The sequence below is a fragment of the Cannabis sativa genome, chromosome 6 (genome assembly GCF_029168945.1).
Source record: "Cannabis sativa cultivar Pink pepper isolate KNU-18-1 chromosome 6, ASM2916894v1, whole genome shotgun sequence".
In the NCBI taxonomy this organism is placed as follows: Eukaryota; Viridiplantae; Streptophyta; class Magnoliopsida; order Rosales; family Cannabaceae; genus Cannabis; species Cannabis sativa.
The window spans coordinates 73,101,429-73,220,028 of NC_083606.1; the positions used below are offsets into that span (position 1 = coordinate 73,101,429).

General features: G+C 32.1%; 9 protein-coding genes and 1 pseudogene across 10 annotated transcripts; 2 read left to right on the forward strand and 8 right to left on the reverse strand.

Annotated features, from left to right (window-relative positions):
* Positions 1-7,416: 7,416 nt before the first annotated feature.
* On the forward strand, positions 7,417-10,501 carry LOC115725703 (mitochondrial dicarboxylate/tricarboxylate transporter DTC). The gene is made up of 6 exons (XM_030655295.2): positions 7,417-7,750; positions 7,965-8,048; positions 8,495-8,556; positions 8,672-9,033; positions 9,650-9,864; positions 10,048-10,501. Exons 1-6 carry the CDS (start codon positions 7,631-7,633, stop codon positions 10,102-10,104), a joined length of 900 nt encoding a protein of 299 aa, XP_030511155.1. The 5' UTR covers positions 7,417-7,630; the 3' UTR covers positions 10,105-10,501.
* Positions 10,502-10,633: 132 nt separating this feature from the next.
* Positions 10,634-14,926, reverse strand: LOC115725701 (protochlorophyllide-dependent translocon component 52, chloroplastic). The gene is made up of 7 exons (XM_030655293.2): positions 14,176-14,926; positions 13,485-13,672; positions 13,321-13,406; positions 13,027-13,217; positions 12,756-12,944; positions 12,200-12,387; positions 10,634-11,029 (listed from the first exon to the last, which is right to left on the reverse strand). The coding sequence occupies exons 1-7, from the start codon at positions 14,683-14,685 to the stop codon at positions 10,774-10,776; spliced, it is 1,608 nt and encodes a 535-aa protein (XP_030511153.2). The 5' UTR covers positions 14,686-14,926; the 3' UTR covers positions 10,634-10,773.
* Positions 14,927-20,020: 5,094 nt separating this feature from the next.
* Positions 20,021-24,173, forward strand: LOC115695962 (cell division control protein 48 homolog B). Its single transcript, XM_030623071.2, has 12 exons — positions 20,021-20,287; positions 20,372-20,416; positions 20,522-20,577; positions 20,666-20,815; positions 20,887-20,985; positions 21,424-21,523; positions 21,623-21,907; positions 21,982-22,151; positions 22,620-22,748; positions 23,224-23,311; positions 23,405-23,482; positions 23,601-24,173. The coding sequence occupies exons 1-12, from the start codon at positions 20,111-20,113 to the stop codon at positions 24,069-24,071; spliced, it is 1,848 nt and encodes a 615-aa protein (XP_030478931.2). The 5' UTR covers positions 20,021-20,110; the 3' UTR covers positions 24,072-24,173.
* Positions 24,174-24,892: 719 nt separating this feature from the next.
* Positions 24,893-30,031, reverse strand: LOC115725569 (protochlorophyllide-dependent translocon component 52, chloroplastic). Its single transcript, XM_061117633.1, has 6 exons — positions 29,438-30,031; positions 28,404-28,591; positions 28,235-28,317; positions 26,608-26,945; positions 25,780-25,967; positions 24,893-25,393 (listed from the first exon to the last, which is right to left on the reverse strand). The coding sequence occupies exons 1-6, from the start codon at positions 29,984-29,986 to the stop codon at positions 25,144-25,146; spliced, it is 1,596 nt and encodes a 531-aa protein (XP_060973616.1). The 5' UTR covers positions 29,987-30,031; the 3' UTR covers positions 24,893-25,143.
* Positions 30,032-36,521: 6,490 nt separating this feature from the next.
* LOC133039431 (protochlorophyllide-dependent translocon component 52, chloroplastic-like) lies at positions 36,522-41,083 on the reverse strand. Its single transcript, XM_061118334.1, has 7 exons — positions 40,832-41,083; positions 40,378-40,565; positions 40,223-40,305; positions 38,264-38,439; positions 37,962-38,168; positions 36,872-37,059; positions 36,522-36,771 (listed from the first exon to the last, which is right to left on the reverse strand). The coding sequence occupies exons 1-7, from the start codon at positions 41,081-41,083 to the stop codon at positions 36,522-36,524; spliced, it is 1,344 nt and encodes a 447-aa protein (XP_060974317.1).
* Positions 41,084-41,094: 11 nt separating this feature from the next.
* LOC115725568 (protochlorophyllide-dependent translocon component 52, chloroplastic-like) lies at positions 41,095-71,738 on the reverse strand. Of its 2 annotated transcripts, XM_061117635.1 has the most exons (8): positions 70,388-71,738; positions 66,575-66,762; positions 66,374-66,456; positions 64,728-64,906; positions 64,414-64,614; positions 63,301-63,488; positions 45,574-45,719; positions 41,095-41,230 (listed from the first exon to the last, which is right to left on the reverse strand). In XM_061117635.1, the coding sequence occupies exons 1-8, from the start codon at positions 70,904-70,906 to the stop codon at positions 41,220-41,222; spliced, it is 1,515 nt and encodes a 504-aa protein (XP_060973618.1). In that variant the 5' UTR covers positions 70,907-71,738; the 3' UTR covers positions 41,095-41,219. The 2 variants fall into 2 exon arrangements, with proteins under 2 accessions (XP_060973618.1, XP_060973617.1); XM_061117634.1 differs by lacking the exons at positions 41,095-41,230; positions 45,574-45,719 and adding an exon at positions 62,949-63,200.
* LOC133038940 (protochlorophyllide-dependent translocon component 52, chloroplastic-like) lies at positions 56,106-56,683 on the reverse strand (annotated as a pseudogene).
* A 987-nt stretch (positions 71,739-72,725) lies between the features above and the next one.
* LOC115725392 (protochlorophyllide-dependent translocon component 52, chloroplastic) lies at positions 72,726-77,195 on the reverse strand. The gene is made up of 7 exons (XM_030654904.2): positions 76,475-77,195; positions 75,159-75,349; positions 74,971-75,056; positions 74,666-74,814; positions 74,390-74,563; positions 74,097-74,287; positions 72,726-73,147 (listed from the first exon to the last, which is right to left on the reverse strand). The coding sequence occupies exons 1-7, from the start codon at positions 77,012-77,014 to the stop codon at positions 72,898-72,900; spliced, it is 1,581 nt and encodes a 526-aa protein (XP_030510764.2). The 5' UTR covers positions 77,015-77,195; the 3' UTR covers positions 72,726-72,897.
* Positions 77,196-83,045: 5,850 nt separating this feature from the next.
* On the reverse strand, positions 83,046-85,761 carry LOC115725293 (protochlorophyllide-dependent translocon component 52, chloroplastic). Its single transcript, XM_030654757.2, has 7 exons — positions 85,111-85,761; positions 84,545-84,732; positions 84,376-84,461; positions 84,127-84,302; positions 83,878-84,054; positions 83,613-83,800; positions 83,046-83,473 (listed from the first exon to the last, which is right to left on the reverse strand). Exons 1-7 carry the CDS (start codon positions 85,609-85,611, stop codon positions 83,215-83,217), a joined length of 1,575 nt encoding a protein of 524 aa, XP_030510617.2. The 5' UTR covers positions 85,612-85,761; the 3' UTR covers positions 83,046-83,214.
* Positions 85,762-89,069: 3,308 nt separating this feature from the next.
* Positions 89,070-92,659, reverse strand: LOC115724632 (IQ domain-containing protein IQM2). Its single transcript, XM_030653964.2, has 8 exons — positions 92,298-92,659; positions 91,254-91,713; positions 91,046-91,160; positions 90,892-90,957; positions 90,711-90,799; positions 90,523-90,610; positions 90,200-90,439; positions 89,070-90,096 (listed from the first exon to the last, which is right to left on the reverse strand). Exons 2-8 carry the CDS (start codon positions 91,709-91,711, stop codon positions 89,326-89,328), a joined length of 1,827 nt encoding a protein of 608 aa, XP_030509824.2. The 5' UTR covers positions 91,712-91,713; positions 92,298-92,659; the 3' UTR covers positions 89,070-89,325.
* Between the last annotated feature and the right edge of the window lie 25,941 nt (positions 92,660-118,600).

The following is a 118,600-nucleotide window of genomic DNA, read 5'->3' on the forward strand; positions in this document are numbered from 1 at the left end:
CTCACTTGTTGAATTATCAAGTGTTAAAATGCCATGTATGTGTGTGATAAGAAAAACTTCAAGTGTATCCAGTTTAGGTCATCCTAATCTTATCAGCAATTAAGGTGATGTTTAATGTAATGTAATAGAAATGGTAATGGTAATATAAATTGTAATGTAATGGAATAATAATTGTAATGAGAATAGTATTATAATGTTCAATTTAACACTGTAATTAGAATTGTAATTGAATAAAGTAAAAAGTATATTGATAAAAATATTCTTAATTTTATTATTTTTATTATTTAAAGTTAAATAAAAGTAAAAAAAAAAAAAAAAGGTAAACATGTATATTCCAACTATGTAATCACTATTATATTGATTTTATAATGTAATGGGGATTGTAATATATAATGTAATGACTCGTACATTGTAAAGTCATTACAAAGTTTTAAAAGTTAAAACAAACAATGTAATGGTAATAATGATTTCATTACAATCCTCATTTCATCAAACTAAACATATTTTAAGTAAAAGACAATATGGTTAGCTATGGCTGTTTGTTATTTATATATTTTGATAGTATATTAAACTAGTCTGCAAATTAAAATTAGAATTGACATAATTCATAGAAATAGTAAATATTATAAGATATTGATATGCTTAAGTTTCTACTTCTCAAAATTTTATAATATTGTATTGGTTCTCATCCATAATAAGATTGGTGTTGCCCAAAACTAGCTTGTCAAACATGAAGAGTTGGGTGAGTTTTTTTTTCATTTGTTTATTGAAAGTGAATGTGTGAGAGTGCTAATTTTTTTAATCTTTAAATAATTATGATTAGTTTAAAGGTAATAGACTTTGCTTCTCAAAGAAAATGTCTCAAATAAAGAAAAATGAAGTTTACTTTGCTTCTCAAAGGAAATGTCTCAAATAAAAAAAAGTAAAAAAAAAATTGTGATATTCCTTAAACATCCTTATAAAATCATTAAAAAAAAAAAAAAAGTGCATAAGCCACTAAGCTAGTTTAGTGGCGAGGGATGGATGGGAAAAAAAGGAGGCATAGGCAGAGCCGGCCCTAGGTTAAGGCGGGCTTGGCCCGCGCCTAGGGCCACTCATTTTAGGGATCCAAGTGAAAAAATATTTTTTAAAAAATATACATATTTTTTTTAATAATTTTTAAAAATATCATTTATCCTTATAGTAAAGGTGAAAAAAAAAATTTTGGCCTTTGGCTCATTTCAACTCAAGACTGGCCCTAAGCATAGGTTTGAACCCATTATCCCTAATAACTTTAAGTACCAAACAAATGGATATTTAAAGCTCACACGTGATCTACGAGATTATTAGAATAATCGAAAGATGGAGAATAAATCTGCACCACGTGATCCCCTTTTAATTAGAAAAAAAAAAAAAGTTAAGTTTTAAGTACCAAACTTATATGGGATTGTATATTATTTGAAATTTAAAGTTGATAATTGACATGTCAAAGATACTAATCCACTAAACCAATATTTAAGGTAAGTTAATTAAGACAAATCTATGGTATGTTTTGACTTCTAGCAAAAAAAAAATAATAATAATATTAGCAATGAAAATGTGCTCCTTTAATCAATAGACAACAAACAACCACAAAAGTGAACTACCTCCTACATGGCACGTGACTACTAAAGAGGTGGCTTTTGACTAATTGGTTAGTTTTTAGCATTAAAATTTATTTTTTATTTTATATATATACATTAATATTTACTAAGATCATAGTTTTTTTTTTAAGAGGATATATTTATTAAACAAATCAGAGACAATTACAAAAGATTAAGTAAATATGCTAGAATAGCATTTTTTTCTTTTTGCAACAAAAGGAAGGAACTTCCTCATTCTAAATATAAAAAAATTTAAAATCTAAAATTAATTTGGCTACAAGATGAACAACATAATTATTCTTACGAACAGTATAAGTAACAGATGAACAACTCGATTTATAAAATAATGGTGAATATCATTAAGGGTAGATTTATGTCAAGCCATTATTCATTCTTAACTAACTTAGAACCAACAAACAATTGGTCTCCAATGAGAAAATCAGAAATTAGTTAGATTAAAACTTGTTGCAAAATTAAAGCCAATACAGATTGCTTGCAACTCAACAAATTTTTTTTTTTAAACAGAAAAAATGTAATAGGATTGTAATTATCAATAATATCAAATAATAGATTTTGGCATATTTACTTTGACTTAATTAATTGTTTCATTTTAGTAAACCATAAATGATTTTTGAATTAAACTTGAAATGTATTTGGGCAATTTCATCATTTATGGCCTATTTTATATAGCTACTATTTTTGAATATTATAAGGAATGATAATAATTAAAACAAATAGTTATGTAAGTGTATAATATGAAGAAATTGTTGACTAAATTTTAATTTGAACGACTATTGCTATTGCCATATTAAAAATTCATTTCTATATCTTTTTTCTGAGAAAAAAGTGAATTTATTATGAACAATTGTAGCAACCAAGTTAGAAATTTCCAATACTATAATGGTAAAATTTTAACACTACATTAATTTTCTATTTAAACAATAAACAATATGCTTTTTTTTTTTTAATAAAATAAAATAATAAGCTATATTATTGAGTCAAATTTTTAGCTGTAAATATTGTGTGTCATCATTGCTCATCTGTCCTTTTTCTAACTATTATGAATTAATTAGTGTACACACTCAAAATAAGAATAATAAAAAAAACTAATTATTTTTTTAATCCTAAACTCATAGATCTACCTTCATTTACTCATTTGGTCTAACCAACCTAAAATGAAAATTCTTTGACACTTTGTCTATTTTTTTTTCTAAAAAAATACTTAAATCCAAATAAGGCAAACAACACTATAAAAAAATATTATTTTAGTCGCAATAAAACTTATGACTAAGAATAAAAAAAATAATTAATTATAAATTATTATTTTTGTGTTGAGACTAAAATATTTATAGCTAAAAATATTAGTTACAAAAATTATAATTTTTTGTGATTAAATATGTTTTTAATTATAATGAAAAAATTAATATTTATGACAATTCGTATTTAATTACTATATTTTAGTTATTTTTAGTTAAAAAAAAGGGTAAATACTATTTTGGACCCTCTGTTTTACAAAAGTTACCAATTGGACCCTGTGTTTTGTTAAATGACAAAATGGATCTTGTATTTTCTAAAATAGTACAAATAGGACCCTGAATTGATTTTTTGTCAAAATAAAGTTTAATTATAATCCGATCTAAAAGTGCTATGACAAAACTGTTTACATTTTTTGTATCTGTTCGTATTAAGCATTGTCTTCAAGTTGGTTGTCTTAAAAAAAAAAGTTGTCAAAAATTAAGCCCAGGGTCCTATTTTTACTATTTTAGAAAATACAGGGTCCATTTTGTCATTTAACAAAACACAGGGTCCAATCTGTAACTTTTGCAAAACACAGGGTCCAAAATGGTATTTACCCTAAAAAAATATATTATAAGGTTGTTGCTAAAAGAAAAGTAACTTTTTAAGTGCAATTAGATAGACTTTTTTTTTTTTCCTTTTTAAAGATAACCTTTCTTAATTCCTACATACAACATACTTATTTAATATGACCATATCTAAACAATTAGATATTCATATATTTGTATTTTGAATTATAATTGAGATTGTATTTTCTTAAAAAAATATATTTTGTAAGCTATGCCATTTTTTTTATTTATTTATTTATTTTTTTTTTTTTGGAAAAGGCAGGGTAAATACCATTTTGGACCCTGTGTTTTGCAAAAGTTACAGATTGGACCCTGTATTTTGTTAAATGACAAAATGGACCCTGCATTTTCTAAAATAATAAAAATAGGACCCTGAGCTTAATTTTTGACAACGTTTTTTTTAATACAATCAACTTGAAGACAATGCTTAATACAAACAGATACAAAAAATGTAAACAGTTTTGTCATAGCACTTTTAGATCGGATTATAATTAAAATTTATTTTGACAAAAAATCAATTCGGGGTCTTATTTGTACTATTTTAGAAAATACAGGGTCTATTTTGTCATTTAACAAAACATAAGGTCCAATTGATAACTTTTGTAAAACAGAAGGTCCAAAATAGTATTTACCCGAAAAGGCATGCTACCATACTTCACAAGCATTTTATTTATGGGGAAAGGTCATAGCATTCTTATTATTATTTTTTAATTAAAATATTTGTCAAATTCCAAGTCAACTATGTGATTAGTAATTCAACTAATCATATATCTTATTTTACTTATTTACTATTTTATTATTTTCAGCTTTAGATGCTGACTACTCACAAAGACTGCATTTTTGGTGTCGTTGCTGTATTTTGTTGTTTATTATTTCAATTTATTTCACAATTGGTGAGATTTTAGAGGTGACATTATATGACAACGACAACAACAATGAAGGTTATTATTGTAATTTTAAGTGATTTTGAGGACAATTTTGTAATTTAATTACACCAAAATGTAAGGTTTCGTAAGTTGCACTTGTTAGATAGAAATGAGGCCCTCTCATTAGGAGGACATTGGGTAGCAATTAATTCTTGGTATGAAATTACAAAAATAGCCTCGGAAATTAATTTTATTTACATTTAAAGCCTCCTTTCATCAGAAATATCGTTTTTTATATTCTTTTTTCTTGAAATGTACACTTCGGTTAGGAAAATTACTCATTTGACCTTGTGAATTTACAAAATTGCAAGTTGGCCGTCAAATGCAGGCAAAGTATGGAGATTGTTCCAACAGAAAGTTAGTGTTGTTACAACTCACTATGAGGTTGCTTTTAAGGATCATAAAGGCAAAACAACCTAAAATATGTGAAATGACCATTTTGGGCACATTCATTGTATATGTTTTCAATGATTTTGTTGTTAAATGTTATGTTGAATTGTGACATCTCTATTTTAGTTTGAGCAGTGTTATAAGACCCCAATAGTACTTAGCACCACGATAAAGTATCGTTTTATAATTAGTTAGTGACTTTTTATAATATTTATTATAATAAAACAAGTGGAGTTCGATATTAAGTTTTACCGATAGTAATTTTACACCTTACAAGAGTGTTAGGAGTAAGCACCATAAGTATCATTTAACATTTCTCTTTTAGTATTAAAAAATTGAAGGAGTACACAAAACAACAGAAGAGATTCATGACTCACTAAAAAATTAAGTGGAAAACATATTTTGATCACTTACAAAATAAAACTAAAATGTTTTAAATAAGTTTAAATTCACAAAAAATATTATGATCTTGATTGGTTGTGCTTTTAAAAGTTGTTTTTGGCTTCTAAAGACAAATTACACACAATTTATATTGAAATCAGCCCTCACTTAACTCCCATTGGATTGATGACATGACACACTTTTATTTGACAAGTTGAATAAGGAATAAGGAATACTCAAGACAGTTTTTTCAGTTAGTTCATTAGTTAAGTTAGTTTATCTAACTCTCTCTATATATAAATATATAGGTTTGTAAGGAGTGTAAAATGTTAACCAATATTAATGTAAACTTGTAACTAAGAGAGAGTGTGTGTCTAAGATATTCTAGTGAGAAAGGGAGAAGAGAAATCAAAAGGAAGATGATGATCTTGACCAAGATGATTTCCTAAGGGTCTCTATTGGTTTTGAAGTTTGAAGGTTTCATATCATATTGTATCAAACTTTTGCCATTGATTAGTGAAGAAGAATTCATTGGAAGGAATTGAAAGAGGAATAGGCTCTCCACATTGGAGGAAGTATGAACCTCTCTAAAATTTTGTGTGTTCATTTCTTTTGTGTATTTTTAAGTTTCTATTTTTGGTTTCTTGCTTTTGATTTTGTTCTAACATTTCTAGTTGAGGTTTGTTGATTGAACTCAACTAGGGGTGTGTATAAATCGATCTAATCCAATGAGAATTGACTGATCCAATTACAACTGACTGCCAATATTGGATATCCAATTGTGATCGGATCGGATTGGATGTTATTTTTAAATATCTAATTAGACCGAATCGGATGGTGGATGGGGTGTGTCTAAAAATTAAATACATCCAACATCTAATCAAACTAATTAGTATTTTTGTAATTAGATTTTATATTGTAATACGTCAAATTTGTATATATGAAAATTAATATTAAAATTTTACTCTTTTTTTCTTGGATTGGATGGATCCAGTCCAATCCAATACACACTAGACTTAAAATATTGAATGGATCCGATCCAATCCAAAAAATACTAAGTCTAAAATACTGGATAAACTCAAATTACACCAATAAATATATATATGAAATACATTAAATGGATAGAATCAATCTAATCCAATATCTAATGGATGTTGGATCGATTGGATGATCGAAACTAATTGGATCGGATCGAATGGTAAAATCTAACATCCAATATATGATTGGATCATATTTGGATAGACCTAAAAACATTGAATGTGATTTAATGAACACCCCTAAACTCAACAATGTAAATCTTCTTGATGAGTTCAGAACTTAGCATAATTTAGCTATAGTAGCTTCTTCAAAAAATGCTTCTTAGAGAATCTAAAATGAGAAGAAAAAACCTGTAGGAATTTACTTGGTGAAATTCCAAGTTTAACCTACACCAACTCAAGCTCACAGTTAAAAACAACAAGGACAGAATTGTCCTTTAAATCAATTAATATAATCAATTCACACGACAACCAAGATTTGGTCGTTTTCACTTGCACGACAAAGGAACTTGTCGTTCTTACCAACACGACAGATCGTTTGATTCCAAAACGATCTGTCGTTCTTCTTTGAATAAAACTCGAGGAATCAGAGCTAACCCTAGCTCATTTCCTCTCTTCGAACCTTCGAGAGTCTCAGAACTCTCTCTCTTTCTCTCTGCCTTCTCTCTGGTTCTCAAACCTTAGAACCAGAGATCTCCCTCGATCTCTTGATCGATCTAACCCAGAAACTCACCCAGAAACAACACACAACACATACACAAAGATAGAACAACAAATAGTAGGGTTAGAGAGAAAAACAAACACCAGAAATATAGAGGTTCGCCCTAGAAATTAGTTACAACTTCGGTTGTAACTAACAGCTAGTTCTTGATCCACTAGAGGCAAAGCCACATAGGATCTATATTTTCTGTTGTATTCTGTTTGTGCTTTTATCTGTATTTTTCACTTCATCTTGTAACACAGTAATAATAAATATTACAGTGAGATCTAATTTAACAAAACCTAACTAAACAAGACCATAGTATACCACCCTTTGATTGAGTTGAATTTTTTCTTTTAAGAAGCAGAAGGTTAAAATAGTAAATATACATTGTAGATACGTAGTAGGGGCAATATTGTAAATTGACAGGAATCTGAGGCCATACTTGTAACCGAAACCAACCAGCGTACATTTTATTTATTTTTTGTTTTTTTTAATTAAAAAAATATATTTTTTATTAATTATTAAATAATTAATTTTTTAATACGCTGAGAGGGTTTTGTGTGTGTAGTTCTTCTTTCGTTTATATTGCTTCACACTTGGGTTCCTCCGTTTTCACTCTCTCTCATCTTCCTTTTCTAGGGCTGATCTCTTCCTTTCTCTCTCCCTTTTGAGCTTTGAATCTCTGATTTTTGAGTTTCAGACAACAATGGGAGAAGAGAAGAAGCCCAAATCTGGAGGTGTCTGGCCTTCCATTAAGCCCTTTGTTAATGGTGGTGCTTCTGGTATGCTCGCTACTTGTGTCATCCAGCCAGTTGATATGGTCAAGGTAAGCTCTTGTATATGTATTGCTTTTACAGGGTTTCTGTAAGTTGATTTTAAAAGTTCAAAAAGAAGTGAAAAAAAAGAACTCATTTTGATTTACTTTTGATTTTTTTTTTTCGTTTTGTTAAATTTGTTTTTTTGGTGGGTTTTTGGATCTGGGATTTGTTTGTGTGATGTTTTTAGTTGATGGGTTTCTCTTGTTTTTGGTTGGTTTGCAGGTGAGAATTCAATTAGGTCAGGGATCAGCTCTCAGTGTCACCAAAAACATGCTTAAGCAAGATGGTATTGGTACCTTCTACAAGGTTTGTAGCTTTGAATTTTGTTAATTGTTTTGTATATGTTGTTGATCTTAATGAGTATTCAAAGTTACAGATTTGGGGGGTTGTAAATTGTTGATCTTTTTATTTGGTGAATTGTTGTTAAAGTATGGATCTTTGTTTAGATTTGGAATCTGGAACATTGAAATGAAAAATAAGTTGAATTATTTCACAATTGGGCCTCAATGGTATAAATATTTTTACAATTGGGTTTTAAAATTTATCTTCAGTGTGAGAACAGTATAATGCTAATACTATTCTGGATATTTAGGCTCAATTTCGACTCTTTGTGTAAATTGTGTCTTGAAAATTTACAAGCTGAAGGATTAATTTTGGCTCTTTTAGTTGTTTGGGTTTAGATTCAATATTAAAATGTTTATCTTTTTCAATTGAATTTGTGCTTTACTTAAAAAGATCTTGCTTTTGAGCAGGGACTCTCTGCTGGTCTGCTGAGACAAGCTACCTACACCACAGCTCGTCTTGGATCTTTCAAGTAAGTGATTTAAAGTGTCCATATTCAAGTGAAATATAAGTAGTGGTAGTGAATTTCATCAAAGTAAGTGATGATCATTTGAATTGATTTGTTACCCTGTTTGGTGAAATTTCAGGATTTTGACAAGTAAAGCAGTTGAGGCCAACGATGGAAAGCCCCTTCCTTTATATCAGAAAGCTTTGTGTGGGCTAACTGCTGGTGCTATTGGAGCAACTATTGGTAATCCAGCAGATTTGGCACTCATTCGTATGCAGGCTGATGCCACTTTGCCTGCTGCTCAACGGCGACATTACAAAAATGTGTTCCACGCCCTTGTTCGAATTGTTGCAGATGAAGGGGTTTTTGCACTCTGGAAGGGTGCTGGCCCCACTGTTGTAAGAGCTATGGGATTGAACATGGGAATGCTTGCCTCATACGATCAAAGTGTGGAGTTTTGCAAGGATAACTTGGGTCTTGGCGAAACAGCAACAGTGTTAGGTATGACTCTCTGAAAACAAATCAGATATTTTCTGATATCTTTCTATGTGATATTGGCTTTTGCTATTTGAAGGCTCAGATTCTATACTTTCTCATTATTTTAAAAAATTTGGCTAATTTTTTGAAACAACACTAAAAGTTCATGCTGTATGTAGTTTTGGGGGATATATCTGAACTGAACACTTTTATTCTCTGTCTGTCTTCTATTAACTTAGCTTATGTTTTCAAAATACGTTGTTGTTTCGTCCTTTTGCATCACCGTTTTTGAGCTTTTTTTTTAAAATTGCTTTATGGTTGATGTAGTAGATTCTCCTTAAAGCATGTTCATGTATATATATATATTCTATTCCACTATGTTCACTCCTTTCTACTGTTACCTTTAATAAAGCTGTATTTTTGAGGTTATGAACTTAGTAACATTAACGGATAAAGGATTCCGCAAATGTGGCAGATACATCACTGTTTGCTGAACTTTCCCTTTCACTTTTGTGCTTAAATATTGCTTTATGCTTGTTTGTGTTCATACTGTTTTAAATATCTTTTGACTTTTGGAAAATATTCTATTCTTCTTTTTATTCCCCCCTCAATTAACACCTGATTTGTTTTTTGTCTACAGCTGCAAGTACTGTCTCTGGATTTTTCGCTTCAGTTTGTAGTTTGCCTTTTGATTATATCAAAACCCAGATCCAGAAAATGCAACCTGATGCTCAAGGAAAGTACCCATACACCGGTTCTTTGGATTGTGCTTTGAAGACCCTTAAGGCTGGAGGACCTCTTAAATTTTACACCGGGTTTCCAGTGTACTTTGTCAGAATTGCTCCACATGTCATGGTATATTCACTCTCTCTCTTAAAATTTATCATCTTATATATACTGGCTGATGCGTGGTGAAGGTTTCTTTCGAATTGAACCTTATCAGCTTATTCTTATTCTGAGCTCCTCAATAATCCACTGTCTCTATCCTAATGGTTAGGCATTTGTCTGATATTCCAATCCTTTTTTTATGATGCACAGATGGTATGGATTTTCCTCAACCAAATTCAGAAGGCACAAAAATCTATTGGCTTATAGAGAAGTTATGAAAGGGATGGAGATTTTTGTCAGGGTCGAGTCCAAAAGTCGAATAATAATGTGTCCTAGTTCGTGTTTTGAGCCAAGTAGAAAAGTTCATAAAAAAGAATTTGATTCACAGCATTCATTTCTCAAGTTTTTTTGTGGTTAAGGCCACACTATACCTTTGGAATTTTCTTTTACTATTGACAAGAATAGACCCTTTTTAACATGAAATGGTTTGTTGCATTTTGGGCATGTCTCATCATCCCATCCTCATGGAAAAAGCTCTATGCTGTTGTTGTTGGCCTTATCTTAGGAAATGAGAACAATATTATTTAACTTTGTCATTATTTTAGGTCCCTTGTGTAACATTTGATTATGTGCAAGGAGACAATAAAATTTTCCTGTGGTCTCATATTGTTTGTCTTCTCATTTTGGTTTCCTATCACAAGGCTTGTTTGGCTGATATATTGACATGTTTTGTCACATGTCAATATTTGATTGGTTTATAAGCAAATGATGATAGCCACCAAATTCAGTAATGATATTTGTTGTCATCATAGAATGATTTTGAACCTGTTCATTGAACAACCATGAACAATTTACAGTGTCATGGAGGATGCTATAAAAGCCAACTTCTCATTCATTATATAGTATTTACAGTAAAACTATGGCAAAATATGCATACTAACGAAAAGCGTGGTCGTAGTCATGGTAGTGAAAGACTTTGTGGATGAAGTGAGACAACCATTTTGAAGCTGCAAAGCAAAGAAGTGATATTGAAACCATAGCAGACTTTGCAACCATGGATTTTAGGCTTTGCTTGGTTGCTGCAACAACTCCAAGTAGAGCTATGGAGACTACTTGCAACACAACTTCTAGGACATTGAGACCCTTGTATGCTGCATTGCAACTGCTGCAGTTAACCACATGAGTCCAATACCTGAAAAGAAAATACAAATAAAAGAATTAAGACTTATTTTAACTAGTTGAAAGAAAACACTAGTGTGTTAAGAGTTCTCCCATAAATGAACTTATAGAAGCTAATTAATGTTGAATAGACCTTAAGTGGTGGGGTGAGTATGTGAGTAAGCTTTACACAAAAGAATTTCTTAAGGCTGGGGCATCGTGGTAATATGCCCCGTCTCACCACACCACACCACCCTATTTCGCCATCCCTAGCAATGATCTGTTGGGATCCCACATTGACCAAGTATGAGAATAGTTAGGTTAGTTTTTGGAAGTAAGTTCTACCCAAGTAGTATCGAAGTCATGTACTCTCAAGTGGGACTGATATAGCTGAAGGGGCGACTTGTGGACTAGGCCCATAGTGGGCACCGCAAGCCCCTGTGGATGTAGCATCCAAAAGGGGTGTATTATTAGAATCCCATATAAACTATTGAGCAATTTGCGGCGAAACTCCCTTATGTTTTGATTTTTATACACTTAACCCCCTTATCTTTATTTTTGGTGGCAAAACCCCCTTATGTTTTAATTTTTATACACTTAACCCCCTTATCTTTTTTTTGGTGGCAAAACCCCCTTATGTTTTAATTTTTATACACTTAACCCCTCTATCTTTTGTTTTGGTGGCAAAACCCTTCAGTTTACTTTTCTTTGCAAATTTAAAGTTTTAGTTAAATATTACCGTTAAAAACTAACCGGATTACTACTGTATCGACTTCGAGGTTTTACCGTTACATATACAAAGGTGTATACAATGGTCATCCAGTTGATATTTAACGGTAATATTTAACTGGCGTGTCAAATTTGCAAAGAAAAATAAACATAAGGGGGTTTTGCCACCAAAAAAAAGATAAAGGGGTTAAGTGTATAAAAATTAAAACATAAGGGGGTTTTGCCACACAAAAAAAAGATAAGGGGGTTAAGTGTATAAAAATTAAAACATAAGGGGGTTTTGCCACCAAAAATAAAGATAAGGGGGTTAAGTGTATAAAAATCAAAACATAAAGGGGTTTCGCCGCAAATTGCTCTAAACTATTTAGGCACCCTCATTTCTTAGCCTAACTTTTGGGAGTGAGTTCTAGCCAAGTAGTGTATCATAATGTTAACCATTTTCATACATCATATAGGAAGAACTGAATAAGAATACCTGTCCATAAGCTGTTCTCTTGGAGGAGTTGGTGGAAGAGCTCCACTGAATTTGCCTTTCCAGTCAACTTGGCCACCGGCATGCTTGTTCAGCCACTTTCTGAAAGCAATCACAAGAGCATCCGACTTTGTTGGCACAAAACATGCCTTCTGCCACTGGGCAGAGCCAACGTCCATTATCTTACGCTCCTAAACAGAGAAATCGAGAATCAAACAGTTATAACTAACACCGTTAGCCATCTCATCTAATAATAAAAACAAAGACGTTGTTTTCCACCTAAAACATGTTCTAGTTTAAGCAATAGAGCTTGTCAATTTAACTTGTAGTTTTTCTTCTTTGGACATTACAGAGGGAAAAGATGATTATAATTCTAAGCAATGCCATTTCTCATTTACTTAACTTTCATCTTAATCTTCACAATTGGACAATTGGGTTTACTTCATTTATGATAAGAGTGTTTCATAAGATTTTGAAGGATGAAAAGTATTGCACAATAGAGGATTAAGATATTGGTTAGAAGGAAAATTGTATCTAAACATAAAAGATTTAAAAGTACCTCAACATGTAGCAGATGCAAATCTGAATCCAGAATCAAATTCTGACCAACATGAAACATCCATCGCGGCACAATTTTGTCGATCCATACCCCAAAGTTTCTTGGGAAAGTCCATATTAATCTGCTCTTACCTGGACTAACTGGTATGCAAATAAAAACTAACACCATTCTCTTCTGTACTGATGATTCCTTCACAAATCAAAGACAATCAATAGAATTAAATTACCAATCACCAAAGACTTGTCATGATTGATCAGTATATCACTATTACCTTCTTGGTTCCAGTTGAGGAAGCAGCCCCATTATCTTGCTTTGTTGATCCACCAAGAGGCAAAGAAGAATAAAAAACACATGGTGCAAAAAATTTGTTAATTCCAGGCTCCCGCCTTCCATTAAAACCGTTAGGGTGAAAATTCTCCACAGCCATTTCCAAGGGTATGCCACCTTCTCTATCAGCCTTATCTGTTGTGAAGTTAAAGGTGGCAATGCCATTTTTCATATCAAATCTTTTCCTCATGAAATAAACTGAACATACAAAGATGAATACAAAACCGAAAGCTCTTACTCTTTCTCTGTGGATTCCTCATTAGACCATAATGAGCATAAGGAACATGTGCAGGGTCCATGAGATTTTCTATCAAGACCTCATATCTGAAAATACAAAGTGAAAAATATCAAGTTTCCTATAATGTTCAATCATTGTCATTTAGAGCATCTTTTTTCACTTACCCGTATGGAATATCTCTGTTTCCCATCGAATTAGTAAATGATGGATCATCCATTTCTGCAATGTATGGTGGTTTTTGCTTTGTTATAATATCTTTGTATTGGGGATCAGTGTTAGGCCAAAACCATACAATGCCATTCTGCACAGTGCTTGGATAAACAGAAACACATGCTTTCTTGGAAGTGTGAACCTGAATTAAATAATATATTTCAAGAGATTAATAATCTTCCTTATTTGTATTCTTATGCATAGCATCATCAAAAGCCTGCTATGTATTTTAGTGCTGGGATAAACAGAAACACATGCTTTCCTTTGATGTCATGAGCTTCAAATGTACCAATAAGAAGACACTAATAACACACAGAAGTAGAGAACTTTATAGCATTCTTATATGACATGGACAAGACTATACAAGATTATCCTTATATAACTGCTATGTTATTCCACCAGTTCTCAAAAAATTCTAAATAATTTCAATCAGTCACTTGCACATGCACTACATCGTAAGTTTCAATTTTTTTAACAAACCGCTGTATAACTATAATGTACATTATTATATAAAAATACTTGGACTATAATTTAAGTGATGCCATTGCCGCTACTATAGAATTTTTCTATATAAGATAAGATCCCCTTGAAGTAAAAAAATTTCATGAAATGGACACAAAAAAGTTTTTGGAATTCCAATAGTACCGGAGGGCCATCTGGAGGTGCTTGAGGGATGAACTTGCAGTCACCAGAGCCATTAAAGCACCAACCATGGTAGACACACTGTAATCTCCCCCATTGATCAATCCTTCCTTCTGATAAAGGAGCCAATCTATGAGGACAACTATCATCAAACACCTTCCATTCACTCTCATTCCTATCCCACCACACAACCACATCAAGACCCATTACTTTCTTAGCATGTGGCCTCCTCTTATCCAAGTCACAAACCGGCATAATCGGATACCAATGAGCATACCAATCAAATTTCCCATCTGGGGTTTGAGTTTCAACCTCAGGCTTAAAAGGGTCAGAAAGTTCTGTGGAAACAGAAGATGAAATGGCAGTGAAAAGCTTGGATTTTGACACGGAATTCGAACTGGGTATTGGATTAAAGCTCGAGCAAAAGAGTTTTGTGAATTGGGTTTTGTCTAGTCTTGATGGAAAGCCAAGAGAATGAACAGGAGAAACTCTGAGAGCTTCCATGGCTGACATGAATGAAAACAATTAGAAGAAGTTGAAGATAAGAGAGATTAAGAATTGGATTAATGGTTAAAGATGAAATCTTTGAAGGTTAAAGGAGAGGTAGGTGGGGACAGAGATAATGTGTAGGCGTGTGAATAGTTCAGTTGAGGCATTTGGATGTAGTAGCTTAGCTTCCATTAATACGCTTCTCTCTGCATGTGGTTGTAAATTAAACACCTCTCACATTGATATACTCAAAGGTTCACGAGAAATCCTAAATTGTTGCAATTCATTTCCGCGTAAATACCATTTTGGACCATGCATTTTACAAAGTTACTGATTGGATTCTGAATTTTGTTAAATAACAAAATAGACCATATATTTTTCAAAGTGGTAAAAATAAGACCATGAGCTTAATTTTTGACAACTTTTTTTTAATATAACCAACTTGAAGACAATTCCTAATACGAACCGATACAAAAAATACAAACAGTTTGGTCATAGCACTTTTAGATCGAATTATAATTAAATTTTATTTTGACAAAAAATCAATTCAGGGTTCTATTTGTACTATTTTAGAAAATACATGGTCCATTTTGTCATTTAACAAAATAGAGGATCTAATTGGTAACTTTTGCAAAACACATTGTCCAAAATGGTATTTACTCTTCATTTATTTATATAAATATGTGGGTGGATACAATATTTTCCAAAAGTTCTATTTTGTTAAATGATAAAATAGATTTTGTATTTTTCAAAATAGTACAAATAGAACAGTGAACTGATTATTTAGCAAAATAAAGCTTAATAATAATTTGACCTAGAGGTGTTATGACAAAACTTATTAAATTTTCTGCATATGTTAGTGTTAGGGATTGTCTTAAAGTTAGTTATATTAAAAAAATTATCAAAAATTAAGTTCATGGTCTTCTTTGTACTATTCTAAAATATACAAGATCAATTTTGTTATTTAATAAAGCAGAAGGTCTAATCTATAACTTTTACAAAACTAAAATTCCAAAATAGTATTTACACAGAATAATTTGTATTATAAATATCTAAATTTAATTACATGTTGCAAATAAATACGTAAGTTTAATTTTTTATGGTAATAATATCTAAATTATATTTCTACAACTTTCGTACATGGCCGGATTTAGTTTAAGACAGGTTAGGCTCACATGTAGGACCCACCCAACCTAAGAACCCAAATAAAATATTTTTTATTCAAAATTATACATATTTTTCAATAGCTACCTCCAAGTGCCCCATATCATTCATGGTTGGCAATTCACATAAGATTTAAGTTGAGGAGGGGTGTACTTTTTTTAAGGGATGGAGTGTAATATTTTTTCTAAATAATATAACATGTTGAAAATTAATACAAACTTGTATTGCATTTTATAGTATTAAATAGTTTAAAGTACATCTAAAAAAAAAATAGTTTAAAGTAAAAAAAAAAAAGTGACAATAAAATATTGAGTAAGGTATTAAATACAAATTTTATTGGTAAAGATTTCAAAAAATAACTTTGAATATTAAAAAGTAGACATGTTTTTGTTGAGAGTTGAACCCATAACTTTCATTATGTGTGCAAAATAACAACCATTATACCAAAGTTTATATTATACTCATAAATATCACTTTTAATTATTAATATATGTTATAAATAATTTAAAAAATATATACATTTTTTCTTGATTTTTTTAGGGGCAGTATGTGGGTCTAGGCATATCAAAAAGATCCTTTTAGTTGGATCAGGTTGGAGCTCCGATTCGACAGATCACTTCTGATTCGAAACATTTGAATACTTACTGGATTTCGGATCAGATTCGCTTCGCCCTATCTGATTTTTTTTTTGGATCAAATCCGTTTCAATATATTAAAAAAAACTTAGTACAAGACTCGGACCCAGACCTAGCTCCGGACCCCTTGGGACCTAAGACCCAAAACCAGACTAGGATTGGAACTCAGGACCCAGACTCGAACCCGAACCCTTATCCAAGATTCAGACTCATGATCCTGACCCGAACTCGAACCCGGGACCAGGATCAGGACATGAACCCAGACCTGGGACCATACCTGAGACCCGGACCAAAACCTAGACTCGGACACATACTCGAACTCGGATCCAAGACCCGAGATGCAGACCCAAACCTAGACGTGGACCTGGGACCCAGACTTGGACCCGAGACTGGGACCTGGGACTCTAACCCAAATAAGACTTGGGACCCGAACTCGGATCCGGGCCTGCGATTCGAACCCGGACCCAAATAAAGTATTGTATTAAATAATACTAATACAAAATTAAAATGGATATAAAATTATAAGTTTAGATATAAAATTAAAATTCTTTTTAAAAAAAAAAGATGAGTCGGATGAGATTCGATCCGAATAAGTTGGGTCGGATCTGAGCCGATCTAAGTATCTAATCTAGCAGGACAAGGCGAGGCAGATCATTACATGATCTGGATCAGGTCGGATCATAGCTATATCAGACCCGACTCGATCTATTTACACTATGTGGGTATGCCCGTGGAAACGCTAACCACCCATAATGCGTCAAATCGATATAATGTTCTTTCAATTTATTTTAGATAAGATTTGGAATAAATTTTTCGATTGGAAATTTAATTTTTTTAAGCTAGGGGAGAAAGGTCTTTCTCAAATGAGTCATTCAAGCTATACTAAACTATGTCATGAGTTTATTTCGGCTACTTGTGAATTTTGTGAAAGAAATACATCGTCTTTGTGCCTGCTTTTGGTGGTGGTGGTGGGGTGGGGGAATAAGGATCATTAGAAGTTGTATTGGGTGTAATTGGCAAAATCTTTGTTGGCATAAGTCAGATGGTGGTATGAGGTTTAAAAGTTTTTTCATTTCTAATCAATCCCTTTTGGCTAAATAAGCATCTCGTATTTATAAAGCTCCTCAGTCACTTGAAGGGCTTCTATTTTCCCAAAGGCTCTTTTCTTAATGCTAAATGCACAAAACGAGCTTCGTATATTTGGCGCAGTGTCACTTGGGCCGAGAATCTTTGATGGCAGCGTCAAGATGGGTGATTGGTAATGGTAAAAAGGTAAGAAATAGGGAGGATGGTTGGATTCCAAAACAACAAGTGAGTCACACCACCATGACTCTTTCTCAGCTGAGGAAGCAAGGAAAATCCTTGCTATTCTAATTTCATATTGTAATGTGGTGGACAGATTTATTTGGCACTATAATGAGTCAAACCTTTTCTATGTTAAAAGTGGTTTTTGGAATGAAACTTGGTGGCTGGGCAAGGCAAATCCTTGCTATTCTAATTTCATATCGACTAGGCCATCACCTTGGTGGAAATATTTATGGTCTCTTAATATTCTACTAAAGGTTAAAACTTTTGTTTGAAGGGTTGCTTAGAATTTTCTCCCTACTTATGTTAATCTGAGTAGGCATGGTGTTCTCTCATTGAATCTTTATCCTATTTTTAATAAGGAAATTAATGAAACTACTTCTTTGGCTTTGCTCTAAACTTAAATAGTACTCAGATTTGGTGGCAAGCTCAAGGAATGCCACTGCACATGCTTTAGTTGGTTTAGCCATTAGACTTGAGCGTACCAAAACGTGGTGGCATGAGCTACCATCTTGCCTTGGGCCATAATGTTTTATGCTTTGAAACTTAGTATTCTTTTGGCCATTAGCCTGATAATATCATATTGATGTTTTCTCAAAAAGGAAAAACATACATAATTTGTGGTTCCCTTGAGGCTTCATTTTTCATTATGAAGTCTCTTCTTGTTTATACTAAGTCATCCTTTCTCTCTAAGTATTGTAGTGAATTGGCATTTTCATTATATGACATTTTCATTAAAGAATAGCTAGTTGTGGTACTTGTTCAGTGACAATTGAGGCTATTTATTGTTGATGAATTGTCATTTTAGAGTAGTTGTTAATGATTGTAGACACTTGTTTGTATATATGAGTGGAGTTTTTTTTATCTGTTTATTATTATGTTAACAAAGTGACTCATAATTTTCTTAGAACTTCCTATTTTTTCTAGATCAAATTTTTAATAGTAGGTGAATTTATGTCACTTTTGTTAGACGATGTGTTTTCTTAACCAAGCTATATTTCTATTGAAAAAAAGTTTGTTCTTTATTTTTATATATATATATATATATTTAAGTATTTGCAGAAGCTATGAACTTCAGAGAGGCGCTTAGTTGAGTAAAACAATACTCAAATGTGTGGCAACGGTCTTTATTGAAACTGACTGTTTGGTTGTGGTACAATCGTTAAGGAGATCCTTTAAAATGATTTCAGTTTTTGGTGCTTTGATTAACGATTGTAAAATGTTGCTTAATGATTAACCTTTTGTCTCGTTTTTATTTGTTAAACGGTCTGCAAATGTGATTGCTCATAGCTTTGCTAGAGCGTATCGTTCATATTTTGATCGTACTTTCAGGTTGGGAGATGTTCTAACTAAATTGTTATCTTGTTTGATAACAGAGTTTGATGCTTAATAAAGCTTGAATTTTCATTAAAAAAAGTATTCCTACTACATGTCTTCTAATAGATTAGTTATGGTATATGAGATTTTTGTTTACTTTTCATTTTTGATTTTTGTTTTGCTAATTAATATTTTTACTCTTTGAATTTTAATAATTACTAAATCATGCTCTCAAACTTTTTATATTATTAAATTTAAAACTCTCCCAAATTATTGAGATTGTTAAATTTAACGACTTATGTCTAATTCCGTTCAATTTTACTCACAGATGCCTAACATGGACGAAATTTTAGAACTAAACATGTCAAAGTTTGGGGTACACAATTTGGTACATGTCAAAGTTTAATACGTGAATAATCACCACATAAAACGTTCTATTAAGAGTTAGTCCCACATTGCTAATGTGTGGAAATAAATTGTGATATATAAGATTAAAGGGCTACTCCTCCCATTACCAATTGGTTTTGGGATGGAACCTCATTCATCTTATTCCTCAAATTCTAACATGGTATCAGAGCCACTTGTGATCCTTTGTGAGCCAAAGTGCCGCCGGTCCAAATAGATAGGAAATAAATTGTGATATATAAGATAAAAGGGCTACTCCTCCCATTGCCAATTGGTTTTGGAATGGAACCTCATTTATCTTACTCCTCGAAATTGAACAAAAATTCTTAAATTAAACAATTTCATTAATTCAGGAGAACTTTTAAGAGTATAAAAATTTTAAAAAACACAATTTGATACATATAGAATTTAAAAAAGAAAAAAAATTCTAATTTGCATTTTCTTTAAATAAATAAGTAAATAAATGTGTGACCCTCTGTATCGATGTGACCTAGTGTTACACTAAACCCCTTTAGCATTTGAATATACATAAATTTATTTCATTGAAAGTGAACATATTGATTGACACAATCCCAACTTTGGTAGTCTGCCCTGTTCTCAAATCTCTCTCCAGTGCTCCTAACATGGAGGACCATACCTCATCTAGCAGCAGTAGCAACACCATCGACGACCACAATGGAAACAACCACTGGAATGCCGAAGAAGCCATAGCAGGCAACGCCCAAGCTCTTCAAGCTCTCAGAGAACTCATCACCTTCCCTACTCTCTATTCACGCCAAGCTCGAAAACTCGGTCTCAAAGTATATATATTTATATAATTTATTACACTTTTCTTTTTCCTATTTTGGTTTGACTTTTAATCTTTTCTGGGTTTGCTTTTTCAGTGGCCTCGAGGTTTAATCCTCTACGGTCCTCCCGGCACTGGAAAGGTATATTACTTCAACCCCTTTTACTAAAGCTTGTGACTTTCTTCATATTCGATGTGCATTTTGAATTGGGATTGTTATGGCATAATTGATTGTGTTTGATTTCAGACAAGCTTGGTCCGTGCAGTGGTTCAAGAATGTGGCGCCCATATAATTGTTATTAGGTACTGTGTTCATCTCTAGTTGGCAATGGCTTCTAAGGTTTATGAATTATTAATTGTAATTTTATTATTAAACTGGTTCTGTATACAGTCCACATTCTGTTCACAAATCTCATGCTGGGGAAAGTGAAAAGTTTTTGAGAGAGGCATTTGCTGAGGCCTCATCTCATGCAAAGTCTGGAAAACCATCAGTTATCTTTATAGATGAAATAGATGCACTTTGTCCTCGTCGTGATTCTAGGTATGACATAACTCACAATCATATCAAATGGGTTTTAAGGTTTAAATTTTGATTTAAAAACTCAATTGCAGAAAAGAGCAGGATGTTCGCATTTCTTCCCAACTTTTGATATTGATGGACTCCAATAAGTCCTCAGTTTCACACGTTGTTGTAGTTGCATCAACTAACAGGTAACTAACAGGTTGCTTTATGATAATTGTTGGGCTTTGAAGCCAAATAGCAGTTTTATGGTTATTTGATCTTCATCTTAGTGGTTGTTGTTCAGGTGAAAAGATTGTAAACTTTGATGCAATATGTTAGTGATTGTGGTTATAACTCCTCTGTGTTAGTGGTTGTTCATCTTAGTGGTTATTTGATCTTCATCTTAGTGGTTGTTTAGGTGAAAAGATTGTAAACTTTGATGCAATATGTTAGTGATTATGGTTATAAATCCTCTATGTTTTGTTGTTTGGCTTGTTGCTGATTAATGACAAGCCTATGATCAAGTCTCTTTTATTCTAGTGATGATAGTGTTCTTGTTAAGCATTTAACATTGCTCAATTACAGTGGAATCTTGTTCTCTCTCTCTCTTGATATTGAAGCTATGATTTTTGTTTCTGTATGAAAAGAGTGGATGCCATTGACCCTGCATTAAGAAGGTCAGGACGCTTTGATGCTGAAATAGAAGTTACAACACCGAATGAAGAGGAGCGTTTTCAAATTCTCAAGGTGGAATTTGTTCTCTTTTGTTTAAGTTGTAGTAAAATTATTGAACACACACACACACACAACATTTAAAGATTCTGAACTGTGCTAATAATTGTCCAGCTCTACACTAAGAAGATACCAATGGAGTCTAGCATTGACTTAAAAGCAATAGCTGCATCTTGCAATGGCTTTGTTGGGGCTGATCTAGAAGCCTTATGTCGTGAGGCTGCATGGTCTGCTAGTAAAAGGTCCTCTGATGCAAATGAAGATGATGTCAAATTTCGATTAACAATGGAAGACTGGAACCATGCAAGGTCTGTGGTTGGTCCAAGCATAACAAGAGGTGTGACCGTGGAGATCCCTAATGTGACATGGGAAGATATTGGAGGTTTGAAAGATTTGAAGGTTAGTAATTTTTCATGCATATTTCATTCTGAATTTTCAAAGTTAAAACTCATACTCACCTTTTTCATTGACAGAAAAAGCTCCAACAAGCTGTTGAATGGCCTATCAAACATTCTAATGCATTTACAAGGTTTGGAATATCACCTATGCGTGGAATTCTTCTGCATGGTCCCCCAGGATGTTCGAAAACAACACTCGCTAAAGCTGCAGCCCATGCTGCCCAAGCGTCTTTTTTTTCCTTGAGGTTTGAACCCTTAATACAATGGTTGACAAGCCATATTTCTTTTCCGTGGTTTTGAACACTTTTTCATTTTGTTGTCCTTGTTGTGTGATCACCTATTCTTAAAAGCTTTTCAAAGGCGGAAAAAGAATGCTTTAGGCTTTCAGTGTTTGTTTTCCATATTAAACTGGTTAAAGAAAAAAAAATGTATCATGAGAACAATTTTATAATGCTAGATTTACGCCAATTCGTTTTGGCCTTTTAGTCATAATTAGTGCAATGCCCCACAGCTATGCTGCCATTTCATCTGGTTTTCTACTGACAATGCTTAATAGCAGAAGCTAGTATCAAAGAAGAAAGAATCTTCCCTACTATAATCTTCATACCTTTTCCCTAGAAAAATGGACCACTCAACAGATTATCATGAAAATTCCATCTTCTAAAGTTTTTTCCAGGATTGCTTGACTTGAAAATTCATAAACTATGAATCAGTGGTGCAGAATTATTTTCAATGTATGTTGGAGATGGTGAAGCTCTACTTCGCAATACATTCCGGAGGGCTCGCCTTGCAGCACCAAGTATAATCTTCTTTGATGAGGCTGATGTTGTTGCTGGGAAACGGTTAGTATATCTTCTTCTTTTTCTTAAGTGAGATTCTGTTTATAGTACTTTGCCGTCTTTTTCAAAGCTTAACAAGATATTTGTTGCCTTAAATTTTTCTGTTGTTTAAGACTAAAATTAAACGTGACTGAATTGACAATTTGACATAGAACCTCCTCTATCCATTACGGGTCGAGGACTCCTTCTCCTTCCCCTTCTTCAAATTCCGATTTGTTTTGCAAAGCGAAGAACCTATCGTCTTAGATTTTGCTGTTGTAGCCAAACAGAAAATGTCATACGTTTGCTCAAATTTTTCAAATGTTGTTTAGATCTTTCGCATTTGCTATCTTTGCACTGTCCCATTTCCACCCTTAATTCGTATAAATATATATATATATATATATGTACAATAGTAACTGGCTTATGCAGTTCATGTTTGAAGGGGTGTGTGCATAATATAAAGTATTCTAAGTATCCGCTCTTTCTTAAATGGCAGAGGTGCGAGTTCAAGCAGCAACAGTACAGTAAGTGAGAGGCTTCTATCTACTTTGCTGACCGAAATGGATGGTTTGGAAGAGGCTAAGGTAAGCATTAATCATGAAATGGATTTTGCTTTATAGTAACATATGATCTAATCTATCGTTAACTCAATCAATTGTTTCTCCTTTTCACTTCAGGGAATTCTTGTGCTTGCTGCTACAAATCGTCCTTATGCAATCGATGATGCATTAATGCGCCCTGGGCGCTTTGATCTGGTACGAGAGTTTGGATTCTGTGTTTCGGGATTGCCTTGTATCTTAGTAAAATTGTAAATCTTATACTTGTAAAGGATGTCTGCTGATTGAATTTGCGATAATTATAAATGATGTTTAGGTGCTTTATGTACCACCACCGGATTTGGAAGCTCGATGTGAAATCCTTCAAGTACATACTCGAAAAATGAGAATATCAGATGATGTTGATCTATCAAGTATTGCAGAAGATACCGAGCTGTTCACAGGTGCTGAACTCGAGAGCTTGTGCAGGGAAGCTGGAATGGTAGCTCTCAGAGAAGACATATCTGCAACTGTTGTATGTGATCACCATTTCCAAACCGTGAAGAAATCTTTGAAGCCGGCATTAACAAAAGAAACAGTTTTATCCTACTCGTGTTTCATGAAGGGCTCGTCGGGGACAGTTTCTAACAAGTTTGAATCAAATGCAGAGCACAAGAACAAAAGACATGAGTCTTTAGGAATAATTTGTGCAATGAAAATTGGTGTTTTGAGTTTGGTATTTGCTGTTGCTATGAAATATTTTCTCACTAGTACGGGTCGTACTCGATATGAACTAGCAACTACATGAACAAGTAGAAGGCTGGAGATTTTGTATGAACTAGCCACTGCTTTCTTTTTGTATTTGGTTCTCTTCTCATTCCCATTATAATATAAATTAATTTCAATTAAATCAGTTGGCTAGATTTCTGTTATTAATCAACTGTTATGAACAGAGCACTACATATACCCCTTGGCTCTCATTCACTTGAAACAACAATCCAATTCACATAGAGAGAGAGTGTGTGTTCAAGATTCATTGTTAGAGAGAGAATAGACTAGGATTGCCATTGTTGAGTTACTGTTTCAGCTTGTGTATGTCGGTAAAGAGATTGTTCACTCTTGAAGTGACTTCTCTCAAGTGAGCCGTCACACTATGTGAGCTAGTCATGCTCGAAGTCGTTACCTTAACTGCAAGGAGGGGGATGCTGAAGGCAGGACTAATGATTGGAGTGAAGTCGTAACAAGGTAGCTGTACTGGAAGGTGCGGTTAGATTACCTCCTTTTCAGTGAGAGCTAATGCTTGTTGAGATTGTAATTGAGTTGTGTCTGTGAGTATCCTGATCCTTACTTGTGTATTATCTTCTAATTTTTTTTTTTTTGCTTTGTTCATTAATAAACTCGATTTTTTTGTTCATTTCTTAGTCACTGTTATTACATTTTATTTCTTGTTGAAATCTTAGTTACGAATGTTCTTGACGAGGTTTAATTCGCAATATTATTTTCTAACTAAACGTTACCTTAGTGTTAGTTGACCGAGTTAGGTACTTCATTTAGTTCTTAGTTTAGAAACCTACATAACCTTAGATGATCCCATTTTGTGTAACTAATAAAGAAATAAAGGATTATACATTTCTCTCGATTTAAGTTCTTAATTGATCTTTGGATATTGTTCTTAGTACAATTGTGTGAAACATAAATAGAATCAATTGTTTTCCCAACACAAATCATATCGACATACATGCAAATATATATGAAGTTCAAGTACTCTAACTCTAAGGTTATTTCATTGGTTGAGTAATCAAAACCAATGACATATATATTTATTTATATATATATATATATATATATATATATGCATCATTATACATGTGAGATATGTTTCAACGAAAAGCATGGTCATAGTCATGAAAATGGAAGGTCTTGTGGATGAAATGAGAAAGCCACTTTGAAGCTACAAAGCAAAGTAATGCTGTAGAAACCATGGCAATCTTCAATGTTTGGCCTTGTTTATTGGTCACACCAACATATCCAATCATAGCTATAGAGATCACTTGTAGCATTATTTCTAACACTTTGAAACCCTTGTGTGCAGCACTGCAACTACTACAATTCACTACATGACTCCAATACCTAAAAAAAAGTAGTCAAGTTAGTTATATAAACAATTATTGGGAACAATTGCTTAGTTTTATAATAGTTATAGGTATTTCATTAATTTTTAAAAAAATTTGAATAATTTGCCATACCAAAAACGAATTAAGAAAATAAACACATACTTAACTAAATGTTTAAACTCTATTTTTTCGATTTTGTAAAGTATATATTCTAAACACTGACAAAATATCTAATCAACTGCTATACATCGACAAATAAAGAAAATTGAGTTATAATTTTTCTAAATGCTAAAAATATAAACAACCCTACTGAAAAGCGATAAAAGTAATACTCTACTATAGAATTTTCCTATATGGATCAAAAAAAATATTGTAATAATTTTGTTGTTTTATATATAGAACCTGTCCATGAGTTGTTCTCTAGGAGGGGTTGGTGGAAGAGCACCAGAGAATTTGCCACCCCAATCAACTTGGCCACCACCATACTTGTTAAGCCATTTTCTAAATGCAACAATATGAGCATCTGATTTTGTTGGCACAAAACATGCTTTATTCCATTTTCCAATTCCAGCTTCCATTATTTTAAGCTCCTACATTACATTCAACAACAAGCAATATTAGTTAAGAATATCATTTTTTTCTCATATTGGTAGCAACATTTCTATTTTTCATATAATTTCATGTGTTGGCCGATACAATAAATATGTATAGTTTAATCTATGTATTTTTGCAATTTCGTGTTACAATAAATATGTATAGTTTGATATTTATGTCTCCCTAAATTTTAGAATTGATATATTATTTTGACATTTATACCCTAAATTTATATATTTTACTTTTCTACATTCTTGTAAATAAAATTTCTGGATCCCCTACTAATTTCTTGCACAATAAGTTACTAGTATTATACATGAATATATATAAAATAAATTTTTACACATACTTAAAATGACATTATTTTTACTATTTTTTTTTTTTTTACGTATTAGTAATTAGAAAACAATATAATATAAATATAAAAGCATTAATTGCAAACAACATAAATAATGTTCTTGTGTGAAAACAACAGTTAGAAGTGTAATTTTTTTTTTTTGAATTATTATGAAAATTATTTATAAAAATTGCATCTAATTAGGGATTAATTAGCATGTAATATAATTTGTGGAAGTATATTAGTATTTAGTAGTATATATGCAAGTATAAAAAAGTAATTATTATTATTATTATTACCTCAAGATGAAGGAGATATGCATCTGAATCCAAAACAGCATTTAAGAGAACATGAAATATCCATCTTGGAGATATTTTGTTAATCCAATCATCACATCTTGATTCACTTATTATCAATCTGCTTCTACCAGGACTAATTGGAACACATATAAATACTAAAGCCCTTTTCTTACTATTCTCATTATTACCTTCTTTTAGATTAAGGGGCACAGAGCTATAGAAAACAAATGGTGCAAAAAATTGGTTGAAACCAGGATCACCCATTCCAGTAAAACCATTAATGTTGAAATTTTCCAGAGTCATTTTTAGAGGTATACCACCTTCTCTATCAGCCTTACCTATTTAGAAAAATATTAATACATAATTAGTTCATATTTAAAAATAAATAAAAAATTAATTAAAAATAAAATAAAAAAATTAGTAGGCATATAGAAAATTTTTATCATGAAACTGATCATGTAGTTATTAATTGCGCATTGTTATTAGGTACCAATAATATTCAGTATCTTTTATTGATGACGTCTTATAATTGGTTAGTGATATTATCTAAAAATTATTTTTTTAAATTATATAAGACATGATACCGAACAATAACAGTATGACACCAAACAATATGTACTAAGCACCAATATACTACCTTTTAACATTTCTCTGTGTTTGAGTGTGTCTTGGTCTTATATTGTATCACCTTACTCTTAATTTTCCAATAGATTTTTTTGATTAATGCTTTTTAGGTGGGGTTGGTTGGAGGTAATGAAATGGAATGGAATGGAAAGGAAATAATTTTCATTCCATTCCTTTGTTTGGTTGCATTTTAAAGTATTGGAATGGCATTCCAATGGAATGCTCTTTCCACCATTTTGGTGGAATGGCTATTCCATTTTAAAAAGGAAGGAATGACCATTCCAATGTAACAAGAAAAAAATTTAATTATTTTTTTATCAATTTTTTTTATGCATTTTAAATTTTATTCCATTCCATTCCCATTCTTATTCCTATTCCTATATGTTCTGTTAAAAAGGATTGGTCAAAATTATGCACAATTTCCTTAAAGGATAGGAAAATTTACACACAAATTATTGTTTTTGGTAAAAAATATTACACTTTTATGTTTAAATATTTTCTTTACATTTTAAATCTAAGGTGTTTTAATTTGTATAAAATCAAGTTGTTTTTGTAATTGTTTCGTATTATTCTAATAAATTTTATTCTCTAAACATGTCCTCAATAGAGAAAATCTGAAAACCTTTATATATATTTTCTATATTATTTTAATTGGTCATGTTATCCAAAATTGTAAAACAATTATTTTCAAGTTACAAAACATTTTGGTTTTCCTTTTTGTCAAACGGTAAGTTAATATAGTTATTCATAACTTTGTAAGAGCATTTAGTTTATTTTTCATTAAAAAAAAAATACTCTTTTCTGCAGATTGATCAGCTTTTGTTATATACAATTCAAATATTTTATTTACAACTTCACATTTGATAAATTATTTGGATAATTAATTTGATAATTGTAAAAGTAATTATAAAATAGAATGTTAGTAATATTTTTTATTTAAATGTGAAGAGTAAACTTATGAAAATTAACAAAACAAAAGGTGTTAATTAATTATAATAATTACCAGGTATGCGAGTTTGCATTAATCCATAATGAGCATATGGAACATGTGCAGGGTCCATAAGATTCTCAATCATCACCTCATATCTAAAATATACACAAATTAAATTCACATAATATATAAATAATTTTACATATAATGTAATCTAATTATTAAAATCTTATTGGCTTACCCATAATGAAATTCTCTATTTAATATTGTTTGAGAAAATGATGAATCATCCATTTCTGCAATATAAGGTGGTTTTTGCTTTGTAATAATATTTTTGTACTTGGGATCTGCATTTGGCCAAAACCATACAATGCCATTCTGCACAGTACTTGGGTAAACAGAAACACATGCTTTCTTGGAAGTGTGAACCTGCATTCATGATCAATATATTTAAATGGATAAATAGCGGTATAATTACTTAAAATTTTAAGTTTGTAAGTGATATAAATTAAATGATTTTCTTAATAGCATAATTACTCAATGTTTATAAAATTATAATTTTTTTATGAAAAAAATCTATAGACTCCGTTTTAAATTTATTAAAAAAAAATTAAAAGTAATTGATACTGCATATATTTTCGTCTAAACTAAGTAATCTAGAATCTAGATTTTATATGTATCCTGTTTAAAACTATAAGTACCGATGAAACTAAAAAAAAAAAATTACAGTTTTATAAACATTGAGTACTTATGCCGCTAAAAAAATCATTAGATTTATGCTACTATTTACCTTATTTAAATATATAAATCTTACATATTTTAATTTAATAATTATTTAAAAAAAAGTAGAATAAATACTATTTTGGACCCTGTGCTTTGCAAAAATTACAGATTGACCCTCTGTTTTGTTAAATAATAAAATAAACCTTGTATTTTTCAAAATAGTAAAAATAGGGTTTTGAGCTTAATTTTCGACAATTTTTTTTAATACAACCAACTTGAAGACAATTCCTAACACTAACAGATACAGAAAATACAAAAAATTTTGTCATAAACACATTTAGATTAGATTATTATTAAATTTTATTTTGATAAAAAATCAGTTCAGGGTCCTATTTGTACTATTTTAAAAAATACAAGATCTATTTTATTATTTAACAAAATAGAAGATTCAATTAATATTTTTTTTGTAAAACACAGAATCTAAAATAGTATTTTTTTTTTAAAAAAAAAATGTAACACTACGTTCATTAGTTATATATATATTTATAGTACCGGAGGGCCATCTGGTGGAGCTTGGGGGATGAAGTTGCAATTTCCAGAGCCATTAAAGCACCAACCATGGTAGACACACTGCAATCTCCCCCATTGATCAATCCTTCCTTCTGATAAAGGAGCCAATCTATGAGGACAACTATCATCAAACACCTTCCATTCACTCTCATTCTTGTCCCACCACACCACCACATCAATCCCCATCACCTTCTTCCCATGTGGCCTTCTCTTGTCCAGATCACAAACCGGCATAATTGGACACCAGTTGCTGTACCAGTCGAACTTCCCATCTGGGGTTTGACTACTTTCAAGCTCTGCCTCAAAAGGGTCAGTGAGATTTGTTGAAACAGATGAAATGGAAGTGTAAAGTTTGGATCTTGATACACTACTTTGATTAAATAATGAAGAAGATGAAGTACTGGGTATTTTGTTTAAGTTGAAAAAGAGTTTTGTGTCATGTTTGGTTAATGTAATAAGATTGGGAAGAGAATAATTGAGCACTACTTTGGCCATGGCTGCTGGTTTGTTGTACAAATAACTCAAAATCATGTATATATAAAAATGTTGACCAATTATAAACTTTTCTGCTCTTTGTGTCTGACTCTCTAGTCTCTTGTGCATGATAGACACTTGGACAGTTTTCATGTGGTGGTGTGTCCCACCAATAATACAACCAATCAATTATTCAATAATTTAAATATCTTAGGCATATCATTTAATTAATTATGGTTTGAAAATAACTTATAATAAATATCGTTTAATCACTGTCCGTGACTTAGCAAAGTACACTCTAGAGTTGAATGAAGATGTATCTTGAATAGGAGAAATACCTTATCCTATTTTCTCTATTATTGTAAATGACTTTCAGTTATAATAATATGGAAAATTTCTAAAAAAAACAAAAAAATCGTTTAATTAATCTTAAAATTCTACTTATGAAAAATACTGGACACTACTAATACCTAATAACAATTCTCTTATTATTTCTTCTCTTTAATATATAAAAAAAATCTTACGTTATAGTTACAAAAAGAAAGTTTGTAACTGAAAATTAATTTAATCATATTATCAATTCTATATAGTTATCAATAAGAAATTAATAAACAAGATTTATATTCGTTTATTGGGGTAGTTTAGAACATGTTTTAGAGTCCTTATGTTAATTTGGTTTAGTTTTATACTTTTTTTTTGTTTTAAGAAAATGTAATAAAAATTTTAAAAATTGAGAAATAAGCTAAGATAACATTTGGTAATGCTTTTGTTTTTAAATTTTTTAATTACAAAAATAAAAGTAAAATTTTTATTTTTAAATTTTTATTTTGAAAAACAAAACTACGTTCTATATAACTATTTTTATTTTTTAATTTTAAAAACTGAAAACAAAAGTGTGTTATGTAAATTTTATTTTTATTTTTATTTGATTTTATTTATGTTTGGTTCAGGTTCGAAGCTGTGATCGGGGGTCGGGTTCGAGTTCGGGGTTGGGGCTAGGGTCCGTCTGTGTTCCAAAGTCTAGGTTAGAGTTAGAATCCAAAATATTGATTAAGAAAATAAATTGTTTAAAAAAAAATTAAAAAAGTAGTGATTTTTTTTTTTTGTTTTCAAAGTTTTTAAAATTTTAATTCTCAATTAAAAAATTAAAAAATGAAAACAGATTTATAAAACATGATTTTAGAAATTATTTTTACTTTTCTAATTTTCAAAACAAAAAACTAATTAAAAAAGTGTTGCCAAACGCACCATAAACTTGTAGAAAAGTGGGCGCAAATGGAGTTATTTTTCATCTTGGTGAGTTTGACAATGTTCATAAACAAGAATGGAGCAGAAAGATAAAAATTGGAAAAACTAACGAGTTATGGGACCATGGCTCCGAAATCTGAAATCATGGCCCCGAAATCTGAAACCATGGCCCCAAAAGAGACAAAATAGTAGGAATGGCCCAAGAGCTGCGACTCCACTATAGGGAGCTGCACTCTTGGAGGGAATGTTGAAAAAAAAGGGTAAAAGCTCGCATGAAAAAAAAGGATTGTTAGGTGGTGGAGTCGTGACTCTAGTGTGGGGGGCTGCGGCTCCGCAGCACGTTTTCTATCTTTTTTTAGGGTTAAATCTCAATCTTTTTAGTATCTTCTAGAGAACTTTGTTAGCTTATATAAATACATTATTTTTAGTCTGTTTTTAGTGCTCTAAACTCAAAAACTCTTAATTAGCAACTATTAATATTTTTCATTAGGGGTGTTGTGTTTAACCCCCAAATGTGACTTCTACTACCGGTAGTTGTAATATAAATCGGGCAATCAATTCCACTAGGAGGTGATTATGGACAAAAGCGTTAGTATAAAAATAAACGTTGATAAGAAGTAACAAATAAGTAACCAAATGAGTTTGAGAATTTTGTTTTGGTAATAAATATTAAAAGAAAGCAAATAAAGGTCATGTAATCAATAATAAAAGAGAGAAAGACTTCAAGAAAAGATGAGTTTGCATATGGAATCATCTCTAACCTTCTAAGAAAGATTATGTCATTATGCTAACCAATCTCATAAATTTTTAAAGAGAAAAGATGAGAAAAAAAGTCAAGAAATTTTGCTATGATTTTTCTACACTAAAAATTACACACCAAAACAATAAAATGAGCTCTAAATTATAGTCTCAAAAGGATGAAAATGCAAAATGAAATAAGTTAAGGGCTACAAACAGAAAACAAACAACAATAATAGTAATAATAATAATAATTTGATACTATTAATATATGTGTATGTTTATTATTGATGATAATTGATCCCTATTAAAACTATTTTGTATGTGATATTGATATATCACTCTACTCTACTGGGAGCATGGGGTTGGCGTGTATGAAAGAAGCCCAACTGTAGGCGCCCATGTGGGCTGATATTGTTGGAATATATTTTAGGAATAATTACATAAGATATTATTTTTTGTAAAATATTTACATTTTTACGTTCAAAGAATGTTTTTTTTACATTTTTACGGTTTTCCAAAAAATAACACGAAAATAACATAAAATCAACAAGAAAACAACATAAAAGTAACATGAAAATAACAACAAAAAAACAACAAAAAATAACATACATATAACAAAAAATTAACAACAAATGAACAAAATTTCAACATCAAAAGAATGTATGTTAATTTTGAAATTCCGTGAAACCGTATTTTGTTATTTTTTTGTTGTTTTTGTGCATTTGTGAAATTAACCCTATATTTTATCAGGATTTAGATTTACTAATAACAAGTATATTTTTTAACATCATAAATACGAATTTCTAAAACAATGAAACTTAAACGTACATATAAAGTATGAGAAACCTTACATTGGTTGCAGCGCAATTAAATGACTCATTCTGCTCAGATCTCTAACTATTGTATTATTTTCTGTTGTAGATTATAATCAAGATCTGAGCCTGACACTCCTTCAGTTGTTTGAATTCTTCACAGTCTTACACACTATGATTGAAGGCTAACTTGCTATGAGTGGGTATGCACTCAATTACTAAGGCTCAAATTTTTGTGTGGAAGAACTCTATAGAATTTCGAAAATAGAAGAGAGAAAAGAAGAAGAAGAAGTCTCAAACTCTCTAGTTGTCTGACAAGATGCAAACTAGGTTTAGAGTCATTAGTTAGATTATGAAACTATTCTTTTCTTTTTATACTAATTCACTTAGGGTTAGGATTGAATTATATGGAATAAAAAATGATAAAATAATAGCAAAATAGGGACTTAGTGGTCAGCCATGATGTGGGCCCTACACTAATTATAGTTTTGTCATTTTTCTCAACCACTTATCTATTATTTCACAAAAGCCATATTTTCCAATTCTAATTTTATAAATACCAAAACTATTTATTTAATAATTAACATTAATTATCAAATAAAATTGTCATTTATATTATTTATTTCTTAGACTCTATAAAGTCTCTTAATTAATAAATAAACCCTAAAATCCTATTTCTTCACCATCAAGCCATATCTTAGTGAAAATTCATAAATAAGACATAGTCTAATTTAGAATTATAATTGATTAAATAAAATCAATTAAGTGAGTCTTACAAATATTTTTTCTCAATTAATATGGGGACCATGGGTCTATATAACAGTGTTTCCAATAAGCAAGACTAGAATTTATCAAGTAAATTTTCTAACTTATTAATTCCTCCTTGCACCACTATAGATTTGGAATTTCACTCTCAATTATATAGAATACTCTATATGTTTCACGATATAGATACGATGTGAATTATCCATTTGTTATAATCCTAATAATCAACGATCCTCTATAGATAATCTACAATAAGTAGGGATAAATTTACCGTTGTGCCCTTCAATATATTTTATCCTTAAAACACTTAGCTACCTTAAATGATATTTCAGGTCTCGTTTGGAACGCCGTATTAAGTCGTATTGTATTGTATTTTATTATATTGAATTGTATTTTATATAATATTTTTATATAAAACTATATGTGCTATTAACTTTTATGGACACCTAAATATATAATATTTTAATATAAATTAAAGTTTAACATAATATTATATAAAAATATGATATATATTCCAATTAAATGTAATACAATACAATACGACTTAATACGGCGTTCCAAACGAGCCCTCAGTGAACTAATATAATAACTGAAATGAGCACTCAACCATTTATCTCTATCAATCCAAGCTTGAAGGAAATCATCGTTTGACTTCTATGTCCGTATAGAAACTATAGATTTCGTATCTATGATTAGCGCTCCCACTCAATTGAACTATCATGTCTTTAATCTATATGTCACGAGAAGACCCATTAGTTGACTTTAATGAACATATTTAAGAACACAAATAATGCAACTGAACTAGAACCTCACCATCTCAGGATTGAGATCATTTGATCTAAGATCAACTAGGTGATGTTGAATTGAATCGATATTACGGTAAGTTTATTATATCTTATCCACGTTCAATATCGGTCCATTTCGATGTATACTCCATACATCCAACCCAAGCTTACTTTAACCAATGTCCTGGAAGTAAACTACATTGTAGATCATCCTATCAGTTAAACCCTTTGTACTGATAAATCATAAGAGTACATTTAATCACACAATCTTAATTACTTTCCACTGTGTTGACAACACAATAAACAAGTATTAATGTGATAAGGATTTGGATGAATTTATAAATCAAATAAATAAATAAATGATCACATGAACCAAATAACACATTAAATAATTAATGAAAATAAAACTGTTTCGTTATTGATAATTGAACAGAAAAGATTACATTGAAATCGAGTTTTATTTAGGGCACAAAGCCTAACAAGAATCACATTTTCTGAGAAACTTTAACGAGTGAATCAAAAAAACTAATAACATAATAAACATGAGTTCATGATTACTTAGAATTCAGGTCGATCTACTATTGATCATCTTTATGATATGAATTAGATTTTTATAGTAAACAATATGTTTGATAAAAACAACTTAATTATATATCGGTTCTTGTCATATATAATCTCTATTATATACAATACCTTCACTTAGATGTCATACTACATTAACAATCTGAATTGAGATTACTTGCACCGAATAACGAGCATCAATGAACCGTACTAGCAACTGTTGTTAAAGATTCTATAACTTTAATATGACATTGACTGTTTCATTCATGATTAATTGATTTTAATTCTTCGTACAATACAAGTCACAATCTCGTGTATGAATAAGGAACTTTTCAATATTAAATATTAATTAACACGCATTCAAGCATATATGAAAATGTTCAACTTATATTTATAAACAGAAATATATTTATAAGCTTTAAGGCATAAACACTAACAAACACTTATGTTCTCAAGATCAAGAATCAGTTTGTTAAAATTATCCATCTGTTCATCAACAGATTTGTCCTCCATCATTTTAAATGAATGCAGAACCTGTTTCAAGTACGATCTATTCACTAAGGATTTTGTCATGTATAATCTTTTAAGCTTCAACCAGATACCCGATGAACTGGTTTAATCTTTCTTAGAACCTTATCACCAAGGTTCAAACTATGAGCCTTTCCTTCTTCTCCTTTTCAGGCATGTTCTTTGGAAGACATTTCTCCCCTAGCAAAGCTTCATATATAATCCTTAATGAACCAGTAGGCCTTCATGTTCATTCCCCAAAGCCCAAAGTCATTTGATCCACTTAACTTTTAAATATTGTACTTAGCAGCTACCATGTTTCAAGATTAACCTATGCTTTGATACCAATTTGTACGTTGTGATTCAATCAATAACAGTTGCACTAAAAGTCCACACACACACAAACACAATTTCAAGAATACAAACTATTATCATTTTTCTCAGGGAGTTGAGAAGAAAAAAAAATACAGAAAAAGAAAAATAACACGAGGGATTTAACGAGTTTGAGCCATGTGTAATACTCTACATCTCAGTTGAACAATAACCATTGTGTCATTTTTATTGAGTTACAGTTAGAGTGTTTACAATATGTTCTTGACTAGAACACTAATGAGTTTCAACATTCACCTCTCTCTCTCTCTCTCTCTCTCTCTCTCTCTCTCTCTCTCTCTCTCTCTCTCTCTCTCTCTCTCTCTCTCTCTCTCTCTCTCTCTCTCATTTCAAGTATGAATAGCATACATTACAATAATTGCGTTTGTCTCACAAGTCTCTAACAGAATTACCTAACCCACAAGTTGTCCTAGTAGGCAACTAACTAATAAGACTTTCATAAGGTGTATAACTTGTAACCAGTTACCACACATATACAAATAAACTGGTGTGAAGAATAACTTGATTAATAAGAAATATATTTAAGAAGAGAAGTTATAATAATATTACATTGTTTAATTATCACAACTAGAGGGTAAAATTATATATTTATATAAACCCTTTAGCGTCGCCCTGATAGGCGTCGGTAGCGAATTTCGCGAAAACCGACGCCTAAAGGGCTAAAAAACCGCCTCTAAAGGGTATTTTTGTAGTAGTGAGTATAGTTTTCAACCATGCAAATAATCATATTGACACTCATCATATAAATAATGCCTTGATAGATGTGAGAGCTAGAGAGATGTTTTAACGAAAAGCATGGTCATAATCATGAAAATGGAAGATCTTGTGGATGAAATGAGACAACCACTTTGAAGCTACAAAGCAAAGAAATGCCATAGAAACCATGCCAATCTTCAATGTTTGGCTTTGTTTATTGGTTACACCAACATATCCAATAAGAGCTATGGACATCACTTGTAGCATTACTTCTAACACTTTCAAACCCTTGTGTGCAGCACTGCAGCTACTACAATTCACTACATGGCTCCAATACCTAAAATATATACATTAACATTATTACATAAGATGTCCAAAAGGGTCTTGAAAATTAATATTGAAATATTGTGATAATTTTGTTGCATTATATATAGAACCTGTCCATGAGCTGTTCTTTAGGAGGGGTTGGTGGAAGAGCACCAGAGAATTTGCCACCCCAATCAACTTGGCCACCCCCATACTTGTTAAGCCATTTTCTAAAAGCAACCACATGAACATCTGATTTTGTTGGCACAAAACATGCTTTATTCCATTTCCCAACTCCAACTTCCATTATCTTACGCTCCTATATTACATTCAACAACACACAAATTATCGATTTCTTTTTTCTCTTAGTGGTAGGAGTGTTTCTATTTTCGTTATTATCATTTCATATGTTGGCAAACACACATATTGACTAGGGGCATAATCCTTATTTTTTTTAGAGTAATTTGCGTCATAAATACTTAAGTTTAACTCTCAATTACAAATAAATACTTAAGTTTAATTTTTGGCGGTAATAATACCTAAGTTATATTTTTGGTACTCTTTAAGTACCTAACCGTTAAATATTAAGTCATTAAACATGTGTCATTTTCTTATTGGTATATTTAAATTATTTTTTTTTTAAAAAAATAAAAATTTATTAATGACTTGGACCAATTAAAAATTGTTACGTGGCAATTTACTTAACACTTAACAGTCGGGAACTTAAAAAAGTTTCAGAATTATAACTTAAGTATTTATGCTGCAAATTACTCTTTTTTAATATATATTTGCAATTTAGTCATAAATATGTATATTTTGACATTTATGCCCATCTAAAAATATATTTCTTAATTTCAGCCTCCTAAACAAAATTTGTGGATCTACTCAATGCCGACCCTATATGATTTTGGACCTTAGTCAAAAATGAAAAAATTTAAGCCCTTGTATATAAAATGATGATGTTGGAATTTAAACCCTTAATTAACTTTTAAATTATTATGCTATTCATGTGTGGTGTCATACATGACAAGTAAGTATTAGTAGCACACGAATAATAAAAATTGCATTATAAAAATTGTGTTATGAAACTTTCTCTAGTTAATTAGCCTACCATGTAAGTAATTTCTTTTCATAATTTTTTTTTATATTAATAAATTTTTCATTAGTTGTGGAATAAGTATTAGTCTAATCATATATGTAAGTATATATAAAAGTAATTACCTCAAGATGTAGGAGATATGCATCTGAATCCAGAACAATATTTATGGGAATATGAGATATCCATCTTGGAAATATTTCATAAAACCAATCATAAAATCTTTTTGGAAATCTTTGCCTTGATCCACTTAATAACAATCTGCTCTTACCAGGACTAATTGGAACACATATAAATACTAAAGCCATTGTGTTATTATTATTTTGAAACCCCTTCAAAATCAGAAAAAAAAAATAATTAAATAAAAATATTTTACAAACATATTTATCATCATCATACAATATATATGGGATTACTAATTAATTACCTTTTTAGCCTCATTATTATGATTATCGTGATTTAGATTAAGTGGCATAGAACTATAGAAAACAAATGGTGCAAAAAATTGGTTAAAACCAGGATCACTCATTCCAGTGAAACCATTAATGTTGAAATTTTCCAAAGTCATTTCAAGAGGTATGCCACCTTCTCTATCAGCCTTACCTATTAAGAAATAATGTCAAGTAGATTATTATTAGTTCATATGTGTTGAATCATTTCGCCATTAATGAACAAACAAACAAACAAACAAGAACAACCAAGAATAGAGAAAAACATAACCGATCGAAGAGAAAGAAAAAAAAAGAGAAAGAAAGGCAGTGAAAAAGAAGATTGTAGAACAAAGAGCAATCTTATCATTGAATCAATGAATATTGGTATTATATAAGCAATGATTACACAAGGGATAATTAGTTAGTAATAACAGAAATCAGTTAGAACTAACACTGAACAACTAACACATGGTAACTGAATTAACTAACGAATAGTCTTGACAATATGAATTTAATGAAAAACGTTTAGCTTTATTACCTATTTACACATCTAGTATAAGCATGAAGATGAACCCAAAAATTCATATATTTTTTTTTATAAAGCAAAAATTCATATATATTGTGAGAGAAAATAGTTTTAAAAAAAATTAGATAGGCATGTTAGTAAAAATTTATAAATTAAACTTAGGTAGTGAAGTGCAAATTTCCTCTTAGGTGGCCTAGAGAAGGCTTCAAAATTAAAAAAGTAATTTAAGTACATATATATATAACAAAAAAGCTCACTTAAACACTTTTAAAAAAAGGTTTTTATAAAAATACTGAATTTTAGAAAAAAGTTTATAATTTTATTAGTCACACGGAATTTTTTTAATAAAATTTTTTTTTTATAAAACAATCGTAAAACAACAAAACAGAATAATTAAAACAACAATGGAACAACTAAAAAACAATCGTGAAACAACAGTGAAAATTTAACATAGTACAAAGTATAAAACTTACACAGTATTTTTTAAAAAAAAATTTGTCTCACAATAAAACAGTTAAAAATTTCAGTATGTAGTGTAAAAATCCCTTTTAAAAAGGAAAATTTACATAGAATACTAACTTTTGTTATTTTTTTACAAAAATACTACCAAGCGGTATTTTTTACTTTTTTAGTGTATTTTTTTATAAGTTTCATACTGCAGTATACTATGTTAAGTTTTCACTGGTGTTCTACTGGTGTTTTTTAGTTGTTCTACTGTTGTTTTGAGTTGTTCTGTTTTGTGTTTTACTGGTGTTTTATAAAAATACAGTATTTTTGAATTTTTTTTTCGTGTGACAGTATGTTTGTAAAAATTAACCCAAATTCTAATATTTTTGTAAGTTTCCCTTTAGAAAAGCTCATTGAAACTCTTTAAAAAAGCCTAATGAAATTCTTTAAAAAAGACCCAAAACAACTTAATTAGCAGAGGTGTAAGCCTCACACACCTTAGAGGCTTAAGTCTCAAGCAAGACCGGTCCTAATAGGAGTGGGCTTTAAAAAGAAATAAAATTTTGAGCCCTTTTTATATTTATTTAATTTTTTTTATTTGGGCCTCTAATAGGAGTGGGCTTTAGGTGCGGGCCTAGCCTACCTTAGCCTAGGGTCGACCCTGGTCTCAAGGCGTACGCCTCACAAAACTAAGGCGTAAGCCTCATGGACAGTGTGACTGAAGCTAAGCTTTAGAGGCGCCTTTTGAATGCCTCGTTCTGAGACGCACCTCGAGAGGTACGCCTTTTAAAGCATTGAGAGGGATATATATGGTCAAGTGTATGAGTGTTTAATTAGTTGATTCCAATCTACCATTCATGCATAATCATAAACACAATTTGTAAGGTGTGTAATTATATCTCATCATTCATTTCAAAAATGAGCTTATAAACATATGAAAACAAAACCAAAATTAAGCTCTTAATAAATTATAATTAATTACCAGGCAGCCTTGTTCGCATTAATCCATGATGAGCATATGGAACATGTGCAGGGTCCATAAGATTCTCAACCATCACTTCATATCTGAAAAATGTACACAAAGTGACATAATATATAAACTAGAAAGTGTAATATAATTATTAAATCTTTACTTACCCATAATGAAATTCTCTAATTAATATTGATTGAGAAAATGATGGATCATTCATTTCTGCAATGTAAGGTGGTTTTTGCTTTGTAATAATATTTTTATATTTTGGATCTGTGTTTGGCCAAAACCATACAATGCCATTTTGTACAGTGCTTGGGTAAACAGAAACACATGCTTTCTTAGAAGTGTGAACCTGCATTATGATAAATAATTCAAAAGTCAGTATTTATGAATCAAATTAAAGTAGGCCCTAAACTAAAAGTACCATTTTATATATAAAATTTTATAAAAATACCATATTTTGTGTTAAGCTCAAAAAATTTCAGAACCATTAACAATGAGCTCAAATTAAAATCACATATAGGTAGTAAAAACTTTCTCAGTATTAGATTATAATTTGTCAATTACAACTAACTTTAACTGAAAGAATGTATGTATATATATACATATTTATAGTACCGGAGGGCCATCTGGTGGAGCTTGGGGGATGAAGTTGCAATTTCCAGAGCCATTAAAGCACCAACCATGGTAGACACACTGCAATCTTCCCCATTGATCAATCCTTCCTTCTGATAAAGGAGCCAATCTATGAGGACAACTATCATCAAACACCTTCCATTCACTCTCATTCTTGTCCCACCACACCACCACATCAATCCCCATCACCTTCTTCCCATGTGGCCTTCTCTTGTCCAGATCACAAACCGGCATAATTGGACACCAGTTGCTGTACCAGTCGAATTTCCCATCTGGGGTTTGACTACTTTCAAGCTCTGCCTCAAAAGGGTCAGTGAGATTTGTTGAAACAGATGAAATGGAAGTGTAAAGTTTGGATCTTGATGCTTTATCAGTGCTCCTCTGGCCATAAGACAAAGATGATGAAATGGGTTTTGTGTACTTAATGTTGGAATGGTAGTGAAGGAGCTTATTATTGGGAAGAGAATGAAGAAGTAATGAGATTGATGTGAGAGCTACCATGGCTGGTTAATTCAGAGATAAATTATAACATAATATTACAGAACTTGATGAACATTTATATACAAGTAGTTGACATTAATTAATAATTATTAGAAATGGTATTTTTTATGGGCAAATTTAAAAAATGTCTCTTTTGAAGATTTATTTATAATTTTACAGTTTATAATTTTTAATTATAAAAATATTTTTTATAAAATTTTAAAATTATAAAAATATACCTTGTTCAATACAAAAAATACTGAGAAATTAATCTGACAATAAATCAACTATAAATAAACAATAAAATAATAAAAAACAACTTTATATAAATAAATTATAAAAAAATAGATTCATTGAAGAGGTATTATTTTAAAAATATTTTTATTTTGGAAGAATTACTTCATATACTAATTTTTTAACTTTTTTTTTTTTTCAAATTTACGGTTTGAGTTTCTAAAGTAGTTGCAGTGCTAGTTGCAATATGGGTTTCTATACGATTTTTTGTTGCAATTTAAGTTGCAGCGCTAGTGGCAATATGAATTTCCATATAGAATTCCATAAAAATACAAAAAATATTGTTTTAAAGTGTAAAAATAAAAAAACCCACTTATCTTGTCAAAGTAATAATGATACAAACAATGACTCCCAAAGTAAAAATAAAAGGATAAATAGTGGCATAAGTACCCAAAGTTTTAAGTTTGTAAGCGGCATAAACCCAATGATTTTTTTTAGTGGCATAAGTACCCAATGTTTATAAAACTGTAATTTTCTTCTAGTTTCATCAGTACAAACTCTGTTATTGTATTAAACAGGACACATATAAGACCCAAATTTTAGATTATTTGGTTTGGACGAAAAATATGTAGTATCAGTTACTTCTAATTTTTTTTAATAAATTTAAAACAGAGTCTGTACTGACGAAAATAGAAAAAAATTACAGTTTTACAAACATTGGGTACTTATGCCACTAAAAAAAATCATTGGGTTTATATCGCTTACAAACTCAAAACTTAGGAGGCGTTTGGTTGGGAGGAATGAAAATATAGGAATAGGAATGGGAATGGGAATGGGAATGGGAATAGGAATAGAATGGAATAAAATTTAAAATGCATAAAAATAATTGATAAAAAAATAATTAATTTTTTTTTCTTGTTACATTGGAATGGTCATTCCTTCCTTTTTAAAATGGAATAGCCATTCTACCAAAATGGTGGAAAGAGCATTCCATTGGAATGTCATTCCAATACTTTAAAATGCAGCCAAACAAAGGAATCGAATGAAAATTATTTCCTTTCCATTCCATTCCATTTCATTACCTCCAACCAAACGCTACCTAAGTACTTATGCCGCTATTTACCCAAAATAAAATAGTGATACAAACACTATTTTCATTATTTTTTAAAAATATTCTTATTAAAAAGATAACCACCAATCCATGGCCTAACAGCAGACGAGATAAGGCAGTGGTATTGGTAGTGTGTTTTGCTTAATTTTAACAAAACAACTAATGTCTACTTATGTCTTGTCAATTTTATTTTATTAATTAAAATAGGTAATGACGGATCCAGAAATTTTACTTTGTGGGGGCTTATTTATCATTCAAAAATATTTATACTTATATTATAATTATTCTTATTAGATTTATTTAATTTTATGGGGGCTTTTTTTACGATTTTGATCTATAATTATCAAATTTAAAAAATTACATTTAATTTTTTAAAAGACAATATTTTTGCTAGTGGGGGCTATAGCCCCTAAACTAATACACTTGGGTCCGTCCCTGAAAATAGGTACATGTTATTTTTATTTTAATAGTTGATCCGATCGTTTTGATGTGAGCTCTAATATAAATTTTAATTGCGATTTAAATTATTTTTAATTGCTTCACGTATTTTTTTTTCCAAAAAAAAAAAAAACCTTTAAAATGAATAAATGACAAAACTCAATTAAAATATTCAATTATTTTTTCTTTTTGATGGAAGTTACTCAATTTAATTGGTTTCAAAATTTAATTATATTAAAATATTGGTTTCTTCAACTATACTACAAAGATACCCATATTAAATATATGGATAGGTAGTAGCTATAGGCATTGATTTTCATACTTACAATTGGTTCCAAGTTTGAAAAGAGTAGTATATAGACAAGGTTTTAAGATTTTTTTTTTTAAAAAAAGGGATATGGACAACTACATTTAAACCAAATAATTAAATATTGATATTTTTTTTTGTTAAAATATTTCTTTCATATTGGATTTCCATTTTTTCAAGCTAACATATCTTGTTTGATGATATCAAGAAAGATATACAGTGAGTGATTGTGATTGTCATACGTGTAGATACATAATTATAGTAAAAAAAAAATTATTTTTAGTGACAACATAATATAAAAGGTAAATATTATTTTAAGTGCATGTGTTTTGTAAAAATTACTATAAAGACTATCTTTATATTTTCTAAAATGATAAAAATAGGACAGTAAGTTCAATTTTCAACAATTTTATTTTTTAATATAACTAACTTTAAGACAATTTCTAACATCAACAGATACAGAAAATGTAACCAGTTTTGTCATAACATCTCTAGATAAAATTATTATTAAATTTTATTTTGATAAAAAATCAATTCATGGTCATATTTGTACAATTTTAGAATATATAGGGTCCATTTTATCATTTAATAAAACAGAAAGTCCAATTGGTAACTTTTACAAAAAACATGATTTAAAATGGTATTTATCCTAATATAAATTTTGTGTCTATTAATGTAACATTTAGTTACAACAAAAAAGTTACTTATGACTAAAACATAGTATTTATATATAAGTTATCACTAATTCACAACAATTATTGTGACGAAAAATTAATTTAGTCACAACAAATTATGATTTTTGTGACTAATACATTTAGTCACAGACTTTTTAGTCACAACATAAAAATGATAATTTAAAATTAGTCGCAACTTTTTCACTTTTAGTTATAAATTTTATTATGGCTAAAAATAATATATTTTGTATTGTTATATTAGTATTGTGTAGTTGATTATACAATTAGTTGCTAAAATTAGTTGGAAGGTTGAGTGTAACTAATTAGTAGAGTAAGACTTATGTGAAATTGTTTGTCTATGTGGTTCTTTGGTATTGGAAGAGATGACAAATGTATCATACTTACTAGGAATTAGAGATCACTTTTGCTTAAGACTTTACTAAAGATGCAAGAAGATTTACGGTTTGCTTAACTTTGAGCAAATATTCATTCATGCTCAAAGATCCTTTGTTCAGGTTCTGCAATTTGGTGCAAAACTCAAAATCAAAATTTTGGTTGATACTTGAAATGTGAAGTAATTAAGGGGAAGTGCTTCCAAATTTTTGGTAGAAATTTATTTCGAGATGTTAGTGGAGCTAACCCTAGTCCGAGCTAAACAAGTTGTCCTAGTCGGCAACTAACTAATAAGACTTTTATAAAGTGTAACTTGTAACCAATTACCACATATACAAATAAACTAGTTGGTGTGAATTTTGACTCGAGAATAACTTAATTAATAAGAAATATATTTAAGAAGAGAAGATATAATAATATTACATTGTTTAATTATGATAAGGATACATATATACACTATAGTTTTCAACCATTTTCAACCATGCAAATGATATTGACATATATAAATTTATGAACTCTTAACTCTTAGATGGCGTTTAATTGGAGGGAATGAAATAGAATAGAAAGAAAATATGAAACAATTTTTATTCTATTCTTTTGTTTGGTTTTATTTTAAAATATTAAAATGTCATTCTTATTCTATCTATGCTTTCATTCCTTTTTACCAAACATCACCTAATAGGGTGTTTGTTATGTGTGTTTGAGTTGGAGAGAGTAAAATTGAAAGAAATAGACCTTGAGAAAATATGAAACCTATGCGTTTGAGTGGATTAATATTATTACTTTTATAATTAAAAAAAAAAATCTACTTAGAAACACAAATCCCTTGTCATTCAAATTTAATTTAAATTTTACATTTTCATTCCAATCAATATCTAAATCTCGTATTAAACACACGCCCCATTAAATAGTTTTATTAGTTATTATATAGATAATAGTAGTCACTCATCATACCATGCCTTGATAGGTGTGAGAGAGATGTTTTAACGAAAAGCATGGTCATAGTCATGAAAATGGAAGATCTTGTGGATGAAATAAGACAACCACTTTGAAGCTACAAAGCAAAGCAATGCCATAGAAACCATACCAATCTTCAATGTTTGGCTTTGTTTATTGGTTACACCAACATATCCAATAAGAGCTATGGACATCACTTGTAGCATTACTTCTAACACTTTCAAACCCTTGTGTGCAGCACTGCAGCTACTACAATTCACTACATGGCTCCAATACCTAAAATATATACATTAACATTATTACATAAGATGTCCAAAAGGGTCTTGAAAATTAATATTGAAATATTGTGATAATTTTGTTGCATTATATATAGAACCTGTCCATGAGCTGTTCTTTAGGAGGGGTTGGTGGAAGAGCACCAGAGAATTTGCCACCCCAATCAACTTGGCCACCCCCATACTTGTTAAGCCATTTTCTAAAAGCAACCACATGAACATCTGATTTTGTTGGCACAAAACATGCTTTATTCCATTTCCCAACTCCAACTTCCATTATCTTACGCTCCTATATTACATTCAACAACAAATAAATTATCGATTTCTTTTTTCTCCAATATTTTTCTTTTACTGGAACGTTTCTGTTTTCCTTATTATCATTTCATATGTTGGCAAAATACATATTTTTTTAGTATATATTTGCAATTTAGTCATGTATTTTTTGACATTTATACCCATCTAAAAATATATTTTTTAATTTTTCAGCCTCCTAAACAAAATTTATGGATCCACTCAATGCCGACCCTATATGATTTTGGACCTTGTATAAAAAATGATGATGTTGAGATTACGATTCTTAACTTCTAAAGTATTACACTACTCATGTATCATGTGACATGTCATACATGGCAAGTTACTAGTAGCACATGAATAATAAAAATTGCATTATGAAACTTTCTCTAGTTTATTAGCAATTTTTTTAATTATTTTCTTATATTAATAATTTTTTCATTAGTTGTGGAAGTATTATTCTAATCATGTATATATATATAACTATATATAAAAAAGTAATTACCTCAAGATGTAGGAGATATGCATCTGAATCCAAAATAACATTTAAGAAAACATGAAGCATCCATCTTGGATATATTTCACCAAACCAATCATAAAATCTTCTTGGAAATCTTTGTCTTGATCCACTCATTATCAATCTGCTCTTACCAGGACTAATTGGAACACATATAAATACTAATACCATTGTTTGATTATTATTTTGAAACCCCTTCAAAACACACAAAAAAAAACAATTAAATAAAAATATTTTACAATTAATTGCCAAAAAAAATATAAAAAAAACAAATATATTCATCATCATTACAATATGGATTATTAATTAATTACCTTATTAGTCTCATCATCATTATCTTGATTTAGATTAAGTGGCCTAGAATTATAGAAAACAAATGGTGCAAAAAATTGATTAAAACCAGGATCACTCATTCCAGTGAAACCATTAATGTTGAAATTTTCCAAAGTTATTTCAAGAGGTATGCCACCTTCTCTATCAGCATTACCTAATTAAGCAAAAATACCAAGTGGATTATTATTAGTTCATATGAATTTAATGAAAAGTTATGATGACCCATTTACATATTTACGTTCAAAGATACTTATGTTGGTAAAATTTTATAATTTAAACTTAGGTAGTTAAGTGCAAAGTCATTTAGACTCTTAGGTGACCTAGGGAGGGCTCCAAAATTAAAAAATAATTAAGTATATATATATATAGAGCAAAATATAGAAGATATAAATAGTGAGAGTTTCTTAGGTGGGGGTATTATTTTTGCTCATACTATAGAGGGGTTTTATTTTTAATACTTATTCCAATTTTTTTAATATCTATTCTATATAAAGTATGGCTATATAACTGAAATTCTTGAATTATGAGAAATTCATGGGTAACTTTTTATTTTTATTTAATAAAATAATTAAATATTATTTATATATAATAAAATAATAATAAAACAAATCTAACTAATATTTGAATTGATATTTGAACTGGTAAGAGATTTGATAACTTTATCACTATTCCACCATTACCTTACCTTAATAACTTTATTTATTAGATTAATATTATTCTTTAAGATTTTTTCACATTAAAAGTAAATTAAAAGTAAATGTTATATGAGTATGCATATATTGAGATTAATATACTATTATTAATAATAATAATATACGTAATATTTGTTTTTAAAATAGGTGTGTTTTACTTAGTGTTTACAAAGTAAAAAGTCCAATCGTTCATATGATCATAACATTTTATACAACTTTTCATCAATTACAACTAAAAAGAACAATCTTATATTTTAATGTTAAATTTATTTATAATTTAATAAGGGAAATTTGATTTTCTATACTTAAAAAACCTTAATATTTTATTCTTAAATCAAAACATTTCAAACTAAGAAAAATATGACACTTTTATCTAAAACCCAAAAATACCCCTCTCATAACTCAACCCCATCTCTCTCTTCCTCTGCCGAAATCAAAAAAAAAAAAAAAATTCCCTCGAGTCGATGGTCGGACCATGGGGTCCGACCAAACGGACTCCGACCAATCGGACCCCACTCTCTCTTCCTCTCTCTGAAATCACAAAAAAAAAAAAAAAAAAAAAAAACATACCGGTCCGACCATCGGACCGGTATTTTTTTCTTTTTCCAAGACCCGGTCCGACTAATAGATGCACATCTTATATATATATATATATATATATATATATATTTTAAATAGTAAAATAAATGTTTTATCAAATAATAAATGCATAATAATTGATGGAAGATTTTTTTTTTTGGAGTAAAAAGATAATATCTAATTAATACAAAATCTTATTTAAACTTTCCATTAATGATGACTGCCTGTACATATTTTTTTTTTTTTTGAAGGAGCCCTGTACATATTTTCCATTAATGAACGACCACCAGAATTTTTTTTTTTTTTTTTTTTGAGACCCAGTCCGATGGTCGGACCTTGGGTCCGATTGGTCGGACCCCATCAGACCCTATGGTCCAACCATCGGACCTGGGAGCAATTTTTTTTTTTTCTGCGATTTCAGAGAGAGGAAGAGAGAGTGGGCTTTCGGGGTGCGACTTTTGGGCAGTCCGAGAGAGTGGGGCTGGGTCGGGGTGTTGGTGCGGGTGGTCGGAGGTGGCGGTGAGGGTCGAAGGTCGGAGGATGGAGGTCGGAGGTGGTGGTGAGGGTGGGCGGTTGGGATGTAAGATAGAGAGAGAGAGAGAGAGAGAGAGAGATGATGCAGAGAGAGAATTATGAGGGGTATTTTTGGGGTTTTGAAGAAAAAGGTATAATTTTTTTAGGGTTTAGATTTTTGGTTTAATAATAAATTTTTTTAATTTTTTAAGTATATAAAATCAAAATTCCCTTTAATAACTACACTATTATCGCTTTAATGCATTTAAAAATAATATTTTGAATATAAATATTTTTCCTTCAAATAAAATATACTAGGAAAATTCTATAATGCACCCCTTAAAATGGGTATATTGATACACCCCTATCTGTTTTAGTATCTGAAATAATTTTTTGGTCAAATTTTTTCTCATAGTCATGTACGTTATAGTTATTTAAGATATCCTGCAAAATTTTAAGAAATTCGGAAAAGTTTAATACGCCGAAAACTGCGTTCAAACAGTGCCTTGCACGCGTGATTATTTTATTTTATACGCGTGTAAAATAGACTGTTTGAACATTATTTTCTATATTGTAAATTATTCCGAATTTCTCAAAATTTTGTAGGATATCTTAAATAGATATAACTTACATGAATATGAAAAAAAAATTAGACTAAAAATTTTTTCTGGATGCCGAAACAAGTTAAGGGTGTATCAGTACATCCTTTTTATAGGGGTGCATTGTAAAATCATCCAATATACTATATTCCTTAAATAATATACATATATAAAATCTAAAAAAAGGACTAAAATCTAAACTAAAACTAACATTACGTGGCTCGCACGTAATATTCATCTAGTATATATATATATATGACATTATTGTATATTTGAATCTTACTTTTCACAATCTAATTAAATTATTCAAACTTTTCCAAAAACATGCATAACTATAATTATCCCATAATATATATAGTCAATAAAAATATATATGGAAAAGGTCAAAGTTTGAATTCCATTAACTACATGTGTGTTATACACAAAAGACATATTATTGTGACAATATATATTTTTTAATGATAAATGGCTTAGCTCTCAAAATTTGTTCTTGGCCTGAGGGACTTATATGGTCAAGCATAAACACAATTAGTAAGGTCTAATTATATCACACCATTATTTTTAAAAGCCTTAATTACAAGTTCATCTAAATGAGAAGAAAAAATGAGCATATCTATACATATGAAAACAAAACCAAAATAAAGGTGTTAATTAATTAATTATAATAGTGAAGAAATATGCAAAAAAAAGAAGAGAGAAAAATGGTAAATCTCAGCCCAATTGAGTGAGGGGTCTGTACTGCCTTTTATACACAAATGGAATGAAACAGAGAATACAAGTCAGCCATTGGCTGCAATACACGTGTACGAGTTTGTTACAAAAGCAATCATTAGTACAAAATACAATCACCACAGAATCTTTATAAAAATCAGTGAGGGAATATCCTAACGGTCCTTAATTTCTCACATGTTGAAATGGTGCAAATATTGCAGGACAGTCCCTGCATTTCCTTTTATTCCTTAACTCCACCCCTCAAGCGAAGTGGTGACTCCGTCAATCCGAGCTTGTCAGTTAGGAACTTGAAACGAGTTGGGGAGAGGCCCTTAGTTAGACAGTCGGCAATCTGATCATGTGATGGGATGTAGCGTATCTCAAGTTTCTTTTGTAGGACTTTATCCCTCACAAAATGCACATCGAGTTCTATATGCTTCGTTCGAGCATGATACACTGGGTTTGATGCTAGAGCGCTTGCACTCATGTTGTCACACCATATTATTGGTGTAGTTGACGTTTTGAAGTTCATTTCTTGCAACAATTCTTGCAGCCAGGACAGCTCTGCTGCTAGGTGTGCCAAAGACCTGTATTCAGATTCGGTACTTGACCTTGCAACAACTGTTTGCTTCTTAGACGACCATGAGATAAGAGAATCTCCTAAGAAAACACAATAGCCTGCTACCGATCTCCGATCATCGGGGCAGCAGGCCCAATCGGCATCCGAGAAACCTTGCAAGTTCAGATTTATGCTGGGAGCAATATGAAGACCGTGATGCATTGTCCCTTTGAGATATCGAAGAATCCTCTTAGTGGCACTCCAGTGTGTGGTTGTTGGACATTTGAGGAACTGACTCAACTTGTTAACTGCAAAGGCAATGTCTGGTCTAGTGTGGCTTAAGTACTGCAATGCTCCAATGATGCTACGGTAGTTGGAGGGATTTTCAAGTTGATCACCATCATGAATGGAGAGTGGCTTTCCTGCTGTCATCGGGGTTGGACTCGGTTTGATGTTGGCCATGTTGTGTTTCTGTAGAAGTTCAGCAATGTACTTCTTTTGTGACAAGTAGATCCCTGTATCATCCCTAAAAACTTCTATTCCCAAGAAGTAATGCAGCTGCCCCAAATCCTTTAATGAGAAGATCTTATTGAATTTTCCAATGAAGCTTTCTATTTCAGCCGAGTTGTTACCTGTTACTATGATATCATCCACGTAGACGAGAACCATAATGACAAACTTTGATGTTTTCATCATGAACAAAGATGAGTCTGCCTTAGAATTTTCAAAGTGCCAGTGAACCAAAGTCTTCTTGAGTTGATCATACCATGACCTGGGTGCTTGCCTTAGCCCATAAATTGATTTATTTAACTTACAAACATGATGAGGTTTAGTGGCATCTTCAAAGCCTGGGGGCTGTATCATGAACACATCTTCTTCAAGAACACCATTAAGGAACGCATTGTTAACGTCTAGCTGCCTTATTTCCCAATTGTAGGACGCTGCAATAGTCAATACCACTCGAACTGTGGAAGCTTTGATAACGGGACTGAAAGTTTCAGCAAAATCAACTCCCGGTCGTTGGTGGAAGCCTTTGGCAACTAACCGTGCCTTGAAGCGTTGAAAACTGCCATCTCGATTGTACTTGAGCTTGTGAACCCATTTGCATCCAACTATATTTGGTGTGGTGACAGCAGATCGAGGAACCAAAACCCAAGTTCGATTTTTGCGCAAGGCAGCCATCTCATCCTGCATTGCACCGTTCCACCCCTCATGTGAAAGTGCCTCTTCAACGGAATAAGGTTCATGGAGTGAGAGGTCAAATTGAGCATGACCAAGATACACTTTGGGTTTAAAAATTCCCGCCTTTGCTCGTGTTATCATAGGATGTGATGGCTGAAGTGGAGCTGGTGGTGTGTTGCAAGACGTATGTGCATCAACCGAAGTAGTGGCCTGTGATTCATCAAAAGACAGCTGGTGCAGGGGTGAGTGAGAGGTGTTATTATCAAGGTCAAAGTGGCATACCTGTTGTGGAGTCGAACCAGAATGTTGGGGAGATGGTTCTGCAAGTTGTTGAGTTGCTGGTGTAGTAGATGATGTGAGATCAGTCCCATGATCTGCTTCATTAATGGGATACAATGGAGGTGCTGAAGGAAGTGTGAACCAGGAGTGTGGTGCATCTAGTGTAACGACTTGTTCAGACTTATAGTTGTTGAAAAAGCCAGATTTACATGGGAATTCATTTTCATTAAAAATGATATGTCGAGTGATGTATATTCGACCATGAGGACTGACACATCTAAAACCTTTGTGAGCTTGGCTATAGCCAAGGTTGACACACTTAACAGAATGATACTGGAATTTATGTGTCTGATATGACCTTAGGCAAGGAAAGCAAGTTGCCCCAAACACTTTGAGAGTGTGATAATCTGGTGTTTTGGAGAAGAGAACCTCGTAAGGCGACTTACCACCAAGAACAGTAGTGGGCAGCCGGTTTATGAGGTGAACAGCTGTGTGGAAAGCATCAGTCCAATATTTTAAAGGCATGGAGGCTTGAGCTAATAGAGAGAGGCCCATTTCCACTATGTGGCGATGTTTACGCTCCGCTCTACCATTTTGTTCAGAGGTATGGGGACAGGAATGTTGAAAAACAATCCCATTCTGAGTAACAATGTTAGTAAAGGACTGAAATTCACCTCCCCAATCAGTTCTAAGAGCCTTGATTTTCCTATTAAATTGATTCTCAACCAAGGCCTTAAATTGCACAAACGCTGAAAGTGCATCAGATTTGTGCTTCAAGGGAAATAGCCAAGTGTATCGACTATGATCGTCTACGAAGTGTATATAGAACCGAGAATTGGTATGAGAATTAATGGGAGCTGGACCCCATAGATCGGTATGGACAAGCTCTAAGACCTGAGATGCACGACTGGATGAGTTTTTAAAAGGTAAACAATGGGATTTGCCATATTGACAAGCATCACAAAACAGTAATTTTTCATTGATAGCAGGTATTACATTAGAAGTTTTCAACACTTGACTTAACACAGCATTAGAAGGGTGACCAAGCCTTCTATGCCAAAGATCTAAAACAGACTCATGAACATTGATTTTATTCGACTTAGATGTTGCTGTAACAACACCAGCAAAGGACTCAAGTTGGGACTTTCTAGACCGAGGACATGTTTGACGAGAATCTTGCAGAAGAGAGGTGTCGAGTCGATACAGGCCATCTCTAAGAGCTCCTCGCAGAACCACCTTCCCTGTCACCTGATCCTTCACACAACAAACAGAGGGAAAGAATTCAATTGACACATTGTTGTCAGAAGTGAGTTGTGAGACACTTATTAAATTCTTAGAAATATCAGGAACATGTAGAATATTTTTAAGAATTAAAGGAGTAGATGAGCAGGTTTTTAATAGGCCAGATCCAATGTGAGAGATGGGTAATTGATTACCATTACCAACTGTGATCTTCTCCTTACCACCATACACTGATTTGTTGCTCATTTGACCTTCTTCAGCAGTGAGATGGTTACTTGCCCCACTGTCCACATACCAACTATCATCGTTGAGGATTTGTGGTGTGGCAACAAGAGCATTAAATTGTTTGTCCTGCTGTGGTTCTCCTGGTGGTTGATGCCCCATGTAACTCTCATCATACCGGTTGTAACACACTGCAGCCGAGTGGCCATACTTGCCACAAACTTGGCAAGTTGGCTTCGAGCCGGCAAATCTGCCTCCTCGACCTCTGCCACGATTTCCTATTCTCCCCCGAGATCCAGAGTTTGGATTTGAGCCTCGTCCTTGCTGAGAATACTGGTTTGAGTACCGAGTGCCTCCTGCACCAGTAGGTTTATGAGCGATATTAGCTGACGGTGAGTTAAGATTTTTGTGGCTGGGGGGAGTTGCTGTAAGTCTTTCAAGTCGATTGTCGAAGCTCAGCAGAATACTTTGCAGTTCCTGCCAAGAAGTTTCAGATCTAGCCTCTATTAGAGAGACAATAGACAAGTATTCAATCTCCAAGCCCGAGAGAACATTGGAGACAAGATGCCTCTCTGGATATGGCTCTCCAGCTAGAGCCAAAGAGTCAGCCCACATTCGCTTTTGCTTTAAGTAGTCCGTCATGGATGTCGAACCTTTCCTTGTTGTCTGAAGTTTGGTTCGGAGATCATCAGTATGAGCCCTCGAGTAGGCACCAAAGAGGTTTTCGAGAGCTGTCCAGAGAGAGTAGGCCGACTGGCAGCCCATTACTTCAGACGCAATACCCTCCGTCATGGATCCGTAAAGCCACCCCATTAACAACTGGTCATGCACAAGCCAGTTTTCATAGTCAGGGTTAACAATCACATTATAATCAGTAGTTTCAGGGGTACCTGAGGTTATAAATTCTTCTGGGCAAACTCTTTTGCCATTAATGAATCCTTCGAGTCGGTGGCCGCGGATGATGGTGAAAACCATTGTCTTCCACAAAGGGAAGTTGTGTCTGTCAAGCTTCATGGTAAATGGCTGACTGAGTGTACTACTAAACGGCGTAGTCACTGGTGCGGGATTCATCGACACGGTCTGAACAGAGGCAGCCGCTCGAGGTTGGTTCTGGTGGGATGCTTCAGAAGTTGCAGTCCCTGAGCCATCATCTTGTTGCTGAACTGGAGCTGAGGTTGGATCTGCCATGGCGATAGCCTAGATTGGCTCTGATACCAAGTGAAGAAATATGCAAAAAAAAGAAGAGAGAAAAATGGTAAATCTCAGCCCAATTGAGTGAGGGGTCTGTACTGCCTTTTATACACAAATGGAATGAAACAGAGAATACAAGTCAGCCATTGGCTGCAATACACGTGTACGAGTTTGTTACAAAAGCAATCATTAGTACAAAATACAATCACCACAGAATCTTTATAAAAATCAGTGAGGGAATATCCTAACGGTCCTTAATTTCTCACATGTTGAAATGGTGCAAATATTGCAGGACAGTCCCTGCATTTCCTTTTATTCCTTAACTTACCAGGTATGCGAGTTTGCATTAATCCATAATGAGCATATGGAACATGTGCAGGGTCCATAAGATTCTCAATCATCACCTCATATCTAAAAACATACACAAATTAAATTCACATTATATAAATAATTTTACATATAATGTAATCTAATTATTAAAATCTTAATGGCTTACCCATAATGAAATTCTCTATTTAATATTGTTTGAAAAAATGATGGATCATCCATTTCCGCAATGTAAGGTGGTTTTTGCTTTGTAATAATATTTTTATATTTTGGATCTGTATTTGGCCAAAACCATACAATACCATTTTGGACAGTGCTTGGGTAAACAGAAACACATGCTTTTTTAGAAGTTTGAACCTGAGTTATGATAAATAATTTAAAAGTTAGTATTTAAATATACAAAATACTAAAAAATATCTAAAACCATCTAAAATTAATTACCATATGTAATTTAAAATTGAATATACATATATAACTAATATCATTAATAATACGTGCCCATATAATTTACACACAAATATGATAATAACACACTTATAAGTGTCAAGTAATATTAATTAATGATCTTTAAATAAAGAATTCCACATATCAGAAAGGGTTTTTATAAAAATACAGAAATTTTAATAAAAATTTATAATTTTACTGTCATTTTTTATAGACTAAATAAAATAATTGTAAAACAACACAACAGAACAACAACAGTAAAACAACTATAGAACAACTATAAAAACTTAATAAAATACACACTATAAAACTTATACAATATTATTAAAAAAATACAATATTTTTAAAAATTATTCTGCCTCACAATAAAAAACTAAAAATTTAAAAATTTAAAAACACCTCTCAAAAATTGCTAATCATTCTGAAAAAATAGGCCGGTCCTAGGCACAGGTGTGTCTTGGGCTCCCACTAAAAAGATCGATTTTTTTTTAAATATACCATTTTATATATAAAATTTAATAAAAATACCATATTTTGTATTAAGCTCCAAAAATTTCAGTCCCAACGTACTAAGAAGTCACCTCATGTTTTGTTACTAACCAAAAGCTCAAATTAAAATCACATATAGGTAGTAAAAACTTTCTAAGTATTAGATTATAATTTGTCAATTACAACTAACTTTAACTGAAAGAATGTATGTATATATATACATATTAATTTATAGTACCGGAGGGCCATCCGGTGGAGCTTGGGGGATGAAGTTGCAATTTCCAGAGCCATTAAAGCACCAACCATGGTAGACACACTGCAATCTCCCCATTGATCAATCCTTCCTTCTGATAAAGGAGCCAATCTATGAGGACAACTATCATCAAACACCTTCCATTCACTCTCATTCTTGTCCCACCACACCACCACATCAATCCCCATCACCTTCTTCCCATGTGGCCTTCTCTTGTCCATATCACAAACCGGCATAATTGGACACCAGTTGCTGTACCAATCGAACTTCCCATCTGGGGTTTGAGTACTTTCAAGCTCTGCCTCAAAAGGGTCAGTGAGATTTGTTGAAACAGATGAAATGGAAGTGTAAAGTTTGGATCTTGATGTTTTATTAGTGCTCCTCTGGCCATAAGAAAAAGATGATGAAATGGGTTTTGTGTACTTAATGTTGGTATGGTAGTGAAGGAGCTTATTATTGGGAAGAGAATGAAAAAGTGATGAGATTGATGTGAGAGCCACCATGGCTGGTTATTTCAGAGATAAATTATAACATAATAACATAGGTTGATGAGCATTTATAGTAGTTGAGATTAATTATAAAAAGATAATTGATAAAAGACATCATTGTTTCTAGCATTATTTTGTGTGTTTATATTATTATTAGCATTTATATCGAGTACTAATAGTATTTAATATTTTGTAGATGTATGGCTTTGTAATTAGTTAATTATGTTATTTAAAAATTATTATATTAAATTATATTAGATTTGATATTTAGTTAGACCAATAGTAATATTAACATGTAAACATTAGACATCATTAGTATCTTTTAATAATACTCTATTATTATTGATCCAATTAAGTATCAAATTCTATATAATTTAATGTAATAATTTGGGTAAATAGCGACATAAGTACCCAAAGTTTTAAGTTTGTAAGCGGCATAAATCTAATGATTTTTTTTAGTGGTATAAGTACCCAATGTTTGTAAAACTGTAATTTTTCTCTATTTTCGTCAGTACAGGTTCCGTTTTAAATTTATTAAAAAAAAATTGGAAGTAACTGATACTACATATTTTTCGTCGAGACTAAATAATCTATAATTTGGGTCTTATATGTGTTTTGTTTAAGATAATAACAGAGTCTGTTCTGATGAGATTGAAAAAAAATTACAGTTTTATAAACATTAAGTACTTATGCTATTAAAAAAATTATTGGGTTTATGCTACTTATAAACTTAAAACTTTAAATACTTATGTAACTATTTACCTTAAAAAAATTTAAAAATCTAGTAGCTAATCACAAAATAACATGTGTATTAGTGATATGATAGGTACCCAACAACGATATTCTTATAAAAATAGTATTTTTATTTTCTGAAAGTAATATTTTTTGAAAGAAGTTATTCTTATTAAAAAAAAAAAAAGTTATTCTTATTAAAAACATGAGAAAGTACTCTACCACGTGACATAGCAACAGAGAAGTGGGATGTAATGAGTGACTCAGTGTTGTACTTTAATGTCTTGTGAGTTTCATTTACCAATAAAGCAGAAGAATTCAAGTGGTTTCACTTTCAATTAACAACTCCAACTATAATTATGTGAGAAATGCTAAAAGGAACACTGGTGCATAGCACACTTTTACTAGTCAATATTATTATTAGTGTAATTTAATATCGGATTTTATATAGTTTAATATAATAGTTTTTAAGGAGTATTGCTAGCCAATCATAAAGCGACACGTCTTAAAGGTGCTAGACACTACTGGTGCCCAATAACAATGCTCTAATTATGTTAGTGTTTCACATCATATTATTTGTTAGTATTACTATTAGATATTAGTAGTGTTTAATATTTTATAGACATGCCTCCTTCAAAAAAAAAAAATATATATTTTATAGACATGCCGTCGAATATTCTCTAAAAATTAATATATTTAACTACATAAAACTCAATACTTAGTTAAACCAATAACAATATCAATGTGTAAGAGAGTGCTAGACACCACTAGTATCCTTTAGTATTTTTAAATCTCTTTATTTTTTAACTCCAACTATAAAGTAACACAAAAATAATTTTTTAATTAAATATAACATTTTTGTATTATTATATTATTAAAAAAGTAAGAAAAAAGCTATAATATTATATAAGAAATAAAAAATAATTAATATATATAAAAAAAATAAGTTTTAGTGTGAATTATAGCACCCCACTAAATTTAATGGGGCACTGCAGAAAATGTTATAGATAATAATAAGTTTTAGAATTAGGTTTGAGTTAATTTAATACTAAATCTTCACAAATTAGGAGTGGCATAGGGGCGATCTCTAAATTAGGAGTGGACATGATCTAATCCAATCTAATTGAACTAAATCAATTCAATCTAATCTAAAAGGGCTATTTACAAAAATATGGGAAAATAAAAATAAGTTTTGATATATATGGCATAAAAACTTAATTACACTAAATATGGCATTTTTTTAAAAAACTTACAAATATGGGAAAAAGTCTTGAGTAATGCCATAAAAAACTTAAAATTTGTGTTTCTTTTTATTTATTTTTTCTTTTTTTAAAAAATAAAATACTAAAATAAATAAAAAATGATCTCAACTATAGATATTATTTTTTTTTTACAGAAATTAAACTTGTTTTTTTTTATTTAAACTACTATTTTTTTTTCTTTGTTTTTTTGTTAAAAACTAATTATTTCATTAAAAGCAACAGAAAAAAAAAAACCAGTTTCATCAACATCATCCTGAAGAAAAAACAATATAAAAAATTATAATCTAAAGATAATATAAACTTTAAAAATCAGTTTCATCAACATTGAAAGAAACTATTAATTTCATTAAAAGAATAAAAAAAATAGTTTCATTATGTTATTAGAATTTTTTTTCAAGTTACTTTTTTATTATTTTGTTTCTAGGTTGGAAACTTACACTTATATTTTGTTATTAAATTATTGGTAGGCATTATGTGTTGTTTTGATTATATTTGTGATTAGTATTTTTTTTTTTTGTATATTTGTGTGTGTGTGTGTGTATGTTTTTATTTGATTGTTTGATGAAACTGGTTTCAATTAACTTTATTATTAACATTTGTATTTTGTTATGATTTTTTATAACGTCAAAACTGGTTTCACATGTCGAAACTAGTTTCACATGTTTTAACTATTCTGTAATGGGGTTGCTCAATTTTTATGATATTATTATATATTTTTTCGTTTGTATAAAACCAGTTATATTATTGTATGATATTTGAACAACAATTTTTATTTTATTTTAATTAATCGCTTCGACATACATATTATTTTATTATTTTCATAACTGGTTTTTTTAAGTAATTAATTTTTTTTATTGTTGTTCATAATTGAGTTTTATTCAATTTTTTATTAATTTATCTCAAGAAACTGGTTTTTATTTGTTTGTTTTTATTTTGGTTGTTTTACTAACTGGTTTCTCACATTCCACTGTTTTTTTTGTTATTCTTTTATGGTTTTTATTGCACTTTTGTCTCTTTAATTTTCTTTGTTTCTTTTTTTTCTCTTTGATTTTAATTTGTGATTCTCTTTGTTATATTTGCTGCATATTGTATGTTTAAATTAACTCTAATTTTTGAGCAAGCAAATAAAAAATTAAATGCCAAAATAAAGAATGAAGTTAGAAGTTTGATTATTAGGTATTGATATAAATTTTATATGTTCGAAACTGGTTTTTAAATTTAGTATCGTTAATTTGTAAAAGTTTAGTTATTAGGCATTGTGTATTTTTTATTATGTTATTGTTGAAACTATTTTTTTTTTGCCTCTTTTAATGAAATAATTCGTTTATTTTAATATTGATGAAACTGGTTTTTAAAGTTAGTATCGTCTTTAGATTGTAATTTTTTTCATTATCTTGTTGATGAAACTATTTTTTGTATTCTTTAAATGAAATTATTAGTTTCTTTCAATGTTGATGAAACTAGTTTTTAAAGTTTGGATTCTTTTTAGATTATGATTTTTTATATTGTTTTTTTTTTCAGGATGATATTGATGAAACTGGTTTTTTTTTTCTCGTCGTTTTTAATGGAATAATTAGTTTTTAACAAAAAAAAAACGAATAGTAGTTTAAATAAAAAAACAAGTTTAATTTTTGTGAAAAAAAAATGAAATATAAAAATGTACACTTATTATATATATTAAGAGAAAAAAATTATGTTGAGAAAAAAATTGAAAAAAAAAAAAGAGAGACACAAAGAGAAATTAGAAAAAAAAAATAGAGAGAGATAAGCGAAAGAAAGAAAAAAAAAAGTAGCAACTGACTTAAAAGTTGAAAAGAAAAAAGAGAGCCAAAATTGACTAAAAAATATATAAAAAAGACAAAAAAAAAAACTTTTTGAAGTTTCAATAAGTAAAAAAGAAAAAAAAAATTAATAAAAGTATAAAAGTAAAATGTTCTTGTCAAATTAAAAATGTAATGTTTGAAAAAAAATGTAGTATTTGGTGTAAATTTTTCAAATAAAAAGAAACCCTAAAATGTAAGTGTAAAATAAATTAAAAAAATAAATAAAACTAATTAAGCTAAAAACAAAAACATAAAATATGGGATTGGATAATAAGTTTATAAAAATATGGCATATCAAATACCATAAAAAACTTAAATGTGAAAAAATGCCATAGAAAAGTGGCAAACCTAAAAATGCCATATTTTTCTAACTTTGTTATAAAATCCCATATTTCATGTAATTTTCACAAAAAAAAATAATATCCAATTATAATTAGACTAGATGTTAAAAGTTCGATTTTAATTGGATGAGATTGATTATTAGATGTCAATCTCAAAATTCAATTAAAACCCAATCCAATCTAATTACATCTAATACATTTTAAAAAAAATATTTATATTTATAAATATATAATAAAAAATGTTTTGATTATATTTGTACTAATTTTTTTTTTTTTTTAATTTGTGATACTTGGTTGTTTTGTGTATTTATTTTTGTGATATTTTGTTCTATTTTATTAGTTGGTAGTTTTGTTGTTTTAGTGTTATTTCAAACTTTTGGTTGCATTAAACTTGTAAGGATGATATATTTTTGTAGTATTAAACTTAAATGAAGGTTTATATGTAGTTTTTAGGTATTTTTTTTTCTTCATATTTTTAAGTTATATTAAAAATTAGGTGTGTAATTAGATATCAAATTAAAAAACCGATCCAATCAATTAGTAATTGGATTGGGTGGGATTAGATCTTCTACTTGGATTGGATTGAGATGATTTTCCAAATCTAATTACTAATTTGATTGGATCGGATTAGAAAAAAAATATATTAAATTGGATTGGATGTCCGACCCTACTCTAAATAGCCAGTAATGTTTACAGCGAAGGCTCTTTTGGAAACATTATGAGCTACAAAATTAAGAATTGTCTATGAGTTTTAGTAAAATTACAACCTAACAACAAATTGAAAGTATTCAACCAGACAGTAATGTAATTTTGCACCTCCTATCTAGACATAATTCCCTTTAAGGCATTGATCACAATGTTTGAATCACTTTCTTTTATCACAAACTGATACCTCTGATCCAGTACTGAATTCAAAGCTAAAAGACAAGCCTTAGCTTTTCCTACTAGCGGGTCAATGAATGAGAGGAATTTGGTTCTAATCCATAATAATTCTTTCAAATGATTTCTAGCCACAACAACCACCATCATCTTGTCACTCCCCACAACAACATCAAAATTGATTTTTGTTGGAAACAATTAATGACTTACAATTCAGTTTACCGAACCAACAAACATGCAACACAATCAAAAAATAATTTACCAAGAAATCTCAAGATTCAAGTAATGAATTAAGCAGTAAAACAGAAAAGAATGACACCAGGTTTAACGAGTTCGAGCCATGTACAATACTCTACATCTCGGTAGCAACATCCATATCTTTATTGATATGAGTGTTTACAAGGTTACAAAAATCCTTAAAAACACTCAAAGATTATGAGAAGAATTTTGGCTCTCTAGTTTAGACTCTATCTCTCAACCTTACACTATCACAATTTTCACTCAAGTAAATCTGGTCTAATTCTCACACTGGTTACAAAGATTTACAACTATTTATAGATTCACATATATTGTTGCCAAAATTATAACCTAAATCATCATGGGCACATTTACACCATCTTAAATGATCCAGCTTATCACTAGCAACAATAATCCACGTCACAACTTGAAAAACACACTTTTAGTATGGACAATCCGGAAGCTTTATAAACACACAAGCCTTCCGGATACGTACAATACTTCCTTCCTGGATGGACCTTCAAGTCTGACAGCAAGTTGTCTGGGAGTGTACCTCCGAATACTACAAGACCTTCTGCACATGGTTTTCTGGATCTACACTAAATTTCCGGTATTTGCTCTCCGAATTAACAACTTTCACATCCCGGATGACAAAATTTGTAACTATAACCAACAAATCTTATTTATTTTTTAAAAAATGAGTATGGCTATTGGGTAACCACAATAGTTTGTCATGTACTCATGTGTTGTGTTCATAAAATGCTTTTATTTTATTATATATATACTGGTTTATAAATTATAATTTTCACTTAACAATACTTTATTAAGAAATTTATTTAAGAAGATAATATATAATAATATTACATTGTTAGAAGTAATTAAAAGTATATATAGTAAGTTCTCAACCAAATGACATACATACAAATAAATGAACTCTAGCTCTTACATTATTTCATTGGTTGAGAAACCAAAACCAATGATCGATCTATAGATAATAGTAGTCACTCATCATATACCACATGCATTAATAAGTGTGAGAGAGATGTTTTAACGAAAAGCATGGTCATAGTCATGAAAATGGAAGATCTTGTGGATGAAATGAGACAACCACTTTGAAGCTACAAAGCAAAGCAATGCCATAGAAACCATGCCAATCTTCAAGGTTTGGCTTTGTTTATTGATTACACCAACATATCCAATAAGAGCTATGGACATCACTTGTAGCATTACTTCTAACACTTTCAAACCCTTGTGTGCAGCACTGCAGCTACTACAATTTACTACATGACTCCAATACCTGAAAAATATACATTAACATTATTACATAAGATGTCCAAAAGGGTCTTGAAAATTAATATTGAAAATATTGTGATAATTTTGTTGATTATATATAGAACCTGTCCATGAGTTGTTCTCTAGGAGGGGTTGGAGGAAGAGCACCAGAGAATTTGCCACCCCAATCAACTTGGCCACCACCATACTTGTTAAGCCATTTTCTAAAAGCAACCACATGAACATCTGATTTTGTTGGCACAAAACATGCTTTATTCCATTTCCCAACTCCAGCATCCATCATTTTGCGTTCCTACATTCAACAACAAATAATTAACTACAAGTATTTATTAGTATTGGTTATGGGTATCACTTTTCTCAACATTTTTTTCTTAATTAATGGTAGGGACCGGTTCCTAAGATAAGGAGAACTAAGCCCGTGTCTAGGGTCTACCCAGACTCGTGGCCCCCAATATTTGTTTCAATTATATATGAGCTTGAAAAAAGGTTATTTAGTTTGTTTTGTGAAACACTTAGGTATTGTTCGGTAACAATTATATAATCAATTTTTTGATTAATTAATCAAAAACTGTAAACAAATTACAAGAGTACTTTGTTAAGTGATTTTTAAAAAAATAAAAAACAAAAAAGTTATCGAACAGGCCTTTAATTAATAATACCTAAATTTTTTAGGCCTATAAATTTTTAGAGCTGAGGCTGAAAGGGTTTTCTTTATATTTATTTTATGTACTTGCAAATACTCTTTAGTTTTTTTAGGATGTGGGATGAAGATTTGAACTTGGGACTTTCACTTTGTGAACAAAAGTTTGAAACCACTAAGTTATACCTATTACCACCTTATTTTTAATTTTTAAATATATATAATTACAATACATTAATTCCATCATATGTGTATTTTGATATTTATATATGTTCCTCTAAAATTTTATAACTAAGTACGTTTTAAATATTTACCAAAAAAAAAAGTACGTTTTAAATATATATTGACATTTATATATCCCTCTAAATATATATTCTTTAATTTTTCACCCTTGCATACATAATATATGGATCATTCATGGCAACAAGTTACTAGAACATGAATAAAAACTGCATAAAATTTGTTCTAATTAGTTGTTAGCAAATCTCATCATATATATTTTATTATATTAATAAATTTAATTTTTCATTAGTTATGGAAGTACTTTTCTAATATAAGCAAGTATAAAAGAAATTACCTCAAGATGTAGAAGATATGTATCTGAATCAAGAACAGCATTTACTGAAATATGAATTATCCATCTTGGAATTATTTTGTTAAACCAATCATTAAATCTTCTTGGATTTGATGCACTTAATATCAATCTGCTTCTACCAGGACTAATTGGAACACATATAAATACTAGAGCCATTGTCTTATTATTATTATTCAAAATATCCTTCAAAACCAAAAAAAAAAAAAAAAATTAGTTTAAAATATTTTCCAAATAATTATTACCAAAAGAAAAAAAAAAATATATATATATATATATATATATATATCATTAATTACCTTTTTAGCCTGATTATTATTATGATTATCTTGATTTAGATTAAGTGGCATAGAACTATAGAAAACAAATGGTGCATAAAATTGGTTGAAACCAGGATCACTCATTCCAGTAAAACCATTAATGTTGAAACTTTCCAAAGTCATTTCAAGAGGTATGCCACCTTCTCTATCAGCATTACCTAATTAAGAAATAATACCAAGTGGATTATTATTAATTTGTTCATAAGAATTTAATGAAGAAGATTTAGCTTGACTTATCACATATCTTCACATCATTAAATAATTAATACTAACTATAGTATGAACATAAAACTTTATATATTGTGAGAGAAAATAATGGTTAAATACCATTTTAGACCTTGTGTTTTGCAAAAGTTACTGATTGGACTCTCTGTTTTGTTAAATGACAAAATTGATCATGTATTTTCCAAAATGGTAAAAATAGGACCCTGGACTGATTTTTTGTCAAAATAAAATTTAATAATAATTCGATCGAAAAGTGTCATGACAAAACAGTTTACATTTTCTGTATCTGTTCGTATATGGTTATATTAAAAAAAAAGTTGTCAAAAATTAAGTTAAGGGTCCTATTTGTACCATTTTAGAAAATACAGGGTCCATTTTGTCATTTAACAAAATAGAGGGTCCAATTGGTAACTTTTGTAAAACACAGGATTCAAAATGGTATTTACCCGAAAATAATGAAACAAAAAATACATGGGGCATGTTGGTAAAATTTTATAAATTAAACTCATTAGGTAGTTAAGTACCAAATTAGGTGGAGTGAACTAATAATCGCAATTAAGTATCGAATCTTATATAACTTAATGTAATAATTTTTAAGAAATATCACTAATTAATCACAAGATAATATACGTCTAAAATGTGTTAAACACTACTAATGTGCAATAATAATACTCTATATATATATTTTTTGAACAATGCTCTATATATATTAATAGTCAATTAAGAGTAAAATATTATTTTGGATCTTGTATTTTGTAAAAGTTATTAATTGAATCATTTATTTTGTTAAATGACAAAATAGACCCTATATTTTTCAAAATGGTAACAATAGGACCCTAAGCTAAATTTTTAATAATTTTATTTTTTTAATATAACCAACTTTAAGATAATTTCTAACACGAACAGATACAGAAAATGTAACCAGTTTTGTCATAACATCTCTAAGATCAGATTATTATTAAGTTTTATTTTGACAAAAAAATCAGTTCAATGTCTTATTTATACAATTTTAGAAAATACAAGGTTCATTTTGTTATTTAACAAAACAGAGAGTTCAAAATGGTATATTCTATTAATTAATGATGTTAAAGATAACAATTTCAAATGTGTAAATTAATTAATGAAAAATGTGCTATATAAGCTGATGAGTATTTTAATTTCAAAAACTTGCGACAGATTTGGTTAAGTGCATGAGTATTTAGTTGATTCATGCAAATGCATGCATAATGATGGACACAATTTGTAATTAGGTCTCATTATATCTCAACATTAATTCTTTAATTTTCAAAGCTTTTCAAATTCATTTAAACATGAAGAAAAATATTTAGCATAAGAATATGAATTCAAATACATAACCAAAACAAAAATTAAGCCCATATTAATTAATTATAATTAATTACCAGGCAGCCTTGTTCTCATTAATCCATGATGAGCATATGGAACATGTGCAGGGTCCATAAGATTCTCAACCATCACTTCATATCTGAAAAATATTAAAAATTGTAATGAGAAGAAAGACAAACAAAGTTATGGTATAATTAATAGTTTAGATAATGAAAAGTAGAAAATGTAGTAGAATTAATTATCAAAATTAATCTTACCCATAATGAAATTCTCTATTTACAATTAACTGAGAAAATGATGGATCATCCATTTCTGCAATGTAAGGTGGTTTTTGTTTTGTTATAATATTTTTGTATTTGGGATCTGTGTTTGGCCAAAACCATACAATGCCATTTTGTACAATGCTTGGATAAACAGAAACACATGCTCTCTTGGAAGTGTGAACCTGCATTCATTATTAATAATTTAAAGAGAAATATGTTAAAAGATATTATTTGTGCCTAGCATTCTTTTAGGTTTTATAGTGTTACTCGTGCAATTAAGTATTAGGTATCATATAATTTAATGTAGTAACTTTTAAAAAATATCGCTAACTAATTATAGGGCGTTACCTTCTAATCAAACTATTCAAAACTTATGCATAACTTCTTTTTTTTTAAAAAAAAAAAAATTAAATTTTTTATATTTTAATTTAATAATTAATGTACTACAAAATATTGTGTTTTTATAAAACACCAGTAAACACAAAGCAGAACAATTCAAAACAACAGTAGAACAACTAAAAAAACACCAGTAGAACACCAGTGAAAACTTAACGCAGTATACTGCAGTATGAAACTTATAAAAAAATACAGTATAAAAATAAAAAAAATACCGTCTAACAGTATTTTTTGTAAAAAAATAGCAAAAGTTAGTATATCATGTAAATTTTCCAAAAGATTCAATTCTTTTTTAAATGGGGAATTTACACCCTATACTGTCTTTTTGCCAAATGTTACATTTATACTGTATACCGGTATAAATAGCATTTATACAGTGCACCATATAACTTTTATACTGATTTTTTTTTTTATTTCTTTTATATTGACTTGTCACTTTTGGGCATAGTTTTCTATTTTTTTATTTCTTAGCACAATAATCACACGTTACACACCATTTGGCATCATCATTTCATTTATCTTATATTTTTTTATCATCACATTTATTCTTAAGTTATTAATCTCTCTTCCCTGTTCATCTTCTTCTTCATGTTCTTCTTTATTTTTATTTTTATGAAAGTTTTGAAAGCCCACTTCGGCCAAGAATATGATGTACAAAGAAGATAAGAGTGATTTTTTTTATTCAGATTTTCCAAGATTGGACTTGTCAATATTGCATCTAGTGTTTGAGGTTGTACAAAAGATGGTTAGTTTATTTTAATCATTTTTTTTCTTTTGTTTTTGTTTTTTTTATTTGTTTAGTGTTGTTTTACGATTTTTTACCATCTTTTATTTATTTGACGTTGATTTTACTGTTCTTGCTCTATCTCGCTGGAATTAATGGTTATTTTTTGGGTGTTCTCGTGTTGATGTGGTGGTTCTGTTCGTGAGTGAAGAAGATGGAGGCTATAAATACATTTCTTCTTCATTCTCTTTGGCTATTTTTGTGGTTTTTTTTTTTGGTTCTCCTATAAATACATTTGATGAGCTCACTAACAAAAGAGTTTTGAGGTGTGTGATTCTTTTATGTTTTTCTAAGTGGTTATATCTGCTTCATTGTTTTACATTTATTTTTGTGTTGTTTTAGTTTTGTTTTAGTATTTTTTTTTTTTATTTTGATTTTTAGGACCGGACTTACAAATATAGATGTTATTGCATCTGGTGTTAAGACTATGCAGAAGATTGTTAGTTTTTTTTAATCTTTTTGTTCCTTTTGTTTTGTTTGATTTGTTTTATAGTTGTTTTGTCATGATTATTTATTTAACGTTAATTTCACTGCTTTTGCTTAATCTTGTTGGAATTAATGGCTGTTTTTCGGTTGTCCTAGTGTTATTGTGGTGGTTCTGTCTGTGGCTGTGGAAGATGGAGGTCTCATATATATTTTTTTTTTTTTGTGTTTACAGTATAAAAGAAAAAAAAAAAGGAAGACAATATAAATATAATTTCTACCGTGTGACAGTAAATTGAAAAGTATTACCCCATATCTAGTATTTTTGTAAAAACCCCTTTTTAAATATACCATTCATTTTCATAAAAAAGGCTCCTAATTTGAAAATACCATTATATATAAAAATACCATATTTTGTATTAGGCTCGAAAAATTTTCAGGCCCAACATGCTATAGAAGTCGGAATAAGTTAAAAAATATATATTTTTTTATATTTATTAATAAAAAATACTCTCATATTATTATTTTTACTAAAATATACTCACTTTTTTGAGTGGGTTGTCCAATATACCCTCACTCTCTACTTAAGTCTAATATATAATTTATATTAACTTAAAGGATCTAATGGAGACATCATCCATTGGGTATATCTAAAAAATTTGAAAATAGAGGTAAAAATTAAAACAAATAAAGTAAAATGGGTATACAATGTAATTTCCTCCTATAAGTCACCTCATGTTTTGGTAAGAAAATTACACTCTATATTTATTTTTAATTTTAATTTTAATTTTATTATTTTTTTAATTTTATACCCAATTTTATAGGTCATATCTCTATTATGTGTGTTAGACACTGAAATTTAGATAAGTTATGTGAAATTATATTTGGTAATTTGATTATAAAAGAAGATATTTATAAATTAAAATTATTTTAGAGTTATATTTGATTAATATGTAATAAAAAAAAATAGTTTTTAATTTATCCATGTTTTGTTAGATACCTTAATTGTTATTTCATAAATGGGTAAATAGCGGCATAAGTACTCAAAGTTTTATGTTTGTAAGAGGCATAACTCAATGTTTATTGGGGTAAGTTGAAAAATGCCTCTTTTATTCATCAATTAATCAAATTTACCTCTAATTTTATATTTATTTGAAATATACCTATTTTTATATGTATTGTACCCAAAATACCCTTACATAAGAGAATCACATGAAGAGTATCTTGAAGTGACAGGGGCAAAATTGGTACAATATTTTAAAAAAGAGGTAAAAATGATAGATTTTAAAAAAGAATGTAAAAATAAAAGAGGACAATATAAAAAGGGTATAGAGTGTAATTTCCTCATGTTTATTTTTAGCGGCATATGTACCAAATGTTTGTAATACTGTAATTTTCTTCCAATTTCGTCTGTACAGACTTTGTTTTTGAATTTATTAAAATAATATTTGGAAGTAACTGATACTACATATTTTTATTTAGACCCAATAATCAAGAATTTAGGCCTTATATGTATCCTGTTTAAGACAATAACAGAGTCTGTCTTGACAAAATTAGAAAAAAAATTACAGTTTTACAAACATTAGATACTTATACTACTAAAAATAAACATTTAATTTATGTCACTTACAAACATAAAACTTTAAGTACTTATGCAACTATTTACCCTTTTATAAATATACAAAACTACAAATTTTATAATTTTGTGGATATGTTTTTCCGTTATATTTGAAAAATATTGTTTTGATGTTTGCCACTACAGAAAAGTAACCTGATTTGTTTTTAGGCAGCTTGTTTTTATAATTATAAAGATTATTTTATTACCCTTTTTTCAAAAAAAAAAATATTATTTTGAGTCTTTGACATTAAGCCAGTTAAAACAAATCTTATAAAATATAAATAAAAAAAATTAGTTAAAAAAAAAATCTGTAAAATAGTAAAATAGAATTCAATTTGAAGTGTATTGTGTAAATTTTCTATATTAATATGCCTAATAAACAATATTCTCTAATTAGACTCACACACATGCAGTAAGTTATTTCTAAGTATTGGATTAGAAATTGTCACTTAGTCAGAACTAACTATAAGTGAAAGAATGTATGTTGGAAGAAGGCTTCAATCTCTTCTATCATTGTATTTTGTCAAGCTATATATGTTCATTGATTGAATATATATATATATATATATGTAAATATTTGGAGTACCGGAGGACCATCTGGTGGAGCTTGAGGGATGAACTTGCAATTTCCAGAGCCATTAAAGCACCAACCATGGTAGACACACTGCAATCTTCCCCATTGATCAATCCTTCCTTCTGATAAAGGAGCCAATCTATGAGGACAACTATCATCAAACACCTTCCATTCACTCTCATTCTTGTCCCACCACACCACCACATCAACCCCCATCACCTTCTTCCCATGTGGCCTTCTCTTGTCCAGATCACAAACCGGCATAATTGGACACCAGTTGCTGTACCAGTCGAATTTCCCATCTGGGGTTTGACTACTTTCAAGCTCTGCCTCAAAAGGGTCAGTGAGATTTGTTGAAACAGATGAAATGGAAGTGTAAAGTTTGGATCTTGATGCTTTATTAGTGCTCCTCTGGCCATAAGAAAAAGATGATGAAATGGGTTTTGTGTACTTAATGTTGGAATGGTAGTGAAGGAGCTTATTATTGGGAAGAGAATGAAGAAGTAATGAGATTGATGTGAGAGCTACCATGGCTGGTTAATTCAGAGATAAATTATAACATAATATTACAGAACTTGATGAACATTTTTATACTATAGTTGAGATTAATTATTAGAAATGGTAATAATGATACAAACAATATTTGTCACGTTCCTTTTTTATTTTTGAAAAAAAATATTCTTTATTAAAATGATGACAACACCACCAATCTATGTCCTAAGACATAAGGCAGTGGTAAGTAAGTGGTAGTCTGTTTTGCATAATTCACCAAAAGAAACAATGTGATTTTTGCATAGTAGTGATGTCTTGTCAATTTCATTTTATCATTTAAGGTAATCAATTTAATTTCTTTTTTCTTCTTGATGGAACCTACTCAATCTAATCGGTTTCAAAAGTTAATTATATGAAAAATTTTGGTTTCTTCAACTAGTACTATACTTTACACATATAGTATAAAAAATTAAATTAAAATAATTATAATTTAAATATTTGTTAGTATATAAATATGTATTTTTATTATGATTATTATTATCAAATCATATAAGAATTTTTAATGTTCACATTAAGCTACTAATCTATTCGTGTTCACGTGTCGTACTTTTGAACTTCTTGTGTTGTGTCGTGCTTTAATTTTTTATTTTTTTTTTCGTGTTGTCTGGTGTCAATTTCCGACATCATGTTGTGCCATGGTTGAAACCATATTTTTTTGTGCTTGCTTCGTGCCATATCAAAAAACCTGATCCATACTTACAGCACTACATACAAGTAGTTCTTCCAAATTAGTAATTAACCATAGAGATGAGAGATCAATCATCTTCTATGAGTAAGCCTAATTGCAAAAGTGAAAATAAAACACATACTTCTTATATTTTAAAATAATTATCTTAAAGAGTATAAGTCGCAATACATAGTGTGAGATGTATATTTAAATATTATTTCTAATTAATTAATTAGTATGTAAATTTGACAAAGTGTACGTATCAAGGAGATATTGATAAATGGTGAATGCTAATTGCAACAACCTATTATAATTTTTTAGTCAATTTTTATGTCTAAAATTATATCTCAAAATATTTTTTATAGCGATGTTCGTTATAATTATATCTGTAAATTTTTTAAAAATTCCGAGTAGTTTATAATACTGAAAACAAAATTTTTGATATTCTAGTCTACAACACTTGTTCAAAAAACTTCAAATCTATTTTCGATACTGTAAACTATTCGATTTTTTAAAAAAATTTACAAGGATGGTGTTGTAACTATGACAAACGTCATAAAAAAAATTAAAAATATATATTCGAGCATGTGTTTTCAAGTACAAAGGCCGACTAAGAGGTTTTAATAAAAAATTGACAATAATACATTTCATTGATTAATATATTAGTACTCTCGACTTTATATATAGGGCTTAATTAGTTGGAACATTAGTATTAAGTACTTGTGGTGTCTAGTACCACTTAAAAGTGTCACAATAAAATGACAAATTGAATTATGTATTTTTTAAAATAGTATAAAATAGTACCCTAAATAAATTTTTGTTAAAATAAAACTTAACAATAGCTTGATTTAAAAGTATTATAACAAGATTGATTACATTTTTTGCATCTTTGCATGTTAGGAATTACCTTCAAGTTAACTATATTAAAAAGAATTATCGAAAATTAAACTCATTGTCCTATTTTGTATTATTTTAGAAAATATATAGTTTATTTTGTTATTTAATAAGATAGAGATTGCAATCAGTAACTTTTGCAAAATAAATAGTTCAAAATAATAGTATTAATCCTAAATTATATAAGATCTAAGTTTTAATTACATCAATAACAGTATTATATTTTTAAAAAAAGTATTAGACACCAAAAACACATTTTACCATTTCTAGTCAATGTTGGTCTAGAAGCTCTTTTTATATATATTTACCCAACCATTTAGCTTTCATTGCACAACATTAAAGAAAGAGCTTTTTACTAAAAAGCTATGCCAACCACAACCACATAGTTATGCTTATATAAGTATTATTTTCATTGGAAAGCATGATCATAGTCATGATGATGAAAGAGCTTGTGGATAAGGTGTGAGAGCCACTTTGAAGCTGCAAAGGCAAGTAATGCTATAGAAACCATGACACTCTTTAATACTTGGCCTTGTTTGGTAGCAACAGCAGCATACCCAATTAGAGCTATGCTCATCACTTGTAGCACTACTTCTAACACTTTCAAACCCTTGTGTGCACCACTACAACTTGGACAATTCACCACATGGCTCCAATACCTAATCAAAAACAAATCAAGTACATATAATGATATAAATTGCACTAATGACTATACATCATATAAAATATTATATTATGTACACTAACATGTGATTCACACTTATTAACACGTGTCTCTAAGGTATGATGCCTCTTTTCTTATTCTTCTTCTTTTTCTTAAGCACAAACATAATATTCTTATAAGAACATTTTTAATATTAATAGTGGCTTTAAAAATAGATGCTTTCACATTCCACTCCACTCCATGCATAAACACCCTCACAAAGTGCCTCACTTAGGGTCGGCCCTGAATTAAAATGGATCATAGGAAAAAAAAAAATGGGCCTTTACTATAAAGATAAATGGTATTTTTAAAAATTATTAAAAAAAATATGTATATCTTTTAAAAGGTATTTTTTTATTTAGGTTCCTAAAATGAATAGGCCCTACGGGCAGGCCTAGCCCGCCTATGTCTAGGGTCGGCCCACCACCTCCTAAGCTTCTCCAATCAGCACAGAGTTACCCTAAATTGATTACAATTTCGGTTATAATTGTAACACATATGACTTTAATAGAAAAAAGTGGCGACAAAAATATTTTATTTTACGATTTTATTACAGTCGTACTCTTTTTTAGCTATTAAGTACCAATTAAGCCCATTAAGTGTTAGCTCAAAAATACTTAGTGACATATTTCTTTAGCTTATTTAATACATGATCTAATAATATATCGCCACTTGTTTCAGAGCTAACACTTAATGACTAAAAAATAGTACAATTACAACAAAATCGTAAGATAAGTAACTTATGCCGCTACTTTTTTAAATTAAAATCAATGTGTAACAATTATAAATATTAAAAGATTTCGCCACAAATATTCCTTATTATTATCATTACTTATTTTTAACAATAATTTTTATTTTAATTTTGAATAATTTACATAATATCAAAATGATCATAAGGTACATACCTATCCATAAGTTGTTCTCTAGGAGGAGTTGGAGGAAGAGTAGTAGTAGTGAATTTGCCTTTCCAATCAACCTGGCCACCACCATACTTGTTCAACCAATTTCTGAAAGCAATTATTGGAGCATCTGATTTTGTTGGCACAAAAAACTCTTTATGCCATGGCCCACGCCCAACATCCATTATCCTACGCTCCTATACATTATAATTATTAACAAAATACCATGAATTTATATCCAATCAGTCATATAAATATATATAGGTGTTATTTATTTTAATTTTTATATAATTAATCACCTCAACTTGTAGGAGACTTAAATCTGAATCGAAAATTATGTTTGTGTCCATATGAGATATCCAATTTGGAACAATTTTGTCCCATAATACTCCAAAGTTTTTTACACTTGACCATATCACTCTGCATTTCCCAGGACTAACTGGTATACAGCTAAACACAAAGACCAGCTTCTTCTGCTCCAATTAAAAACAAAACAAAAAATATATATAAATAGTCATATATAGATATATATAAGTAATATATATATAGTGTATATATATGTGTGTTTATGTTACCTTTGGTCCAAGAGAGATATGAGAATAATACAAACAAGGTGCAAAAAATTTGTTAGTTGCTGCAGGCTCTCTTTTTCCACTAAATCCATCATGGGTAAGATTCTCCACAATAATTTCTAAAGGTATGCCTCCTTCTCTATCAGATGTACCTATTTCATAAATAATGTAATTTTACTTATGTGTATCTAGAATGAACTAGTTACTAGTTACCCTTTAAAGTAACCAGTTACCTCCTTAAAATAACTAGTTATCTTATTATATTTTTTGTAAAATTAAACATCATAAAAAAGAAAATTTCAAAATACCCTTTTTTAGTGGAGTCTTTATTATTCCATAGTGTGCATAAGTAACATGTGCAGGGTCCATAATATTTTCCATTAACACTTCATACCTGAAAATTAAATTATTACAAAGTGAAAAAAAAAGGGTTATTATGAAATAAAATATATGTTCTATATAGTAAAAAAAAGATTATATATATAGGTGGCATTACCCAATTGGAAAATCTCTATGGCCCCATGCAATTTTAGAGAATGAAGGGTCATCTATTTCTTCAATATAGGGAGGTCTTTTCTTTGTAAGAATATCTTTGTATTGAGGATCTGTGCTTGGCCAAAACCAAAGAATCTCATTTTGAACAATGCTTGGATAACTAGCTACACATGCTTTCTTAGATGTATGAACCTGTCATATACATTAAAATATATACAAATATTTGGTTAGTTTTTGTTTGAAAATTAATTATATATTTTGAGAAATAAAGTTGCAGATTTTTCAAATAAAATTAAACTCAATAAAAAACTATGACTACTAAAATTATAAAACAATTTTGTAATGAATTAAATTTATAATAAATGATGAGTATTTGAGTACTCCAAAATAACACTACGAAAGATCTTACTTTTAATCACAATAAAACTTGTGACTAAAAGTTAAAAAAAAAAAACGGTGACTAGATTAATTATAAAATCGTTATTCTTATGTTGTCATTAAAAGGTCCGTGACTAAATATATTACTCACAAAAATCATAATTTATTGTTACTACATGTGTTTTTAGTCACAAATAACTTCTTATTGTGATTAAAAGTTACATTTAGTAAAAAAAAAAATTGTATTATTATTAAAAAGTTGTAGTAGTTGTTTTTTGTAGTGTAATTCTATTTATTTAAAAAATTACATAGTTATAAATTTTGCAATTATCTTTCTAAATCAAACCATTAAAATAAAAATTATGAATAAAATACTTAAACTATTATTTTTATTTATTTAATAATTAAATACCATTAGATAATTCTGGATTAGAATAACCAACTAAAGACTTTGATAGAGAATATACAAAAGATGACAATATTAACCCAACAAACAAATAGGAAAAAAGAGTTGTCATACATGATGACATATCATAATCAAAAATCTCACAGGTTTCATATTTTAATATTAAATTAAAACAAATGAGATCTAATAAAAATTTGTGGTAAAACTTCTTTATATTTAATTTTTATACACTTAATTTTTTATTTTTTTCTGTGGTAAAATTCTTTTAAGTTTATTTTTTTTTGTAAATTTAAAGTGTCAGTTAAATATTGACTTTGAGGTTTTACTGTTACATATACACAGGTGTATACAGTGGTCATCCAGATGATATTTAACGGTAATATTTAACTGACGTGTCAAATTTGTAAAGAAAAATAAATTTAAGGGGTTTGCTGAAAAAATATAAAGAGATTAAGTGTATAAAATTTAAAACATAAGATAGTTTTGCCACAAAGTGCTCGATATTTAATTACACTAATAACGATAGTACATACCGGAGGACCTTCAGGAGGTGCTTGGGGAATAAACTTGCAATCACCAGAGCCATTAAAACACCAACCATGGTAGACACACTGCAATCTTCCCCATTGATCAATCCTTCCTTCTGATAAAGGAGCCAATCTATGAGGACAACTATCATCAAACACCTTCCATTCACTCTCATTCTTGTCCCACCAAACCACTACATCAATCCCCAGCACCTTCTTCCCATGTGGCCTCCTCTTGTCCAAATCACAAACCGGTACAACGGGGTACCAGTTGTTGTACCAGTCGAATTTCCCGTCCGGGGCTTGAGTACTTTCAAGCTCAGGCCGAAAAGGGTCATCGAGCTCTATCGATGATGAAGATGAAGAAATTGCCTTGAAAAGTTTCAATTTTGAGAGATTACTACTCTTCCTCTTACCAAAAGAAAAAGATGATGAATTGGGTTTTGTGTTGAATTTGGAATAGTGAAAGAGTTTGGTGTCAAGTGTTGATGGAATTAAGTAATTGGTAGGAGAATTAAATGAAGGGGTTGCTCTTAGAGCTTCCATATTGGATCCAATGGAAAAATTATGTGAAGAAGTGAAAATTAATAGGTAATAGCAAGAAAATAAGTGTGTGGTTTTAAATTAAAGAGAGGACTTTTGGTTTAATAATTTGAGCTAACATAATTGACTTTGGAGACTTTTAATTGTACTAACACTTATTGTTAGTATCGTTACGTAATTAACTTGTACATTTTGTAGTTTTGTTCACTAACTTTTGATAAATATCGCCAACTTTTTCTGTCCTTGTATGAACATTAGGATAATGGAGATCCATATGTCCCTATCAAAATTTATTATTGTCCTTTTATGAACATTATGATGATGAAGGTTTATATTTGGAAATTTATATAATATACTAATTTTTGTTATTTTTTTTACATAAATACTGTCATGCGGTAATATTTATATTTTTATTGTATATATTGTTTAAGTTTTATATGTATATATATTTTTAAAAAAATTTATATCGTATACTAACTTTTGCTATTTTTTTACAAAAATACTGTTAGGCGGTATTTTTTACTTTTTTACTGTATTTTTTTTAATAAGTTTCATACTGCAGTATATTGTGTTAAGTTTTTACTGGTGTTACTTGTGATTTTTAGTTGTTCTGCTTTGTGTTTTACTAGTATTTTATAAAAACACAACATTTTTTAAAACTTTTCCGTGTGACAGTATTTTTGTAAATATTAACCCAAATTTCAATATTTTTTTGTAAGTATTCTTTTTTTTTTTGACAGGATATGGCAGCCTTTTAAACCTTTATATATATTTGTTTGATAGTGACAAGAGCTCTCACTTTTAATTGAATTTCAATTTTTTTAAATATTTTTTAATATTATTTATTTTTTCTTTATTTTTTTACTTAAAATTAATAATGATAAAGATAAAAAAATATATATAAAGTGTTGATTTGATTGATGTTGTCACTTTGTGACAAATTTTTTATTTATTAATTATTTTTATTTTTTTTAACTTAAGATTATATTTGATAAAGATGAGAGTCAAAACGTGTTTTCATTTTACTTTTTGATTATATTTTCTATTATTTCTCTCTCCATGTTAGGCTAAAATTAGTCTAAGTTTCGGGTCATATTTTCGGTTAGTTTTTACTCTTTATTTCTAGTTTTAGGGCTATATTACGCTTGATTCTTTTGTTTCAGGTCCTCGGGTGTTTAAAGAAAGTATGTACAAGAATTGAAGAAAAGTGGTGAAAGAATCGAGAAGAAAAACCAAGAATTGTGTCGCTGCCTGTTCCAGTCGCGACGGGGAACATGCCAGTCGCGATGGGAACTGGCAGAGAGGATCTCGAAGTTTCAAAGTTTAACCCTGTCGCGACGGGGGCATTGCCAGTCGCGACGGGGACCCAGTGACGGGATTTTTGGGCAGTTTCGTAATTTCGTGAATTTTAAAGATGAGACTTGGTTTAAATAGAGAGAGTTCGTGAAAATTAGGGGGGATTCAGATTGGGAGCCCTAGAAACAAAGGAGGAGGCTAGAAGAGCGGCTTGTGGCGACCCGAATCAATTGCTTCAACTAGTTCTTTCTCTTCTCTTTAATTTTTCTATGCTATTTTCTGTTTCAATTTTAATTATGGATTTGATGATGAATGTTATGAACTAAACTCCTATTTAGGGAGATGATGATTGTTGATTGACTTTATCTTTAGTTAATGATAATTGTTATTTCTCCTTTCTTGATTGTGAAATTTATCCATATTTGTGTTAATTCCATGTTTAAGATTGATCACCTTTTACATGTTCTATGATCTCAATTCGAAATCTGAAAAGTGAGAATTGAGAATGCTAAAATTGGATAGTCTAGGTTTTGATGTGAAACGAAAGTATTTACATAGCCTTAGTGACATTTAGATTATTGCTTAATGCGGATTTCATGTTAGTTTAATTAAGAGATTAATTAGAGAGCATGAGATTTAGAACCTAAAAGATCTGAAAAGAGTTAGGTTAATTTATAATCTGTCATTCACTTCAAGAGAAGGATAGCAATTAGACATTAACATTGGTAACTTAACAACAGGATTCGTCTCCCTATTTTCTCATCTTGATTAATATTCTTTTGTTATTTTAAGTTTCTGAATTATTTTATTGAATTCATAAAAAGTATTGATTTGCCAGATATAATCATAAGTATAATTTAGTGGTAGTTAATCTAATTCCCTGTGGTTCGACCTCACCTGTGTGAGATTACTACTTGATTGCGTATACTTGCGTAGTGTTCTTAATTTTCGTAACACTCCACGTTCTTCTTCTTCTTCTTCTTCTTCTTCTTCTTCTTCTTCTTCTTCTTCTTCTTCTTCTTCTTCTTCTTCTTCTTCTTCTTCTTCATGGGTTTCTCTTTTTTTTTTTCAAAATCCATACACTTATCATCTTTTTTCTCACTATCTTCTTCTTAAGTTCCTTACTCTCTCCATTAACATATAAATTTTTTATTTTATTTCTTGTTCAGTTCTTCTTCATCATCTTCTTCTCATTTTTTTTAGTTTTTCTAATTTTTAGTCACATTTTTGGGGGGAAATAAGAGCGTGGGTTTTTTTTTTATTTTGATTTTTTAAATCTGTTCTTGCAAATATAGCTACTGTTGCATTTGGTGTTGAGGCTGTGCAGAAGATAGTTATTTTTTTTAGTCATTTTTTCTTTTCTTTTGTTTTTTTTTATATGTTTTAGTGTTGTTTTACGGTACCGTTGTTTTGCCATGATTTATTTATTTGACGTCAATTCCATTGTTCTTGCTCCATCTCGCCAGAATTAATGGTTGTTTTCCAAGTGTTCTCATGTTGATGTGATGATATTATACGCGTGTGTAGTAGATGGAGGCTATAAATATATTTCTTCTTCCTTCTGTATAATTGTTTAGTGTTTTTTATTCTGATTCTCCTATAAATACATTTGACAAGCTCATTAGTAAAAAAAAATTGAAGGGTGTGGTTATTTTATATTTTTTTTAAGTGGTAACATATGCTTCATTGTTTTACATTTGTTTTTGTGTTATTTTAGTAGTTTCTCTATTCTAATTTTTTAGGACTGGGTTGGTAAATATAACTGCTATTATATCTAGTATTGAGGTTGTACAGAAGATGGTTAGTTTTTTTTAATCCTTTTTTTTATTATTTTTTTAATTTGTTTTAGTGTTGTTTTACAGTTGTTTTGCCATGATTATTTATTTGATGTCGATTTCTCTATTTTTGTTCCATCTTGCTGGAATTAATGGTTGTTTTCAAGTGTTCGCGTATTGTTAGGGTAGTTATGTATGTGGGTTGGAAGATAGAGGCTCGGTATGTGATTTTTGGCATCTACAGAATAAAAGAAAAAAAAAAGCAAAGACAGTTAAAATGTAAACATTTACTCAAAATTCAATATTTTTGTAAGTTTCTCTTTATATTTTAGGAGTTTTTTTATATTTTATATTTTAAATTAATTTTTTTTGTATTTTTACAAAAATCTACATAACAATTCACTTAGCAATTTAAATTGTAATTCAAATCTACCTAACTATCCACGTAGGAACAACTCAAACTATAAAAATGAAAAGTAAAAGTTAAAAAAAAAAAGTAATATATAAACTAATTCTCCCATATTATTTTTTTGAGAAATTTGCGGCCAAACTCTCCTATGTTTCATTTGTTTAACACTTAACCCCCTTTTCTTTGTTTTTGGTGGGAAAACCTCCTTTAGTTTAATTCTGTTTGCAGTTTACTGTTCCGTCCATCCCAACCGTTTACCCATTAAATGTTGAATTGCCATGTCATACTAATTGATAGGGCGGAAAAGCAATAAGTTTTTTTCCTAATTAAAATAAAATGAAAACCAAAAATATTTACAAAATTAAATCAGATAAAAGTAAAACCCCCAATTAAATATTCAGTCAAATATTCAATATCCCAAAATCACTCAAAAAGGAAAAACACCCAAAATCAAAATCTGCTTCTTCTTATTGTCAAAAAAAAATCTGCTTCTTCTTGTTCTCTCGAAACCCATAATCCCAAACTCCCAAACCGACAGGTATCCTCAAAAACCAAGAGCAGACGTCGTTGTGGGTGGTCGGTTCTTCAACTTCCGATGTCGGCGACGATGTAGTTGTGCGGTGTGGGTCTGCGTAATTTCACAAGAGATAGCATACCGTAATCCGGAGGATTGTCATCTTCTCCTCTGATTTTCACCATGGTCTTCACCTCTGATCATCGACGGTAGTGGAAGCTGAAGAAACGACCACCCACAACAATAACCAGCCCCTGGTTCAATCAACGATGAGCCCCTGATGATTGCGAAGGTAGAGAAACAATAAAAATCCTTTGACGCCGACACACACCGCACAACTACATCGTCATTGGCAATGGAAGCTGGAGAACGGACCACCCACAACAGCGTTTGCTCTTGATTTTTGAGGATACCAGTGGGTTTGGGAGTTTGGGATTATGGTTTTCGACAAAAGAAGAAAAATCAGATTTTTTTTACGTAAAGAAGAAAAAGATTTTGATTTTGGGAGGTTTTATTAGATTTTGATATAATTTTATAAATATTTTTGGTTTTTATTTTCCTTTGTTTTAATTAGGAAAAAAACTTATTATTTTTCCACCCTACTAATTAGTATGACCTGGCAATTCAACCTTTAATGGGTAAACGGTTGGGATGGACGAAACAGTAAATTGCCAACAGAATTAAACTAAAGGAGGTTTTTCCACCAAAAACAAAGAAAATGGGGTTAAGTGTTAAACAAATGAAACATAAAAGGGTTTGACCGCAAATTTCTCTATTTTTTTAGTATGTTTATTTGTGGGATTAAAGAATGGGAATAAGGAATGAGATTCATAACTTGTTTACTTCTTTAGTTTTATTAAGGAATGAGAATGAAATATGTAGGTCCCACACTATTTTGGGATTGAGGAATGAGATTGGCAATCGCACGAGGTTGGTAGGATTGCTTCTCATTTCTACTAAAATAATAAATATCATTTTTTACCCTTTTTTCAACTAAAAAAAATTCAAATAAAACTCGCGAACCAAGGACACTTGCTGAAGATACTTCTAGATAGGATTGAGCTGGAGTTGACTATTTGGAACTGCCATTCCAGGAAGGATGACTAGCGAACTAGAACTTCATCCTGGAGTGAGTCTACCTATCCTGAGAACTGGAACTGGAGTGGACATGATAGACATCTGGGAACTCCCTTTCGGACTCGACTATCATTCCACAAGACTCCTTCCAGGACTGACAACCGAGAGTAAACAAATTTCTAAAAATAACGATTGCGGAGACCTTCTCATTTAGAGGAACTATACTAAAACATGTTAATGGAGAATGTAACTAAACTCACTCTTAAGGACATAATTGACACCTAAATTAGTGATGCTGACAAAAAGTTTTTAAATGCTCCCATTTTTCATTATAACCAAGATGTGGAAAAAGACTTCAGGAGAAGAAACATACATGAGTTTTAGGCGACAGAATTCCCATTTATTTGATTATGAATAGCGATCAATTGAAGATATTTACAAAATCCAACACTTTTCATCATGTTTTAGCCCCACTGACTTTGAACAGTCTTTTTTTGGAGATTGTTTGGTGTGGTGCTGGAAAAAGTTGGGAATTAGATGACAAGTACATGAGGCAAAAAACTGTAGATGTAAAGGGTTACAAGGTACCAATTACAGTTGCTCCAATCTTAAATACTCTGCTTCATCAATATTCAGAGTCAACACTTTTTGGGTCATCATCAATTCATTGGTCAACCCAAATGAAAAGCATTGTGGCTACATTATTTTGTGACGTTTGTGATACAATTTGCAAAACTAAAATGGAAGATGTCACCATACATGATCTTAAACACTGGTGTTTTGATATAACAGCCATTAATGGAGGTACCTGGTAAAGTCATGAAGCCTGTGTTTGGTTTTAAAGCAATGAGATATAAAAAAGACATTTCAGAAAAACTACAATCAAGGATAAAAGAGTTGAAAGCTGAATTGGAGACATGCGAAAAGAAATTTGAGATGGTTGAGAAGGAGACATATGAGAGCTTGAATGAAAACACAAATGAATTTATTAAGGAAGCTCTATAACTATTATAAATAGATGCTTCATACTGTCTTTTTATACTTAATTGTGTGTTTGTGTGTAATAACAGAAGCTCTTCCTTCTTCTGATGACATTGAATTATATATGTACAATATATATTTGTAGTGTTAATTAATGAAAAGCATGAATATAGTCATGAAAGTGAAAGTTCTTGTAAACAAAGTGATTCAGCCATTTTGAGGCTGCAAAGCAAAGTATTGAGAGTGAGACCATTGTGGCTCTCAAAGCAACAGATGCAGTGGCTAGCTTATTGGTCACACCCAGAAGACCAATCAAAACAAGAGAGGTGACACTGAGCACAACTTTAACCACATTCAGAGCTTTGTATGCTGCACTGCAACTGGGGCAATTCACCACATGGGACCAGTACCTATTCAAAATCAAAACGTTTGAATATAGCCAATATAGCCTGAATTTCAACACTCGATCGGTCTTACTATATTCTATCATGGCGCGTTTAGTGTAATGACCATATTGGTATGGTTACTAGCATGAGTTTAAATTGTTACCTATCCATAAGCTGTTCTCTGGGAGGAGATGGAGGAAGAGCACCACTGAATTTGCCTCTCCAATCAACTTGACCGCCACCATACTTGTTTAACCAATTTCTGAAACCAACCACAAGAGCATCTGACTTGGTTGGCACATAACATGCTCGGCTCCATTCACCCGAAGCATGCTCTAATATTCTTCGCTCCTGTATATATTAAAGAATTAAACACTTGTTGTGTATGTGAGGCTTAATCAGTAGCGAATTGAGAGAAATAAAGTCACCTCAACATGGAGAATGTATAAATCTGAATCCAAAATCAAGTTCTGTCCAATATGGAATATCCATCTTGGAAAAATCTTGTCCAACCAATGACTGAAATTCCTGGGGATAGCCCATATCAATCTACTTTTGCCTGGACTAACTGGAACCCCCATGAAAATTAATCCCATTTTCCTTTCCTACCAAAATAAAGAAACTTTAGATCAATCAAACAATATAAGCACAACATACCATAATGTTTATGTGATTACCTTTTTGGGTGTAGCTTTATTACTTTTATCTGGTAAAACAGCAGCATGACCATAAAATATACATGGTGCTATGAATTCACTATTACCAGCCCAATCTTGCTTTGCAAAAAAACCATTTTTGTCCAACTTATTCACTCTCATGTCAAGAGGTCTGCCTCCCTCTCTATCCATCTTCTCTGTCAAAACCAAAGTATGAAACACGAAATTAAATAAAAAAATTACAGCAAAACATTTTATGTTCTTATTTACTTTCGGGCTGTCGAGTTGCAAGAATTCCATAGTGTGCATATGGAACATGTGAAGGGTCCATAAGGTTCTCCAGCAAGATTTCATATCTGAAAATGCAAAGTAGAAAAGAAATCAATGGAAAAGGAAGATAATTCTTAAATCATAGTTGTAAGAGTGTTTATTTGCATACCCGAAAGGAAAATCTCTATTTCCCATTGAGGATATATATGATGGATCATTGAGTTCTGGAATATATGGGGGACTTTTCTTCACAAGAATATCTTTGTATTGAGGATCAGTGTTGGGCCAAAACCAGAGGATATCATTCATCACTGTACTTGGATAGGCAGCTACACATGCTTTCTTGGATGTTTGAATCTGCATAATAGATTCCAACAATGCTAATTACAGCTATAGAGAAACACTTCATTCCAGCTTTAATAGAAAATTTCTCTCTCAATTATCAACAAAGGATTTGTAGTCATCAGAGGGAGAAAAGTTATTAACTTTTGGCTTTATTCTTGTTTGGAATTTGGTTAATTAGCTCCAAATTCCAATACATTAATGGAACAGAAATCTAATGATTTAAAAAGGTAATTCCTATTTGCCAATGTCCTAATCAGGTAAATGGTATAACAGTCACTTTCTTATGATTAGAAATTTCTTGTTTTGAAGAGACAAACAACTTGAAAAAGTAGACAAAATCATTAGCAAACTCAGCATATCAAGAAATTTGATCATGTAAAGAGTTAGTACCGGAGGGCCACCTGGGGGTGCTTGAGGGATGAACTTGCAATCACCAGAGCCATTAAAACACCAACCATGGTAGACACACTGCAATCTCCCCCATTGATCAATCCTTCCTTCTGATAAAGGAGCCAATCTATGAGGACAACTATCATCAAACACCTTCCATTCACTCTCATTCCTGTCCCACCAAACCACCACATCAAGCCCCATCACCTTCTTCCCATGTGGCCTCCTCTTATCCAGATCACAAAGTGGCATAATAGGATACCACTGTGCATACCAATCGAATTTCCCATCTGGGGTTTGACTACTTTCAAGCTCTGGCTGAAAAGGGTCAGTGAGCTCTGTTGAAACAGATGAAGAAATGGCCTTCAAAAGTTTGGATCTTGATAGGGTTTTTTGGTGTGGGGAGAAAGATGGAGTGGGAATGAGTTTTGGGAAGTGGGTTTTGTTTGGTGTGATTGGAAAGCCTAGAGAATAAACAGTGCACACTCTCAGGGCTCCCATGGCGATTGATATAGAAAATTTGAGGCTGTGTTTCTTTGTAATAACATATTGAAGTGTAAAGAAGAATGTGGTCTTAAACTGAACACATCGATTTGTACTTACAGCAGAAAAGTCGTTATTTCGAAAGTGTCATTAAGACATTATAAAATAAGATTGAAAAATTGGTGCATCCAAAAATAGATTTACTTATATGTACTTTTTTTTTTTTTTTTGTGCGTTTTCATATTTAAATAATTTTAATCTTCTTTTAGTATATTATATTTATTTAAGATATTTAACAAATTTTTTAAAAAATTTAGAATAATTTAATATACCGAAAAACAAAGTTGTAATGGTGTATTACACACTTGCCTCTTTTAATTATAGTGGGGTTTTGTAATATTTTTATTTTTTAATATTTTAATCATAAAAATAAAAGTATAATTTTTGTTTATAAAAATTTTATTTTTAAAAAACAAAAATGCGTTTTTTTAACTACTTTTATTTTTTAATTTGAAAAACGAAAAATAAAAGTCTGTTTTGTAAAGTTTATTTTCTTTTTTATTTTTTGATTTTATTCAAGTCGTATCTACGGCTCGGACCCTTGGGGTTGGTATCTAGGGCAAGGTCCAGGTCTGGGTCAGGGGTCGAGGTCGGGGTCCAGGGATGGGAGTTGGGCCTTAGTACTGGTCCTAGGGTTTGGGTCTAGGTTCGCGTCTGGGGTTCGGCTCTAGGTCTGGGTCTAAGGTTTGGGTCTGAGGCCGGAGTCCGAGTTCGGGTCAAAGGCTAGGATCCTGTCCAAGTCTGAGTTTGCGTTCGAGTCCGGGTCTGCATCTAGGTCCAGGTCTGGTCGAGTTTATAATATTGGATAAAAAAAACTGTTTAAACAAAAATTTAAAGTGACTTTTTAAAAAAAAAAATAAAATTTTGATTCTCAATTAAAAAATTTAAATGTGAAAATAAATTTATAGAATATGTTTTCTAAAAATATTTCTGCATTTCCAATTAAGAAAACATAAAAAATTAATTAAAAAAATCTTACTAAATGTCACCTATATGTATGTGAAATAGGGTGTTTGAACATTATTTTTTATATTGTAAATCATTCCGAATTTATTAAAGAGTAATTTGCGGCATAAATATCTAAGTTAAACTCCCAATTGCAAATAAATACCTAAATTTAATTTTTGGCAATAATAATACTAAGTTATATTTTTAGAACTCCATAAGTACCTGGCTGTTAAATGTCAAGTTATTATTCACGTGATATTTTCTTATTGGTATATTTAACTATTTTTTTTTAAATAAAAATTTAATGACCTAGACTAATCAGGAATTACTACGTGGAAATTTACTTAACACTTAACAGATAGATACCTACCGAACTTCCAGAAGTATAACTTAGGTATTATTACTGTCAAAAATTAAACTTAGATTTTATTTACAATCGAGAGTTAAACTTAAGTATTTATGTCGCAAATTAATGTTATGTAGAAGCACTCTAAAATCTATAAGCTTAAATATATTAGTTATTAAATTTACTCTAAATTCTTTTTTTTTTAAGGAAGTGACAATCTTTGATTAGATTAGCCCATTATTTATAAATTTTTGGAATTATTTCACAAAAACATAAAAACAACAAAAAAATTACAAAAATACGATTTTTTTTTTTATTTTATTTACAGAAAATACGGTCTTTTTATGTTGTAATCTTGTTGATTTTTTGTAATCTGTATGTTATTTTTTGTTGTTATTTTGATGTTATTTTTATGTAGTTTTCTTGTTGATTTTATGTTGTTTTCGTGTTATTATTGGAAAACCGTAAAAATGTAAAATGTAAAAAAAAAAAAAAAAAAAAAAAACATTCTTTAAACTTAAAATATAAATATTTTACAAAAAAAAAAAAAGTACCTTATGTAATTATTCCTAAATTTTTCTATACAAATGAAAAGAGAATTATTGATTGTTTTCATTTTGGGAACCTAAGATCATATTTAGTTGCAGGTATGGAAAAAGAATAAGAATCTTTTTTAATCACTTCTGTTAGTTATTAGTATGCTAATTTCTTGGAATATCTTCTCACTAATTCTTAGTTATTATTCTCATGATCATTTTTTTACTATTTATTAATGTCTTTTCCTTTTCATACTGATTAAAAAGAGACAAGCCACACTTGGCAAGTAAAATTAATTTAAGTAAAATACAAAATAAATAAATAAAGAATGAATCTTTCTTAATCTATAACTACTATAAAAGTGAGAATATTGTTTTGGGCTTCCACATATTAAATTACTAAAAAGTCCTTACTTCTCACCTAATTTATTATGTTGAGGTTAATCATATACAAAATTTGTGGTGATTAATTGCTTTTTTTTTTTAATTTTTTATTAATAACTACTATAAAAGTAACAATCTTATTTTGGGCTTCCACATATTAAATTTATTATGTTGAGGTTAATCATATACAAAATATGTGGTGATTAATTGTTTTTTTTTTTTTTTGACTAAATTATCATTTATATGTGAATGATTGAGTTTAATTGATTAATAAAACTAAATTTTACTCAATATATATAAAAACATGTTTTATTGTTTTTTTTTATTCAATATAGTTGCATATATATATATATATACATATTTGTAAGAATAATAGTATGCAAAAATAAATATTTAGAGTTTTTTTTTAGCAAACTTAGCCTTAACTTTATCACCCTATATAATTTACTAAGAATTACATATTATAATTTCACATTAAAAAAATAATTTTAATATTTTTAATTTTCTACTTTTTGTAAAGAATTACATAACATAATTTCACATTAAAAAAATAATTTTAATATTTTTATTTTTTTTTACTTTTTATAGTATACATTCTTCTATTTTTTTTTTCTTTTGGTCTTTTTTTAAGAAGAGAAAATAAGTGTTTATTAAAGATTTTTTAGGACCACTATTAAATTGTATTTTTTTTTAAGATTATCTTTGAACTAATCCTATTGTTAAATATAAATGAATTATGTTAGATTTTATCGCATATAGTTAATAAAATGTTCAGATCGTATTCAATGAGAAATATAAAAATTGTGTTATATTTTATACAAACATTTAATTTGTACATGACGCATGCTATACTGAATTAAAACTCAACCTTGGCAGAAAGTGGAGTTGGAGTCAGATTGCTTATTAGCAGTACAAGCTATTCGAAATTCATTACCTATGTTTTCTTCTTTTGAGGTTATTATAGAAGATTATCGTAAACTTCTTCCATCTTTACACAATAGTTCCTTGTTTTTTATTAATGATAGTTGCTCATAGTTTTGCTTGAGCATCTTGTTCTTTTCTAATCCGAGTGTTCAACAAGAGCGATGTTTCTATTAAGAAAGAATCTTATCTTTTAACTGATTTAGCACATTAATAAAAATTATATATTTACTTCCAAAAAGATTACACGTGCGTAGCACGTGTTGTTCCAACTAGTATTATTGAGAAAAATGAATATTCTATTGTATTAAATGGGACTTAAAACTCCCCATAAATATCTAAAATTTTCATGTGAATTTCTACAAAGATGAATTAACAAAAAAATGAGTGGTGTGTATACATGATTGTAATTGAAAAGAATGATAAAGAATTCCTATACCATCTTTTCTATTCACACAAAAGAATGAATCAATAAAGAAAAAAAAAACTACTTGTAAAAATTATGACAATATATTATATTAGTGAGTATGGATTTGTTCATACTTTCCTAATCAATGGAGATGAGTGTACTCTTGAATGGTGAACAGAGCTTCTTAATGAATTCTCTGCCATTTCTTCACTACTGCAATCTGTTGGTGTTGAGACATTTGGACTCAAACCACTAATGATCTTAGGAGAAAAATATGATCTAGACCGAGCAACACCTCTTGGGGACAAGTTCACTTTCTCGAGAGCTCGAAATTGAAGCTCGGATGGATAGTCTCTAACACAACCAATTCGAGGCCCTGCACCTGTTGTCCATTTGCAAGACAATTGTTTTCCCAATTGGTATGAATTCATTCCTTTGCGCGAGTTTATCCTCTTGAGAATCGATTCTTCGGGGACATTTTCCACTTCATTTTCTTCATCATGCTCTTGTTCATCAAACATGTTTTCTTGAATCAAGCATTCTTGTTCATCACACTTGAAACTCTCAATGATATCTTGTTGTTTTGGAATTTCGAGATTAGTCAATTTGGTGTTGAGGTTGAGGAACCGATTAGTCCTCTGTGGCTCAAGTGCAGTTGAGTCTGTCTTAGCATTGGTTTCTTCGGTTTCTAAGCCAACAAGAGTTGGAGACAAGTCCTCATCGGATGAGTTACTTCGCATATGAAGACTGCTTCTTTGCTTGCTAAGAGCATCATCTTCCTCATCAACTGGACTCATTTGAACATCTTTCAATTCAACATCATTTTCCTTAAGGAATGCAACAAAATCATTGAAGTTTTGTTCTGTCGGCCTGTAATGACCGCTGTGTGGCCAAACCGCCTGTTAAGAATCACAAAAGAACAATCTTTGTTAACACCAAATCCCACCAGAAAAACACAAACAAAAAGGGAAAAGATTTAAGCTTTTTATGTCTTGACAATACCTTTAGGAGGCCATTTTCGACAACTAATCTCCCTGCAGCGGTTGTAGCCCCTCCAGCAAGAAAGCTAGAGTGTTGGAATGTACCCTTCTTCTTCTTCCCAACATACAAAACCTTAGAAGTGCTTAGCACGAATATCCATTTCGCGTCTTTGCCTTCTAAGCTCGTGTGAAGCTGTTCCCCCGATTGCTTGTAGTAAAACTTTCCATCCTCTAGAACAACTTCATAAGCCATTCTTTCCATCTACATTCAGAAAAAAGCCAATCAGCAAAAAAGGTAAAATCTTTACCAAAAATGAAAAGTCATAAACCGAGTTTGAGACTCACCGGACCAAGGTACTTGATACACTGCTGCTGAAGTTTTGACCGAGAACATTTCTCAAGGTTTACTTCTCTTCCTTCTCCTATATCAAGCCTGCATTTAAACCAACCAGACATAATTGTTTTTGTAAGTTTCAATTCTTGGTTATTGAATTAAGCAAAGAAAATAACTCAATTGGTTTTGAGATTATTACCAGTAGAAGAAAGGTTCTCTACTCTGACAATGAAGCCATTTATCATAGTAAAAGTGAAGATTGTGTCCATATCTATGTCTTGGGTCAATCTGTTAAAATATTACAAAAGATGCTAATATCAGTAATTAATGGTAACAAATAAGACAGTTTGTAATCTTAATCAAAATCGAAATCAACTTACTGCCTCGAGCCAGTGTTGTAGAGCAAGTTTTTGAGCTTTATCATTCTTTGATAAGCCTTTCCCAACCTGAAAAAGTACATAAAGATTTAATCTTTACATAACAAATAACAAAACCAATAGAAAGCACATACTGCAAATTTGCTAAAAAATCTACCTTTGCAGCTCTAGTCCTTGCTCTAGACCAACGAGAAATCGCGGTTTCATGCTTCTCAATATCGAAAAATGATATCGAACTCCTCTTGAGTTCAGCAAAATCTAAGAGCTTCCACCTAAAATTGATGCAAAAAATTGTATATCAGAACATGACAGAACAACACAACACAACAAAGACTAGAATTGAACATAAAAGATTAGTTACATACCAACTCTGCTCTACAAGAACAGCACAATCTGCTAACTTTCGTCTAGTTCGGAAGCTTTTGTAGACCTTTTGAAGCTTAAGAGCAGCCATGTGTTTGGTACTAGCAGGATCAGGAATCAAAGGTTTAGAGTACTGAGAATCTAATTGTTTCCTATTTGAAATGGTTGATGATACAATGGCCATATTTTGTTCTTTCTTATCTAAAGAAGGAACCTTTACTAAAATAATTTTGTCTAAATCACTACCCTTAAAGCTAACAGATGTTTCTAATGTCATCTTTTTTCCAGAGCCTATAGATTTCAAAATTGTTGGTTCCAAATCAGTACTATTGAAACTAACAGATCTAAGAGGTGTTTTTGCTTGTTCATCTCCAAAACTAATGGAGTTTACAATCATAGACTCTAAACCAGTCTCCACATCACTGTAATTGGCAAAAGGGCATGAAAATGAAATCCCCATTCCTGTTAAAACAAATTAAGAAAAAAATTATGTTATAAAGCAATGGAATCAGATCTACAGCATCTATGCTTTGACACAAATGAATGTGAAACTGTTTAAGAATTACATAAACGACAAAACCAAATGAATAGCATCTAATTTTTCTGTATACAATAGTATATGCTGTCAAGTCATTGTCAATTCAAATAATGAAGTAAAAGTCAAAACTTTAACATGATATTACTAACAAAAAGGATGGATCTGCAAAACCCAGTTCAACATTTGTACCCATTTCTAACAAAACCAAATAAGCCTCCAAAGCTTTCAATATCAAACATGGATCCAGAAAAACCCATTTAAAAAGATTGAAACTTTACTTAAAAAAACATCACATTTCCATTAAAGAAGACCAAATAAAAAGAACCCAGAAGACCCATTTCATTAAACAAGTGACAAAACCAATCAAAACCAACAAAACATACATTAAAAAATCCATTTTTTTTTTATTACCATTCCATTTGTATCTGTTGAAAACTAAACAAGAACAGAGGAAAGCAAAGAAATATGTTCAAAAACAAGAAGAAGAAGTCATTGATAATAACATTACCTTTTTAACAAGAAGAAAAAAATGAGGATATATGAGATGGTATTAATAGTAAGGATCCTCCGAGTTTAATGGTTTGAAGATTTTTGAGTTATTGGGTTTTGGATAAATGAAAGAAAAAAATAGATAAAAAGAGTTTTGATTTGAAGAAGGGATTTCTCTTGTTCTATACAGAGGAAGTTGTTGTTGAGTTGTTTGGTTTTTTGAGAAACTAAAATAAAACTAAGAAAAGAGACATGAAACTAACAATGGCCTCTTGTTGTTTATATATAGCATAAACTTATTAGTAAGAGAAGAAGAGAGAGTACTATGTATGTATAAAAATAAGCCATTTTTTCTCAGTCCTTAGCTTTCTACGCGCCACTTTAGAGAGAGAAAGAAGAAGAGAGAGAGAGGAGAGAGAGTATTTCCAACCACGTGGAGTGGACTCTTCTTCTCTTTCAAGGGCTTTTTTATTTTATTTATTTTAACAAAGGAAAATGGAAAATTGAGTGCCCATAATAATAATAATACACTAAAAAAGAAACAATTTTTATCTTATCTTCTTGAATTTTTTTTATTCTTATTTGATAAATAAATTAGAAAAATTTACAGACCAAAAATTTTAAAAAAATTACAACAATACATCAATATAAAAAAAAATTATTTTCATTTTTTGATTTTTTAATTTATAAAAATATATTTTTAGTAAATATAATAAATTGTTTTTTTTAGTTATTTTATAGTTTATCTATATTTATATTATAGTTTTCATGAAATTATTTTTCTAATTATTTTTAGTTGTTTTATAGTTTATTTATAATTGATTTATGGTTGTCGTGTGGTTGATTAATTTCTCGCTATTTTTAAGTTACTTTTTTTTTATATTTTACTGAATAAAGTGTATTTTTGTAATTTTAAAATTTTAGAAGAGTATTTTTATAATTAAAAAATTTAGATTGTAAACTTATAAATAAATATATTTTTGAAAATTCCCAATAAATTATTTAGATTTAATTTTTTAAGGGGTAGATTTACTTTTTTTAATTATATCATATATTTTTTGTGTGATTATTTGAATATTATTGAGAAATATTACTTCATAGATAATTTTAAATTTATAAAAAAAATCTTAAAATAGTTTAGTTAAGTTGAATAAATTAGTGTATGGATATGTATTAGAATGAATTGATGATTTCAATTGAATAGTTTGACAATTGCATGACTAGAATTTTAAGAGAATTTTATTTGTAATTTTTGTGTTGTGGGAATTAGAAAAAATATCTTTCAAAAAGAGAAATTGAATTTTGAGAAAATATAATTGCATGTCAAAAAATAAGAGAGAGATAGAAAAAGTCATACTTATTTTGTTTTGGAATTTGGTACCATTAATTGTGTACTTTTACTTGTACTCCCTCCTTTGACCAAAAAAAAAAAGGGAAAGCGAGAAAAACTTTCTAGGAAAGTTTCAAACCTTATATATGAAGTGATAAAAGCCTATGAAAAATGAAAAGGTTATAATAATAATAATAATAATAATAATAATAATAATAATAATAATAATAATAATAATAATAAATTTATTTATTTAAGAAATGTCACTTTCATTATAAGTAGTCATATGGTTTAGTTTGCACATTAGTGAAAATGGACTTGATCATAATTAAGGAAGGGTTGGTGTTAGTAATGTTAAGTACCATTACAAAATATTTATTATTATTATTACAATTTATAATATATGTTTATATTAGTTGATTATATGTATATTTTAATTTAATAATTAGTATTAAAAGTAAATTATTAGTTATTTGTAAGACGTCACCTGACAGTAGTGCATTATAAAAAATCTTTCTTTTAGTCACAATGAAAATTGTAACTAAAAATAAAAGAGTTGTAACTAATTATAAATCATCATTCTTATGTTGTGACTAAAATGTTCGTGACTAAAAAATATTAATAACAAAAATCACAATTTATTATTACTAAATATATTTTTAGTCACAATACTTATGGTGACTAAAACTAAAGTAGTGATAACCTGCATTTAAATATTATGTTAAAAGTCATATTTAGTAATAAAAAATTTATGTTGTGACTAAAAAATTGTCATTAAAAGTATTTAATTTTTTTAATGGTATTAGACATTATTAGTACGTATGTAACACTCTAATTAATGCTAATCGCAATAGCTTAGGTCATCTTTAAGAACTCCCATGCATTTTACAAAGACCCAATTGAAAGTATTCCTTAAGACTCAAGTTTAAACTAAACTACTAATTCAACAAACTAAAAAACAATAATTAAACCTAAAGGGTCATTATCCAAGAATAATATTGTATTATGAAATTAATTGATAGGTTTATTGTGATGTATTGGCACACGTGGATTCTTTGGTAGGGCTGCATGAGTAGTTGAGAAAATATTAATACCTTCATTATTATTTATGTATTTATTATTTTTACAATTTATAAAAATAAAAATTAATTTATTAGAAAGGTTAAGCTTAAAGTTTTTGAAACTTCCAAGTAGGCTTCATATGGTATGTCCCACAAGTTGACTAGAATCATTTGTATCCCAAAATTGGGTTTTGATGGGTTAATAACAACAGAATCACTATATAATTAATACTTAATTAAGTTTGTCCACATCAATGAATAAAAGATAAAATTATTAATAATAATAAATCAATCACTAGAGGTTGTTAATACTTGAATTTATATAAATATATATTTTGTTTGTCTCTAGCATATTAATTTTCTTTAAACCACCTAAATTAATTGAATTAAGCTTACAAAAGAAATTTTCCCAAAGCAACATAATACATATATAGTATATCCAAAATTAATAAAGAATTAATTGATATTGAGCTTATGATATCAATTGTACCTAATTAACAAATATTATTCTTGTAGAAAATAATATATCCCATTTTTTTTAATGGTCATCAGTTCTAATTAAAAAAACAATTTTATTACATTAATATTCTTAAGTAATTAAGATGAGTAAAATATTTTATCATAAATATCCCAAAACTTATATCTATTTTTAAAAATGGAACCTTTTATATTGTTTTAAATTATATTTTCATCATTACAACATAACAATCAATTGTAAATTAAAGAATGTAGTAATTATTTATGTATTTTTAATTACTTATGTTATATATTAAGAAAAATAAAATCTATATATATATAAATTAAGTCTTTGTCTCTGATAAATGAGTTACATAATTTTATATTGTTTTTTATTAATAAATTATGATTTACATTATATTAATATTGTAGAGTGTAATAGTAGCTCATGATGATTAATAATTTAAATTATGATTTATTACTTTTAATATGCACTTTAATTCTAGGATTAGATCAACCTAAATTAATTAACAAAAATTCTCACTTAATTATATAAAGGTGGTTTCTATGAACTTCCCCTAAGATAAAAAGTGCCATTTTTATATATATATACACTGATAAATTAGTGTGCATGTGTATGTTTATTAAAAAGTGTAAAATTATAGAAATTTTTAACAAAATAAAAAAAATTATTGTGGATAGGGTACAACTATTATAAGGACATAAATATAAATACATATTTATTATTGAAAATTAATTAGTACTAGTGTGTGTTGTATATATATAAATAATTAATTATATATATAAAGAGTATTGTGCATGTATTTTGGTAAGAGACAATTTATGCCATACTGCCTTCTGCCCCACTAAGATACCAAACAAATTAATTGAGCCAACCCACAATAATTAATTTATTAATTATATTTTGCTCTTTTCACATTTTCTTTTCTTATTATATAATTATTTTCCTCTTATTTTTGTCTGTACGTTCATGGTCTGTACCTCATATTTTTATTGCAAATAAACACTTTATTGTTCTCTTTTGGTCTCCTTTTCTTATTAGTTGTTTCTCCAAAAATGTTATTTAATATTTTTCATTTTTATTTTTAAAGCTACTTTAATTATAAATGAAGACTAAAATTGCATGCTTTTTTTTCTTTTGTATATAAGAATCTCTAAATCTTTAAACATATATATATATACGTACATTACATATATTTATTATATATATATATACACTTGATGAGTATATCTACTACTAATTATTAAAATAAATAAAAGAAAACCGACTACTTTATAGATATATAAATATGTATTTCTTTTTTTAAAAAAAAAATGTCATGACAAATTACTAGAATAAAAACTGGCCGTTGGATTGTCATGATCAATTGGTGGTATTATTATTGTGTGTGAACATTATCTCATACGTAAACCTTTACACTTCATTATCATTCTTCTTTTTATCCAAATAATAATTAATGAAAGTTATTACTAATTAAAAAATAAAAAATTAACTCAGTATATTTATACCATATATGTATTGTAAAGTACACATGATTTATATGTATATATATCATCACGCGTATGTATATTATAAAGTGAAAAAGAATATGTATTATCTATATATATTTATTACGTGTGTATGCATGTAAAAGCAAATCATATGTATGCATGTTGGTATTATTATATATTATGATTATTTGTCAAAAAGTAGTGTAAATAATATATAGTTGAGGGAAAGGCACATGTGGCTAATTAATTCATTATAGTCTTTCTTTTTGTCATATATAGATATATGAATATATATATAAGTTCATATATAGAATGCTTCGATATAATTAGTTGATGATGATGATAAGGTTAGCTGGTTAGGTACCGAAAGATTGTAGTAGATAACATGGGTTGTTTAAATGAAAGTACCATTGAAAAATAAATAATAAATATTGACAAATATTAATAATTGCATAAGTAACAAAATATTGGAAAACTTACACAAATACTGTAAAATGGGCTAAACTTATTTACAAAAATATTGAGGCTCGAAAATTTAACATTTCTACTGTCCTAATTTAATTTTTAACTTTTATACTGTGTGTAAGCAAAACACTACCCAATCTCCTTAAATTTAGGAGCCACGATCGGCAAACACCAATCAACCACGGGACAGTTGGAAAACAACTATAATTTCCAGCGATACAAACCAGAAGTCTTCAAATCAACGTGAATCAACAACAAAGAAATGGTTTACCATTCAATTACTAGTGGCATGCTTTCCACAATGCAGTATTTACTATTAATAAATTGCCAACACTAGTACTGCACCAACAATCTCCTCTTGAATGTTTGTTTGGCACTACACCAGATTATACTCTGTACTAAAGCCTTTTGGTTGTGCCTGCTATCCTCACTTGAGGCCTTATAATAGACACAAAATGGAATTCAGGTTACAAAGATGTACTTTTCTGGGATATACTACAACTCACAAAGGCTATCTTTGTAAAAACTAGGAGGGCATGCTATGTATAGCTCGAAATGTTATTTTTGATGAAGAGTCATTTCCAGCAATGGCATCAACAACTTCTCAAGTACAACCTAATTCTTTAAACAATATACCTACTGTAGTTATTTCCACTCACTTTAATATTATTGTACCTGTAATTAATACTCTACATTTTGGTAATGAGGTCTCTGAGTGTTCCCTACAATCTATCATCCCTTCCATGTCCACTACAGATACTCCATCTTCACCTACCCCTTCACCAGATATGTCCCCAATTACTTCATCACCTATTCACTCAAACACAACTCTACAACTTCCTTCAATTACATATGTCCTACCTATTGAAACCACAAATTCTACAAATCTGTCACAAGCTCCTCAACCTGAATCCTCCTCACCCCTACCACCAATTATTCCAAAAGCTCCCCAACACACATTGACCCCACACCTGCTCATGAAACATCATTATCAACAGGTACCAGATCTCATAGAATGACCACCAGATCATAGAGTGGCATCTATAAACCCAAATCATATTTTGCTACTAAACATCCTCTATATGAATCAACACTTCCAACTAAGCCAAAATCACTCAAAGCAGCCTTGAGCAATCCTCAATGGGATACAACTATGCACCAGAAAGTAAGAGCTTTGTTCAAGAACATTACTTGGGTATTAGTTCCCTATAATTTATTCATGAATGTTATTAAGTGCAAGTGGGTTCATAGAGTTAAATTTAACTCGGATGGCTCTCTCAACAGACTAAAATCAAGACTAGTGGCCAAAGGTTATCTACAAACAGCTGGAATAGATTTTGATGAAATATTTAGTCTTGTTGTCAAACCCACAACAGTTCGACTTGTGCTTTCATTGGCTGTCTCCAACAATTGGAGTGTTGTTCAGCTCGATATCAGTAGTGCATTCCTTCATGAAACTCTGTATGAGACAGTTTTTATGTATCAACTACCTGGATTTGAGGATGTTACGAATCCCATACATGTCTGCAAATTCAATAAGGCCATCTATGGCCTAAAATAGGCCCTAAGGGCCTTGAACGAAAAGCTTAGGAACACCTTAAGCTTTCATTGGGGATTTCAAGGTTCTAAAGCTGATGTCTCTCTATTTGTGTATAGAGTTGGTCGTACTCTTATCATCTTGCTGGTATATGTTGACGATATATTGGTAATTGAGCCCAACTCTTCTCTCATTTCTAAACTGATTACAAACCTCAATAAGAATTTCTATCTAAAAGACTTGGGACAGGTTCATTATTTCCTTGGAGTGGAGATCTATCGAGATAAAACTGGTATGTATTTGTCTCAAACAAAGTATATTACAGACCTATTTGTAAAGTTAAAAATAGAAGGAGCCAAACCTAGCCTGAATCCAACCAGTGTTAATGTGAAACTCTCACTGAATGAACGGGAACCATTTGCAGACATTACTTTGTATCGAAGTACATTAGGGGCACTTCAATACCTCTCTCTCACACGGCTTGATATGGCTTACATTGTTAACAAATTCAGTCAATTTTCGAAGGCTCCTACACACTTACATTGGGAAGCATGTAAGAAGTTACTTCGATACCTTAAAAGCATTCAGAGATGGTATTCATTTCACTCCTACATCTGAAATGACTCTCACAACTTACTCTGATGCTGACTAGGCAAGTTGTGTGGAGGTTACTTGGTATTTTTAGGGAATAATCCTATAAGCTGGTCAGTAAAGAAACAACATGTCGTGGCTCGATCAAGTATAGAAAGTGAATTTCGAGCATTGGCCAATGCAGCTGTTGAGTTAATGTGGATTCAATCACTGCTGCAAGAATTACAAGTACCTATTCTCCACAGTCATATCATTTGGGTTAATAATCAAAGTGCAACAGTTTTGGCAGCTAACCCCGTCTTCCATGCTCGGTCCAAACATATCGAAATTGACCTCCATTTTGTCAGGGATCAAATCATCAACAAGCAATTGTCTGTCCATCATGTTCCTGCTCATGATCAGGCTGTTGATGTCCTCACTAAGGCTCTTACAGCAGAACGTTTTCTTTACTTGAAGTCCAAACTAGAAATGGTATCCACACCATTTCTTTTGCGGGGGATATTAATGTAAAACTAAATTAGAATTCTGTCATATATATTGTTTTTAACTGCTGCATAATAGAATTCAGTTAGTTAATTTCCTTTTTTTAGTTTTTGATCTTCTTGTAAAAAGAGTATTTGTTACTCTATAAATACTCTGTACATTGTTTTGTCATTATTTCTTTCTTCGTCTCTCTCTTAAATTTATCTTTGAATTTTACAATTTTTACCATGATTAGAATTATGATTTGTTTGTAACGCCAACAATCAAAGAGACAACCGCCATCTCAAACATTCAGATTCTACTATACAAGATTGCAGTCGAGCTTAACATCAACGAGCAAAATGCATCCAATCGCAAATAAAAAAAAAAAAATTCAAAGACAACAATCAACCAAAAAAACAACACAGATCAGTGATCAGACGAAGCCACATAATGTGGACATAATCTACAATAAAGGAGAGCACCAAACCAAGCCTATATCCTCTTCACCACAAATGTGCAAAAGAAAAGCATAGAGAGATCTATCTAGGGTTTTTCCTTTTCAATAAGAAATATAGTCTCAATCTTTTAATATTTTATCATATATATGTACCTATTTTTTAAAATTTAATAAAATATAATAACGTGTGAATATCCCATGCATTAATGAGTATTCTCAGTACTTAAAACAGTACTTGAAAAATAATAAGAGAATGTAATTATTATTGTAAATCTCACTCTCATAATAAATACATAATAATGAGATTTATTTATATTAGCTAAAAATGTCCCCAACCGACAAATATGAATTATGGATTTTATTCCTATTTTTATCAAAATAATCAAAGTTGATAACTCCAATGCCATAAATTATTCAAACATGCATGACCTGTAAATTAAAGTACAACACACCATTCACTTCTCTTCTTTTTTTTTTTTTTTTTTTTTGCCTAATTATTATTCTAATAATTAAAAAAAAAAAGTAGTACAAATAAATAAATAAATAAATAAAAACCTCGTCCACAGTGCAGTCGTTTTGTTTGAACCTCTCAAGTCAAAAAGATATTAATTACTTTTTATTTTATTTTAATTAATCAATACATGATTTTCCCTTTATTTTAATTTTTAAATTTTTTTAAAAAAATTGCTTTATTTTAAATAAAATAAATGAGAGAACACACTGTCACTTCCAACTGTCATTTCAGATCTGATCTCTTTTTATGCAAAAAATAGTTGATGATCAAAATAAGAGTACTTTGGACCGTACAGAAGTGTTGACTATTAATGCCACGTGGCACAATCCCATTTTCCCACGTAGTGTTGTCCAGGTAAGAGTGATACAAAATACCTAATACCCAGACAACCATATCCCCCATTACAGTTTGCTCACCTAAGTCTTTATTTTAATTATTATTTAATTAAATTATGATTAACAAGTTAAATCTGGTGTTGAGTTTGGTTAATTTTAGTTTTATTATTACTTGTTATATATGCACATGGCAAGCATATATCTAATTATGAGATTTTCAAGTTTTTTTCATGCATGAATTGAACCATATTTCTAATAATTTATGTTTTTTAAGGAATTTTTATTTAAATATATGATTTGAAATAGTCTATTGTCCACATTTTTTTAAAAAAAAATGTAAATTCAAACTAAACTTTCTAATGTACAATTTTTACTAAATAAAAAAAAGAGACACAAAAAAACCTATAATAATATTTCAATGAAGGGCTATATATATCTCGTAGAGGGTCGGGTCGGGGTCGGGATCGTTGCCAAAGCCCTTTAGCAAGAGGTCTCTTAACTCATTCTTTTTCCCTTAAAACATTAATACAACATTATTTAATTTTCAATGATATTGATTATTGTTTGAAAAAAAAATCGTAATTATTTTGATAGCATAATAAATTATTATTTTTTTTAAAAAAAAATTAACTGATGCAAACTTTCTAAAAAAATTGTTTAAAAACTTATATTTTTATAAGAATTTTATTTTATAAATAAAAAAATTATTTTAAAAATTTTATTACCCCATGAATCATAAAAGCTTAAGACGCTCTAATTTTAGTCTATACAATATTATTAACTAAGAGTGATATATAAGTTAATTTATAAAAATTATACATATAAAATATGTGCACCATATATACAAATAAATAATTGCACGTTCAACACATAAAAGCTCATGGCCGTAATTAGCAAACATGCATGGAAAATTATATAATTAAGAAATTAATTATGCACTATTAATAAGGTTGATATTTGATAAATTATTGAGTTGTATAATTATATGTACAGCAAAGTGAAAATGAAGTGCGACTCAAAACAGTTTCACACTGTGGAAGTTTTTTTCAATAATTAAAGAATTATAAAAAGGTGAGACTAATTAAAGTTTATCCTATTCTTAAACTAACTTTATCGAATTTATTATATATTTTACAAGAAAGGAATCTTAAAGTTTGATATTGTTGATTTGGTATATTTGTAAACTAAAATTTTGATCATATAGTATTCACCAAAAAAAAAAGACATTTTTTTAATCTCCACCGTATTTGTTACTGGTGAAGAATTTGACTTTAAAAAATATGTCATTTATTATCAGTCCATAAAAACAAATAAAATTAAAAAAGCTTTAGTATTAATTATATTTTTTATAAATATATATTTTTGAATATTTCACTTTGTCCTTAAAAAATTAACATCTTTTATTTACATTCTTATATATTTTTATATTTACCTTCATAAAATTTACATTTTCTATTTTTATTCTTATAAAATTTATATTTCTCAATTTTTTATTCTTACATATTTTTATTTTTATCCCACTAAAATTTATATTCTTCTCAATTAAAATTATATTTTTGCATTATTAGTACTCTAATCTTTTTACTACCCCCACTAAAAAATATGGCTGGCTCCGCAACTTATTATATATAAATATATATTTTTTTAGATATCCTATATTATAATATATGTTGACCGAGGTTTTCGGCAACTAATAAAATATGAATATAATAATGAGCTATAAGGAAGCGAGATGAAGACTTTTTACGTGGTTGGGGCGTTAATGAGCCTTAGTCCACGAGCCACTGATATTTATGGATGTCTTTAATACAGATCTTACACTTGGGAGAATGTTTCTCTCTTTTATACAAAGGATGTTCTTGGTGAGTTTTTTCTCTGTTTGCTCTTAAGCAGCCAAGATTCTCCCACCCCCTTAAATGAGCTTTGAGGGGGTATTTATAGTGTTTTAGTGGGGCAATCCCTAGAATTGAACTTACACATGTGTCTGTAAGTATCCATAAAGTTGGGCATTTCCGATGAATATACCATGGGTGATGCATGGTCAAATCCCTAGGTGCTGTAGGGTTTTTATGGAGAATGTCCTTTTTGTCTTATGATTGACGTGACTCTTCGCAGAGTAGCCGTCGCTAGACTTAAATGATCATTACTGTAGCGCTGCTGTTTGGGGGATGTGCCGTCAGACTTTATTGCGTGTACAGTCCCAACACGCTTCCTCCCATGCAGCATTAAATGCGACTTGATGTCTCGGGAGAGACCTGACACATCCCGGAGTGCCTTTGAGCTATGTTCGCTTCCGGGAGTACCTTGTACTCCGGGTGCATCTTCCGGGACCCATTTGAATAACGCTTCCTGGTGTCATACAAGGACTTAGCAGTTCTTTCTCAAGTAATTTGATCCACGTGTCCCTTCCTGACTGGTCCACGTATATTGGGCGATTTTAGGAGCAACATTTACCCCCCAAGCCTTGTTTACTTAGTAAAAATAAACCAAGGCTTGTCCAAGTGTCTCCAGTTGACTCCTCGTTTCCCCAGCTCGAGTCTCGTGCGCGTGGGGGGCACATTAAATGAGGTTATTTAATGCGATAATACGTTTGTTCGTAGGAATGTTTCCAGCCGCCTCCTCGGTCTTACGATACGACGTGGGGCGCGTGAAGGTGTGCCTAATAATGGCATTAAATGCAGTGATTCACTTTTGCAGAGGTCGATTCGTTTCACGCCCCATGATTGATGCGGCGCATTGATGGTGTCAGGCGGATACTCAAACGTTTGCACCGCCTTAATGGCGGATTGATCTGGCCCGTTGATCTGTTGGGAATTCGAATCGTGCGCTTCCCCTACCGTACGATTGGTAGGTGGAGACGCCTGTTCCTCATGCATTTTTGCCTATAAAAGCCACCACCTTTCCTTCATTTCGGTTACTTTCCATTCCTTACCATTTTTGCTTGAATTTCTCAGAGAGAAAATTTCCTCAAAGTAGCACAAACCGTCTTAACACTTGAACATTTTCTGTAATCTTCCAGTGTTCGATTTCGCCAGTGCTTCTCAACTCTCGCTCAACCATACCCAGTACCCCCAGTTCAACAATCATCTGTAAGTTTTTCGCATCTTTAGACACTAGCATGCTTACATTTATTTTGTTTGTTTTCTGGGCTCGTACTCAGAGATTTCTGGAGCGTGAGTGTTTGAGCTCTTTGAGTTCTGCTCTTACGTTTCACTGTATTAGTTGTAATTGTACAGTTTTGTTTGAAGAAGGCCGTGTATCCTTCGTGTAGCATTTGCTTAGGGCATAGGAAGACTTTTTTCTTTTCCTTTTTGCAAAACCACTTTTACTGTGATTTTACTGCACCCGACACTTGTTCAGGGATTCTCTTTCGAGTTTCCCAGGTGACACGTGTCCGGAGGGGGCCTCTTTCCAGCGGTTAGGGGACCCCCACTCCCTGTTTTCTGGTTTAGGGTTTGATATGGGGCCTAACTGCTGGGTTTTTTCTTTTCGTTTTTCTCAGAGCATAACATGTACGCTTCACGGCTCAAAGTCCTCGAAGAAGAAGGGGAAGAGTATTGCCACCCTGGAGGAGGTTTCTCTGGGACCTGTTGCCCAGGAAGGGTACAAGTCCCGCGCCACTGGTTGGGAGGCGGCCGAGCTTCGATCAACCCTGACCTGCCCTCACCAGCTGGAGAACATCATTAACGTGGCTGGAATCAAACCTTCTACCTCAGGGACTTTCCACCGGCCTCCTCGTGACTCGGAGACACCCAACCTCAACTATGATGGCTTCGGGGCTTGGAGTCAGACCCATCTGATGGCCGGCGCAATGCTCCCGCTCCAGGACTATTTTGTTGATTTTCTTGTTTTTGTCGGCCTTGCGCCATACCAACTTATTCCTCAAGCATACCGCCTGCTTTCAGGCTTATTTATTTTTTATGCCGCACGCGGCTGGGGGTCTCCCAGCCCGGCGGAGATTTTGTATTTTTACGAACTTGTATCCGTCCCCAAGAAAGGGGACAAACTTAAGGACGGTTTTTATGGGTTCCGGATCCACCCTGCTAACGAAGGGGTGGTTCCGTATAATAGGCAGACTCATGTCAAGGAGTACCGCCACCGATTTTTCTTCTCCTCCGGTTTTAGGGCCGTGGACCATCCGGAGCTGCTCACGGAGTGGGTGCGGATCCCACCTTACCAGCGGACGCTCACCACTCAGGCGTTCCTTCGAAGGGCCCAAGCCTTCGCCTCTTACGACCATGCCGATCTTGACGTCGGGGGCTTGGTCACCACGGAGAATTGTAGAAAGGCCAAACTTATCCTTTCTCACCAATCCGTGGATGACTCCAACCTTTCCAAGGTTATTTGCCCTAACGTGAGGGCGCCAGTCGCGGAGAAGGCCTTCCGGGATGAGCTTATTGCTACGGCAGAGAAGAAGTACCAAGATTATCTCTACCGGAAGGCCCAGGAGAAGGCGTATTCCAGTGCCCGAGTGCGCCTGCAGGAGAGGGAGCTCCGTGTGGGGAGCCCGGTGGTGCGGAGGAGCCAAGCCATCGGCGGGAAGTCCGAGGCAAAATTTTTTGACAAGATTCTTCAAGAAGAGATTGGAGGTCCTTCCGCCGGGGGACCTCTTCGTCTTGAAGGTTCTTCGAGAACCGGACTTCCCGGCCTCGGCCTTCGGTCCCCGAACCAAACTCGGGGCGCTCCACGGTGCTAGCACTTCTTGCTGGTGGTAAGTCTCCTTTGATAATTCAATATGTCCCTTCTGTTGATGAATATACCAGTCGTAGGCCCATAGGGTTCGACGAACGTCTCCGTAGGTTTAAGATGCCGTCGACCCGGTGGGGGGATCATTTGAAGGAGTTTTATTTTACAAACTTAGGAGATTACCTAGGTCGGTCCCGGATGGGCCCCGGCCCTCCGGAACCTATTCCCTTAGGTCCGTCGGCTTACATAGCATCCAGCTGGTTTCGGCCCTCGGACAGTTATCTTGGAGATGATGCTGCCAGCATTAAAGTTCAGGACTTTGCTAGGGCCGAACTAGGGAGTCCGGGTAGGAGTAGTTTATTTGCTGCACCTCTTTGTAAGTAGTTTCTCACGGGCTTTTAACACTTGCTTGTTTTAATGGAACAGGTACCTCCATGGATGCCATCCTGGAACGGCTGGCTGGGGTCCATACTCCGGTGGCTCCTCCGGCCTTCACCCCCTCTCCCCCGGCCCCTTCCTTGAAGGTTTCTTCCGGCGCTCCTCCCGAAACCATTGACTTGGTGGATGACGAGGAGGTGCTTCCGGGAGAAGGCCAGGGGAAAGGGTGGGACTTCTCGGAGGAAGCCGCCGAGGGTGCTGGAGACCCTCAAGCTCTCCCAGTGGTAGCAGAGGAGGACGAGGAGGAGTCTGAAGTGGCTCTGATCCGCAAGCGCAAGGGCAAGATGATTGCCCAAGACGAACCGAAGAGGCCTCGGAGGGCCGATACTCCCGCTCATGGCCTAGACGGCGGGGTGTCTCCGATGGAGGAAAATCCTGCTCCTCCTCGCATTGAGCTTACCCCGATTCCGGGGGATGAGGCGAGGCAGGAGCTTCGCATAGCCAAGCACAACTACGCTATGGACGAGTACTCCCGGGGATATGCCGATGTGGAGGCCCTTAGGAGAATTCTGCGAGCGGAGGTTGAGGCGAGCATTAACCATCCGGACTATCATGATCCGTGGAACCTCAACCTGGATCCTTTGGCAGACTGGTTCCGTCCCCTCCTAGGGCCCACTCTGGCTCCTTTTGCTGCGGAAATGACCGGGGAGTTCGCCTCTCAGCTTACACGCTGTGCGCCCAAGCGGTTTGCCACTTGCGCTTCCCTGAACTCTATCTTCCAAGTCCAGGACCTCAGTCATTCCCTCACAGTGGTAAGTACTTTGCAATTTATTGCGTTTCCTTTATGGTGTTTGCATTTTGTTTTCTTCCTTTGAGAAATTTCTCCTTACGTCCCGTTATGGTTCAGCTTGCAGCTGAGGCTGGTCGCCTCTCCAAGAACATCATAAGCCATGGCTTCGCTCTGTCCGATTTTGGGGACATGAACGACGTCAAGAAGGTCCTCCAGGACCTTACTGCGGAGAGGCAGATCTACCAGGAGGCCGCCGAGCGCCAGGAAGCAGCGGCCAAGGCTAAGGAAGAGAGGGCCAAGGCCAGGGAGGAGGAGGCCATCCGGAGGGAAGCTCAGGCGGAGGACATGATCCAGGCCGAGGCCCAGCGGAGAGGCAGGATGGAGGCCCATCATCAGGAGGAGTTAAGGGCTCAAACCGAGGCTGCCGAGAAGGCTAGGCGGGACCTTCGGGAGGCCAGGGAGGCTTTGGACGAAATGGCCGCTAAGGTGAGGTCTCTGGAGGAGACTCACCAGTCGGATATTGAATCCAAGGCCGCTCTGGCTGCGGAGTTGAAGGAGCTTCGGGACTATAAAGATCAGTCTATTAGGAAGGCCAAGAGGGCCGAGCTCCTTTCTCCCGTCTCCTGTGCCCGGTGCCCGAAGCGCTTTGATGATGGTGTCTACATGGCTTGGGCCACCAACGATCAGAGTATCAAGCTTTCTTTCTATCCCAAACCCGAGGACATGATTGCCAAATTTCGGGAGAAGAAGAAGAGACTTGATGCTGAGCTTGAGGCACGGATCGGACCTCGTCTTCCGCCGCGGGCTGACTGAGCTGCCCTATTATTGACCCAGATCGTACCCGTTCTTTTCATAATTCCTTTTTTTTTTCTTCTTGTACATACTTGCTGCTGCCTTAGAACAGTTTTACTCACAGGCGGCAGCCTTTATTTAAAGGGGAGACAATTTAAGGCTTGTCCCCGGGCCATTTATATGTGTATGACCTAACCTTCGGGTTAGGATATTTTATTATATATATGTGCGATCTTTTTTTTTTCACACTTTATATATTTCGACCTGTCCTTTGGCTCAGGATTTCATACTTACGCCTTTTATTTTTGCGCATGTTTTTGACCTGCCCTTTGGGTCAGGATATTTTACTTAGCTTAACCTGCCCTTTGGGTCAGGATGTTTTACTTAGCTTGACCTGCCCTTTGGGTCAGGATGTTTTACTTAGCTTGACCTGCCCTTTGGGTCAGGATGTTTTACTTAGCTTGTTTTTGTTTGTCCGTGCGGTATACCCTAGTACCCCCCCTGAGTGGCATAGAAACTTTGTTTTTAAGGCACTCAGTTTTATTTAATATAGAGGAGGCATACATTTGGACGGTACAAACCCTTTGAACAAAAGCTAAGTTTAATTCGCTACTGGTAGTATTTTCTGAGGTGATCGGCATTCCAGGCTCTTGGGACAGTAGTTCCGTCCATTCTTTTCAGTTTGTAAGTGCCAGAGCCGATTTCGTCCTCGATTTCATATGGTCCTTCCCAATTTGGTCCAAGTACCCCCACTCCGGGTTCTTGGGTGGCTGGGAAGACCCTTCTTAGGACCATGTCACCGATAGCGAATTTTCTGTTTTTAACCTTGGAGTTAAAATACTTGGTCACCTTCTTTTGATAAGCGGCCATCCGTATTTGGGACTCATCCCGGAGTTCTTCGACTTGATCCAGAGCTTCTTGGAGCGGGGCACGATTGGTGGCGGATCGTAAGTCGTCCTCCCGTGGGATGGGAATAATGTTTCCACCGGGACCATTGCTTCACAACCGTATGCCATTGAAAACGGCGAGTGACCGGTTGTGGTTACTGGGGTCGTCCAGGTAGGCCCACAATACCCTTGGCAATTCTTCAGGCCAGTTATTTTTACAGGCCAGCAGCTTCTTTTTCAAGGTGACCTTTAGGATTTTATTGACTGCCTCCGCCTGGCCGTTTGTTTGAGGCCGGGCTACCGCGGAGAAGCTTTTCACTACTCCGTGTCGGTTGCAGAAGTCAGTAAATTCCTCGCAATCAAATTGCTTTCCATTGTCTGAGACTATTTTGTGAGGTAAGCCGTATCGACACACTATGTTTTTGACAACAAAGTCCAACGCCTTCTTAGCGGTTATTGTCTTCATAGGCTCAGCCTCTTGTCCATTTGGTGAAGTAGTCTCTGCTACTATTGCATACTTTACTCCTCCTTTTCCCGTAGGTAGAGACCGATGAGATCTATGCCCCGTACCGCGAAGGGCCGGGGGCTTGTCATCGGCCGTGATCTCATTTGGAGGAGCTCTCGGTATGTTCGCGTACCTTTGGCACGAGTCACACTTTTGGACATAGTCTATACAATCTTTTTTCATTGTTGGCCAGAAGTACCCCTGCCTCAATATTTTCTTTGAGAGGCTGGGTCCTCCCGTATGATCTCCACAGAACCCTTCGTGGACCTCCAGCATGATTTGTCTAGCTTCATGGTCCGATACACACCTTAAATAAGGCATGCTGAGTCCCCTTCGGTAGAGAATTTGATCCATCATTACATAACGATGAGCCTGATACTGAATCTTTCGAGACAGTGCCCTCTCTTGGGGCAACTCACCTGTGGTTATGTATTTTATGATGGGGACCATCCAGCTGGGTTCTTGCCCAACCGTTTGTGTGGTCTCTTTTATTTTGATGATTGGCTCTGCCAAGCGTTCCACGGGTACTACCCCCAGCTCTTCGATTTCACTATCCGAGGCTAACTTAGCCAGGCAGTCCGCATGAGCGTTCTTTTCTCGGGGGATTCTTTCTATTTTATAGTCCGTGAACTCGTGGAGCAGTTCTCGAACTATTGTTACGTACGCGGCCATTCTTTCGCCGCGGGTTCGGTATTCTCCGGATACTTGGTTTACGACCAGCTGGGAATCACTATAGACTTCCACCCTTTTGGCTCCTACAGCTCTAGCCAATTTTAGTCCCGCTATCAGGGCCTCATATTCGGCTTCATTGTTTGAAGCTGTGAAGTTGAACCGGAGTGCTGCCTGGAGCCGCAACCCAGTGGGTGATATCATAGCCACTCCGGCTCCCGAACCGTTTTCATTTGAAGCTCCATCCACGAATACTCTCCAAGTGGGGATGGGTGGCTCCGGAGTATTGGCTGTTGCCTCGGCTTCATTACATTCGGTGATGAAGTCTGCCAAGGCTTGGCCTTTTACGGAAATCCGGGGCACGTAATGCAAGTCAAACTGACTCAGTTCCATTGCCCATTTGAGGAGTCTTCCGGAGGCTTCAGGTTTCTGAAGAACTTGCCGGAGTGGATGATTGGTCAAAACTCTGATTGGATGGGCTTGGAAGTATGGTCTCAACTTCCGTGATGCCATCAGGAGGCAGAATACTAGCTTTTCAATGACCGGGTACCTTGTCTCGGCCCCTATCATGCGTTTACTAACATAGTACACGGGATGCTGGATCTTTTCTTCCTCCCGGACCAATGCAGCACTGACCGCATGTTCGGAGACCGCCAAGTAAAGGAACAGGTCTTCTCCAAGGACGGGCTTTGATAGGATAGGAGGTTTGGCCATATGGTCTTTTAACCTTTTGAATGCCTCTTCGCATTCGTCCGTCCACTCGAACTTTTGGCATTTCTTCAGTATATTGAAGAAGGGTATGCACTTGTCCGTGGATCGTGAGATAAAACGGCTCAACGCGGCCACCTTTCCGGTCAAACTTTGCACGTCCTTATGCTTCTTGGGGGACGGCATGTCCAAGAGAGCTTGAATTTTCTCCGGGTTCGCCTCAATCCCTCTCTGGCTGACTATGAAGCCCAGGAATTTTCCCGACTTGACTCCGAAGGTGCATTTCTTCGGATTGAGCTTCATGCCGTATCTCCGGACGACTTCGAAACATTCTTCTAAGTCGTCTGCATGGCTATTGCATGCTTTGGATTTGACGAGCATGTCGTCTACATATACTTCCATGTTTCGTCCCAGGAGGCTTTTAAACATCCGGTTAACCATTCTTTGATAGGTTGCTCCGGCGTTTTTCAGTCCGAAGGGCATGACTAGGTAACAGTATACCCCCTTATCGGTCCTGAAGCTAGTGCACTCCTGGTCTGCCGTATGCATCTTTATTTGATTGTACCCAGCATAGGCATCCATGAAAGATAGCAGTTTAAACCCGGAGGTGGCGTCCACCATCTGGTCAATCCTGGGCAGCGGAAAGCAGTCCTTTGGGCAGGCTTTGTTTAGATCTGTGAAATCTATGCAAACCCGCCAAGTTCCGTTCGGCTTGGGCACCAGGACCGGATTGGCCAGCCATTCCGGATAGTATACGTCGCGGATCATGCTGTTGGACAAAAGTTTATCCACCTCTTTCTCTAAAGCCTCGGCTTTCGCCGAGTCGAGCGGGCGTCTCTTTTGTTGTATAGGAGGCATGTCCGGGTTGACGTTGAGGACATGGGTGATGACATGAGGGCTGATGCCGGTCATGTCCTCTTGGCGCCATGCAAAAACATCAATGGCGCCCTTCAGTGTTTTTATTATTTTATCCTTTTCCTCCGGATCTAGGCCTCTCCCTATCCGGAGTACTTTGGTGGAGTCGTCGTCGCACACTGGGATTTCTTCGACGTCCTCCATTGGTTCTACGACTCTTTCGGATCCTATACGAGGATCCAACTCGTCTTCTTCAGCCTTCTCTACTTCGGGGGGCCCCCGGACCATGAGCACTGGCAAGTGGGCGGCAATGTTGTAACATTGCCTGGCCTCTCCTTGGTTTCCCCTCACCGTTCCGACTCCGGCTTCCTGAGTAGGGAATTTTAGGCATAGGTGTCGGATAGAAGTTATTGCACCAAAGTCGACGAGGGCTGGTCGGCCTAAGATTGCATTGTAGGCTGTTGGACAGTCTACCACCACGAAGGTGCAATACTTAAACGTGCTCTGCGGAGTGTCCGGGCACAGGGTAACTGGGAGCCTGACTTTTCCCATCGGGATTAGAGTTGTCCCGTTAAACCCTGTGAGCTGCGATCCGCTAGGAGAGAGGTCCCGGTCGGTCAATCCTATCGCAGAGAAGGCCTCTTTGAAGAGCAAGTTCACGGAGCTTCCATTATCAATCAGGACCCTGGCCACCACTTTATTTGCAATGGGGGTCTCTATGACCAGCGGGTCGTGATGAGGAAAACGCACCGTCTTGGCGTCTTCTTCCGTGAACGTTATGGGTTGGTCCATTAGCCGAGGCCTTTGAGCTGGGAGTTGAGTGACCTCCCACACTTCACTGTGCCTTGCGTCCTCGGCATATCTCTTTCGCTCCTTCCGAGTGTTTCCTCCAATATGGGGACCTCCGGAGATCATGGCTACCCGTCCATTAGGCCGAGGCGGTAGTCCGGGTATATGCTGGGTGTCACCTGCGGGAGCAGCTGGAGGCAATACTCCTGCTGTACCCCCTGGTGTCCCCGATGGCATGCCCCCGGCCACCTGCCCCGGGTTAAGGTGGGGTAACCTATTCTTGATCCACTCATAGAGGTGGCCCAACCGGATCAGATTCTCAATCTCATCTTTGAGATTTTTACACTCGTTGGTGCTGTGACCGATGTCATTGTGATATTCGCACCTTTTGCTCGGATCTCTCCGGGAGCTGTCCCTGTACAATGGCTGGGGTCTCCGGTAGTGCGTATTCTGCCTTGTGGCAAAATAGACACGTTCCTGAGAGTCCGTGAGCTCTGTGTACTGGGTGTATTGGGGTGTATACCCCTTCTTTTGGCGCTTCTCTCCCGTTCGGGTGCTGCCCTTGGAAGACCTCTTGCTTCTAGACCCTTGAGTGGGGCCTGTTAAGCTAGCGGTTGGGGCAGCCTGTGAAGGAGCCCGTCCATTCACCCCGGACGGATTGCCGTAGTGGGAAGATGCCGGGGGCAGAGCTTGCCCTTGGTTGTACCCGGGAGTGGCAGAAAACTGTATGCCACTAACCGGAGGGGTCGCGGTCGGGACAGTACCCGAGGGCGATACTCCTGGCATGTATCCTGCTATCCCGGTTGGATAATAGCCTCCGTAAGCCACGATCTGGGCTTCTTCGAGGTTAATATATTTTTGGACTCGCTTACCGGAAGTCCACGAAGGCTAGCGGCGCCTTCTTGCGTAATTCGTTCCGGAAGGGAGTCCCGTACGGATTCACTGCTTGGAGAAGCGCAAGCTGTTGTCCGTCGTCAACCTTCTTGGTCTTCGAGGCTTCCTCTCGGAACCTCTTGATGTAATTTTCGTAGTCTCGGTGGGTAGTTGCTTGATGTTAGTCAAGGCACTAACTTCCAAATTGACCTTCCTGGCGGCGACAAATTGCCTCCGGAAGTTGGTTTGGAGTTTGTTCCAACATCCCACCGATCCTGGTTCTAGTTTCTTGAACCACTCCTCCGCCGAACCGCTCAGAGTGAGGGGGAAGCACGAGCAACTTGGCGTCATTGCTGACCCGCATGACTGTCATGACTCGGTTGAATCGTGACAGGTGATCACTGGGGTCGGAGTTCCCAGTATATGCCGCCATTTCGGGCATTTTGAAGTTTTTAGGGAGCTCCGCCTCCAGGATATGCTTGGCACAGGGCTCCCGGTCCTCACTGTCCGAGTCGGAGTCATCTCCCTTCTGCCTCCGGGAGACTCGGGCAATGTCTTTTCGAAGGCTGGCAAGCTCTGCCATAATCCCTTCGTTTACAGTACCCGAGGAGACTTCGGGTCTGTATCTTTTTTGATCAAGGTGATCCCGGAGGTCACCTTGATTCCCATTGATTTGATTTCTCAAATCAACGGGTGGACATCTCTGTCCTCCTCTTCCTCTACCCCCCGGTTCCTGGTGCACGGAAACGCTCTTTCGGTCCCCTCGATCCTGAGGGCCAAGACTCCCTCTTTGGGGCTTGCCCCTCTGCGGACCTTTCCCTTTAGGGAAATCTGAGCGGACCTTGCGCGGATCCTGCGCCTTTTTCTTCCGACCAGGGGCAGAAGTAGGGTTCTTTGTTGGGTTTTCCTCAGCAGGGTGCCTTATAGGGCTAGGTTCCCTAGGCCTTGGCTGCTGGGAATTGGGCGAAGACGTAGCTGGCTCCCCATCGAGTCCAGCGGCCATTGCCTTGGGATGCACGTGAATGCCAGCTGCCTCCATGGCTTTTTGCATGGCTAGCATCACCTCGTGCATCTTTTGATTTTGCACTTTCTGAGCTTCGATCTCAGCTTCGTGATCGATGGCTTTTTGTCTGAGGAGCACCAGCTCTTGGTAGCTTCCATCATCGTAAGCGTATTCGTCGAGGTGTTCCTCGTGGTTTTCATCTGGAACTTCTTCCTCGGACTCCTCTGCTGCCCTTGAGGCTACATCCTCTTCGTTGGGATCTTGAGCGTCTTCTAGAGGGCGAGGGTGACGTGTAGCTCTTGTCTCCACCATTGTTATGAAGTTTAATGCTTGTTGTGAAGCAGCTTTCCTCAGCTCTCAATGAAAGCACCAAAATGTTGACCGAGGTTTTCGGCAACTAATAAAATATGAATATAATAATGAGCTATAAGGAAGCGAGATGAAGACTTTTTACGTGGTTGGGGCGTTAATGAGCCTTAGTCCACGAGCCACTGATATTTATGGATGTCTTTAATACAGATCTTACACTTGGGAGAATGTTTCTCTCTTTTATACAAAGGATGTTCTTGGTGAGTTTTTTCTCTGTTTGCTCTTAAGCAGCCAAGATTCTCCCACCCCCTTAAATGAGCTTTGAGGGGGTATTTATAGTGTTTTAGTGGGGCAATCCCTAGAATTGAACTTACACATGTGTCTGTAAGTATCCATAAAGTTGGGCATTTCCGATGAATATACCATGGGTGATGCATGGTCAAATCCCTAGGTGCTGTAGGGTTTTTATGGAGAATGTCCTTTTTGTCTTATGATTGACGTGACTCTTCGCAGAGTAGCCGTCGCTAGACTTAAATGATCATTCTTGTAGCCTGCTGTTTGGGGGATGTGCCGTCAGACTTTATTGCGTGTACAGTCCCAACACGCTTCCTCCCATGCAGCATTAAATGCGACTTGATGTCTCGGGAGAGACCTGACACATCCCGGAGTGCCTTTGAGCTATGTTCGCTTCCGGGAGTACCTTGTACTCCGGGTGCATCTTCCGGGACCCATTTGAATAACGCTTCCTGGTGTCATACAAGGACTTAGCAGTTCTTTCTCAAGTAATTTGATCCACGTGTCCCTTCCTGACTGGTCCACGTATATTGGGCGATTTTAGGAGCAACAATATATATTAAAAAAAATTATCTCACATTATTCATGGGTGATTTATTATAAATTTAAATTATGTTTGCCAAACTATATAATCCTATCATAAAGTCTGTAATTATTGAAATTTATCAAAGTAGAAAAAGAAAATACTATGTATTTTTTAGGGAAGAATTAATATCATGTATATATATATAATATATATACACTGTTATTTAATCATGATATACAATGTTAATGTTTTTTTTTTTTTGAAAGCATATACAATGTTAATGTTAATTAGCGTTTATTTGTTTTTTTTTTAAAAAAAGACACCTTATTTTATTATTTTTATCTTACAATTAATATATATTTCTAGTTTAGATTTAATTATAATAAAAAATATTATTAACAGTATACGTAATTTTTTTTCGTCATTGCTGTTAATATATAAATAATAAATTAATTATGTGATTATATTGTTTAATCGGAGTCTTTCAATATATATAATTTTCTTATGTCAAATTGATCCAAATAATAAACAAATAAAAAATATTAGAAATGCCGTCGTCAACATGCATTATTATACATACATAAACATAATTATTATAATATTTTATTATATACATTTAGACATGTACGTAAGATTTGGATAGATATATACATTAATATTTATAAAAACGACACCGTGTGAAATAATTAACTTTTATCTCTTAATAAATTATTAAAGCAAAAATAAATACATATATACGTACGACATACTCAAATAATTAGAAGAGAAAAAGTAAATGAAATAAAATAAAACGACACTACGTACGTACACTCTACTTATATATTTATACAAATATATATATATAATTAATTTTCCGTTTGGTTACCAGGAAAGTGAGAAAGAAAATTAGAATATATTGTTAGATTGTAGTAACATAAGTATAACCCCAACCGTCACAAACATATAAATTCCTAGCTGGAAAGCATGCACAGAAGTGCATTAAATACAAAATTAAATAAATAGAAAAAGACAGCTAAGATTAAAAAATAATAATAATAATAATATCATACAAAAACAAATCCCATTTTGTTTTCCTTATAAATTATTATTTATTTTTTAAAATAAATAAATACACTGCAGTAGAGAAAAATCACTTTCTCTAAAATCCATAAGAAAAAAAAAACGACAACGCGGTTCCAAGTAAGTTGTCAGCAGCACCGACGACTAAGTTATTATTATTATTATTATTATTATTATTATTATTATTATTATAGATGTATCGTCTTATAATAATTGGTTAGTGATATTTTTTGTAATTATTACATTAAATTATATAAGACTCGATACTTAATTAGTAGGGTCCAGAGTGAGGCTATTGGGATTTAAACTCTCAACCTCTTAGTTATTAAGCTAATCAAATTACCGCTAGGCTACAACACATATTTAATATTAAAAGTATTATTATTTATTTTATTAGTAACTATATTTTAATTTTTTTTCGAAATGGGATCCTGAGCGGTGGGGGCCTAAGGCAGCCGCCTCCTTCGTCTTAGCTCAGGGCCGACCCTGTTGATATGTAAGAATAAGTGCTAGGCACCACTGATATCCTTTGTTATTTTCCTTAGAGAATTGCTAAATGACACATTTAGTGCATGCATGACGTTTTCCTTAATGTCATACTATTATTAATGTAATTAAGTAGCACGTCTTATATCATTAATCAATCATAAAATAATAATTATAAAAGATATTGAACACCACCACTGATATTTTATTATTATTGGACTGAGAATATAGAAGAATTTATGGTCCAAAAGATGGGTTGCTATAGGATGCTTTTATTAGTTTTAAAAATAATAAATTGAGGAGAGAGAGAGAGAGAGAAAGTGGAAGTCAGCTCTACTTGTTGGGAAAGTATATAAATATATATATATATATAATTAAATAAAAGTCAGCCTAGATTTTGTTGACGTTTGTTGGATTTTTGTATGTGTATTTATATTTTCAAGGATTCCAATCCAAACACTTGGGTAAGAAAGTATACCCCACTAAACTAATTCATCAAACAAGATGAAATTATTTTCAAAACGTCTTCTTCAAGTTCTTTTTAATTATTATAATTTTTCTTTTTATATATATTTTCATGTCTTATCATCACCATGATCGATCCTTGTTTTGGAAGTCCAACTAATTAAATATATAGATATATACCATATGTGCTACCAATTTTACATACCAAAACTAACCATTATGAGCTTGTAAGTTTTGATTGAAGTACACTTTGTGAGATGAAAGCTATAGTAGTATACTAGTATTTGCTTATTATCATGAGGAAATTATACTCACGATTTTACAACTTATTTATTTAAACGTGACATTTTTAAGTTTAATTAATTTATATATAGTATTTTTTTATTTTTAGATATTTTTATGGTATTTGATATGACATATATATAAATTAGGTTTTCAAATCTCATATTTAATGTTTTCATTTGTTTATGCAATTTTATTTGTTACTAATGCCTGAAAAGTCACCGGAGTTTGTTGTCGGTGCCGGAAAAATTACCGGAGTAGCTGTTGGTGCCAGAAAAGTTGACGGAGTTGCCGCCAACGCCGGAAAAGTCGTCAGAATTGGCATTGTCTTCAAAAAATTACCGAGAAACTGGTTTATCTTGGTATTTTTTCGATAATTTCGGCGACAATGCCAATTTCGATGATTTTTCTGGCACCGACAACAACTTCAGTGACTTTCCCAGCGCCAACAACTACTCTGGTGCCTTTTCACCAGTGACAACTCTGACGATCACTGTAGTTTTATTTATTTTAAAAAAAATATGAAGATTTAATATTTTTTATGGTAATTCAAAGTGGCATATCCCATATATGTTAAGTTTTTATTTTAAATAGAGTAATTTGCGGCATAAATACCTAAGTTTAACTTTCAGTTGCAAATAAATACCTAAGTTTAATTTTAGCAGTAATAATACCTAATTTATATTTCTAGAACTCTATAGATACATAACCGTTGAATATTAAGCTATTAAATCTACATGGAATTTTCTTATTGGTATATTTGAACTATTTTTTTAAATAATAAAAATTTAATGACTTGGACCAATCAGAGATTGCCACGTGGCAATTTACTTAACCAGGTACGTACTACAGAAGTTCTAAAATTATAACTTAGGTATTATTACCGCCAAAAATTAAATTTAGCTATTTATTTGCAACTAGAAGTTAAACTTAGGTATTTTTGCCGCAAATTACTCTTTTAAATATCATATTTTTTCCTATTAAGTTTCCTTACCATATTTATCTAAAGGCTAATTAGTAATTTTTTCCCCCGAACTTTGACATGTACTAAATCGTGCCCCTCTGAACTTTTTTGACCGTTAAAAATTCTCCCCCAACTATTGAGATTGTTAAATTTAAGGACTTTTGTCTAATTTCATTCAATTTTACCGTTTCATTGATTGTTTATGTACTAAACCATGTTCCTCAGACTTTGATATCTACCAAATCATGCCCCTCAAACTTTGATATGTACTAAATCATG

What these genes read in the sequence shown, in the direction of transcription:
- LOC115695962 (XM_030623071.2), top strand. Translation starts at nt 20,111, where the DNA reads ATGGAGGACCATACCTCATCTAGCAGCAGTAGCAACACCATCGACGAC. An exon ending in AGCGTTTTCAAATTCTCAAG is followed by an intron (nt 21,524 to 21,622) that starts GTGGAATTTGTT and finishes ATAATTGTCCAG; the next exon opens with CTCTACACTAAGAAGATACC. An exon ending in GATGTTGTTGCTGGGAAACG is followed by an intron (nt 22,749 to 23,223) that starts GTTAGTATATCT and finishes CTTAAATGGCAG; the next exon opens with AGGTGCGAGTTCAAGCAGCA.
- LOC115725701 (XM_030655293.2), bottom strand. Translation starts at nt 14,685, where the DNA reads ATGTCAGCCATGGAAGCTCTCAGAGTTTCTCCTGTTCATTCTCTTGGC. An exon ending in AACAGAGATATTCCATACGG is followed by an intron (nt 13,407 to 13,484) that starts GTAAGTGAAAAA and finishes TTGTATTTTCAG; the next exon opens with ATATGAGGTCTTGATAGAAA. An exon ending in TGCATCTGCTACATGTTGAG is followed by an intron (nt 12,388 to 12,755) that starts GTACTTTTAAAT and finishes TTCTCTGTTTAG; the next exon opens with GAGCGTAAGATAATGGACGT.
- LOC115725293 (XM_030654757.2), bottom strand. Translation starts at nt 85,611, where the DNA reads ATGGGAGCCCTGAGAGTGTGCACTGTTTATTCTCTAGGCTTTCCAATC. An exon ending in CACCCCCAGGTGGCCCTCCG is followed by an intron (nt 84,733 to 85,110) that starts GTACTAACTCTT and finishes TCTATTATGCAG; the next exon opens with ATTCAAACATCCAAGAAAGC. An exon ending in AATAGAGATTTTCCTTTCGG is followed by an intron (nt 84,462 to 84,544) that starts GTATGCAAATAA and finishes TTGCATTTTCAG; the next exon opens with ATATGAAATCTTGCTGGAGA.
- LOC115725703 (XM_030655295.2), top strand. Translation starts at nt 7,631, where the DNA reads ATGGGAGAAGAGAAGAAGCCCAAATCTGGAGGTGTCTGGCCTTCCATT. An exon ending in AGCCAGTTGATATGGTCAAG is followed by an intron (nt 7,751 to 7,964) that starts GTAAGCTCTTGT and finishes GTTGGTTTGCAG; the next exon opens with GTGAGAATTCAATTAGGTCA. An exon ending in GCTCGTCTTGGATCTTTCAA is followed by an intron (nt 8,557 to 8,671) that starts GTAAGTGATTTA and finishes GTGAAATTTCAG; the next exon opens with GATTTTGACAAGTAAAGCAG.
- LOC115725569 (XM_061117633.1), bottom strand. Translation starts at nt 29,986, where the DNA reads ATGATTTTGAGTTATTTGTACAACAAACCAGCAGCCATGGCCAAAGTA. An exon ending in CTCCACCAGATGGCCCTCCG is followed by an intron (nt 28,592 to 29,437) that starts GTACTATAAATA and finishes TCATGAATGCAG; the next exon opens with GTTCACACTTCCAAGAAAGC. An exon ending in CATATCTCCTTCATCTTGAG is followed by an intron (nt 25,968 to 26,607) that starts GTAATAATAATA and finishes AATGTAATGTAG; the next exon opens with GAGCTTAAAATAATGGAAGC.
- LOC115724632 (XM_030653964.2), bottom strand. Translation starts at nt 91,711, where the DNA reads ATGGGGATTTCATTTTCATGCCCTTTTGCCAATTACAGTGATGTGGAG. An exon ending in GTTCTTGTAGAGCAGAGTTG is followed by an intron (nt 91,161 to 91,253) that starts GTATGTAACTAA and finishes CATCAATTTTAG; the next exon opens with GTGGAAGCTCTTAGATTTTG. An exon ending in CAAGGACTAGAGCTGCAAAG is followed by an intron (nt 90,958 to 91,045) that starts GTAGATTTTTTA and finishes GTACTTTTTCAG; the next exon opens with GTTGGGAAAGGCTTATCAAA.
- LOC133039431 (XM_061118334.1), bottom strand. Translation starts at nt 41,083, where the DNA reads ATGCCGGTTTGTGATCTGGACAAGAGAAGGCCACATGGGAAGAAGGTG. An exon ending in CTCCACCAGATGGCCCTCCG is followed by an intron (nt 40,566 to 40,831) that starts GTACTATAAATA and finishes ATCATAATGCAG; the next exon opens with GTTCACACTTCTAAGAAAGC. An exon ending in AATGCGAACAAGGCTGCCTG is followed by an intron (nt 38,440 to 40,222) that starts GTAATTAATTAT and finishes ATTTCTTAATAG; the next exon opens with GTAAGGCTGATAGAGAAGGT.
- LOC115725392 (XM_030654904.2), bottom strand. Translation starts at nt 77,014, where the DNA reads ATGGAAGCTCTAAGAGCAACCCCTTCATTTAATTCTCCTACCAATTAC. An exon ending in CACCTCCTGAAGGTCCTCCG is followed by an intron (nt 75,350 to 76,474) that starts GTATGTACTATC and finishes TGTATATGACAG; the next exon opens with GTTCATACATCTAAGAAAGC. An exon ending in AGAGAACAACTTATGGATAG is followed by an intron (nt 73,148 to 74,096) that starts GTATGTACCTTA and finishes GTTTTTGATTAG; the next exon opens with GTATTGGAGCCATGTGGTGA.
- LOC115725568 (XM_061117634.1), bottom strand. Translation starts at nt 70,906, where the DNA reads ATGGTAGCTCTCACATCAATCTCATTACTTCTTCATTCTCTTCCCAAT. An exon ending in AATAGAGAATTTCATTATGG is followed by an intron (nt 66,457 to 66,574) that starts GTAAGATTAATT and finishes AATATTTTTCAG; the next exon opens with ATATGAAGTGATGGTTGAGA. An exon ending in AGAGAACAACTCATGGACAG is followed by an intron (nt 63,201 to 63,300) that starts GTTCTATATATA and finishes TATATTTTTCAG; the next exon opens with GTATTGGAGTCATGTAGTAA.